The 121,896-nt window shown below is 43.8% G+C and overlaps 2 protein-coding genes across 10 annotated transcripts; one reads left to right on the top strand and one right to left on the bottom strand.

Annotated features, from left to right (window-relative positions):
• Positions 1-379: 379 nt before the first annotated feature.
• On the bottom strand, positions 380-20,876 carry LOC144727554 (uncharacterized). Of its 3 annotated transcripts, none has more exons than XM_078606433.1 (5): positions 20,494-20,876; positions 14,765-16,625; positions 12,811-14,301; positions 12,132-12,236; positions 380-2,724 (listed from the first exon to the last, which is right to left on the bottom strand). In XM_078606433.1, exons 2-5 carry the CDS (start codon positions 16,623-16,625, stop codon positions 2,564-2,566), a joined length of 3,618 nt encoding a protein of 1,205 aa, XP_078462559.1. In that variant the 5' UTR covers positions 20,494-20,876; the 3' UTR covers positions 380-2,563. The 3 variants fall into 3 exon arrangements, with proteins under 3 accessions (XP_078462559.1, XP_078462558.1, XP_078462560.1); XM_078606432.1 differs by lacking the exon at positions 20,494-20,876 and adding an exon at positions 19,631-19,924; XM_078606434.1 differs by lacking the exon at positions 20,494-20,876 and adding an exon at positions 19,713-19,924.
• Positions 20,877-36,310: 15,434 nt separating this feature from the next.
• ZNF236 (zinc finger protein 236) lies at positions 36,311-83,960 on the top strand. Of its 7 annotated transcripts, XM_078606429.1 has the most exons (34): positions 36,357-36,450; positions 40,533-40,599; positions 41,319-41,464; positions 41,630-41,794; positions 42,865-43,043; positions 43,952-44,079; positions 44,306-44,478; positions 46,093-46,236; positions 46,341-46,514; positions 48,213-48,465; positions 50,875-51,150; positions 60,911-61,114; positions 61,488-61,641; positions 62,869-63,129; positions 63,637-63,953; positions 64,094-64,207; positions 64,730-64,854; positions 65,900-65,994; positions 66,403-66,554; positions 68,281-68,469; positions 69,546-69,825; positions 70,349-70,461; positions 71,859-72,054; positions 72,255-72,457; positions 72,783-72,937; positions 73,155-73,584; positions 74,451-74,591; positions 74,783-74,836; positions 75,310-75,476; positions 77,901-78,026; positions 78,458-78,670; positions 79,325-79,454; positions 79,824-80,000; positions 81,448-83,960. In XM_078606429.1, exons 3-34 carry the CDS (start codon positions 41,333-41,335, stop codon positions 81,561-81,563), a joined length of 5,736 nt encoding a protein of 1,911 aa, XP_078462555.1. In that variant the 5' UTR covers positions 36,357-36,450; positions 40,533-40,599; positions 41,319-41,332; the 3' UTR covers positions 81,564-83,960. The 7 variants fall into 7 exon arrangements, with proteins under 7 accessions (XP_078462553.1, XP_078462557.1, XP_078462552.1 ...); XM_078606427.1 differs by lacking the exon at positions 40,533-40,599 and having other exon boundaries at positions 36,311-36,450; positions 65,909-65,994; XM_078606426.1 differs by lacking the exon at positions 40,533-40,599 and having other exon boundaries at positions 36,312-36,450; positions 70,349-70,452.
• The last annotated feature ends 37,936 nt before the right edge of the window (positions 83,961-121,896 follow it).

Genomic DNA, 121,896 nt, shown 5'->3' with positions numbered 1-121,896 from the left:
GGAAACAAATAGGCGAGAATTGCAGTCTTGCCAATTACAACACGAATAGCTGTTGTACGCGTTCCAGCAGAGAAGGCTACTTTATTAATGCATGGGCAAATCATAATGCTCAGCCCCTTAAGAAATGCAAATCATCTCAATGACGCGTTTCATAGATGAACAGTCATTACGCAGTGTTGACATGCGGAATAAAATTATTTAGATGTGACTGTAGTTAAATTGGGAGAGTGCATGTGGAAGACATGGAGCTGACCTTTCAAGCAATGATCCACATTGCAAATAAATCTCACGGAATTTCAGCATGCGAAAACATGTTTTCGCATGCGTAAATTTCCCACTTTTTAATTTTGTACATGAATATGTCTGCAAGCAGATGGAGAATGCTTTAATATTTATTGAAATCTTTATACATTTTCCAGACTACCAGGACAGAACCACTTCATGCAAATGACAGCGCAAGAAAATAACCTTTGTTCCTGTATTCAATTTCACAGGTATGTGTTAAGGCCTTGTTTACAGATTTTTGCGTGCGGTACGTTTTATATGCATCCTGTTGAAAGCTTCAGTCGATTCCTCTGAATATGATGAATGCCCTCTCGTATAAGCAAATGTCCTTTACTCATTGTATCACAGATGGGGGGCGTTGGTTTAATAGTATTATTATCGGTGTACCATAATGGAAGTATTATGATTATTCATATGTGATAACCAAATGTTATATTTTAAATATAATATTTACGTAGGGCCCTTATTCACTGAACGCAGGAATTTGTATATGGCTTTTCACTGAAGGCTCTGGCTATGAGGGTGATGAAAAGAAAAAATGCCAAAAAAGTAATTTCCCCTTAACTCGAGTCGCACAAAACGAGAACCTTGCAGAAACTTTGCCAGGGCCTGCCTATCATCTCAGGTGTGTTGGGTATGTTTAATGGGGTGTTACAAACGCTTACCTAACCACCTGTGTGTTCACAAGCTTGCTAAGACAATAACAGCAAGAGCTGCTCGCTCGCCAATGCGGCAACTTGCATTTCGCTGTTTAGACAAAAGATGAGAAAGCCCACCTGCCCGTGAACGCACGGTGCTATTGGATTCCCTGAGATTATTTATACACAATGGTAGGCAGTGACAAAGTCCCTGGCTCACTTCACACTAACATGTGGTACAGTGCATTGTACACGCACGGTTACGCGCTTTTCCACAACTTACGTAAACACCTCGCCGCAGCAGAAACCGTGTGGGCTCCTGAGCAGGGCGATTCAAATAAATCAACCACAAGGTTTGCACGATGAATGCTTACTTAGCAGGGTCCGTAATCAAGAATATGGCAGCAGCTTGAGTTCTGTCAATTTAAAACCAGACGTGTTTACTGACAATCCATACCCGGAGCACGCACACAGATATAGTTTTACAGGCGATGCATTCCATACAATTTGCAATGCGCCTTTGAAATGTGTGGTTCCTTTAATGCATTTTAAGCCATTATTCAACACTGTGACAAACCCACAAAGTAATTCCTTGTATTGAAAGGATGCAACTTCTGTTATCCAAACCACTATGGGCTCCCACGATACGATTCGTACACGTTGCATCCAATAGTGACTAATGTTGGAACAAAATCGGAAAAAAATATGATCATCTGTACACGAAGAGAACATTCAATTAGAAATGTTTCACAGTTGGGGAGGACATTTGCCGCATTGTAGCGCAATTCACCAGGGTAGTCTACTTAATCATTGTACAAGATGGCAAATGTCATATTTGTCACCCGTGAAATAATTGTGAATGCTTGCAGCAAGCTCAAAAGGAACCCAATCTGGATATGTTATTACATTCACTGAATGCACAGGTAGGACGAAAACTGCAGCCATACTCCATTCGAGATCATTCACATTCAGTAGCGCCTTTTTAAAATGTGCACCATCTAAAGTGCCAAAGAAGGACGGTGCTCTTCCTTGGCAATATTTACAGCAAGTCGGGGGGGGAGGGGGGGTTGTTACTGCCGCTAACCCTCAGCCAAAGTCCTCGCGGCCCGGCTTCAGGGTGCGTTTGCACAGCGTCTCCACCTAGAGGTGAAAGAGCAGCCACAGCTTTTGCAAATAAATCTTTGTCTTGGTTTTATCCAAAAAACGATATCCACAGACCACACCGGGCACACAACAATAATATTAGTACGTACAAAAATACTAATAAATTAGGACTGTTTGAAAGTCCATCACCTTAAAGGTGCCGTCACCAGAAACACATTTGAAAATCAAGGTGGCATATAAACACTGCAAGTACAAATGTAATGTTTTAGGAAAATATTGCTCTTAAATGTCATATTTTTTTCAACTAAGTTTTTTTTTATTCATCATTTATGAAATAATTTGTATACAAAGAAAAACAAATACAGCACCAAACTTATTCTTAAACCAGTAATTGTGACTACTTTTCATCACGGAAATATTTGTGCACACAAAGGGCTGCACGCTTGTGTTCATCAATACACGTGGCACTAGGCCTCAGGATGAACTAGATAATTGTCGAGTTCTCCACGTGCATCACTGGCGCTCCAAATCCGGAGTTACGACGCTGCCTCAGTGTCCAACCGACTCCTCTTGCTGGGCTTGTCAGAGTACTCTGTGTTTTCGAAGGGCAGGTGGTGAATCCTCAGGACATGCTTTTTGAGGTTCACCCTCTGCGTTGCTCCATAAGGGCAGTAACTGCACCGAAAGGACTTCTCGCCTGGAACACAAGGCGTCCGCCACTGAGCACACCGACGCCATTCCATAATTTATCTCTCACCACAGTGTTACTACGTATATATCGAGATGTTTCATTCGTCATATTTGCAGACCCCAGGCCCAAAAAGGCTCAAAATACCAAGTGGCCAGCAACAAAAGACAGAAAAACAAGATCATTTTTTTCTGAAAAATACCAGGGGAACTTAAGTGTTGGCCTGAATTTGAAGCCCCCATCATTATGCACTCCTGCTTCTTCTTCTGATGGCTGTGCAACAACTATAATCTTTCTATGAGGTGATGGAGCCACATCATTCGAATACAGGCAATTAATTATGACCTAATGACCTGTCATAGAATGAGTACATGTGGGTGCAAAGTTACGCTTTAGTACACTGAAAAGGAAAGAACGGTGATACAAATGAGTTGGTCCTCGCATTTAACAACACATTCTCAGAACTGACCCACTTGTTGACATTAAATAATACTCAATCTTGATTTGAAGCTTTCGTGACTGCAGGAATCCGTCTTCAGGTGGGAGTGAGAGCTTCTCACTCCCACCTGAAGACGGTTGCTTGTGTGGCGATCGAAACGTCGTGATCTATTTTTATTTTTGTACCTACGTGACCTTACCGAAAGAACCAAAGAGTATAAATAATACTCATCATCAGTTTCATCAGTTTACTCATCATCAGGGAAAACCTATTCTCATAATACTCATCATCTCTATATAAGAACGGGAGACACAGCAGAGCCTCACCATTCTGGCGAATTGCCCGATGATGCTGGATGCAATTACCAGCGAAACGTCGTACTCAAATTGTAAATGTTGTGGTTTCACGCTTCAACACACCGGTGGGCTAAAGCAGTGAACTATTTGTCTTTTGTCAACGTGACACTTTTTTTACTGATTGGCCGTGTCGGGTGGTGGAGGGTTACGACACATTTATAAATAACGCGATCTAAACCCAAAAATCGTTGATTATGGACTCATCAGTTGATATTCTTTTCTACGCCAACACAAAGATTGCTACTAGGGGACACTTTAACATCAATATTAAGAGATTAACCCCTATCTGAGATGAACAGAGTTACGTTTCCAATACTAATAACTCTAATGAAAGAAAATGCATTGTTACTTTAAGGAATACAGGATGGAAGACCTCCCCCACATGGTGTGAGTCATAGGTGGGGTTTCTTGGACATACTTCACCACGCTGGTCAGTGAGGGTTAGTGGGTGGGGGGGTCAAGGACTGTCTCAGATTTCGCCCCAACTGGACATCTGTGAAAAATATCTTTATCGTTCGTCGGATTCCTCAAGTATAAAATAAATATTCTGATTCACTCCACCCACGTTAGCAATGACCGGGAATCCCGACTCAGGTCGCCAGGTACACAGTGCAGCGGGCTAAACCACTGCACCACATGGAATTACAAGTGAGTGAGTGAGTGACAGTTAAAAAGTTTGCCCTATAAATGCAGCCTCCTATTGAATGTCCACGTTGATGCTCGGACTGTGAGCTGCTTCCAGAATCCACAGGATTTTAATGTTGCTTTCATGCTATTTGGCCAAGAGCACAACAATGAGTTTATTTTTTTTCTATTTTGAAACATTCCATTCAGTCATGAGCAGCAGGAATGTGCGAGTTGTCTCGAGTGTAACTCATCACTGAACATTGCTCCATTCGGCCGCTCAGGCTTTGCCTTCATTCATCACGTAATTGTAACTGATATTCCAAAGCCTGTAACAATGCGGCGGTAGGAAGAGCAATTGTCTCATGGTAAATCAATCTTTAGCATGGCGACGTTAAAATATTATTTAAGTCAAATCTACTTCATATCACACTCGTTTCATTGAAATCTGGCTCGCGGAAAAACACGACATCTGAAGGCATGCGCGCAACTGGATACGGCAAGAACATTTCGATGAGGGTTTCAATTTGCAAAGAGCATTGTGCGTATATCAAGAGTGAAAGAGGTGAGGGCGTGGTGAGGTGAGGGAAGTGAATCTGCCAGTTAATCAGGCTACATTCAAATCCGAGTCCCAGGGGTTAGAGGAGGTGAAAAAAATGTGGGTTCATTCGTTCGGTGCTTCATGGAGCCAATTGAGAAGAATTTGTTTAAATTACTTTAACTTTATGCTGCTATGGTGTGATGGTTAGCATAATGGACTTGCAATCCAGAGGTAGCTGCTTTGATCTCCCGGTACGGCAATTGAGATGGGATAGCTTCTTAAATCCTGACTGCCCAGAGCCCTCCCCACCCCTCCCACATATGGTGAGGTAAAGTGTGGTTATTCCCACCTCTTCCGAGACATCTGGCTAGCGTGAAAGAGTAGGCCAAATACCCCCTGGATAGGCTCTCTAGAGCTCCCTCTAGTGGAGGCCCTTCCACTAGCAGTGATGTCAGCAAACAATTGCAGGGCTATAACTCGACTTTACACAGACTTTCAGATACAAAAAAGCCACGATATTAAAGCACATTTCCCCATTGTGGTAGTGGTCCTGAGTGGCCCAAACTTTTCAATTTGGGCCGTGCCTGTGAGACGCGCTATTTCGGCTCTGTCCGCCGAGCGGACCAGCAAGTGCTTTTCAGCGAGGCCCGCACAACCAGGGCGTGTGACTGGCGCCAAAACAAGCAAAAGGCTGAGCCACAAATCACTGTCTCCAATTTCCTTCCTGTTCAGGACACCCTGGTCGCTGCAGCAGCTGCTGCATTTGAACCAGGTCACACACTGCCAGGACCTATCACACCCACTCTACCTGGGAGGCAGGGTTGTGTGTGTGGGTAATGTTTTCAGAAACGCACACAAGCACACCCTTTCTTGCTTCTCGGTAATGTCCGTCAATGTCGCCGACCCTTTATGCATTAAAACTAACATTAACATATAAATATTTAAATAGTTCTGCTACGTGTCTAATGTCGTAAGTACCCAACTTAAGATAGGTAATATGACCAAATGATTACAAAGCGTGCGGTTACATGTGTAACCGTTACCTACTTTACATGTGTTACGCATTCAACGAGGACAAAAATATACAGGGGCTTTTCATACTTTGTGTCAACACATCAGCTCAAAATCCCATTTCCTGTTGAAAAAAAAAAGATCCCCCCCCTCCGCTCCGATGTGTCTGCTCAGTTCTGGAAAATCTGACATTTGGGATGAGGCGCTAATCCTGCCCTCGCACAGCTTGGTGTGTGTCCAGACCGCCGGCGACGTCACTCGCTTGGCGCAGCGATGGCACGTAAAGCAGACGTGCCGCCAGGAATGCCAGGATGCCACCACAACACAATCACCCACTCCTTAATCTCGAGTGCAGATCCCACCTCCGCTCCCACCCCATAATACACACAAACACACACAATCCCCCCCCCTGCTGCTCCCTTCCCATAATACACACAAACACACAAATACCCCCAGCCACCCATAATACACACAAACACACAAATACCCCCAGCCACCCATAATACACACAAACACACAAATACCCCCAGCCACCCATAATACACACACATACACAAATACCCCCAGCCACCCATAATACACACAAACACACAAATACCCCCAGCCACCCATAATACACACACATACACAAATACCCCCAGCCACCCATAATACACACAAACACACAAATACCCCCAGCCACCCATAATACACACACATACACAAATACCCCCAGCCACCCATAATACACACAAACACACAAATACCCCCAGCCACCCATAATACACACACATACACAAATACCCCCAGCCACCCATAATACACACACATACACAAATACCCCCAGCCACCCATAATACACACAAACACACAAATACCCCCAGCCACCCATAATACACACAAACACACAAATACCCCCAGCCACCCATAATACACACACATACACAAATACCCCCAGCCACCCATAATACACACACACACACAAATACCCCCAGCCACCCATAATACACACAAACACACAAATACCCCCAGCCACCCATAATACACACACATACACAAATACCCCCAGCCACCCATAATACACACAAACACACAAATACCCCCAGCCACCCATAATACACACACATACACAAATACCCCCAGCCACCCATAATACACACAAACACACAAATACCCCCAGCCACCCATAATACACACAAACACACAAATACCCCCAGCCACCCATAATACACACACATACACAAATACCCCCAGCCACCCATAATACACACAAACACACAAATACCCCCAGCCACCCATAATACACACACATACACAAATACCCCCAGCCACCCATAATACACACAAACACACAAATACCCCCAGCCACCCATAATACACACACATACACAAATACCCCCAGCCACCCATAATACACACAAACACACAAATACCCCCAGCCACCCATAATACACACACATACACAAATACCCCCAGCCACCCATAATACACACACATACACAAATACCCCCAGCCACCCATAATACACACAAACACACAAATACCCCCAGCCACCCATAATACACACAAACACACAAATACCCCCAGCCACCCATAATACACACACATACACAAATACCCCCAGCCACCCATAATACACACACACACACAAATACCCCCAGCCACCCATAATACACACAAACACACAAATACCCCCAGCCACCCATAATACACACACATACACAAATACCCCCAGCCACCCATAATACACACAAACACACAAATACCCCCAGCCACCCATAATACACACACATACACAAATACCCCCAGCCACCCATAATACACACAAACACACAAATACCCCCAGCCACCCATAATACACACAAACACACAAATACCCCCAGCCACCCATAATACACACACATACACAAATACCCCCAGCCACCCATAATACACACAAACACACAAATACCCCCAGCCACCCATAATACACACACATACACAAATACCCCCAGCCACCCATAATACACACACATACACAAATACCCCCAGCCACCCATAATACACACAAACACACAAATACCCCCAGCCACCCATAATACACACACATACACAAATACCCCCAGCCGCCCATAATACACACACACACACAATTCCCCCCCACCCCTACAGCCAGTCAAGCCCTCCCTACATTTCAGCCAACGCTGTTACCCGGAGCCCGCATAGACGCCCTCTTTGAAAGTGCAGCTAAATTCCTTCACTTTACAAGTGGTTTGCGATGCGGTCATCCTCTGATTACATAACACTGTAACGGTGTTAAAGCGACTGCTTAAAGAGTAATGCTGCCTGGTAGTTGTGAATAATAGAGCATGTGGGCTTTGGATGAGAACGCTATGTTGTAGGGAGAAGGGGGGAGCTTTTGCAAAAGAAACCCCTATGGGTGTGTGTGCGCGCGTGTGTGGGCGCACGCACACACACACACGCGTGTGTGTTTAGAGACCCACTCCTGGGTTCAACTTGGTACCTGTCCAATCCAAAAACATTACAGACATAAGCCACTGTAAGCCGCATCTGCACAGATTAAAAGTGTTATTCCTGCCACTGCACACTCCATCACCATTAAAGTATAACATGCGAGTTTGAACTTCTGGAAGCTGGGGAGGATGCGGGGCGGGTTTGGTTACGCCGGTATGTGCCGCTTGTCTCTTTTCCTCCAACATTGCCAGGCACTTAAACGACTCTACTGCATGCGCCACCATTGAGTATTTACTTTTATGGTTCAATTTCACTGTAGATGAAGGCAAGATGTCTCTTGAACTGTGTGGGACATTGCAGTATCATTTACGTCGTCGGAGGTGACTTTCGCTGCTGCGTTGCGAACCGCGCCCAAGTATTGCAATGCAACCCAATCGTGGGGGGCTCAAAGATCCCGTGCCGATAGCTTTTCCGTGGAAGGCCACGGTGTGCCAAAAATGTGGCCATATGAAGCTCAATTTATATTAAAAGTAATATATTCCCAGTGTATAAAAGGTCCCCGCTTAAGTGAAAGCTATACGATGGAGTATTCTTCATCTTAATGCATGAAATTTCATAAATATGTGATTAAATAAAATGTAAGCTATGATTACAAAGTGTTGTCCACGGTTTTTAATGAGACATTCACATTTTTGTTTTGCCACGTTGCAAAAACGTGTTCGCTCCGGATCAGGCTGTACATTTTTAAGGCCATCAATATTGAGTTTACTGCTTGTGCACATTTTAACTATTAATTTGCTGTAATTATGTGCCTGGTCACCCGAAACAGCTGACTTGGGGCTACAAAAACGCCTTACGGCAGCATTCAAGTAGCCGGCCCCTCTCTCTTGCCGCTCATCTCTCCATAAACACCCAGCGCTGATCCCTACCACTCTCTTTCATTGCAGCGGATATTTATCTAGCCCCAGGATGATTTATCTTACACGGAGAGGCATGAAATTTCGGCAAGGAATAATGGGTGACTCAGGGAAAATAAGTTTCATTTATCAACAACAATGCACTAATGTAAGTAATATTTCACAATTACAGCAGACACGAGTAGGGGAGGGGCAATCAATCTCTCTTACAGCCAGTGACTGCCACGTCGCCAGATAGCAGGCAGTGGGCCTGACTCCGGTGGGGACAGGAGGCGCCCTGAAAGCGGTCACATGACGCGCGCGGGTGCCGGCCACTGGCTAAGCAGCGGGGACGCGAGACGGCACTTTCAAGCGCTGCCCATTGGGCAAGATGCACGGCCCTAACTGTCCAGCAATGCGGTGGCAACTCTGGCTACATGATTTTACTCGTGAAAGCGTTCCCCGCGTCCGGCAATTCGTACCGGCGGGGGGTGGGGAGCAGGGAGGCGCGAATGCGCCAAGACGACGACGCTCTGTAAAGCGGATGTCCAGTGCCGGCATCTGTACAAATAGTTTAATCCGGTTTTGTTGAGACGTGCAGGGGGCGTAAAGCCTGTTTAGTGTTCACGTGCCAAAAGTAATGTGCGAGTTAAGCAGGTGAAAGTTAATCTGTGCTCAAAATTCTATTTCGAATTTTTTACACCGCAGTAATGCCTTTCTTTTTAAAAGAATGAAATTCACTGCAGCACGATTTGCTTTTCCCGCGGCAACCACCTTATTATTGTTGCCAAAGTGATCAGGATCATTCTGTGCACCCGACCGCTTACATTACAAATATCGGGGTGCAGGGGCTCACCCCATTTTACATGAGGCATTTTCAATTTAAATTTCAATTTAATCTAAATGGGGCAGAACTTTATAAGTAAGGCAGGGTTAGAGCTAGGGTTGCTCGTGTTACGGACGAAATAAACCTTCTGTTTCAATGTCAAGTTACTGATCGTCGACAGCGAGAGGGCAAACAATCGCACGTACACACACACACCCGCTGTATTTCAAGTGATGCATATCCACCCGCTAACGCAGCTCCTTCCACAGTTACACCCACCCTACGTGCATTATAAAAAGCAAGTGCTTAGCAATGTACTGCGCTAAAGCAAACAGGCAGGGCTGGCTGACTGTGGTAACATCCTCCACACGGATGCAACAAAAACAATCTCGCCAAAAAGGGAGGGAAGTGTTAAAAAAAATTGGAATTCTTGTTTATGCGCATACAGTAGATTGTCTAACGATAGTGTTAGCTCAGGAGTATGCTACGCGGACGGTATTCATAAACAAGTCATATCTGATGCGAGTGACCTTTTTTTCCAAGCTTTGTATAATGATACCATTGTCGATTATAAATCCACGTCATCCTGCGCCTGTAATTGACCCTGGAAAATTATAAATAAGCTCTAGAGATACCTTTTGCACTTAAAACAATAATGCATGATTTGTAAACATGTGGTATTTGCCAGTAGGGTGAGCTAGACAGCCACAACAATGAATTCGTGTTCATCGCATGCCTGAGTATACTGTGAGCTATAAAGGAAAACTGTTGGAAAATGTGTGGCCTATATAATGTAAATTAATTTAGCTGCCGATAACACAATCAAGTGACCCCCATTTGTGTCTGTCCCTGAAGGCAACATAATAATTCAGTATGCAAGTAAATTTGGTTAGGCATGTTACAAACATTGGCAAAAGTCCACTCTGCTCATTAAATTGAAAAGAAATGTTAATTTAAAAGTTAATAGTTACAAACCTCTCGTGACACACAAAAAAAGTTGAAACTATTCCAGGCAGTAAAGGTGTTAATTCAGTGTAGGGATCAACCAGTGCTCCTGAATGTCCAACTTTTCGACCAAAAAATGAAAATGTTTAATTAAAAGAACAACACGCTCACGCCATCTAATTACATCGCTGCGTATTACTATAGCAACCTTAAATGTACGACAGATAAAAGCTGTCGTCCATCCTCACATATATGGTATGTGTTTTTATTTATTTGTGCAAGGCCTTTTGAAAAGCCAAGACTCTACTATGTCAACGAGAAGTATGTGACCATGTGCCATCACAAGGAGCATTCCGTCAAATGTATGTTGCATCTCCGTTGTTTTGCCGACACAATTTTATACAGATTACATTAAAAGCTCGGGTGACGTATAAATACTCCTGACAGATGGACTGGTAGACGCTGCAGACAGATATTTGGTGAGATAAAATTACAGACAGATAAGTCAAACAAGGATTAATGGCCAGTGGGGATAATATATAAGTTGAACAAATTTCACTGGACTTTATATTTTAACATGTAATAAAGAGGTTAATGTAAATTCCATTAAGTAATAATCTACAGCCCTCTGCCCATCCACTGCTGATGGCCATCTCACACAGTGTTGGTCGTGGGGGTTGTTTGACCATACTTCACCATGCTCCCTCGCACGGGTTGAGGGTTGATGAAGGATGGGCCTAAAGAAGCAGTTCAGATACCGCTCGTCACTTTGATGCGAACTGTTGGTCGGGAATTAAACTCAGGGTCGCCCGATTCAAAATGCAGTGCGCTAACCACTGCGCCGCCACTCCACCCAATGTTATGTGCATGTCTTGACTGCGTTCAATCCACTAATCTCTTTAAACAAATGAACGTTCGTCTCCACAATGCACATTCAAGGAAATAGTTTCGCTTATAAACTACATATCTTAATTCGGAATAGCTCAATTTAGCTTCAAAGACCACAGTGTGAGGAGACCCAGTTTTATGGCATAGAAGTATCAGTTATAGGATTGCTCAAGGTGCCTCGGGGTCAAGTATAATTAACATCATTTTCACGAGCGTACAAAGGGTACTGTTCCGGTTCGCTGCCTTCCAACTCTCTACCAAGGTGTAAGCCGCTTAAAAAAAAAATGATGGAATGTGTTATTGTGCCATCGTTTAGTATTGACTCTGAAACGCGTACAGGACACATTATCCTTAGCACGCTCGTGAAGTGGGAAAAAAAAGACAATTACGAATGACCGCCACGGTGTTCGCGACCTGCTCCATGCGCTTTCGCACACGCGGCGCGTTGGAGGCTAACCTGAGTGAGTGTAGGAATGCCGATGCAGCTGTTGGGCTTGGCCGAACGCCACGCCGCACTCCCCGCACCTGTGCCTCTTTGGCTTAGGTTTGGCCCACCTGATTTCTAGAAACAATGGCAAATGACGAGTGCATTTAGGGGTTAGCGCCAGGATTACACAACAACGGTGCTATATTTCACAGATGGATAGGGTCTGCCCATAGGGGTCGATGTTGCCATGTGAGTTTACAATTTAGTAATTTGCAAGTGGCTGTAACGAATTTCGCAAAAAAAAATGCATTGCTCAGTTTTATTCGAAGAGTGCTATTCGTCGCGTCATGCCATGAGTCGAAGTATCCACGTGGAACTCATGCACAGAATTTCACCACGCTGTGAAGAGTAGTGCTCGTGGAAGGAGATATCATAGCACTGTTTCTGAAATCCCTGTGACCTTTCTATCCACTAGGGGGCATTGCACTTGAGAAGCCGGTTTAATCATGGCCAGGTGGCTGAAATCCAATTTAACCAAGGATCATTGCAGTTCCAGATCAGTTACATTGACCCACCCCAGTCACCCATTCTAAGTATAAAATGTAGACGTTTTCAACAGTACATACATTATTGCATTTGTGAAGGTATCCATTACGTGCAGCTAAATGTATACAATTTATAAATGTAATGTGTGCATACTCGGACGTACTCAAAGGTGCCAGGTTGGGTTCATATGTCTTGGGGATGCTCTGCTCCACACGGCACCAGCCTCTCGCTTCCGTGCAGTCCATCCTCTTGACATCCGAAATCTGGCTGCTGCTGCAACTGGTTATGCTGCTATCGCTACAGCTCATGCTGCGGTCCGAGATATCTTTCATCTGTCCAACAGCAGAGTTCCAAGGCATGCATAGCTCTTTGCGCAGCGCTGATACGGCATCGTTTTCTCGCATCGCAGTTTTAGCACTGTCGGAATCGCTTGTAGTAAAGGACGGATGAACTGTGTCCTCAATACGCAACTCCAGGCTCTCCCAGACGCTTCGGAGTACTTGCAGTGAAGTATCCACATTTTCCATTGGTTCTTGCTTCATGGACATATGAGTCTCTGGCAAAACCGGACCTGGCTCCAACATGCTAGCATTACATTCAACTGGGTTCTCCAATTTGATGTGCTCTAATGTTTGCTTTACTACCACATCTATTCCAAAGTAATTTCTGTCTACCTCGAGCGCTTGCTGGAAGTCAATCTGCTGCACAAGGTCATTTTTTAAATGTTTGTCTTCTATCTCAAATGCCAAATCTGTTTTTAAAAGATGCACCTCATGAAGACTCGCGGATGCTTGCAAGGAGCTTGCTATTGCCTGGCATGTTTTGCTTTGTCCACAGCGTTGCGCATATGGTTGAGCACGAGTTGAAAGATCCATTGGAGAATGTTGCATATACTTGGGTTCCATGTAATACAAAGGAAACTCAGTATTTTCACTGCAGTGACCTGTATGTGTGAAGAATGGCTCGTGTAATTCATTGTATTTGCTAGAAACATTATTGGATGTAGTTTGAATCGTTCCTAGTCTGCACTCTGAGCTCTGGTTCTTTGGAGTAATATAGGGGGGTCTGCTTGACATATGAGATTCAGATTGGGAGAGCTGACATTCGTGTGTTCGCACAACTGCAGGCTTCCTTTGTTCAATGAGTGTACTGGCGCGTTGCAGCAAGGACTTAACGGACAAATCCAGAGGTTCAAACTGGTCATGTTCTGCTATATTGCTCTTTGTAGCATCAGCGGATTTGGCAGCATCTGTTCTCCAAGTGGTCACGCATTGATCCGAGCGACTATTGGACGTGCAGTAAAACCCAGACTGCTCATTACTCGTTAAACTCATTTGGCTCAATTCCCCTGTGGCTCTGTTGAAAGATGTTAAACAGCCCTCTGGTCCATTGGCCTTTGTCTGACCTGAAGGATGAACCTGCATCAAGGCGCTTTTGCCAACAGACAGGGTTGAACTATCAGTGTCAAACGTCAAGTAATTGCCCATGGGTACAGAAGTCATATTGGCCAAACAAGAGTTGATATTATCTTTCATATGGATGCTTGATTGCCGCAGTGCCGCTGCATTGGTAGGGATGTTCAATGTAATATTTCGCAAGGGTTTGGTCTGAACAGCTTGTCCACTGGACAACTGCATCGTCACTGACTTTTTAGCTGTAAAAACAAAGAGAAAATTAATACAGTGATATTTAACAATTTATACTTGAGCACAATTTTATTTTCATTGGCCTAAGAAAGAAAATATATATTATTAAACATTTCATTTCACTGTGGCAAATGACATGACTTAAATTTAATTTACAGATACACATTTGTAATTTGGAAAAAAAAATTCTAATTTTACAAAATATAAGTTTGCATATCCTTTACCTGCAATGTTGAAAAGCATACAATTCAATGTATTATCAAACCAAATTTATACAACACTTATGGCATGGCAAAAACTGATTTAATAAAACAGAGCATTTTCAACAATTAATGTTATTTTTAAAATGCCATATTAAATTTGAAGTAAAGTTGGTATATGCCATTACAAATAGCACTACGATATCCAATTGAGAAAGCTTCACATTTTTCTTAATTTCTTTTCCCAAATGTATAACAAAATAGTGCACACCTGCTGGAGAGATACTCTTCACAAATCCAAGTGGCTCTGTGTCTTCGGCTGGTACGGTGGGCACTTTAAATTTCGTTGTAGTCTCCGAGCTGCCAGGCGAGTGGTGAAGATCGCCATGCATGCACACATCACCACGCATGCCAACACGGCCCTTCTTGCCTTTGTTGTGCACGCGAGAGTGAAGCATCATTTGACGGAACGTCTTGAAAACCTTTCCACAGTCCGGACACTCTTTGGGTCGCAGACATTCATTGGATGTGCCGCCACTGTTCTGTTCCCGCAGGCTGACATCTACCTTTGAGGCATCTTGTGTAACCACAGCATTAATGGCCTTTTCAATAGCATCTGCACATACATCACCCACTGTACCAACTTGACTTTCATTGTTGTTCTGACAGGTTTTCTCAGTCACCAAACAGGAGCCTTGGTTTTTACCTTCATCTCCCTTCCTTTTCTTGCCATTACTTTGAGTCACTGTCAATGATGAGGAATCTGAGTCTTTGTTTTTACCCTTAAGCTTTGATTCGTTTGCATTGCCAATTATTTGCATAGACTCGCAAGACTGGGACGACGCCTCCTCCACATGTTGATATTGCCCCATTGGCTTAGTTTTGAAGCTGGAATTTTGTATTCTAATTGGAGACAAAAAGGTGGTTTTGTCTTCATCCAAGTCCATGCGTTGTTTTCTGGACCTAGATCGCCATCTATTTTTCTTCTTTTGCTGCAAGGACATCAAAACCTCAATGCCTGTAATAGGATCCAGAGCAGAGTATGGATTGTTCTTAATGATTGGTGAAACAGCTTCTCGATGCGTAACTAGGCCAATGCATTCAAGAAAATTGAGTTTTACATCATTTGTCTCAACTCCGCTAACTGCTGTCAAAGTGTCATCATTTTCACGATGCGGTCTGTCCAAGAACTGCGTGTGAAGACTTTCATGAGTTTTCAAGATTTCAATCGGACACAAAAATCCACACACTGAGCACATCTCATAGGGCGATGGTATTATCAACACTGCGTTGGCAGGACTGCCATCCTTTACCATGGCAGGATACACTTTTTCAGCCGCAGCCCTCGAAGTGTATTTTTTCTCATGGGTCTTCATATGCATTTTGAGTGTCCAGGACTCCTTAAAGCGTCGAGTGCAGATGTTGCAGCTATGGTCAAAGGTCTTCTTGTGAGTTCTCATGTGGGATTTAAGGTACCACAGCTGTTGGAAAGTTTTCCCACAGACTTCACAGGTGATACTTGTTCTTGACCCAGCAGCTCCATCGGGGTCAGGTGGGGTCCAGATGGGCACAGGTGAAGCATGGTATTTCCCAATGTGTGCCTTCATTTCATGCGTGGTTATGGATGTAAATGTACAAAACGTGCATTGCTCAGGTGTGTGATAAACTTGGCAGTGGCATTTAAGCTCTCTCGCTCTTTTGAAACCTATTTTGCAAGTTTCACATTTGTACTTTGCATCAGCATTCAATTGGATAAGAGGACTGACTTCATCACTCAGTGTCTGAACCATCTCACACAATTTCTTTGTTTTTTCAATGTCTTTCATCCAAGTGTAAGGTTCATTGTAATTTGACGTCTCCTCACGTAATGAATTTTCTATTTGACTCAGGTGACTGCCAGCCATCTGATACAGACAAAGCAGCGGGTTCATTCTTGGCGAGATTGGCCCCAGACACTGTGCCGATCCAGCAATAGCCGCGTTGCACGCAGGTGCATCTTTTGCGCGTGGTAAGATTATCTGGGATCTTGGCCCCTCACCAGCGGGACTCGATGAACCAATGCTGCTGCCGATGTCGCCTGTGGCGAAGGCCATGCTTCCAGCATTACTTTCAGCCGTGTTGCTCTCACACATCTGAAACAAAAGACAAAACGACATGCGCATTACACTCCTGTGTCACAATGTTACCACTCACAAAGCCATAAACGATCTGCGGTCGGTTGAATTTATACCAGGATAACTCTTATCCGGGGTAATATGGGGGACTAATATCTGAAGGTACTATTATCCGTGACTTTACTCCTCATACACGGGGTACAAAATCATGCATTACGAGTGAATAAAAGGATGAATTTGCTGTGCAACTCCTGTTATCCAACCAAACAAAATCAGGGGTGATAGAAGTCTTTAAATTACAATGTGTCTCCGTGTCTTGCCCTGTGTCTCCGTGTTTCCCTATCTCCGTTTCTGTGTGTGGGGAGCAGTAGTGCAGCGGTAAGCATCGCTGCTCTAGGAACCCAGCAACCCGGGTTCGATTCCCGCTCACGGCCAACACCAGTGACGATTATCTGAACCGGTTCTGGGGCTCCCCTCGGTCGACTCAGCTTAAAATGATCACCTGGTGTGGTGTGTAATAGCCTTAACAATCTGCTAAGGCTATACATGGAATCTTTGTATGTGTGCGTGTATACCCAACACATTTTATTCTGCTGTATGAAAATTAGCTGATATTTGAGTTGTAAATGTAACCCTATTATTATCTTGCTCTATGAAGCTGTCCCACACACGGAGCCACCGGCTGCTACCCACCACGCACATTCGCGCACTACCCCCTACCAGTTTACACTCAACGCTGTCCTCTCACTGAAATCTGCTTGGCTTTAGCCCAGAGTTGCAAACAAGTTACGTCTCCACTATGGGAACCTCATTTGCCAGTAAAAATATGATAATTGTTTTTTTTACCCTTCTATCTGGCAACAAAACTGACACGTTTTTACAAGGAGTCATGTTTGCATAGACCGCAATACCTGCAGTCATAATACAAACAAAAGACATAACTCTGATAATGTGCACTGTCCTTGAAGTTGAAGGAAAGCTGTCTCGGGTGTGGACCAATCAACTTCAAGGACAGTGCACATTATCAGAGTTATGTCTTTTGTTTGTATTATGACTGCAGGTATTGTGGTGTATGCAAACATGACTCCTTGTAAAAAGGTGTCAGTTTTGTTGCCAGATAGAAGGGTAAAAAAACAATTATCAAGTTACGTCTCGTGAGAACAAGAAGAGGCCACACTGGCGTTTAAAAAACCCACACACAACCCCTGTCCAGAGGCAGAGCCTTAAGAGAGAGTGGAAAGTCAGGGGAGCTGAAGAAAAGGAGAGGTCTGTGGAAAAACGAATCGCACAATTTGTATTAATCGGGAGCGCTGCGCTCGGATGTTAATCAAGCGACAATGATAGCTCAGGATCAAGTTCTGGAGGTGCAAGCTGGCAGAAACAGTGGTAATGCCGCAAAAGCAGCCACTGGGTGTGTATTATGTTAGTATAGTTGTTTACACACGTATAGTTAGTGTAATGCGAGCACGACAAATGTGCCAATCCCGGCAGCGTGGTGAAGTATGGTTCAACAACTCCCATGCCCGGCAGGGTGTGGGAGAGGCCTCTAATCAAACAGAGGATTGGCTAAGGGCTGCTAAATTACACATTGTATAATGATGTAAGTTTACCATGTAGGGTAAGACATTACCTCCGATTAGCACGGTTGGCTACGTACGGTGCGAAAGAAGTTCAACATACACACTCAAGTCCGTATAAGTTGTCCATTTAGACGATTCGGCATATATGTATATTCAATGTTAACGTGTTTGTATAATATACACAACTGCATTGTCGCTTTTACACCGAAGTATAGTATTTCAAGAAGACATCTCAAGTTAAATATCGCCTTAACACGGTAGTTACATACTGTAACACGCACAAACCGTTGTAACGAGTTAGTTATATAAAGTTAACCACCCTTAACGACGTTATTTACTTACATCACCCAACTCACGGTACAATACATCATCCATTATATAGAGATATCAAATTAGTTACCTGCAGCAAGGCGTCGTGTGAGATGCATTGATGCAGTGTAAAGCCACTCGATATACACTGCATTGTATACTGTACACCACACAAGTGTCTGGCTGTTTCTCCACGTGTCTCTGTGTCCGTATCTCAGTGTCTTTGTCTCTCTGTGTGTCTCTTCACATCCACGGTGTCCCTGCTGATGTGTATTCGTGTCTGCCTTGGGTTTCGATCATCGGCAAGTGGCCGCCACTCCACGTGCTTTTGGCCACGGCGCGCACATTTATTTTTAGCAAAATAAATGTAACTATTTGAAAAAATACCGCGGAATTTTTTACTTTTTTACGGAAGACCACGGACAATATGAGTTATGCTCGGGTCGTGGATACGAGAGATCATCTTGTGTATGCGTGGCCACGTTTTCAGTCGACTGACTCTGGCGATGTTGAGGATTAACAACACAGCGACCCATGTTGCGGTCACAGCCAAAACAATCGTTCTGTCCAGCACAGTATGATGATACAAATGTCCTAAAGTGTAACAGCTATATCCGTACGAACGTCCTGATGTAACCAACATACGGCGTGTAATGCCGTAAGAATCTAGATGACATTTCAGTAAATATAACGACGTTGATTATAAATTCACGGACCAACTTTTATGGCACCATCCGTTTGGGAAAACAAACTTTAAACAATCGGCGCAATATCATCGTTATGACTTTTGGGTTTAAGTACACGATGGTTGTGATTCCCGATGGGGGCAAAGTGAGATCTCGATATAATCCCTAGGCCTCCCCAACATCACCAAAGCGCATGGACCAGGGTGGTGAAGTATGACTAAGCAACTCCCATGACGTGGAAGGAGGCCTCTTTCAAACATTAGATTGATTAAAAGCTGCGAAATAACATGAACACAAGCTAAACACCACGAATGGCAAGACATCTACAATAGGTCAACATAACGTCTGTTTAGACGGACGCCAAAGCATACATTTATACAACGTTCACATACACACATTACATATATAAACACACAATTGTAATGTCGCATTTACGTTTAAAACGCACCGATTATAAGAGATACCACCAAGACGTAAAGTTCACAGCACGGCAACTCCTGCCGCACCTCCTCCTCCTCTTGGCTACGTACGGTGCGAAAGAAGTTGAGCTCAGCAGAGACGTCACCACGACCACGAACTCACGAAGACGAAGCCGACGACTCAGTCGACGGTTTAGCGACGTCCAGACCACGACGTCCCACAGACGTTCAGGCCACGCGAGTCACAACTCGGGCGGTGTGCGGATCACACGTTGATGGCGTGAAGGCTGCGTGCCGCCAGGAGTCGTGTCCACCTCTGTCTGTGTCTGTGTCTCTCCCCCCCCCCCCCGGGGTGGGGGGCTGGAGAAGTTCGCCTCTATATTGGGGGGCACCCCCCCCCCCGCCCCTCCCCCCGCCCCCCCAAAATTTCGTAGTTGCTGCCAGACGGGAGCGTGAGACGACCCCAGTGCCCCCCCCCCCCCGTGTCTACACCATCTGTGTGTGTCTCTGTCTTTGTGTGTGTCTCTGTCTTTGTGTCTCTGTCTTTGTGTGTGTGGCTGTCGTTGTGTGTGTCTGCGTCGTCTCGCGATCAACGCAAATGCAATTGGCCGTGCATTTACGTTGATGTCGGCGTATTGATTCGTATCCCGTTTTTGTTAATTTTTTATCGCGGATCAACGCGGATTTTAGGAATGTTGCTGCTGGCAAAGCCAAAACCAATGTCGAGTTTTCGAGAAGCAGTTTCACGCATTACAGCAGCCAAAGCCATTCAATATATTGTGTATATACTCCGCGAGTGTAGTAGTAGTAGAACTCTATACTACTACTGCACTTGCAGTCGTGTATGTTATAATGTGGTGGTGGTGGTAGGGGGGGGGAGACTGGCACCTACGTATCACGCGAATCTCCTGCACGAGGCGAATGGTGTCGATTCATGCAGTGCCGTGGCTGAAGTCTCCCAGCAATCTCTCAGTCTGTCTCTCCCCCTCCCCCCTCCATTCAGAGCAGACCCAAATAATTATCCATACATGCCAGAAGAAAAAAGCACGTTAAAGCGTTCAGACTGTCACAATACCATTCTATATCACACCCACCACCATCTTTCATGTTACCACCCAAATAAGCGTTTTGTATACAAACAACAATGCTTAAATTACCGCAATTCCAATTGTACCAACGTGTGACACCTTTTTCTCTACTCCGTATGTTAAACACAAACAGCTGGCATCGACAGCATGCTCATGGCACCTCCTTTTCCCCATTCACAAGGGCGTCTGCCCAACCCCCACCACGTAAGCCTGCAATAAAGATAACTTCTATAGACGAGGGGTCCGTCAGAACGTTTTGAGAACGGACAGTTGTTTTTCCTCTTCCCGAAACGACAACATTGTTTTGGTTTTCAAACACAGTCGACAAGAGTGAGTTGGGCATATACAAATAAAACCCACTCGCTTTCCTGGAGCAATTACATTTTTTTAAAATATAGATTGAAAACTAATTTCTTGACAACTGCTTTTGTGTTGAGTTTGTTGTCCTTCGTGCGGTGCAAAAGAAGTTCAACATGCATGCATACAAATGTACGACAATGTAAATGATTTACCCCTTAAGGGTCCAATTCTCATAGACATGTTTGGCAATTCCATTAATGAGTACAAACCCGGAGAAACTCCACCTTGCATTTTGAGGAACAGCGCAGCTCTGCACAGATAGATTCAATCCACACTCAATTAAGTGTTCCCTGCTTAAACACATGATCATACCGCGTTATTTTTTAAACCACAGTACTTTTGAGATGCATTAAGTGCACTTAAAGATGTGTAATTTGTGCTATGAAGAAGAGCCATTGCCCTAAAACGTCGCCGAAGATTTATTTTCCTTGTTAAGACAATGTTAATGACAAATGTGTTGAGTGTTTTTGTGTGTGTTGATTGTGCTTGTGCAACACTGTCAACGCAGAATCATCAAATACTTTAATCTTAAAGATGTGTTGTCAAACATGGGTTGTCAAAAGCCTTTTGAAACACAGCCCTCGCTTGCATGTGTTCAGTGAAACCGGTTTAACTGCACTGCCTGAAACTCCACTTATTTTTGGGCAATCATTTACCAAATGTCGTCAAGGGAATGATGATGATGCTCTTGATTTCGAAAGCAATGATTTTTTGTTTGTTTTGTTTTCTTGCAAATCTTTACGTTTTATACATCGCCTTGTAATAGTTACTAATGTTCACTTAGTGCAATTCACTAATTTAGGAATGTTCATGATCAAAGGGTGACCCGCGCTTAGAAGGGCAGGCAACACGCACGTTTGTACCTTACGAAAATTAGTGAAATTACAATTCTAATGGGCACCAGCATTACTCATTAAAAGAGTGCACCTAATTTCAGTTTTACCAATTAACAAACGAAATTACAGCCCTGCTTTTAAGCACGGATTCTATTTTGAATAGATTACATTTCAGCTTGGGTTGCAGTGTTTTTTTGCATAATTTTATGAACTTATTCTGGTCCTGATGCCACTTGGGAAGTGCAGTTGCCAGCTGTGCTGTGAACATCTTGCTGATACTCCTGCCACGAGTTAAGAAGAAACATTCAATACAGTACAACGTCGCATATCCGACCACAACATACTCACCCGGACCTGTTAATCGCTCGCACAGGTGCAGTGTTTGTTGCATGGTGTAACTTCGTGTTCCATAGATATTCACATATCCATCAATTTCACATATCCGACTATGGTTCAATCCACAGCGAGTTGGATATGCAAAGCTGTCCTACAACTTTGAACAACAACAACAACACTCAATCAAGTACTGTACTGCCTTGAAGGGAAACATATAACAGGCGAAGTGGTGGGTAATAGCACTTTTTGAAAGTAAATGGAGAAGCCATAGAGGTAGTGTGAAGAAGTACAGTTGGAGATGGCACTTTACGCCATGGGGCCTGATGATAAAATGAAAAATGTAATATGAATATTTAGCTAATAGTAGATATTGAGTAACAACCACTTAAACAATACAAATAAAATTCTAAACACGTTTGTGTTAAAAGTAAAATGGTCAAATATTGCGGCTACATTGCATTATGGAATAGGTGGGGTCCACATTGTTGCTGTACATTCCGACAGTGTTTTGGCGATCCACGGAATAAGCACTTTGATGCAACACGGTTAGGGAGTTTCATAACACGTGTGTGTGTGTGAGATCCACCAACACTCGGCCCCCACAGTGATGGTTTACAAGCTATATTATTTATATATGTGCCAATGTATTGATAAAATTCTCACCAATAAATGTCACTTTTCACGACGTCGTATGACGTTTGTCGCAAACTGCGTTGAGCTTCATCAGGTCGTGAACTCGCACTCGATTCCCACTGTCAGTGACATCTGCATTTGATGCCTTCATTCAGAATAAAAATAAAAGTTAATAGTCCATCATATGCTTTTTGTGTGCTCAGTTAAGTTGCAGGTGTACACATTGTATGAATTTTCAGCCCTTTGTTAATCTACTGGGGTTTGTTGACCATAATTAATCTAGTGCGGACTTGGTGAATATAGTAGGGGAAGAGTTGTCTTTAGAGCGAGTCCCTAAGAGCAATACAACTTTATATACACTATCGGGTCATTGTTACGAGAGTTATTGTGACCCCCATCACGCCACAGGCAGACAGACTAAACCGACCGGCAGACGGAGAGAGCAAATGCATTAATGCCTTCAACCTTAGTTGGAAAGCGTTAATAAAACCTCCTATAGGGGGGGGAAATGTAGGGTCACTGCAATGTGGCATGTCATGCACAGTAATAATGCATACAAAGTGACGTGCCGAGGCACTTGACACCCAGCCTAGGGGGTGAGAATAGAGGGAACCTCGGCTCCTGTAATTGCGAATCCCGTTTTGCGTTCAGCAAAGGCTGTGTGTATGTGAGTGGGGGGGGGAGGCATTTATTCCATTAGCTCGTTTAGTTTCGATATCGACTGAACTGCGTTAAGGTTTTACTGCGTTTTTAGACTGTACCAGGGATTTAGGCAAATTACGTCTCATTGCAAAATAAATTATGGGTATAGGATAAATTTCGGTATTAATACAGATTTTAAACAGTGAATATACACATCCATTGTTGTGAGCGTGCGTGTACAGCGTCATAATAAATATTGTGTCTTGGGATTATCGTGGTCTTATTTAATATTCCCTGTGTTCCACCATCGTTTGTTAAAGGGAACAACACGTTTCCAGAAATGTGTATCGTTGTGCACTGGAATCGTGAGATGATGAAGGATTGGGGAGGCCTTTATCTAGCAGTGTATCGACCACGGCTGCAGATGATGATGATGCCAATGTACTGGAAGCAATGGGGATATATTTAAAAGACGACGGCCAGAATATGAACACATTTTCAGTGCGGCATGTACTGCATTATCCTTGCTTTCCTACATTCTTCTAGTTTTTTGAGATGCTACGGGGCTTCATGATGGTTTTATTATTTAGCCAAGCAAGCCAGTCAGCCTGGGAGTTTTACAACAAATGCATGCTGCAGAGCAGAGATCCTAATTAAAACTAACAAAATCGGGCAGAACGCATCATCACCCTTCCAACACGCGCCGAGCAGCTGGTTACACACATTACAGCAGATGTGATGCTCCAAACCTGTGATCTCTCATTAACAATTTAAAAGAAATCAGGAAGGTCCGTAAATTATATATTAATGGAATTACATATTTATGCGAGGATATTTTAAAGTTTTATGCAGAACAGCTAGTCACATGGATGACAAGAGCATCAGGAAAATGATTGAGCTTGCGTTTATGAGATATTTAAAAAATTAGTATGAAGTAGGTGGTTTTAACATGCACTGAAAATGCAATTACAAAAAGAATGCGGTACATCTTTATTGTGAGTGGAATGTACAGGCTTACTGCTGCATATATGTGAAACAAGTCCAAAGCAGGAGTGGTTATATTTTGTACTGTTTTTCCTTTGTGGCCAAAGTATTGGGTAATATATCACAATATTTGCTACATACATTCCTGTATACCATTTAAATCAGTTGATACGTGCCATTCTGATGAGTAGAAGCACAGTACGTATCGCATGCCAAACTACTTAGTTGATGATCATAATCATCATGTATCATTATCCACCGTTGGATAAATGTCTCCCCACGTCGCCTCACAGTCGTGCAATACCACGATCAATCTCGCTCCTATGCACGACCTGATCTCGTCATTGCGTTTCCACAATCGTCATCCACTCGGACGTGCTCTCCTCTGGTGCCATCCTATTACGAGCCTCGTCCATCAGCTATCATCAAAGTGTCCTGCGCAAGCCCCTTCTTCTAAGGTCAACAAGATGTTTCTAGTTTACATTTGTTCTCTGATCCATGTCTTCTTTCTATCATTCATTGAAATTCCCAGCATGCAATCTCGGCAAACTTTTCAGGTTTTGTTCTTTGTGTTTTTTTGTCAAAGTCCATATTTTCAATTCATATCTTGGCAGATAATATGCACGGATTGAATACAATATTGTGGCATAATGGTATGCAAATTACTTTTCATTATATTTTCCAAATGCACTACATTCTGTTCTTATTTACCTCTTTTTTCATAATTTTCATCTTGGTCCACCTTTAATAATTGTCCTCGATATACAGTGTTGTTTTCCAGTTGTATTCCCCCGACAATTACATCCTTTTGTCCAGCAAATGTTTCACGTGACTTGTTTTTCTAATTTATCTACAGCCCCACTACGTCGCAGTCGTTGTTAATTTATTTAAACAATTTCCTGCAGTTAATTTCACTTGTGTGTTATGACTATAGAGTGTTATTGAGATGATGAATACTTTCAACTTGTATATTTGTCTTTTTTTCTCAAATCCAAATTTCAGACATCTTCGAGTGTCAATGTGAAGAGCCGTGGTTAGAGCGCATCTCTTTGCCCGAATCCCATTTGATTTAGTAATTTATGCATTGCCAGTGTAGTTGTTCCACCCTTGGTTTCTAAGAGCCTTTTAAAATTACATCAATTTCTACAAATACGAATGCTCTTTGTTAGTATAGAAAAGCTAGATACAGTAATGGTAGTAGATATTCATTTGACTTTATTAGATTCTGATTGACGTGCATATATGGTCAAAGGTAAAAAACCTTCTCAGGGTTTATTGGGTTCTCAACTTACCGTTATTCAGTTTGTGAATGTGTTATTGTTCGAATCAGTTTTGCCTTCATTTGTTCATAGACGAATCGGGCGTCGTACTCACAGTCCAACATGTTAGTAAATAGGTTCGATAATTTTTTTTATCGAGAACCTGGGTTCGTCCAAAATCAAATTACTTCTCTCTTCTATATTCTCCGATTTGCTCCTCCATGTCTATATCTCTTCTCTAGACACCTTTTGAAATATCTTTATGTCCTGTTGGTTGCAAAATCTCGGAGGCATCCCCTCTCATTCCTCACTGCGAACACCAAAATGACCGGACATCCTCTGATTTCCGCACTTTTTAAAAAATAAATCTTTACAATGACGTTGCCCCATCACGCTGTTCGAGTGTGCTTTGCCCTCATTTAGGTGAGGGTAAACCCCTTAAATAGTGGTTAATAATTAGCTAAGAGTAATTATCGAGTGACATCATTAGTCTATGCAGGAATCACACGTAGAATTTTATGATGAAAGATTTTTTTCATGAACATTAGTTAAAGATCCAACGACAGTCCATAAAGAATGACATCATTACGTCAATGGTAATCCAAAAAAATATACACGTGTAAGCAAGGATAACGGCCGATATAATCCATTCGTTTTACAGTATTTATTGATAGATCACAACGTACATGGACTTCATATTGATCTTAAGCTGCTCAGCTTATATATTTCAATAGACGCCGGCCACACGATTGAACATTTTTAGAACTACATTACCCCATTTAGCTTTATACATTCCCCACAGAACACATGATTGCAAGTAGTTTTATTCGTTATTCATAAAAGCAAATCCGAGCGTCTCATCACAGTCCAGCTTTTTCAAGCAGTCACTAAATGTAAGTAGCATCTTGTGATGGATTGTGCATTTCCTAATTTACATGTTAATGAAGATTTGTGCACATGCATTAAGTTAGACCATATTGGGGCCCAAGGATTGCAGTTTGAGAAGTACAAAATATTCGTTTACATGTAATGCGAACATTGCAATGAACTTTAAGTGTGATTTGTTAAAATAGATTTGATGTATTTCAAAGAAGCCAATTATATAAATTGCTATTATAAGGGAGGAAAAAACGGGTGCAATTGGCTGTGTTCATTTTAACGAGTTTCTACTGTATGAGAAAACAGATGATTGCCACGTGCAGTTTTCTTTCGTTAATGCTCTGAGAATGTGGCCAGTGTATATGCAATCAAGTAGGGTTACACACTTCATACACAGCACTCCGACAAAAACCGTATACAGTACATACACAAACACTGTACTATAATATTTTTTTATCAGAAAACGGCCCTATTTAACGTGTACAAACTCCCGGATTCTGTTGAGTTGTCCCGATGGTAAAGCATAGTGTGTGGCTGTTAAGCAATCACGTTGAGTCTAGCTCATGTAATTTCAATGCTCTACTTGTAAACAATTAATTCCATCCCCCTAGCCACCTCAAGTTTGTTGTAAATCAGAGATGTATATTAACTGTTATTCGTGTAATGTATGGCATTTCCTTAGTCATGCATTACGTGCTCAATGCAGCCACGTTGTAAATTTGGATGGCCCACACATTTAATGCCAATGTCTGTTCACGACAATGTGCAATATCGTTTATTTAAAATAGCCTCTGTATGATATACTGCAATGCAGCCAATACATGAAGATAAAAAAAATCATCATGTCACTACTAAATGGTCAGAAGTCTTTTAGTAAATATTGTTTACAAATATTAGCTCCATGTTTTACCATTCATAATGTTCCTCGTCTGTTATTATAAAATGCAATTACCGAACCAGATTACTGGAACAGTTGTGGCAATTATGTAAACTTATCACATCAATTAGCAAAGATAAATAATTGACTTTTGTTATTTTCTCCAAAAAATATTTGGACAAAAAAATAATCCAAAATATATCATCATCATAGATATACAGTAAACATAACCCCAATCACATTAAAAATAACAAAGTGTTATTCTCAAAAACATCTTACTGATTAACAGTTTTATACGATTTTGAAATCTCCATTGGTAAAAAAAATCGCAGAAAATTTTAGAGTAAGAATACAGTATATTGCCACTTATTTAAAATGTATAATGTTTGCAAATGCCTCCTCTGGGCATTATAAGAAATTGCTAACATGACGGTTTTTAATTGTCAATCTATTACAGGTTATAACACATTCTGCAAAAGATTTCCTTGTCAGTAAAAAACCATGTGGGCATGATGAAGGTCATTAACATGGCTGTCATCATGTATAGCTACCACCACATGTCTTTGATTGACCAGTTCATTTCTGTAGATGCAGGACTGTTTAAGGTAATCCTACGGGAATTGATTTGCATGTTATAGTTTGAAGAACAATGCTTATGACTTGCACTTGAAATCTGGATTTGACTTGCATGTTAACATTTGAGATGATTGTGATAGGCATAACATGCAAAGTTTCCCTTAAAACCTGGTTTTATGGGAAGCAATTTGGGTTTAGGATGATATCAACCTGTCAGGTGATAGGCTTAACATGTACATCTATTTCCACACAATTACAATTGTTAGGATTAGGGATATGCTTCTTAACATGGAAATTGATTCCCACAAGACCACATTTTCTTATTACAATGACACTTTTATGACAGCGAGGCATAGCCTCAAAGCTTCATTAGGAGCAGAACATGCACCCACAGTGCTTGACTTCGGTAACAGAATCATTGTTGCTGGGTAAAATACATTATCCTTTATTTAAACAATGAGACCACAACGAGATTACATTTCCCAAAAAAATACTCCTACACCCAATCCATGCCTCCAGTCATAGCTAATCCGGCACCAAGCCACCACCCAGCCTCTCTTGACACTTAGTTTATTATATGGCTGCCAATGAGGCCCCTTGGTACAAGGCAACAATACCACACCACCATGTGAATTAAAAGAGTAAATCTTAATGTTTGACATTTTTTTGCAAACAATAGCCGACTCTCGTCAACGTTGTCACAGGCTCTGTAGAAGCCTCTTTGCAGCAGGTGGCGCTCTTTGGGGAGTTTCGCGTATGAGTTGTTTTACTCTCTCGACAAACTTTGCTCCGATATTACGACTATGATCCAAGAATGTCTGTGTGTAACGCGCGTGACGTCACTCCACATGCCACACCCCCCATTATTAATATTCATGAGCAGGTGGATTTTTACACTCACGCAAAAGGTCGAGCGGAAATATTTTTTTCCGCAAATTCGCTTTAAGTGGATTTGGTGTCTTTATTTATTTCTTCAGCACTTGAGACAAAAGGTAAGTCTAATTTATGCTTCTACATTATGGTAAAATAGACATTTCTCGGTGACTTTCCATATATTGTATCGAATTCCAATTTGTTTCAACCCCAGCGACTGAAATCAGAAGAGAATCAAGTATCAGAGCAGTGGATTTGAACAAATTGAAGGTCGGTTATATACAGTGCTACAGTGACATGAAGTGAGGTGTTTTATGACTTCGTTTTGTGCGAGATTCACTGCCATTAATACAGTGCTACAGTGAAATGTATTGAAATTGTTTGATATACTTTCGTGCAAGATTCACTGCCATTAAATTTATACAAGATACAATACTCTGCTAAATTATTTCGTAAATATTACAGCTTCCATTTGAGGACAGGCAAACGAGCTCGTGGTATATATAAATGATCAACAGACGTGGTTAGTGCACTGAGCAATGAACCCAGCGAACCCGAGTTCGATTACCACTCATGACCAAAATCAGTGATGAATATCTGAACTGGTTCTGGGTTTCCCTTTGGTTGACTCAGCCTTAAATATGCACCGTGTGCTGAATGTAAAAAGATCACAAAGGCGAACGGGCTTGGTGCTGGCCACCCACCTCCTCACACACCATGCTGGCCTTCATAGACGCTTGCTAATAGCCCCAACAGCCTGAGTAGGCTACACGGGCAATATTTGTGTTTGCTCAGCAGTGAGAAAAGCAAAAAATATCGTAGTTGATAACTGCTACCATTAATAAGTAAGAAAAAATAAATTCAATACGCAAAGTATATTCTTTGGGTCAAACGGTAAAGCCACGTACATAGATCAAATAATAAAAAATAATAAAAAAAAGTATAAAAATAAAAACTTTACGACTTTTGATCGCAACACAAGCAAACGTCAGGTGAGAAATATCGCGGGAGAGCTCATATATTTCTCACCTGATGACGATTGCTTGTGTTGCGATCAAAACGTGATATTGTTATTTTTATTTTATTATTTTTATTTATTATTTGATCTATCCACATGGCTTTACCGAAAGACCCAAAGAATATTAATTATTGCAGTCACGAAAGCTTTAAGTCAAGATTTAATATGTAAAGTGTTTTTCTATAACTTGAGTAACTTATCACTGTTTAAAGAGCATGCATTTGTATTTAATAGCCACAACAGGTGTTGTATACAGTACTATCATGTATCTGTTTTTTAAATCAGTTCTTGATTCATAGTCTGTATTTGGACATAATTTACGTGTCGCTCAGACAGTCACCCACTTACGAACATGTTGCGTTCCAGACCCATTTATAAGTGGATTTGTTCGTATCTCGGAACTCTATTTATGTGTTATAAAATCTATTACGGTTCAACAAAAAATGGAAGCGTTGTTCAACTCAAACTGCGCATCAGGCGGGATGCCGGGACTCAGTACATCTCGCAGAGGATCACTCCACCGAACAAAATAGTTCTGCGGTTCTGTTCATAAGTACGATGGAACGTTTGCAAGTCGGATGGTTCAAAATAATAAAATGTTATGGCGATTTATTCGTAAGTGCGGCTGTTCATAAGTCGCACGTTCGTATCTCAGAGACTACCTGTATTCAGCATTACATTGTATGCATTGCATTTGGCGCTTATTTGACAAATTATAATGGATGTATACATTTTTATTTTGTTCACAGACATTTTTTTAAAGGACGTATACATTTTATTCTATATTATTTCCCCAAACTATATTCGATAAAATATCACTAATTTGAACAAAAAATGTTAAACCTTGTAAACATAGTAACTGCTGTGCCTGCATATTACACAAGATTGTCACGTGGTGGTGCGAGACCATGGGGTGGTATCATGCAGCAGACCGTATGAATTCATAGCCTGTACACTGGCTGCTGATTAATAATAGGCAATAATTTCAAGTGATGAATAGTTAAGAATATTTATTTAGGGCTGGGACGTTTTAATAGGTCACCCGACAGACAATACATTGTGTGGCAACTTATTTGAAAGACGATTTTTTCAGGGTGTTATTCTTTTTGGTTGTTTATTGAACAAACACATAGTCACCATGATCCCGTCACACTTTCCATTTAACCCTTCCCTGCCTTTCCCCCCTTCAACTCTGCCGACCAATCCCCTTCCACCCTTGCTGCCGCTCCCCCCACTCAGGTGAGCAGAAGGTGATCCCGATAACCTCATCCCCCTATCCCTGATCTAATGCGGGTGGTGACGATGTTATCCGAGTTATGCACACGACCGGGCTTGTTTTATACTGTCGTTCCGCTCCCAGTGGTGTGTATTGGTGACCGCCAGACTGGTACGCCTGGTGGTGATGTTATCGGCGTCTGTCCTGAGCAATCCTTTGTCACGGAGAGACCCAGTGATTCAGGCAATTAACCATTATTTGTCCCTTGGATGAGCTTTGAATTATTAAATTTAATTTAAGAAGCATTTTTCAATGTCCCTACATAAACATAATCACGATGGAGAAAAACGCAGCGAGACATTGTGCTTACCACACCACCCACTTGTGTAGCTGTGCTGGCCTACATAGGTGCTAGTTAATAGTTATTATCCCAACATCCTCTATATGCTCTAGGGGGATCTTTGTATTTATCTACATCTCGATATGTAATGTGATGCACGAGTAGCTGCTTCAGTAGTGGTGTGCAAGTTCCGAGTGGCCCCAGGCCACAGACCAGTCTCAATACTAAGTGTGGTCCTTGCAGATGGCAGGAAACTGGGCCCCAGGGAGATACACAACGAGACGCAGAGAGAGAGAGGGAAGCACAAATATTTGGAAGCATAGAGAGCAGTACAGAGACAGACATGGAGACACATACGCAGAGAAAGGTGAACACAACGTAGACACGTTGAGACAAGCAGAGACAGACATACAGACAAAAGGCACACGCAGTAAGACTCAAAGAATCAGACATGGACCCAAAGAGCCAGAAACAGGCATATATAAATTAACAGAGACATATAGGTGGGTGTTGTGGCTTGTAATACAACATTTTAGAGACGGGGATTTGTGTATGGTGTAGATTTTGTTAAGCTCCCAAACCCACCAGGTTGCGAAGTTGCCAAGAGGTGGCACGTCAAGTGGGTTGGTGAGAATGTGTGCTCGTTCGGTCAATTGAACATTTTTCATCGGTGTACATGGATTTTGTTTAAACGTACTCCGATTTCCTCCCACATTAAAACGTACATTAAAGGGGATTTGCACAAACATGCTAAGAGCTTGAGAATCAGGTTTGGGTTTTCCTTGTTAAATACAAAACAGTATTAGTTTTACTTGGGTTATTTAAGGTAAACCTGCACTTTTAGTTGGAGAAAATGTGAGAGTGAAGTAAATGAAACGTACCCTATTTTTCAAGGTATGCCCCTGGAACATATACACATCTGCCCCATTCGTGTTGTAAGCCATTAATGTCAGAAGCAGTGAAGTGTTCAGGACAGGTGTAGATGAGTATTGTGAGCAACCAATGCAATGAGGTGCGAGTGGGTCGAGAGTCAAAGATGACGTAATGTCAACGTCACGGGTTACGCAAGTGGCTTTCGGAAAGCACTTTCGGGAACATGGGCGGGGCCGAGCTGGGGGGAGGAGCCGCCCAAGAGGTTCTTAAGGGGGACCCCATGACAGAGGCGAGGTCGTCGTTGGGAGCCAGGGTAAGGACCGGCTGGAAGAGGGTCTCTCTCCTCATCGCGGAGCAGTGTTGGCTGATCCCTCGCTCCGGGCAGACGAGTGAGAGAGCCAAAGGGATAGTCGAGGGTAGGGTCCAAATAGTATTCAGTGTCTGGATGAAGGACTGAGCTAGAGTTCACCTACACTGGTGTGAGTGTAGGATGCCGAGTGTGAGAGTGTTTTAATCAACGGAAACGGCCCTTATAGTATTCATCTCCGCGTGGTTGTACTGCACAACACATGTATGCGGCTATTTTAGGATGTACGCTCTCACATTCCCATCACATTTTGCCCACTCATGTCTATTCTTAAACCTCTCGCCCCACTCAAACACACTTTTGCACAAGACGTGTATCACCGAACTGTATAGCTAACCTGTAAAATGTCAGCTGTTTTGACATTTTTCTCCACCAGACACTTTATTAAGCGCTGCTGTTCCACAGCACATGACACACTATCCACTGCCATCTTGGAAATACCCAGACCGCTTTGCGAAGCTGCGACCACTCGACAAAACTCTCATCACAAACCAATAGATGACTCTTGACTGACACTCATTATTCAACAGACATCGACACAGTGAAACAAAAGCAGAGAAGGCCATACAGAGCGACAAAGAGACACATTGAAAGACAGACACCATGAGATATGGAGATACATAATGATATAGAGACACAGAGGCACAGTTATATCTGATCTATGCATAGACACAGGCAGGCATATACCAAGAAACAGAGGTAAACATGGAGATACAGAGACACCGAGATAGGCATAGTCAGACACATAGGAATACACAGAGTGAGGCAAATATAAAAAGGCATGAAAAATAATACACAGACACATAGAAAGACATCAACAAAAAGAGACAAGGACACATATATTGTCCAATACAGTAAGACAGACATAAATCAACAAGGATATTGAGTCAGACAGAGACTGACACAAAGACACAGCTGAAGAGACGTAGATATGGAAAGACATTCTCAGAGTAAGATACAGGGATGGAAATAGAGTTTCAGTCAATGAAGCAGACGCAATGAGACACATAAAGAGACACCATAGGCACTTCTTGACATACATAGCCCTCGGGAAAAAAATACCCCTCCTCCACATCCTCCCAAGTACAGATTCAGGGTTCTCATGACCTTTGATTGTATTTGATCACTCATATCAGTACAATAATAGACTTACAACCCTAACCCTAATTACAAAGCACCTTAAGTGCAATTTGTCTTGACACATGGGGGAACATTCCCTTACGTTTTATTTGTTCCTATTATGCTACGTGCATCGTGTCACCAGACCTTGTCAGACACCAGTGGAACACCCCATGTTGGAAAGTGGTCTGGGGAAGAAGCCATCAGAACTGCTTCAAGGAACCCTTCAAGGGACCCTTCACGAGATCTGTTGCCAAAGAAAGCTGTCGACTTGGCAATATTTATCGCGCCTGATACTCCGATGGAGACATATTCTTGGAGATGTTGAAGGTCGAAATAGGTGCAGAGTTTAAAAATGGAAAGTAAATTAACTAAAGACGAACGAGTTTAATTCGTTTTCATGTATGCTAAAGGCAGCTGTAATCTTAAAAAGGCAAAAATGAATTTCAAAAGAGAAGTCGGGCATGCATTCCTGTTAATTGTAGTCCGTTTGAACATTTGTTAAAATAAATTAAACCTGATTTGATTTGTTAAAATAAATATAACACTATACATCCTGACGTTTGGGCCACCCTGTATAGTAGATTTAAAATGTTTATATTTGTGTCAATGCGTTTGCGATAAATGTGACAATTGACACCCTGGACAGCTTTGCGAACGAGATGTTCCATCTCGAGGGATTATCCAGGTGAAATATTTAAATAAAAAAAGATATTGGTCTAGAAGCCCCATAATCTAAGGCTAAAGCATGTCATGTTTACGTGAAGAGATGGAGGAGGTATGCAATACAGTATAGTTCTATGCCCATTAAGCTCTATACCATATCATGAGCGTTTGTCATTAACATTAGGTGGCGCACTTCCTTACATAAATGTTACAAAGCAGAAAAAGCAATATTGTTTACATGGAGCGGTATAGTGTTATGGACAGTATCATGTATTAAGGGGCCGTCCATAAATGACGTCACACGATGTTTAACCCCCCCCCTCCCGTCGTCACACGCCGTCACAAAAAGTCAGACACCCCCTCAAATATGACGTCACTAAACTCTGCACCCCCCCCCCCCCAAATAAAACATGCTTCACATCGCTTTCAACTATCGTCATTGTAGTGCGTATTTAATGTGGCGCTGCACTCTGATGTTGTAGGAGAAAACATTTATTAATAAGTCTATTTAATTAAGTAGAACGTGTTGTCTGTATTTATTTAAAGTTGCGCATTTTGATGTGACGTCACATTTCTCAACCCCCCCCCCCCATCGTCACAAATGTCTGATCCCCCCCCTCCTAGGTGCGTGACATCATTTATGGACGGCCCCTAACGTACATTTTAAATATGGAATTAGAATGTCTTTATTAAACCGGAGTTATAAGTTCACCAAATTCAGCAGGAAGACAATTTTAACACGAGTGTTTGTGTGCAGTTACTGGCGATCGGGCTGAGCCTTCAAACCCACTGCACTTGAGGTCCGGGTTTAATCACTTAACGTGTCATCTGGGTTTCTATGCAGATCTTTGGGTCTCTGTTATTGGTGTCTGGCCTGAAACTTGTTGGAACTATCAGACCCGCACCTTACTGGAAATCTGTGAATAAAGAGCTTCATGGCTCATCGGATTTCTCCAGGATAAATCAAGATTTTGATTCTGAAGCCATCACCACAATCACTCCACGCGACAACCAATGGTCACCACCAGTGGCCGAGAACCGGATTCAAATCCTGAAATCTCAGCTCGCCATTCTAATCATGAGCCATGATCGATTCCCTGTTGGATGAACGCCAACCTTGACCACATACACCTAAACACACATACACTATTAGTGTCGTTGTGGAGATAAATATCAAAATTGGCAGACAACACGCCTCATTCACGTCTGGCCATCTGCATCAATGTAATAAAAGAGTTGTTTACAAATTCCCATCAGCCACGCAAGCCTTCTCGGAGTGCGTAACTTTGACGAGCCAAAGCGTGGTCTAAACCGGTTCAAAGTTTGCTCGCAGGTAATCAATGCTGCTCAAAAAACAACGCAACTAACCCCTTGAAGCAAGCGATGATGGGAGAGTCGTGCAACAAAAACACGTTAGGCAGATTCTTTCTTTAGAGGCGATACAAATTAACACCGTCCGCTCGCTCATCTTGTTTAAACAACACGTGCATCTTAGAGAACGAAGAGCCCCCCTCCTCCTCCTGGCGTCACGTGGGAGGGGAGGGGGCGGAGTCGACTTCACTCGACGAGCACCGGGGGCGCCAACATCCGGGCACCGCCGGCGCCCGCTGCCTCCGCCCCTCCCCCCCCTCGCCCCTCCCCCCATCTCCCATTCACCGCCATTTTCTCCCTCCCAGTTTTTTTTGGGGGGGGGGGGTAAAAAAAAAGGAGGGGGGGTAAAAAAAAAGGGGGGGGGAGATAAATAATAAATAAATAATCCACCTACACCCCCCCCCTTCCTCATCCACGCTCCCTCCATCAGCACCACCACCGCCAGCCCTGCCCCTCCCTCCAGCACCACGACCACGCACAGAATATGCCGCGCGGACGGCCGCCTAAACAACGATTAATCCCCACAAACCTGCAAGGTAAAGGGTGGGGGGGGGTGGTAGTGGTGGGGGGCTACGGGATTAAACGTCCGATTATTGTTGTTCAAAATAATAATATAACGACTAATCGACCGGTCTCGTATTGCTTGCACGATCACCATTGTTGGTTGTCAATGTCGCGTTGCGCGCGTGTCTCTCTACTCCGCTCCACGTTCGCGACACTCGAGGTACGTGCGTTTCAGTCATTAGGTGTTTAAAAAATAACCCCACATCGTTGCTGTTCTTGCTCGCGCCACTTTGCGTTGTTAAACAACTCGGCGACAAAGAGACGAGACGAGGTCCGTGAACGTCTCGCGGTGCCGCTGCGGACTGAGACTGTCGCCCCCCCCCCCACGACACTCGCCGCCGCGGACGGATTTGTGTTTGTGCGCGCGGACGAACGAGGCCCCAAACACTCCCCACCCCCTTCACGGTGTTAGCCGCCGCCGCCGCCGACACTAGCAGCGGCTTAAGCCCCGAGAAGAAGCGAGGACTATCATCTTTAACCACCATCATCACCACTCTAACATCTCCTCGCTAAATAAGATGGCGCCCTCATCGTAGAGTTGAAGCCGCCCGGCGCTGCAGGCGGCAAACGCGGCCGCCTCGCTCCGTGGGGCCGCTTCGAGGCCGCGGGTCGTCGTCGTTGTTGTTGTAGTTCTCGCGGCGTCCACGCTATGAGGTGGGCAGGGGGGGGAGGCGTCAGTCGGCGCTTGCGTGCGTCGGGTCCACGGGGGTTGTGAGGCGGCCCGGCCGCGGAGGCGGCTGCGGATGAGGCGGCGGTGGCGCGGCCTGGGCACTCTTATACGCGTGGCGGCCCCACGGCGCCGCTGTTTAGTCGGAGGGGTTAGCCGCACGCGTCTCGTCGCTTTTGTGTGTCGATGCCGATGCGTGAGCGGGGTTTTTAAATGTTTAATTAGTATTTTTTGCTACACAAGCGATACACGTGTTGATTTTAAAAAGTGTTTGGGGGGCGGGGGCATAGTTTTATGAGTCGAAGTAAATGTGATGCGTAAGTCCTTATTGCGTTCATTCTCGTCTGTAGTTGAATGATGGCTTGGCTTGTGTTGGGTGGTTGGCAATCTCCCCCCGACACAACAACAACACTGCCCTACTGCGTCTCCCTTGCGTTAGTTGCTGCAAGATGGCGGTGCTACGTGAGTCCCCTGTGGGACCTGGCACCAACAATCTCGTCTTGTTGGTCTTCTTGGTGGTTGTTGAACAGCATTGTTATTGATGGCCCAATGACTACGACTCACAAAAACACACACTCGTGCTGCGTGGCGCAGTGGTTATATAACACGTTCGTCTCCCCCCCATGTATGTCACGGATTCGAGTCCCCGCCACTCATTAAACAGCCCCAGTTCGTGAGATTTAAAGACCAAATGTTGCATTAAACTCCGGACGCAGTGGTTATAAATCATTTTAAGTACAGTCTGTACAGTATTTGACGTGTTTGGTGGAATGCATACATGAACTTAATTATGATCAACCAGGCGAGAGCCAATTGACACGAAAGCCTTTTGGCAAGGCACCCGGTGATGGTTGCAAAAGCAGGTCAGATAGTGTGGCATAGTTCAAATTTTAAAATTACCTCCAATGGGCCAATAAATTTCCTAGGTCTCCTTGTCAAGGGAGATAATGGATTTTCACCTAGTTAAGTGAAGGATATTGACTTTCACGCTTGCTGCCGAGAATGATGTATAGTTCATGTTTCTGAACACGGGGGCCCAGGTAGTTGTCGTCCCCCCCCCTTTGCTGCTGTGGACTTTGTTGACGACGAGGTCTCACATTGATGAGGCAGAGCGAGAGAGATGATTGTCGGGTTAGACAGCTTTGAGCCCGAAAGCTCATCTGATCAGATTAGTGATGAGACTTGGATGTGAAGGGGTCACATGCGGATGACTGATGAGGCGAGCAAACCCAGCTGATAGGGTTTGTATGGTGACTGATGAAACTGGTCTTGTTGTGTGGTGATGAGATTGAGATGATGAGGTTGTGTGGTGACGAGGGTGTGAGTTTATGGAGAGGCTGCATTGCAAGGATAATGAGAGCTTTGATGACAATACGACGAGGAATGGGACTGATTATCATGCTAATTGGGAAGAAGTGAAGAACCAAACAAGTTATTTCATACACCTTGAGTGCTCGGATAATTTGCATAACTGAAGAAGCAGAGTGCTTAGCGATGTTTATTTAGATTGCAAAGTTTGAATAAATTACACGACACTTAATGTGACTTCAGAGTCAAGTTGAGGGCGCTGTTGCTCAGAGCTAGTGTTTCATAAAATTACGTGAGAAATGATGAGGTGACATCAGTGAAGCTGAGCTGATAAAGCTACACAAGTAAGAGGGAGCTAATGATGAGATTAGTAAAACAGCTGAGAGCCCAGTATATCAATCAATTGGTTTATTTGAAACGGCTGAGAAACCGAGATAGTATACAGTTCTGCGCCGCTTTTACCACAGAGACCTACAAAGCAAGAAGACAGAATATCAGTCGTGATATTAATTGGAATTTAAATACATCACTGTAGTAATAATATCACAATGAAAGAGTGCATGAAAGTACTGACATTTTATTACAGTGATATGGCGATAATAGCGTGATCATACTGTTCGAGTAAAATACCACTGACACCTAATAAAGGCAGCATTTATAGTCCAGTGTATAACGTACTGTAGTCGTGAGAACTTGATAAACATGTAAGGGGGGAATAGGAAATTGTTGTGCTTGTACGTTTTTTTGCGGTACTGAAATGTATTTATGGATTGGTTGACCTTGTTTAGTGGCTATAATCTGTAAAAATTTGACGATTTGTGAATGAAAGCTTACATACATAGAATCATGACTATATGGATGTTTCCTTTGGGCTTCGTGATAAAATTAATATGTTTATGGCAGGATTTATTTTTAGAACAAACTAATACCTCGCAAAGGTGCATTGCCTGAAGAAGATATCACATGGTGCAGGATTTACTTTCAAGGGAGGAGTAGGCTGTGGCATGAATATAGCAGAAATCCAATAATCTGTTGGGCTTGTAATCCATGGCACACTGCGGAGGTCACACCAAATAATCCACAATTGTTTTTGTGCCGGCGCGGTGTGCCACGGATTATGGGACGAAAGCACCGCACGATTCCCTTAATCCACACAAAAAATTAGATTACACGGGAAGCGTGGCACACGACGTCTAAAGTGCAAATATGCTATGCGGGTTTATGTAACATGATCTTTTTGCATTGATATCCAAGTAAAAAATTTCTAAAATGACTTTCTACTGAAAAAGTCGCATCAGCGCAACTAGTCTGCAGATGCAACTAAAGAAATAGAATTTAACCTTATGGCGGGACCCCGGGGTCCCGAATAAACGGAAGTCAAAATTGTAATAAATTTACTTATTTTTGGCAACTCCGTCCCACCGCGCACATAAACGCCGCGATCCACCTGGCGCGGATCATTCGAGGACGAATGCGCAGAAGAAACAAAATTTTGAAACTTTGATTAGCGGATCGTGTAGAGCTCGTCGAGAGGAATAGATTGCCATATCGTTCGCCTTCAGCAGACATGTAATGACCTTTCAACGCAGTTTATGCGAGAGCCGGGGGCTTATGGGACCCCGGGGTCCCGCCATCAGGTTCAATTGCCGAATAAAAAAAATCCTACCTCCTGAGTTTCCCTGCAGCTCCATTCCAGGAGCTCTCACTTAGGCCCCGTCCACTCTACTGATTGTGGTTTTCCAGTCCGAGAAGCGTTTTAAATCCGCTGCGTTGTGCCATGGATTATGGGTGCAGTCGCGAACTGCCAATAGTCTGGAAATTACATGAATTTTTTTTATTACTGCATTGGATGTCTGCTGTATTGTGCAGGATATATTTTAAATGTGCGAGGGGGGCATCGGCATCAAGCTTCGGCTACAATACCATACTTATGCACAACAACACGCCAATATAAATGTCTGAGCCCCAATGATAAACGATTTTGTCGATTTGTTTACAGTTCAAAATCAAAGATGCACATATGTATTCATGGTACTGCATAGCTGATGGTCTGTTAAGACTGATGTCATGGTTGGTCAGATCCAGGTCGTATCACATAACTCCACTTATCCTTGAAGATGTGCGGGTGAACTTCACGGATCCTGTGGTATGTGAGGTTGTCTGAAATTTTTCATGGTTTATTGGTGATTTTTTTCTTGAGATAAAAGGACTAATTTGCCGATTGACTCCTTGGATATGCAAACAATGGATAATAGTAACCAATTTTGTCCTGTGGATAGTAGGAGTTGCAGGTAATTTGGCCGTGTATTGGTTTATACATTTGGAAATTCAGAGTATTACCAAGTTACTGTGAATGAGCAGAGGGTTATTTCAAAGGTTGCTAGATTTTACATTGTGAGTGATGTGCTATTGCAGATATTTTTATTATTAAATCCTGTACAATAATTTCAATTATCACAGTATTTTTGCACAAAATATGGCGCTATATTGAGCCTGTGCTACTGTGCTATATTAATTTGATGCAGTTTTATTTGAACTTGTTTTAAACCGTATTAATATTTTTAATCTGTGTAATAAATAATAAATGTGTTTTCAGGTTGATATTGCGTGGGTTTTTTCCAGAGGATAAAAGCTTCAATAGAAAAAGATGGCTTATCTTTCATAATAGCACTGCATGACGGTTAAACATAAATCACAAGGAAATTGGACTTTCTCAGTATTGAGTGGTGCAAGATCAAAATGTTATAACTTAATAGTGTATTCCTCTGACGAGAAAATATGGTGATTGTTTGAGTTCACTGAGAGGTTAAAGCATCACAGAAGGTCAACGCGCTATGGTAATGTCTCCATTGTGGTCACGCTCAGAAGACCCACAGGGAATGGGTGTGGATCAGGTGGAGGAGGGAGATGTGCCGGCAAGGGGGCTCCACCAGTGTGACATCTGCAACCAGCTCTTTCACAAGCACAGCCAGCTCCAGAAGCATCTCCGACAGCACCAAGAAAATGACAAGGTTACAATAAATAATTACACGTGCAAAAACATTCTAGGATACGATCACGAAAAAAAGTTTTCACGTGAAATTAGTTTTAGTTTCTTGAATGCTTATAGGGTATAAAATTACTTTCTCTATTCCCTTGTTTCTGCTACACACCCACACCCGCACACATTCACACAGCCTCATCGATGTGACCAGTGCCCAGCCTCCTTCAATGTGGAATACAACCTGTTGCTGCACAGGGCCACACATTCAGTGGACCAGACTGCATGTCCAGACTGTGGGCGCACATTCTCACGAATTGCCAGCCTCAAGGCACACATCATGCTTCATGAAAAGGAGGAGGTGAGAAATAATTGTTCCTGCAGATAATGGGTGCGTTTATGTTGGAGTGGCGTGACTTCCCTTGGTATTCAATGTTATAGTTTGTACTATAACGGGGCGTGCATTGCAGCACATGCGGATCTTTTATTGAATTAAAAATGACAATTTAATTAGTTGCCTTTTTTGCAACTCTTAATGATGGGTTTATATTTCACTTTGCGAATGCATCACAATGTACCGTGCTGTCACCTCTTAAAATTAATTAATTTACAGTGTGCATATTTGTTGTATAACTTGAATTTCATTCAAGGGGGAGGAAATGTATACATATATGTTGCATGTTTTTGATCCCGATCTCTTGTTTTCAACTCTGCAGGACCTCCGCCTAATTTGCACATCTCCAGAACCTCTTAACTTTCTTAACCCAGCTGCATCTGAATCCCTCATCTGCGTTTTCATTACATCCCGACTCTACTATTGCAACTCTCTCCTCGACACTCTCCCCAAATCACTCATCTCCTAACTGCAGTTGATCCAAAACATCACTGTCAGATTTTTCACTCGCACTCGTAAAGGTGACTGCATCACCCTAATTCAAGTGACTTTACCGAAAGAACCAAAGAGTAATTCCTGCAGTCACGAAAGCTCCAAATTAAGTTTGATCCTTATACAATAAAATTCTGGATCAGCTTGAAGATCCTACCATGTAATTGGCTCTACCTGCCTCTTTCCTCTCATCTCATTGTGCTCCTCTCCACGCACGTTTTGCCTCAGCAACCAACGTTTTTTTTGTTAAATCCGCCAGTAAACTTTCACCTAGTGGGAGCTCGATCTTTCTTCCTCTACTGCCCCTTAATCTGAAACTCTCTTCCCACAGCCATCGGTACTGTCAACTCCCTGCCCCTATTCAAGTCCAGGCTGAAGATCTTCCTCTACCTTTCGCTAAATGCCTCATCATCTCTTTATTATAAATAAACATGTCTCCTTTACCCAGGAAGCCCAATTCCCTCTGTTCTACACTGTGTTTTGAGAGCAGTTGCGTTCAGATGCAATATGAATCCAACCTGCTTTGCAATGTTATTCTCTTGCAGAACCTGATGTGCACAGAGTGCGGGGATGAGTTCACTCTGCAGAGCCAGCTGGAGCGCCACATGGATATGCACCGGCAGGAGCTTTCGGGGGCACGCACCTTCACCTGCCGCATCTGTCATCAGGAGTTCCAACGCGTGTCCACGCTGCGCGAGCACATGCGCTCCCACTACAAAATCAGGTAGATCGCCATACGAACATTAGATTGATTAGCTAGACGGATTATTATGTTGAACTATACAACGGTGTTAATTGAACTGTAATAGCAGAATGTGTGAGGGAATTAAGGAGGCGTTGCAAAAGTGCGTACTTGTGCAGTTGATGCCTGAGTCGCCCATTAACAACTGTTAACAATTTAAGGAGGGTATCCTTGAACATGCACTCTGTGTCCGTGGGAGTTACCATCTTCTCTGCAGGGTCTACATAAACTCGGCGATGTGAACTGCCAATGTGGTTTTTGCCTTCTTCATGCCGACATCAAGTGTGTCCAATTCAATACCTTGGAAAATGAATTATCTGCCATTAAATGGGTTGGCGATCCTTGAAAATGTATGCAGACTTGTCTCGGTTACTTAGAGTGTTTGTAATGTAGACATGGGAAATCTACGTGAGGCAACAATATCATAATGTATGCAAATTAAAATAATGGCAAAACATGACATTCATTTAGCCAACATGGATATTCAACCATGATATAGGTTTTTTGGGTTAGATCGCGTAAATGATTAATGTTGTTAAACCCACCACCACCCGACGTAGCCAATTAGTATGGGTTTTCACGTGAACAGAACATGCCGATTTGTTACTAGTACAGCACACCGGTGTGTTGGAAAGCAAATCCAACATTTACAATGGATTTTCAAATCGTTTTGTTGATATTGTGAATTTTGTTAAATATGGCATTTGTGAAATACCACAAATAATACTTTTTACAGTCCAGTAACATTTGAATAATTAAGTGTTCATGTTTGTTATAAGGCATAGATAGGAGAACTGTGTGCCTTCACCGTAGCTTTCTCTTAGCAAGTGCTGTCTTTTGTAACAATTTATTTTTCATCTGTGTATGATGGTCTTGACTCTTCTTTTCAGAGCTTCTCTTTCCACAAGGTCATACAAGCGTAATATTGACAGGTCTGGGTTTTCTCATCGTTGTGAGCATTGTATGAAGACCTTCCAGAAGCCTAGCCAACTCATACGCCACATACGCATACACACTGGTTTGTGCCTTTTTATTTACTGCCCTCCACACACGGAATAATGTCAATATGCACTGTAACACGTTAATGGTCTTTTATTTAAAGGCATTTAAATTTGTATTATCCCTCCTATTGAACAATATGCTAAATAAAAAAAACGCGTGCTTTCTATTGCGGCGAGAATTTTGCAAGGAGGGGGATTAAAGTTCTCGGCTAAAGTATTTCATAAATTTTTCTACGTGTGCAGGCGAGCGCCCCTTTACTTGTGAGGAGTGCGGCAGAGCCTTCAACCAGAAAGGAGCGCTGCAGATTCACAAGGCCAAGCACACTGGAGAGCGCCCCTACCGCTGTGCCTTCTGCCCTCACACCTTCTCACAAAGAGGCAACCTTAGGGCTCACATTCAGCGGGTCCACTCTGATGTAAGATGAAATCTTTTATTTTTATTCAAACTGATTATTGTTAAGCTATACGGATTTGTAGGTGCTTTTTAAAATATAATTTGCCGTCTTTCATTTATTTTGGAATGCTATGTGGGGGGAAAAAGGCAACCACTCTTATGTTCTGAATAGTCTAAATTCTTGCTTGTTGCGCTGGTTGTTGAATAACAGGTCACAGTTCTGTTATGAAATTCATAGGTTACAGGGATGCTCAGCACGATAGCCCGAGGGTAATTCATAGTCCTTTTCTAGATTTTGAATTTGTTTCATGTGGCTCTAAAAAGTTGGGAAGTTTGGCTAAAAACTGGATTTCATATTTAATACATTAAATGTGCAAAGCCTTCTTTGATTTTGTGTAGTAGAGCCTGACTGTTAAAGTAATGTTCCCAGGATGAACTGTCTTACTTAAGCATAATGGTATTAATCACTTAGTATTTTTATATCCTAAATTAATTTCTAGGTGTCTTTATGCATGTCAAAATAACACATTACCAAAGAGAACAATGTGGTAATTTATGTGGACAGATAATGTAATACAAATGTAGTGTTTTTAATGTGTTTAATGTTTTGCGTTACTTTAAACAGCTGCATAACAAAGATTAACAGTTGAGGCTTAATTTAATTAAAGCAGGATTTGCAAGAATACTGTCACACTTGACATAGTTTAGTGCTGATTACATTCGATCAAAGCCATCCTCAAAGTGGCCACCCTGATTTTCTACAAAAGCCTAACAAGCAATGATTCCTTCCTAGTAATCCCAACCTGTCTCACTGTATCGAGCTGCAAAGGCAGGCCAAAACGAATAGTCTTGCTCCTGACATTTCTCTTGACAACTTAAACGCTGTTTGGTGTGGCCATTTTTTTTGGTGGGGGGACGTGTTTGAATGTCGAGAGTGATGATACCTGCTAGCAGCTGCCTGGTTTGAGGAGGATTTATTGTATGGGCGCGATCTGTCAGGGTCTCTGTACCATGCTGCCTGATGGCTCTCCTCGCAGGGTATTGATTTGTGCTCAGCAATGTGGGCCTTTGTGGGAATATCTCGATCTTCTTGCAGTGAGAGGAAAAGAAATGGATGTTGTATTTGTATTGTGACTTATTTTCTGCAAGTCTCTTCCTTACCCCCTGCCAAATTGGCTAGAATGCTGGACTCGTGTTTTCCATTTTGGTATTACTGCTGAACTTTGCTTCAGATGCACGTTATATTTTACAGAACTAAGTTGTTACACTAATGTTTAACGAATTTCTTTCAGTCGGCGATATGTTTTCCCATTGTCTGAAATAAGCAATTTCAGAAATTGCACGGGCTGAAGAAGTGGGAAAAGCCATAACATAAACAACTTGTATAATTCTAATGAGATAATTGCCGCTGCTGAATTTGTTCAGTAGAAATGTAGCCTATTTATTCTCTTACAAGCTAACATCCCCTGATAACAAGAGGTGTGCACAATTGCATGTAATTCTTTTGTATGTATGTATGTATGTTGAACTTCTTTCGCACCGTACGTTGCCAACCGTACTAATCGGACGTGCGAGGGAAGGGCAGTCAGACACTCGGGTATAGGTGAATCAAACTGCTCTTTTCTCTCCTCCATAGGCGAAGCCTGGTGGGGAGCAGCCAGTGTTCCAGTGTGAGGACTGCAGCTGTGTTTTCAAAAAGCTGGGCAGTCTCAATGCCCACATCAGCAGGATGCACACAGACGAATCGTACACGAGCCAGCTGCTTGGTGATGACACTCAGGTAGCCAGCTCGCATCACCCGGGTTGTTTTGAAGTCGCGCGCATGCTTGCTTTTGGTGTCCTCCTCACCTCACATGGCTGCCTGTGCGGATGTGTGCGCCCCAGACTGTCGCAACGCCGGTGTCAGGAGCGGGACCTCAGGGAGCCCGCGGAGGGACAGACGTGATACAGCAGCTCCTAGACCTCTCGGAGCAGGTGTCCGCTGACCCCACCCATGGCCAGCCGCAACTTCAGCAGTTGAACTTAGACTCGGCATCCATCAGCCAGGACATTCTTCAGGTGTGCCACATATGAAAGCACAAGCACTCTCCATATGTACATTTCATGCACGCGTTTAAATGTGGTTTGGTAGTGAAGTGCTACAGCATGTCGCTTGTGACTCAGATTTTTTTTTACAATACACCTCTACCCCAGCCCCCTCCACATTTCTCTAATGATGTGCTGTGGAAACATTGAGTCATTGTTCCGTCCTCAAAGGACATGTTGAGTCTGTGGTCTCATGTGATTTCTTGTGGATATGAAAGATCCCAGCGATCGTCTTGGCAGAAGAGGTCATTCTTTGCCAGTGTTGTATTTGTAATATCTTCTCAAATGTAAACCAGAGCATGCTTGTAAATAAGTTGCATGCACTTTAAAAATAGTTGTCACGATAAATGTGTTTTTTATACTGTAAATATGAACGCAGTGATAAAAACAAATGTTTCTCATACACATTTGACATTTGGGTTTTCCTACAGTAACAGAATTACAGGAACAATGCAATAATATAACAGATTGCAATATAATGGGATCTTTATGTATCATATCAGTCTGCAGTGCAAGAACATTGAGAAACCATAAAAGCCCAAATTAAGCTTACGTTAAATGTTGTGATTATCAGGCTCGGTGTCCCATGATGTAATTCCGTTACCGTGGAATTGACCATATGGCGATTTGGTAATGTGGGCAAAATTGTCCAGTTTGTGTCATTATGTGTTTTTCTCAGTATTTTGCAGCCACTCATGTAATGTACGAAGAATTTAAACGGAGGAGGAACAAAATAATCCGACCCTAATATCTTTTTGCCTGAAGTCCGTAGTGGAACCACATTTCAGATGAATGCACAACAGCGGGCAGCAATTGCCTTTCACATCATGCTAACAATATGGCTATTAGTGTTTGAGGAATACCATGTCCTCATGCAGAAGTGCCTTCGCCATCAGTAATTGTTGCCGGTTGCTTTAATTGAAGTATTGGCATTTAAATTATTGACAAAAGCATGCATAGGAAGAGCCCCACTGGCGTGTAATTACCAATGCTTATTACGTCTGTGCACATAAAGCGTGTGCCTGTGGGGATGCTGTGATTACACACTGGTCAACTATACCCATATGAACTGTAAAGAACTTTAAATTGTTCCAAATGTAGTGTATTAAGAAACGATTTTTATATGATTTCAATTATAGCGGCTGCCATGTTTTCCTTGTAGCACTAAATATTTCAATCATCTTCCTTGATCAGGCACTCATTAATTTAGGCAGGGCTTGTATTTTTGTCTGTTGGTCTTTAATACTTACAATATAATGCACGTCGGGTGTTTTCACTTTTTTGTATGTGTGTATATACACACAAACACACGGTGATCCACTTATAGATACCCCACTGATTTTTAATTGTCCTCTTAGTTTCTTCGAAACATTGTAAGCATATCACGCCAACTATGTTGGACAAAGTGTAAGGGTTGAATGTCAAAATGTTTAACAAGTATAATGAGATTGGTGGAGACATAACGGGCTTTGAAACAAAAAACTGTCTTCCATGTAATTTCTCCCTGGTTTTTTTTATTGGGTATCTATAAATGGATCACCTATACAGTATGTGAACCAGATTAGTTCCCGTTGTTCATTGGCCCGTGCAAAAAAAAGTATTTTTACGTGCCTTAGTGTTTTTTTTAATGAATTGAGACGTTGCAGATAAAAACACCTCATCTATTTGCAGCAAGCGCTCGCGAACAGTGGCTTGACGGCAATCCCGGTGGAGAGCCAAGTAGCCAGTGCCATGGCAAGTGGCAACGAGGTGCCGGCGGCTCTTCAGAGAGCGGCAGCAGCGACGGTACCGCGCTCCACGGGGAGGCCGCGCTTGCAGCTGCCCGGCTCCCTCTCGCTGGCGCGGCAGGGCGGCAAGGAGGGTGGAGAAAGCACTCGTCGCTTCTCCGGCTCCTTTGCAGGACACCGTGTTTCGCAGTATACAGGTGGGGGGCTGGCCATTCTCACTATATACATGCAATGTGTTGAACTTCTTTCACACCAGAGCGTAAATAACTGTGCTCATCGGAGGTGCGGTGGGAAGGGGGGGGGAAGAACGACAAACTAAACGCGTGCGCCCAAAAAAAATCGCAAGCGGGAGATAGTATCATACGCTGCACGGTAATGCTGGAATATGGAACACATTGATCAGTTTGAAAATATATATTATGTAGTTAACCACTCTGTCAATCCGCAGCGGGATGAAGGCCTCCCTATGTCATGTCAGTAAGGGGTGGGTTGTTTGACCTACTTCACCATGCTGAGCAGTGCTGGTTGGTGAAGCGGGGGGCCAAAAACATTCATATGGTAGCCATATCCGGGATTCCAACTCGGGTCGATGGGTTCATGGGGCAATGTGCGAACCACTGCGTCGCCGCTGCATCCCATTGTAGAAGCAGCTTTCAATGATGACGCGAATTGAAATTTAGAGGTAAAAAAATGTTGTAACAAATGTCGACTGGAATGGTGTCCCATAAAAATTTGAGGAGTATAGGTAATGTATACAAGTAGCAACTTGGGTGTGTGGTGGTGAGTGTAATGTGCATTGTGAAAAAAACCTTAGCTCCGCACAGTAATAAATGTACATGCGTTTGTAGCGGACATAGCAATAACAACTTCCAAGTCATAAATTTTAATACCCTGGGTTTTATTGGACCATATTTTAAAATGGACAGACTAAAAACCTGGTTAAAAATTGGTGAAAAATAGAACGAGGTCATTGTAACAATGAGGAGAAAAGCTAATGCAGTCTACATATTTTTCACAGTGAATTTTAGGGGACGGCAAAGGTAAAGATAATTAATGTAGAAGAACTATAATGTGCTTGTTACGCGATTTAAATTAATTCCTTTGCACATGCCCATGTAATCCTATTATATAGTATCTGTAAACGCACACATGTAGGTGTATACCTGCTCCCACGTGCTTATAATAGCACAAGGTGCATCTGAACTAATTAATTAGCACCTTATACTTACCATTCAATTGCAGTACAATACACCTGTACGCTACTCTGTGAGCATACACACATAATATGATCGCAGTGCCATGTGCATATAGACGTGGCATATCACGTAAATTAAATTTTGTGTAAACCACTCTGAGACACCTTTATTGATGTGAAATACACTTTATCAAGATTGACTGATTGATATAATAGCAAGCAGCCATTTGAACCAATTGAATCACCGTGTTACAGAGTTTGCAGTGCAATGCATATTATAGGTGTGTTGTGGTAACTTGGCACTAACTGCAATAATGATCTGAGCTCAGATTTCCTCGTCTGCAAGGCAGTGAGAATGTGTTTAAATTTTTTTAAAATCATTTAACATTGATTCATCTTTTCCTTGCAGTTAGGGATATGCAATACATTTGACATTCAAATACATTACACTTTTTGGCTCGCATATGAGCATTGGCACACATAAAAATCTCCATAAACCATATGGACCAAAATTAAATCATTTTGTACATTGATTTTCACAGCTATACTGTACTCATTGTGGTCTTCACCAGTTTTGTGGGAAGCGAACACTGAACCTCAACGATGCATTGAGCCCAGCTTTCTTTGTTTAAAAGGTAGCAGTAATGTGTTTCCAAATCTGCAATCCTCTTAACATATGTCTTTCCACATATACCAATTTCTCTGTTCAAATACAAGTAAAATCTGTGTGCCACGAGCACCTGGTGTTTGTAAACACATCCAAAGTGATGTAGAGGATGATACAATTTAAGATTGAGATCTTGCAGTGTTTGTGTGTGGGTGTATGTGATCCTACGTGACATGGCCGTTATTTAAATTGGGATCCTCGCAATTTGAATTGGTGCTGTCTGTGTCACATGGTATGTGTTACGTAATAGTCAGGCACATGCAGTGTGTAATAATTTGCATTTGATCAAAGAAGATTGGCCAAGTTCAAATGTATTTGTTTAGCTTAAGGCAAGAACTACAGAGACCATGATAGCCTCCTTGGAGAGAGTCACTTGGGTCACCAAAATTTGCAAAAGCAAATCCAATACAATAAACTTCAGCAATGAAGCAAATAGACACCGGAGCAAAAACAACTGTCACATGAGAAATCGAAAATATTGCACGAAAATAAGTCAATATGGTAAATAAGAAATTCCCTGCAACGTTAAGTTACCTCAGATTCTTTTTCGGCTGATCATAGGACAATTATGGTACGAAAATATTAAGCAGATATGAGGGTGACTAATTGTGTGCTCGTATATGTAAACGGACAAGGATACATGGATAGACATACAGTGGTGGGTCGCTAGTCTGAAAATCTGTTTTGAATGAATTGATGAAATCTTTTAAGGCTCTTGTAATGTACAATGTTTTGTGTTTGCAGTAGGGACGTGGCGAAGAGTGAATGGCGTGCGCTGGCACATGTGCCCTTACTGCAACAAGGAGTTCAAGAAGCCTAGCGATCTTGTGCGGCACATCCGCATCCACACGCACGAGAAGCCCTACAAGTGTACGCAGTGCTTCCGCGCATTCGCCGTGAAGAGCACGCTAACCGCGCATCGCAAGACGCACACCGGTCTCAAGGAGTTCATGTGCCCCCTGTGTGACAAGCTGTTTTCAACCCAGGGTAGCCTGAAAGTCCACATAAGACTTCATACGGGTGAGTTGCGCTACGTGAACCTCTTTCACCGACTCACAAATTAATTATATCGGAACGGCACACGTGATTTTTTTCGAATGTACCTTATGTATCGAAATATTATTGTACACATTTAGGAGCAGCTCCTATTTCTATCGTGGGATAGTATACTGTAAATGGCATACTAGTTTGGTGACCAGGGGTGGAACAGTTACGCAGTGGTTAATGCTCTACGCGAGCCAGGTAACCTGAGTTTTATTCCCAGCCATGGCTAACAGCAGTGGTGCTTGGTATTGAAACCGGCCCTGATCACCCCTCTACAAAGCTGTACTGATGCGAATGGGAAAGTATGGTCAAACAAACCCCATCAGAAGGATATGGAAATTTCACGACTGGCTCATGACCATCAATTGGGAGGAACATTGCTTATTGTTTGAGCGTGGGCATACTTTCTGCACTATTCTGCAGCAATTAATACTCAATCTCATTAACAATTCATGTCAGCAAAATAGAGTGGACTTAAATTAATTTTTAGCTGCAAATTTAGATTTATAAAAAAAAACCTTGTATAACTCCTAAACCGAATGCCTGATGGTTTAATATGCTTTGTGTGCATTCTGTAGAGACATACTGTGCTTTGTCAGGACATTGCACATCGTAGTTGTTCGGAGCAAAGCTTACACAAGTTGGACACGTAGCTTCAAAGTGAGAGGCAGTTTGGAATCTCGATGTGCTCCCAGCAGTTTCTACTGGATACTTTGTACACGTCTGCCAATCATTCCCAGTGGTACAATGGTGGGTGATCCTTTCCAGTGGTGAAATGGTGGGTGATCTTTTCCTCGGTGAAACAAAAAATAACTATTCTGACACAAAAAAAATGTCGGGCGAGCGTGGAGACCTCAAACTATCTTGCTTTCAAGTTGTTCGTCCACAACCTGGGTTCAGTTTGACAACAACAAAAAAACAACTGTCTTATAGTCGGGACAGCAGCCACATTTTGTCACGAGCATCGGCTTCATAACCGGATATACCGTGTTTAACAAGTATCGGGGCAACATAGCATGTTAATGCGTGCAGTGTCGAGCGCTGTCCGTAGGGCTGTAATGTTGCATCGATTCATTGTTTAATGTCAACTATGTGTTGAATTGCATGTTGTGTGGGTTTACTCTCCAATACACCGGTGTGCTGAACTAGTAACTAATTGGGATGTATTTACATGACAAACCTTACGAATTGGCTTTGTCGGGTGATGGCATGTTAAATCACAATTAGATTTACGTGATCTAACCCAAAACACCTCGATTATTGATAATATTGGTCGCGAAAGCCTACGTGTTAAACTTTTGGTTATATTTGTTGAATGTAATTGATTAATGTGACCTTTGGCTGCCAGAGGCTGCGATGTTCACCCACAAAGAATAGATTCTTGAGTCAAATCGTGGCCCTGAATCACAACGGTTTATCACATCGCTTGGGGGGGGGAAGGGATTGGTGCGGGGGGGGGGTGAATTATTACGCCCCTAATGTGTATAGTGGTTTCTTTACAAGCCGTCAGTACAGGCTGTTGGTCGCATTTGGTTAGCAGATGTTGGTTCATCATCAGTGCTCATAGTTTGCACTTTTTTTCATTTGAGTTAATGTTTTCCTTTTTTTCTTTCTATCTTTGTTGACTTTGCTTGGCTTGCGTTTGCACTTTCGCTTGTATATTTTTCTTCAGAGGAAGCAAATTACCTTCGGATTCCTTAAACTGCAGTTTTCATTCGGCACGTACAAAAAGTGTTGTCTTAAGATTAATACTGTGAGTGTGTATTCTCAAACGCTTTCCAATCACGCGCTTCTCCTTTGAATGTATTTAATTAGCGACGATAAAGTTACGTTCCAAGCCCGATGACGTCACGCGTAAGACTCCATCAGAAGAGGCGGCGAGTCACGCACGTGACCGGTGTGATGCTAAACGGATCCTTTTAGCACAGTTTCTTTTTAGTACCATGTTGTAAGCATCCTTTTAATCACTTTGATACATTTTCTCTAGGGAAAGGCCAAATAAATGTGATAATGTTGGATTACCTTTGTGGGCGTTATTGTACCCCCCATCACAGAAGAAAGAAATTAGTTCATTAACACTTAAACTAAAATAAAACTAAACTATATACTATTTTACAAGGTAAGGCCCACTGAGCCAGATAAAAGGGTAAAAAAACAATTATCATATATAGCTCTTTTCAGAAGTGACCTGGCCACAAATAATAGCTCAGCGACGTGGCTTATGTGGAAATGTATAGCAGCAAAATACTTTAAACGCACGTTTAAAAATGTGAAATGAAAAAACCAAAGGACACGGAGAAAAGTCCTCGCGACCACGGGGAGAACATGGATCGGACCCACAAGCTCCTGGGTATCGGACGAGGTTGTTAACATCTCGCCACCGTGGCGTCTTAGTTGAAAAGCATTGAAAGCTAATCTTGGTTAAATGAAATATTGATAATCCGTATCCATGCCATTTCACGGATAAAAAACAATCCTGAGTGTATATGTCCGTAACAACACATATGGTAGAGTAGTTAAAAGAATAGCTTTCGGTTATCATACAGACACCCTACTACGAAATAATGGTTAGGGAGCGTTATCCTCTATTTTCACTCTATACCATGCATCCGTAAATTAGGTAGAATACAAATGAAAACTACCATGTGCATGAAAGGCTAAGAGTTTGTTTTGTATTACCCATGGGGTAAGTGATGCATGTTAGTGACCTGATGCTGACCTCTCCTGACTGTCTTTGTTTGGGCGCCAATACCATCTCGTAATCATTTGTTAGCTCATTAACCCATTTATCTGTAGCATTGCTTTCTAATGTACCATCTGCATTTAAGACTCTAGCAAGACAATTACAAGTCATTACTTCTTGTATCATTTAGTTCGGATTTTAAACGGCACGGTCCGCCGTTGTGGTTATCTGCTCAAGAAAAAGCAAGAGGAGTGCTGTTGCTTTCATGTAAATTTCAGTTTTATTGTTGGATACAAATGTGAATTGGTTAAAGGAAGGCAGAACAAGGGGCCATATTAACAAATGAAACAATACGAGCTTTATTTGTATTTATGTAATGCACCAAATCCGTTTTCTCTCATAACAACATTTTTTTTCTCTATAATTGTTTGCAAAACAAATATTACACGGTATATGCAGTGAGATGACAGCTAAATCCCTGTGGCAAGTTTGATGAACATTAGCATTTTTGAACAAGTTAAAACACATGAAATATTTAGTAATTTCCTTAATTCGTATGCTTGGTGTGGGTAGAATGAGCATAAACAACATTTATGAATGTCATCTTTATTGAATTGCATTTTACATACCTATTACAGAATATGACAGTGCCTGCCAAAATTGAACACATGGCTTATTAAGCAGCCCCATGCAGTTGCTGTGTTATTAAATGTAAATGTACGTCAATGGTAACCTCCACTGACTAAAATATCGGACCGACGCTGGCACAAAAAAAAATGTTAAAGCAAAACAGCACAAGCAGTCCACATTTATACCATCTTTTATAATCACACATCATACTTCCTAACCTCTATCCCAAAAAACAGTTATGCTAAGTAAATGTTTTATCTATCCAGATGTTGCTACAGAAAATCCCACGGGGGGAAACGAACAATTATGAATATGTATTACTTTTATATGTATAGAAATTGGGTAAAATAATGCGGTTGCAAAGAATGTAGCCCAGTGGGCCAATACCCAACAATTCGGAAGTTTGCCACTGTAAGTAAGGCACTAAATCAGCCGCAATCATATGTTATTGTCTGGCAGCAAATGCAGGTCAATGCTAGGTTATGCTACAATTCTGCATTGTGAGTCAGTTTATATAATAAGCCAGTAATGTGTGCATAGCTAGTGCTTAAGTACCTTGGATATTCTCAACAGAATTGCAGCTGAATATTTGACCGATAATACAGAGGATGTGTCTTATTTGCTCCAGGCATATGCAGCGAATATCCCTTTTGCCCTCTAATGTCGTGGCTATTAAGTCAATAAACTTTTCTTGTGTTAGTCCTGGATGCTGAAAGTCAATAATTTTGACGCACTGCAGATGAGGCACTTCAACATCTTGGAGAATGTGCCATTAAATTGTGCCGTAATATATAACTGAGGAATTTTAAGAGATTTAAATCATGTTATATTACTGGCCTGCCTATGAAGCAAAGGTTTATATAGAAGTTTGTGGGTGATGGATTGAATGTTGCAACCTAATGACAGTATGCCTGTTATGTGAAAGTGTTTTATTGCAAAAAGTACATCAGTGCTCAATTGGGTGACTATCCATTTTTACCCCTGGAAAAGGTGAGGCGTTATTAGTTTATGGCTTCTCCCAAGGGAGCACAGAAAGAACAAGTACAGATGGCGATCACTTGAATTGATGTTGCAGACCTCCCTGATAGGCCTTGTAGCTTTCTGGTGACTCCTGCTGCTAATAGTGTGAACTACAGTGAACTTCACGCATTTTATTGGTTGTTGCTGCCATATCGTATACATTTTCAATTGGGCTATAGCTTTCTTGTTAACATCTATTGGTATGCCGCATTTGTAGTCATTAAGCTGGCATTTAGAGGTTTCTAACAAAGAGTTTAATCACGAAATGTCGAGCCAAAGGGGTATTGAACTGATAAATAAAACATTTGAAGTAATTTGATATTCAGTCCCAGTTGGCGATAACTAATAGATCGGGAACGTGAGTGTAAGAAATGCATAAGTTGGCGTATATTTAAATGCGCAAATGTTGAGCGAATTAACGGTCGTGCGTTGCTTATCAGTGTATCATGCTTGTAATGGGGCGAGTGCTTAATTTCTGTTTAAAATGCACAGGCGTCTAAAGTGTTTCTGAACAATTAAGGTGTCTGTAGCCCTTCCCTGCTGGGTGTTGTATTATTATGTGAAGAGTGATGCTAATGCCGTACGCTTGTTTTGTAATTGATGCTGAAAGCCATTTTAAACATTTTACTTTACAGGAATCTAATAATAAACAGCTTAAGGTTTCATGAGCTTTCATTATTTATAATACAATATGTAAGACAAATCTGGCAATAGCTGGCAGATCCTTTGTGATTGCTATTACAAGTTTAGGGTGTTTTATTATTACAAAGCAACACTAACAATATATAATCGGATGATAATTGCAGGATAAAAGATTTGTGTTTTAGCCGACCGTTGGGACATTTGAACTTTAGAAAAGCGCTGGTTTTGCTGAGGGTCGGGACCTCATTACCTCTGATTAACCAGATTAATTCTGCTCAGGAAAGGCCGGGAGAGTGATTCATTTCATTAATCAGCTACGGTTGTAATTGACGCTCCTGTCTGCAGGCGCTAATTGTGTGGCAGCTTCTTTGTGACATTTTCAGCCAGGAGATCGGCTGCCCTCTGTTACGAATGGACACGACAGCCTCATTTCTATGCATTATGCGGAATGCGATGATGGCGCGTCTTGTCTTTATAGCCCAGGGTGCAATTGATTATGACTGGCTTACAGAAATCTTGCAGGCTTCCACGCTATATTTTTTGACGTCGCGTAATAATAGGGCAGTATGTTTTTCGTGATTGCTCCTTGTTGTTGATAGGTAACTTCTTATGGTCGTTTACAAGCCTCGCTAACACGGGGTTCATTACCAGTGTTCTCTTTTAAGGAACATCTACATCATGTCTTTCTTTTGATTTCTGCTGCGGCATTTCTCAATAGTTGGCAAAGAAAATGGGAAATCGATGTAAACTCAGAAAAAGAACATTATCAATCAATGTATTGGCCAAAAGATGTTCATTAGGCTTGAGAAATGAAAACAGAATGGCAGTTTCCAACCAAAGTTGGAGAGTGGGAAGTGTGTGATGGGAAGTGTGTGTGAGCGTGTATTTGTGTGGGCGTACATGTAAATGATTAATCGTCGTTTTCTGTTCATTCGCATATGTATTGGGTTTGGCTGATAAAATAACAAACCTCACCACCTGTTCTCATAACATATATATGAACAAAACCGTACTGTAGTTAAAAATGAGCAGCAATCTTGTTTTGGAGAGATTAAATGTTTAAGAATGCAAATCGGCGGCTTCTTTGGATAAATTCTTGAACACTAGGAATAGGACTCCAAATGCTTAACTCTCGCTTTCATTTGACTAGTTTTACAATGAGTAATGCTCTCCAACATCATTTCATTTCGAGCCTTTTTGTCAATCTACTCCTGGATGAAGTCCTTCCAATACCGTGTCGGTCATGGAGGTTGTTTGGCCATATGTCACCATGCTGGTTAGTGGGGGGGGGGCAGGACTGGTTCAGATATCACTCCCCACTCGCGTTAGCCGTGGTCAGGAATCAAACTCCGATATCCAAGTTCAAAGTGCATTGCACCAACGGCCCCACCATTGACTCCCAACATTATCAGTTGCCTATTTACGTTTTTTCTCAACATTTCCTTTACATGAAATTACCACTGACCAAATAGACATATACACTTCCATCATTTCCTTTTCAAATTGCAATAACTGCCTCTTGTTTTGCGTAAATATAAATGCGCCTTATATGTACGCGATCTAACCCAAAAGCCTTATGGATTATGGATAATATTGGTTGCGAAAGCCTACTAGGTGTTAACTGACCACTTTCCTTAAACATTGTGAATGGCTCCTGGGGGAAAGGTCTCATGTTTCAAACATTTTACTCCTGGGCTGCTTACACACTCGTGGTGCCTATGAATGGGGGGAGAGATTCCAGTCTCCTATTGATAACAAAAGCAACGTCCCAGTGTTTTACTGCAGGTAGTCTTGATTAGATACGATGCAAAGTTTCCGTCGGAAATTGTATTTTTTTTAAACAAGGTATTCAATTGATTAAAACTATGATTAACGTAGCGGCATCCATTTATTTATATTTAAACTCTGTTGTCAATTGTCTTTTTAACCTAGAATAATTGAGGTTTGACTTTGTAAAATCTTGCACCATTGCAAGCATAAAAATGTTGGAAGCATTTGGTAAAATCACCATGAAAAGGAAGTGCCCAATTATATTTAAAAATTATTTAATAATTCTCTGAATAACATTTGCAAGCTACTTTTTGTGCTATAATCTAATGCAACTGTTTAATCAGCATTGGTGGGGGGGGGGGGGGTAGATGGATAACAATTACAAATGAATATTTAAATGAACATGTTATTTTAATATGTGGTATGCAGTATAGGCATGTGTTTATTAAATACAAGAAATTTGGTTCTTAAATTATACCAAAAAAATTAATGAAAAACGTACCTGAAATTTTAATCGGGTGCAATTACCATAACGCACAAACTGTACAATATTACCCATTGCGCTATGTAGAATTGCTGTTTGTAAATTTTATATTGATGCTTCTAGCTGTAACGTTTGTGTTTAATTGCAACCTAGACATTAAGTTAATTTTGTAGCGGAAGATGGATTGTAAGTACAGCAGAGTGTGAAATGTATGTGACTATAAAAGTAATTTTTGTTTAGTAATTTTCACCTGTCTCATCGTCAAGAGGTGCGGGGCCTTTGAGAATTTGCATATTACAGAAGTAATTCAGGAAATTAACATGCATGCCTGGAACTAAATTGCATGGATCAATTATTCATGTAGAAATAAAAAGTTATGCGAGCAATACTTTAATCTGTCAAAAATTAACATATTAGAATGTCACACATCATTAATATTCGTTATGGCTTTGTTAGGGCTTTCCTTCAGAACGTGAAATGCAATTACATATGGGGATGAGTGATTCTCGCCGCCGGTGGAGTGGCAGTGGTGCTGCTCTCTTCACCCTTCTGCAGACACATTTGTCCACAGATGCATTCATTGTCTTATCCTCAATTGCAGTTAGCGCTCATTGTGATAATGGCTATTTGCTAATAATGCGAATAAAATTTAAATGCGGTGGATTTTGCACACTTCCAGAAAAAAAAGCCGCAAGATTAATTCATCAACCTTACGATGATTTCTTTTTTTATCATGTTGCTTCAAATATATTGTGTTCTGTGCGGTGTTTGTAAATGATTTTTATTTGATTGTTAAGCATTCCGACCAGAGGGTTATGGCTGCATGCAAAGTAAAGCACTAAAAAGCTATCTGGATTGCAATGACATTTGAAATTAATGGTGTAAAATATTGTTTTTAAAATTAATTTCTCATTCACACCTTCAAATATTGTGTCCTCATTTGCTATAAAATGTCAGACACTTGGCTCCGCCGCACAAAAGGTGGATGTAAGGCGAAAGGTAAAAGAGCCGCTTAATTATCCCGAGTGTCGTCAAAAGCAAAGGGTTTAATAGAAACAATCGGCCTAGGGATTGAAATTGGCCAAGAATGCAGAAATGATGATAATTACTTTTCATTAAAGATACAAAAGTTCCCGCATTTGAAACCCTTTCATAATCAAAGGCCCAATTATTTAGGGGCAAACATCATTTAGAATGTGCGCCGAGTGTGCCTGCGCCCTGTCAGCCAAATGGAGGAGGCGATGCTCGGACGGGCGGGAGGGAGCAGCTTATTAAAGCGAGGAATCTGCATGCTAATTGATGGTCAGGTCGGAGAGATTTAGAGATAATTAGTCAGGCCAGGCTATTAACGCAGCCAGCCCTAAAGCCGCTGCAGACAGGAGATAATTTTTGAGAGGCCCATGCAAGGATTAACCTGGGAGGATGGGGAGGGCAGCCCTAACATTGCTCTGGTTTGGAAGGTGTTGGGGGAGGGTGGGTACATGACCAGCGTAGGGCAGTAAAAGGACAGAGGGTGACGATTCTTCATTATATTGTAGGTAGGGAAAAATAAATTTTAGCTGTTACAGCTTTATTGCATGCAGACACAAATGCAAAACGATGCTGGCCAGCACAGTACTCTTAGCGCCACTGCATTTACTGAACATTTGGACACCAATGAATTGACACGGGTCTCAGATTAAAAACGCAAACTAAATATCAATTTATGGTAGCAAATGCGACAATGTTTTCGAAAATGGCTCATGTTGATTTTGAAGTTTTTCTTTTGCATTTAACATAATTTACACAGTGCTCGATTGTATATTTTAGGGACAGAATAGTTTTGCAATCAACACTTCACCATTCATTTATGTACCGCACCAGTAACCGGTTGTGGGCTTTGTCCACCTTTAAGCTTTATGTGTGTCTAATTCCTAAAATCACTTGAAAAATGAGTCGTGGAATGTCTGATCTCATGTTTGTAATCATGACACTTCAAAACCTCCAGACACAAAATATTTGCACGACTAGGTTCTAAATCTAAAAAGTAAAAAAAAATTCCTGACAAATTTATATCTAAAATGTTGGAATTTTTTTTTTTATTTATATCAAAATCACCCCCTGCCAAGTGTATGAATGTGGAAACTTTCACGGGTTTAGCTTTAAAAACAAAACATCAAATGTTTGCCCATAATTTTAGAAGGCGGGATTCACAATAAATAAAATAGGTTCTTGGATTTTTTTACTGAATTTTTACATGAAGTCAAACTATTCGTGCCAAATTTCAGCTTTCCTTCCCTTCGAGAACATGAACATTTATCACAGTCGCGCGGTCACTCACAGCTGGATGTGCGTTAGATAAACAGGTTGGAATTCATTGAGTCGCCATATATCTTATCCAAGGGAGACCTGGGTCAGAAACAAGATAACATTGGCTATTATTGTAATTGCAAGTGAGCAAGAAAAATCAATAGTTCTTTAAAGTGCCAAAATCCTTACTTGTTATTGTCCACATTTGCTCCTGCTAGGCGCCAAACCATTTGACTGTCCACACTGCAACAAGAAGTTTCGCACATCGGGCCACAGAAAGAGCCACATAGCGTCTCACTTTAAGGATGCGCAGATGAGAAAGCAGCGCTTTCCACGAAAGCCAAGCCGGCGCCGACTGCCAAAGCAAGACATGGGCCTCCCAGAGATACCTTTGCAAGAGCCCATACTCATCACCGAGTCTGGTATGACCCGCAATATTATTTCGACACTTTGACATACAAGTAATTGTTTACTGGTCATGTTTTATTAATAGAGCTAATAGCGGACCCTGATACGAAAATCACGTCAAGTCAACGTTCGTTTACACAAGCGGAAATGTTGTCGCGTAGACATTTTGAGTGGTGCGGCGTTAACTGCGAATTTGAAGTTGACATCGTTCAGAGTTCTCTCCTTTTGAATTTTTAACAGGAGTTTCAATGGTCTGGTGAGCAGCAGCAGCGTAATGCATTTGGCAACATTACCTGTCCCATAGAGAGCAGTGGGAGATGGTGAATGGAGGCTGCTTTGAAGTGTCTGTCTCAATCTGACTCGTCAACTCTTATCCCCATTTTGCAGGGCTGATCCAGCAAGTTACCCGCAGCAGTCACATGTACAGCCAGTACCTGCCTGATGGAATGTTGTCAGATGGATCAGGATTAGACAGGCCTTATCGCTGTGGCTACTGCAACAAAGCGTTCAAGAAATCAAGCCACTTAAAGCAGCATATCAGGTAAATATTGCTTCCGGAGCTCCACGTCCTGTGGATGAATCGGTGCACTGTGTGCATTAAATTTGCTGTGATTAAAAAAATAGCATATTTGTAAATGTTACCATCTCCACAATCCGTTTCAAAGATTATAATTTAGAAAAAAAAGTTTGCTTAGTTTCATTTCTGAATAAATGTAACATAATACACGTCTACACCTACACGATAATATTTTGTAAGTATAGAAGTCGAACAGAATAACACTTCAAGGGAAAAGATATAAAAGTGCATTAAAGTAACTATTATAGTGGGCACTTGAAGTTAATTGCTATAGTTATTAAGTGGAGCTCATAGCAAGTATAAAATCTATACATGCATTAAATACTAATTGCAGCAAGTCAGAATGATTCTGTAACTGGTCAGAGCATTTTACGGTTAGATATGATTGTGTGAAAATAGGGTTATAAGATATATAACCTTCTGAAAGTGAAATTTGAAGACATTGAATTCAAATCGTTGATGCCCTTAAAATTTGCCATACCAACTGCAGCGTTGCAAATGCACAACATTACAGGAATGAGTATGAAATTTATTTTTCAAACAAACACGAGGCAAAATTTTAGTTTCTAATTAGGAATGCCATGATAGTTGATTATCATGGTTACTGCCATCCATTAAAGCCCTCATAAAGTTTAATTCCTTATAAGATAATTGTTCAGCTTTATAATTGTAATGGGCTACAATAACTGGATTTGAAATAAGCATGTCTGCCCTGCTTGAAAAATAATAAATTCGGTCAATGTTTTTACAAAGTATCAACGTACCTATAAATGTTGCCTCTGGTATACACACATCGAATATTACATGATAGCAAGGCTCCTCTGTCTATGTACAGCCCCTTGATAAATCCACTGCTGGATGAGGGCCTTCCCTTGTCCTGCTGTTTGTGGCTGTTGCACCATACTGCAACATGCTGGTCAGTGCGGTTTGATAAAGATGGGGAGCCATGTACGTTGCACTAAAGTGCGGTACAGCTGTGGATTTGGCTGCACTACCATCTGCTGATCATGCAGGCCTGCAGCAGGCGACAGCACCTGTCTTACGTATGGCGGTCGGCCATCCAACACTATCCTCCAGGCTCAAACCTGCTTGGCTTCCGAGATCTCGTATTAATCGGGGTGCATTCCGAGCGCTTTGATCAAAGGCCAGAGCAGTGTTTTGTCATTTCTTTTGTGACCTTGTTGTCTACAGATCTCACACGGGGGAAAAACCTTACCGCTGTGGGCAGTGCAGCCGCTCCTTTGTGTCATCGGGTGTGCTGAAGGCCCACATTCGCACGCACGTGGGCCTCAAGGCCTACAAATGCGTCATGTGCGATGGCACCTTCACCACCAATGGCAGCCTCAAGCGCCACATGTCCACACACAGCGAGACGAGGCCGTTTATGTGCCCTTACTGCCAGAAAACCTTCAAGACGTCTGTCAACTGCAAAAAACACATGAAGACGCACAGGTCAGAACACCGTTTGAGAATATGTTAAAGATTTTCGACAACCAGTCATTGCAGATAATGTATAAACCCACTTGTATTTCATTTTATAATTCTTTATGCATTTTTGATAAGCTACATCGTATATTATAACTCAGATTTCACAACTTTTAAAAGTTTAATCAACAATATCCTATTGGAGCGTGGAAAAGTAGGCCACGTGCTCTGTAGAGGGGCTTTCTAGAGTTCCCTCTCATCGGGGCCCTTCCACCAGCAGTGACCCGAGCCATCCATTGAGGGGGCTGCACGTGTACCATTAATTATCATAGTATCATAGTGTACGATAATTACTCTTGTATAAATTCCTTGTGCATCATGATAATATCCTCTCATTTCTGCATTTGGAATGGCATTTTGGTCCTACGAAACCATCAGGAAGTGATTATCTGGTCAGGTTGCGCTTGAGCAAATGTGCGCAGCCTGCCAAAATATTTCCAATAGGTAAAATCCATAAATCCATCGCTTCCCTAGGTATGAGCTGGCTCAGCAGTTGCAGCAGCAGAGCACGCTGCCGACCGAGCACATGGAGGACATGGCAAGCCACCAGGGGGACAGCTTGCAGCAGCCGTCCGCCATCAGTGCCCAGCAGCAAGGCATGCTTGTGCTCACACCGGAGCAGTCGACGGTCAGCAGCGAGCAGCAGGCCATGCTGGGATTGGGTCAGCAGCAGCCTTCTGACCAGCAAGCACTGCTCGGGTTGGCTCCGCAACAGTCTGCTCAGCAGCAAACGTTGATCGGATTGGAACAAACACAACAGCTGACCGAGCAGCAGCTCGTGCAAGGGACATGTAAGTCGCGTGAAGAACGGTGACTGCTATGCACATATAATTTACTTCTCTGCCAAATGAATAGCGTGTATTGTGACATCTGCAGTAAATACTGTGAAGTTTATCGTGAGCGTGTTGGTGTTGTGTCCCTTTTCTACCAGCTTTGTCTCAGGAAGAATTTGTAACATCACAACATGGGCTGCAGGCAAATATGGATCAGTTTGAGCAACAGACTCTCAGCCAGCAGACTTACGAACAGCAAGCGCTTACTCAGGGTAAGTGAAAGTCTCCAAGGCATAACTTCTGGCATGAGAAGCATACTTGCTTTGTTGCACAGTGCTGAAGTAAAATATATTTTTAAAGTAAGAGTTCAACCCTACGGTAATTTTCCCCATGGAATGACAAATTGTTTTCCATCAAAAAACATCTGCTGTTGAAAACCGTTAATGAACACTGAAATAGTAATACATTAGCAGTCCATGATGCTTAATAATTGACAGTGGGAGACTTGCTACCTGTAATTAAAACAAGTGTAGGTAGTGCCAACCTAGCCACAAGAGCCTTGAGAAAACAAGTATTTCTAGTCTGTAGGTTTAATGGGCATGTTAAGTGTCTGCAAATGTCAGCAATGAGCATGGTAAATGGCATCTCATTAGAATATTTTTTAATAGCAAGATAGAGGCATGTGAGGGTACTATAAATAATGAAATGTATATCACGTCATGTGTTGCAGAAGCAGAGCAAATAGAGCATTCAAAATAGGTTTTTAACCTCATCCTCCCGTGGCTGTATCGCAGGATTTACAATCACGGAGAGCTTTGGCCAGCAGGGCCAGTTCACAGCTGTGCAGCAACTGCAAGCTTCCAGCACTCTCGAGAGCCAGCCTTTAACGACGACCTATCACTCGCAAGAGATGCTGACGGTACGTGCACACTTACAATGCTGTCCAAGTCATTTGCAAATTCCACCACCGCTCCCCTGAGATTTGAATTCGGATTAAAAGAAAATTGTACGCAAAATGGCGTATTAATTAAGTGTAATTCTGCCACGAATATGACTGTCTGGAATTAGACATTACGTTGAGTCCAAGCTTTGGGTGGTCTGCATTTATTTATTTCCATTTAATTACCATTCAGAATAGATTTTTTATGTTGTACTTGTAACATGAGTGGAGCAGTGGTTAGCACATTCTGCTATGAACCCGGGCACCTGAGTTTGATTCCGAGCCATAGCTAATGTCATTGGCAGTGAATATCTGAACAGGTCTTTTGAGGCCAATCTCCCCCCCCCCTCCCCCCCACTTTCACCAATGCACACTGACCAACTTGATAAAGTATGGTCAAATAAACCCCATGATTGACATGGCTTGTGGAAGCCTTCATACAGCAGCGGATTGACAAATCGATGAAATCGTGATATGCCAGATTTTATTTTAGGTGGCCAGGTGGCGCAGAGGTCGTAGCACTGAGCTGGCACAGCTGAGATGCTGGGTTCAAAACCAGGTTCTCAAATACAGTGAGCTGATGGTCTCCAATGGCTGCACAAAAAATGGCATCACATTAAATTTGGTTCTAAACTTAATTTGGCAAAAATTCAAGCTATGGGAATAAAAATATTGGCTTGACTATTGTGTGACAAACATTACTCCCATATACAGAGCAGGTGAAAAATGCATGCCTTCTGCTGTGTAGGCCAGAGGTCATTTGAAAGGATGTCTGTGATGTCCAATTCCGTCAACAGTTCTCTTAACTCGAAAGGTTGCAATGCTTCGTGAAAGTTTTGCATGACTTGACGCCGAATGATGTCATCTCATGACAAGGTGCTGATAGCACAGTTGGGATATGATTGGGGGGGATACATATATATAAAACTTTTTAAAATGCTGGAGGTTTTTTTTGGGTGGTTGGGGGGGTTAATGCACCTAATATTGCGCAAGAAATAAAAGCTAAACTGTTTTGTTGTTGCAGTCCCTGCAGGAGACTTCCCAGCATGAAGTGCAGCTGTCTGCAGAGCAATCTGAATATCAGTCCGACGGAGAGGAATCCACACGCCGCTCCTACCGGTGACTAGTCTTGACTTTATTCTTTTAGAAAAGCGTTATTGATGTAAGTAAACTACTACGTAAAAAAATTTTAAATTATCTTTCTGAGCGTCATTTTTGTTCTCTGATATTACGTGAACAAATATAAAATGGAATTTAATGTAAAAAATGTTTTTTTAAAGGTGTTTAATTTTTACTAATTGCCTACCGTGTGCCCGTGAGGACATCCATTTTTGAAACGGAGTGATGAAATCAGCTCGTGTGCACGATGTGCTAAGTGGATCGTTGCATAGCAAGACTTTGAGATGGCGACGTCTTTTGGAGGCCTTCGTCCAGCAGTGGATTAATCAAGGCTGATGATTATTGCCTACACATTTGTAATTTGTATAAAGGAATGCGTTTATTGATCAGAGGCTATGTTTGGTCCAGATGTGGATATTGCAATAAAGGCTTCAAGAAGTCGAGCCATTTGAAGCAACATGTGCGATCCCACACAGGAGAGAAACCCTTCAAGTGTGCGCAATGTGGAAGGGGCTTTGTGTCCTCTGGGGTGCTAAAGGCGCACATGCGTACACACACAGGTAAGCGTCGCACTGCAATTCAGGATATTCCGAAGATTGGCTAAACAGTGCAAGCTATATTTTCATCGGGGAGCGGAGAAATAATGAAACTGGTTCAGCAGCTGCACAAAACAGGGACGCACTGGGGTGTAATTGTGTATCTCGGGCGTGCTACACCAGCTGTCTGGTTCAGCGCGCGTCTCTGAATGTGCGTGCACTTTCTGGAGGCTATGCGTCACGCTGAGCACTGTGATCTCCTTTAAAACATTTCAAAGCACCAAACTTGCTAATTTCATATTCGAGATGCGTCAGCTTTTTTTGATTAATTATTGATATTGTATTTTTTCAATTCGGTTAATTGTCATTTCAGAAATGCTTACATGCAAGTGTTCCTTAAGTGCAGGTTTTTTCTTGCTACGTATTATTTGTTAGAAAATTCAATTATATGCACTAAATCAATCTTGCAGCCAAAGCAAAAAAAAAACATTATTTCTGCCTCTTGTATTTTTGCTTGTGAAGATAGCACATTTTATTAAATAAGGAATATGTTCAAAATATGACATGTTTGAAAATTCTAAGACGAAAATTTATTCTGCTGATGCCACCTAGGGGTTTCAGTCTGTGGACTGTGTGGCCTACAAAAGGAGGCCTTTTAAAATGCCGGTCAGCTTAGGTACGTCATGCGTTTTGCTGCCTGTCCTCTGATGCAAATCACAAGTACACTGTTGTAATTTTCCTTGTGCGGTTAGATGTTAGAGGCATGACTGTTTGAATCTGTCAGCAGCATAACTGCACACATCTCAGATATGCAGTCTGTGGACTGTGTGGCCTAAAAAAGGAGGCCTTTTAAAATGCCGGTCAGCTTAGGTACGTCATGTGTTTTGCTGCCTGTCCTCTGATGCAAATCACAAGTACACTGTTGTAATTTTCCTTGTGCGCTTACATGTTAGAGACATGACTGTTTGAATCTGTCAGCAGCATAACTGCACACATCTCAGATATGCAGGCTCTCTTGAGCCTGTGCTCTCCATAAAGGGTTATTTAAGCCAGACCCCCTCACAGTGTGTAATTGCGCTGATTAGATTTGCTTGTAACTATAAACCCCAGATCTCAGATTACTCTCTCTAAGTGTAACACTAATTAACTCTAACTAATGCAGTACTTACCACCATGTACTTTGTGGAAATTACCTATGAGGCACACAGAGCATATAGGGGATTCACAAGTGGTGAAACTGCAGATTTGTATGGAAGGAACACATTAAAAGCACCAGCAGGTGACCAGTTTCAATAGCTTCTATGCAACATCCAATTATGCTTTTGAAATTAAACGGTTATTCCTGATAGGAAAGTAAAAAATGTACTTCTCATTACATAAATTGGGTGAATAAACTTTATTTTGGTGTTATAATTAATTGATAAAGCAGTTGTCAAATGCAGTTTTAAGTAAAAAAAATGTAGGTTCATTTATTAAATACATTGACTTTAGGGCTTGCCTGATGAACATGCATAACTGGTATAAATTTGGCTTTTCATTTATTTGGATAATGCTATCCACGGACAAATAAAAAGAATGCTTAATACGTAACAAACATTGCGAAGCACATTTCTGACATTTACATTCGTATTAAACTCGAATCGTTGGAAAAGTCGCGAAGCCATTTATACATACAAAGTTCGCAGCCAAAACGACATTCAATAAAGTGGCGAATAAATATTTTAGCGAAGGTGTTTTTTTTTGTTGGCAGGGGAGAAGGCGTACAAGTGTGACCTGTGCGACGCCACATTTACCACAAATGGCAGCCTAACACGGCACATGGTGATGCACACCAGCATGCATCCCTTTAAGTGTCCGTTCTGCGAGGAGAGTTTCCGCACTTCCCTCCACTGCAGGAAGCACATGCGCACTCACCAGGAGCACGGTGATGCCGACGCGGGTTCGTCACGATATTACCTCAACGCTTCCCCTACCTTTTTGTTGTTGCTGCTCGTTAAAGTCTTCCCCTATGCGCTGGAAATATTTTTTCAAGGACTCGATGCACAACCTCGCCTGTGATGCATTAGTTGGATGCACGCGGTGGCATGGGGCAAAAAAATAACTTTGCTGAGTGCATTTGTTTAGACTTGCATGGAAAGTTTAATTCATGGCATTTTCAACCGCTGTGCTTCGAGATGCCTCGGTGCGCCGGTGTACCCTTTAAAAAGCAAAAGTAATATATTGCCGTGCCAGAAGATTGGTCATTCTAAATGAAACAATTGCTATCCTAATGACTTATATGCCTACATCAGTTGTAAAGTGTTTTTGTGTGCATGACTAAAGATTATGTTGTAATGATAAATTATGTAGATTGCGAGTCAATGCAGAGGTGACCACTCGAAATTTATATCTTAATTAAGGAAAGGCATAAATTTTTAAAACGGCCATATTTGTTTTTTTTTTCTTAAATCGTGGCGCTGTTGTCTCGGGCGTCGTCCGTGCTCAGATGACCGGTGTTAATTTTGTTCACGTAATTAGTGACGGTAAATGTCCATCAATTAAGTGTGTGTGTTTTTATCTTCGTCAATGACGATTAAGAATAAGTGAAAATCATCAAGTGTGACGATTACTACGACTATCCACCAAAACTCCCTTTTTAAGCATGACTGACGAGACAAATTGAACTCATCCGAATGAAGACACACGGACTAAGATCATTAATATTTTTAGATACTGCAATACCCGTCATGTGGTATTTGACTAAAAAACATTTCTAAAGAGATTTACAGATTCCACTGATTGGCTGACCTGATAATATAAAGGTGTGGGGGGATTACATTGTACATCAACATTTGATAGAGTGTTTGATGAAATCTTTGCCTGCTTGAGTCAGCCAGACTAAGATAACTACTCTGTGCAATTTGAGACCATATTAAACCCTGGATGTCAGACTAGACTGCGCCGATGACTAGACTGACGATGACGAGACTACGACTGAAAATGAAACGAACGACGCTGACTGAATTTCCACTGCAGACGACGAAGGCGAGGAGGGGGAGGCGGACCGCATGGCGGCGGCGCGGCGCTCGCGGCCTGGCATCCTCACGCTGTCCCAGGAAGAGACGGCTGTGCTGGCCCAGTCGGGCCCCGCGGAGGCCGCCTCCGTCTCCGAGAAGCTGCTAGTGCAGTCGGCGGCCGAGCGCAACCGCGTCAGCGAGATGAAGGACCGCCAGGAGGAGCTGGACGACGAGCCGCGACACCCCAACAAGTGCAGCTTTTGCCCCAAGAGCTTCAAGAAGCCCAGTGACCTCGTCAGGTAACACTTGCCACCATTGGACCCCATTCCTGTTCCTGCTATTTCCCTTCCACGTTAAAATAAAAAAAAATTAGCACCGACCCAGTGGCTATAAGTCACGTCAGTCCTCGTGTGAATTTGTCATCGTGGTGCTAGCAGATAGAGCGAATGTGCTGGCACCCATCGACGGTGATTTATTGGGTTTTCTTTGCGTCTCGTTTTAACTGGTTCCAATATGAAAATACAAAAAGTATAATCCATTAAGTTTCAGCTTATTTAAATAAAAATGGATCATCATCTTCAGCCGATAGGCCAACATTTCATAATTGATTGAAGGCCTTATCAGAGGCGTGTGATGCAAGGTTTCTTCCTCTTAGTCATGTTAATGTTCATACATATTCGCAGTTATTTTAATCACAGATGTAAGACATGCGTTTTCGAAAGGTCTATATTTTATGTACGTTTTGTGCTATCAGGCAAATAGTTTACGTGAACCTGTGATGATACTATAAGTAATACCTTGAATTGTGTTTTTTTGGCGCAGGCATCTGAGAATACACACGGGTGAGAAGCCATACAAATGTGACGAATGTGGAAAATCTTTCACTGTGAAGTCAACGTTGGACTGTCATGTGAAAACCCACACAGGTAGGAATTGTAAGCAATATAACAGCACTGCATGTCATTATCTGTATTCCTATCGTGGTTATAAGTGTTCCTGTGATGACAGATGTTCCTTCTTAATTACTAATATATTAAAAGTTAATTGAGATGTACCTATTAAGTGTTTAAATTTGATATGTAATAACAGCAGAAATGTAGGGCTAAAGGCGTATTTTTTTTTCAAACTGTGCGGTTGCTTTCTCATTATGTCACTGTTTCATGTAACTCAACTAGAAAATGATATGCTGCAACTTGAATGATCATTCAAATTATGCCAGTCAAACAGAAAAATAAACACGTTTACATTGTGTGAGAATAAAAAATGATTGGTTGTTTTAGTGTAAATGTTTTCATTCGGAAAAATCCTCCTAAATGAATTGTAAATTGGCTGCATAGGAAGATGGCTCTTATTAGGCAAGTATTCAGTTAGGGGGTATATAAAGATTTACTTTTTTTCATAACTTAGCAATTAAGCATCATACATATACATCAGAGAGACAGATATTTTACTTTAATGCTTTGCATGCAATTATATGTCTCTTTGACAAAGTGTGCTTTTCTTTTCTTATTAATTTCCACTTCGGTAATTGAGAAAACTTGTCTTGCTTGTAGTAGGGTACACATTGGAGCAGAAATTACCTTTGATCTAGAATAAATTAAAACAAGATTAATGATGGAATTAAAACCAAATCAGCCATGGGATTTGTATAGTGGGATCCTAAAACGTGTTAATCGTGGAAACAGTCAGTTAATCGCAGAAATGGTCACAAATGAAAAAGTGATTGCCTCAAAACAAATAAAGCAGTTCAGGCAAAGAAGTTAACAGTTATATGCGTCATGTTGTCTGATGTGCAGCAAGGTATATGGCTAATAAAAAAAATGTAATGTTTCTAGTTTCATTTGCTAGATCGCACTGGTATTTAAAATGCGCAAAGATGGAATAAAATTGTCGTTAGTGTTTTTTCCCCTTTCTCTTTTCTGTGTCTGCTGTCATTTTACATATTGCTTCAAATCTAAAATGGCAGATTTCAAACCCATTGGAATTCAAGTTGGACATGAATACAGATATACCTGTACAGCGTTAAGTGCTCCCTTAGGAGAGAGTAAGCAGACACTGGATGGCTTTCTGTCCAGGCGTTGATAAAAGTTGACAGTGTTCTGCAAATCACTTGAAAAAGCATGCTACGATTTTTCCTTAACTGCCACTAGAGTGCTTTTATACAAGATGAAACACATTTAGTTCGCCCTGCTCAGAGGTAGTGTAATGCAGAAATTCCTTATTTCTTGGTAAATTATTTGAATGCATTTCAGAAATATCAGCTTTGTGTAAGCCTTTGCGACCAATGTATATGGCAGTAAAGCTTGTTTGCTTTCGTCTTTCTTCACTCCAGGCCAGAAGCACTTCAAATGCCACATTTGCAATTCCCCGTTCTCCACCAAGGGCAGCCTTAAGGTGCACATGCGGCTTCACACTGGGGCCAAGCCCTTCAAGTGCCCGCACTGTGAGCAGCGATTCCGCACCTCGGGCCATCGCAAGAGCCACATCCAGTCTCACTTCAAGCCCTCGGGGGTGGTTATCGGCATCAGGTGAACATACGGTCTCTCCCTTCATGAATGTTGAAAATTACAAATCACCGTGACATATATATTCATTCCCAAATGTAAGATTTGGACAGCAAATTAAGTGCTTTGGCCATTTAGGAATATTGACAGTTTCTTAGTAATACAGCTGTAATAATTATTCGCTTAGATCCCAGTGGAGACAATTTGATCTTCTGTGCTTGCAGCGGTGGTGGGAAACAGAGGCCACGCAAAGGACCTTCTCTGCGACAGAATTCTGAGAGCCTTCAGCCCGTCAGCATGCTCTCCCCACCCGGGGATCACAGCGTCTTTATTACTAATGGCGGTGTGCTCACAGCGCAGTTTGAGCCCAGTGTGCTGCAGTCTAGCGGTATCGTTGGCCAAGCCCTTCTTCCAGCCTCAATCTCTGGTAAGTCAAAGCTGCTTTTATTTTGAGAAGGCAGTTTTTAATGTAAGTTATACAAGTGTAAAGCTGTATTTTATTTTGCGGAGCCCTTTAAATGCTTAAGAAAGTTAACGTGTGGAATTTCATCTTTTTTTTTTATTTTACCTGGTAAGGCCCACTGAGCTATACAGCACTTTTACTGAAGCGAACTGGCCACACAATTGATAGTTCAACGAAGCGGCTCAATTTGCTCTGGGTGATTTGTGGGTTGTTGTGATGAGAGGACGTTGATGCATTTGTTGTATGAATGGTGAGTTGGTCAGATTGCTTAAATGCTTTGGCTTTACAGGAGGAGACTTCACGGTGTCGCTGTCAGACTCTGGACTGGCCACGCTGCAGTCTCTCGAGGGGATACAGCTCCAGCTCAGCGCTGCAAATCTGGTGGCACAGAATGTGCAGATTTCAGGCTTGGACCCAAACACCATCAATAACATCACATTGCAGGTAATTAAAAATAACACCGTACAATAGTAAATTGTCTGCTCGCATGTTTATTAACAACAAATGCTTTATTCCGGTACATTTCCATATTGTATTAGTCGGTAATTTATTTTTGTTTTGATGGGGTTTTTTGTGTGCGTGTGTGTATAAATAAATACATTTAATTGTATTTGCTTATGTGTGTACCTTTATTATTCCCTTGGGTAATCTGCATCATCAGATTGATCCCAGCCTACTTCAGCACACCCTGCAACAGAACAGCTTGCTTCAGCAACATCTTTCAAGTGACCCAGCAGCCACGCTGGTGCAGCAATCCGGCGGCCTTCAGCAAGCAGACGGCACTATGGCCCCGGGTATCACACTGCAGCAGGCGGCAGACGCGGCGGCAGGCGGTGGGGGCGGGGTGTCCGTGTCGTCGGCGGGCTTGACCCAGAGCATCCTGCTGCACCACAGCGACGGCTCCCTCGTACCCAACATGGTGCTTCAGCCGGCGTCGTCCACCAGCGGCATGATGCTCCAGCCGGTGGACGGAGCGGTGTCTGCCGCAAGCGTGGTGCTGCAGCCCATGTGCTCGGTGTCCAATTCGGGAGCGGTCACCCTGGGGTCGCTGTGCCAACAGGCCTCTGTGCTGACCACTGCCAGCCATGGAGGTGGGTAATCGGCTTTGCAAATTTGATTTTAGATTTTTTTTTTCCATTTCGGCTCCGTTGACAATGCAGCAGCAGTATCGACGATGCCTCGCGATTGGATGAATTGTCACGATTCTCGTTTGCGATTCGATTCAAGAATCGTGAGATTTTTTTTCTTCACGTTTTGTTTGTTCCCAATTGAATCCTGCGTGTGACGTCGGCATCGCGTCATGAGAAATAAAATACATTTGGAACTCATGCAGGAGTGTGACCTCCGGCCCCAATGCTGGGGAAGCATCCACAAGAATATATATATCACAGAACTGCTTCTGAGATCACATAAAGAAGGCAGTAGATTCCCTACACACCCTGCTGAAGAGCACTTCGTCGCATGGCAGTCAAACTGATGTTTTTAATTTTCAGAGCCGGAATATCGGAAAATTAAGTGCGAAACCACATTTTATATGATGGGTTATTTTGTGCAGTCATTGGTGAACGGTCTAAGGCCACCAATTCACTGCACTTCAGAAGCCAGTTTAATCATGGGTGACTCCCTGGAATCGAACCCAGGACCTCAGGGGTGTCAGCTGAGCACTCTTACCAAGCCACCTCTATAAACCATTTTATTTTTACTGGTATACATATATATCACCTGCATTGCTTGCAGGAGTCACACCAACAAATTACTTACAAAATATACAAATCAAACTAATTGTTCCTTACCCGAATGAATAGACTTTAATTGATGCATCGATTTGTCATTACATCTCGACAAAGCCTCTTGGTATTTATACATAATTATTTCATTTTTTTATGCAAGGGCTTAACATTTGTTTTCTTGCATACCTTGTATTTTTGTTTAAAAAAAAAAAAATGTCCTCATGCAGGTTCCCAAGAGCTATCTCAGGTCATCTCTTCCCAGCCTTTAATGACTTCCAGCTCCGGTCAACATGAGATTACATTAACCTTGGCCAACCAGACGCTCTCATCCACTTCAACACCTCAGTCCATTACTCTTACTATATCAGGTGAGTGAGTTCACATGAATTTTGCTTAGTTGTAATTTTACTCTTAAAAGTCAGGTCACAAGTACACCAAGTCTCATAATAATGGTACAGAACTACGTGTTCAAAGTGACTACTGGTCTGAAATTTATGGAGCTAATAAATAACGAGCACACTTTTCCAGCGAAATAATTTATCAAATTATTAAATTCCAGGACAAGAGCTGCTGCAGCAACAGAATAATGCCGATGGAAGCCATGCTGACACAGGTTCGACTTATTTCTGTTCAAACATTTACACTTAAATATTGTCAATTTGCTGTGTACGGTGATGTGAAAGTATAAATACTGTGTGCAGAAATTGTATTTTCCAATAAATTATATTTTTTGCCATGACTATTTAAAATATATATATGCCGCAAAATGTATTTGTAATGTTTGTCTACTACCTGAATGAAATAATAATGGAGTTACATAAACAAGGACTTTTAAGGCACACAAATGACATCATTGGAGTATTATAGACTATGCTGAAGCATACAAATAATACATTGATGAGTAGTGCATTTGTAAACACCATGAATTCTGTATATAGAAGTATTAATATCTGCCTTCCTGGAGATAACATATACGAAACGGTACGTAAAAACGCGTTGCGTGTATTCACCGCTTGCACCGATGACGGTTGTGGTTTGACCATGAACCGTTTGTTGCATTTAATTATTTCATATTCTCCCATACAGGCCTAACAACTAGCGAGCCAAGCCTGTCACAGGGCAGCTTGACGTTACCCATGAGCGCGATGTCCGGGGCCGGGGTCAGCGGCGAGACCGTGACCCTCACCATCGCCGAGGCCCAGACAATGGTCCCCCATGGCATGGAATCTGTCACGCTTAACATCACATCTCAGGTGGGAGCTGTGGAGGGAATGCGTTGCCTCGTAGCTACCCCACCGGAACATAAATTATTATACATCCGATGGTTCGGACTTGGTCAGATATGTCACTGCTGCATCTGCAAACAGTCTCCTAGCGATTGAGAGTTTCGTTCCGAGTGAGGACGGCTGTCACTTTGTGGACACGTCGGCCCATCTTTTATGCGTAAACTCCTGCAGCAAATTGCGCAACTTGGGTTGTCGGTCGATGTTCGAAGTCTCCCGCGACCCTCAAAGGAATGACGCCACCCTCCGTGGTTGTCTCCCCCCACCTCTTGAGACGTGGATCAAACAAATCAGTCTGTTCTCCTGTAACGCCGCGTAGTTTTCATAACGGAGTGGATTTAACGCGATGAATGTATCGGGGAACACATTTTTTTTATAACGCAGACGCGAAATGGATATATAACGTGATTGAGTGAATGGAACTACGTCGCAAGAGTAGGAATAAGCGGTTGTACGGCTGCCTTGGCGTAGCGTCATCGTCGCACAAGGCGGGATGCTGCTGGATGCTTCTAGATGCTTCTAGATGCTACCCACGCGCCTCAGTCTTTGTTCAGCCTGCATACGCATCTCACGTGTTATCGCGGACTGTGCTTTACCCCCTATATTATTTATTATAATGTGATTTTTACATAACACGGTTTTCTTCAGGAACGCAACTACCACCACGTTATAGCGGGACAGACTGTACTCGACCAGTTGATGCGAATGCTGTCGCAAGAGGTCGCACGTTTAGTGCAACGGTCCTTGGCTGACTCTGCGTGATGAATGAATATAACAACTAACCGGCATCAGCCTTTGCTCGCTTTTTATTGGCGTTGGCGTCGCACTCCGCACGAGGCGAATTACTCGGTTCGCTGATGTATGCATGTTGAGCTTTTTTTGCGCACTATGTAGCCACAATTGTGCTAATCGGAGCTTACGATGATGATGATGGAGTTGATATATTTTAGCATTTTTAGTGCAGAGTGTTTTTTAAAGCAATATACTGCTTTATGTTGACGCTGGCGCCATTGTTGTTGGATTTTAAGATCTGCCATCATATTTGGATTCATCGCCATTGAAAATCTTCAAAAGTAAACCATCATGGGCCTCAGTAAAAAAAAAGACGCTCAGATGTCTGCCTCTAATTTTGAGCAGGGTTTTTAAGAACAAAATTTTTATTTTTGGATATTTCCAGTGAAAACCACAAACTACATTTTTGCCAAATGTCACATTTCTCGTGCATTTATTACATCAATAGAATTGACATCAGTCGATCACAATTGTTTATAAACGTTAGGTAACAAGTTGTTAAAGGACTGTGCTCGTTTTAAAATGCAAAAACAAGGTTGTGCCATGTTTACCTGTTTATCACCAGCTACTTAGTTGCCCGGGAAAACCACAAACACTCTCTTTTTATGGTGGTGGGGATTTTGACTTAATATGTAAACAAATTAAATATAAGAAAACATCTCACCAAGAAGTTACTTCTCCAGCCATAGTAATTTCATTTTCGCACTTTTCTACAACCAGTCATGAGATATTTTAATTCCTCCTGCCAGTCAACACAACAGTGCCCAAAGGGTTAATTGTCCAGGAGAGGTGTTCATAATGCTCATGCTGTCCTCTACTGCAGAGAATACTAATTTGGTAGTCACCCTTGACTGCCTTTATAAAGGTGCAAAGGACTAAACCCTTACCCCTGACCCTCTCCTCCTCCTCTCCCTCACTCTCTATTCCAGCCCTGACACTGGGCTCCTGTTCAATTCACGTTTCTTCGTTGAATCTCAGCCTCGTCTATTTATTTTTTTGAGTACCGTGACTCCAGAAACCTTCTTCTACTACTCCACACGCTTGGTGTGCCCATCTATTGATGCTAACAATGCTGCATCTAGCAAATTGTGTCCCGACCTCGTACACATGCTTGCACACCCCTGGCACGTCTCGTTTCTTTATTTCAGTGGAAACTTTATTGACTTTATCCTTTTGCATGCCATCCTGTCTGCTGGAACAATTTAAGCAATTCAACTTGTATATACCACTCTACTTGTTTTCTTCTACTGAGACTTGCTTCTTAACCTTTGTTTAAATATGACTTTATAAAGCCGATTTATGTTTCTGTGCAACTTCTACTCCATAGCCCCCCCCAATATCTCATATGCATTTATAATTCAAAAGTGTATATTTTATATAATGCATGCATTGTGAAGAATCCTTATACGTTAGCCTTTGATCCACATGAACCAGCAAGTATGTATATATCTTGCTGTGAATAATAATTTGTATTGCACGAATGCTTTTCCTATGATTCACTTGTTCCATTTCGGTCAAAAACGAATACTGGCTCTGGAAATACTTTGGCCTGTCTCAATACGATAATGGCAGCAGAATCTAATGCCTTCTGTGCATGTACAGGAGCAACCGTTTCCGTCAGTCTTGGGTGAGCCAAACCTCCCGGGCCAGGAGGCTGGAACGAGCCAGCAGATGATTCTAGTGAGCCACACGAGTGGGACCACGGACGGAGATGTTACCACCTTCCAGGTGACTTTTATTTATCTCTATAATTGTCTCATCCGCATTCCTTTAATTTGACCAAATTGCACGATCTTGCAAACTAAATTCATACCGCTGATTGAATTCTATGTTTTATTTCGTGAAGCATTCAATGTAACGCTGAGTACGTCAGCTTTTGTTCGCTTCCTAGTTAACCAGCTGATCGATTTGTATAAAGTGTTAGATTATCGATGTGTGTATCAAATTGCGCATGTATCAGAATCTGTCATTAAAATGATGTATGTTGAACTTCTTTCGCACCGCCGTACGTAGCCAACCCTGCTAATCGTAGGTGCGATTATAATAATCTCAATCTGTATGTTTAAAGGCACTAAGCGCTTTTTGTGCACAGAATCTGCGAGCCTTCACGTTGATTGCGTTCAAGTATGTGATGTCCTCGATGTTTCCAATCTCCACAGATGGGCGAGGGCTGCATGAGCCTGACGGACGAGAGCCCAATCGAGGAGGAGGAGGAAGACGAAGAGGAGCCACCCATCGTATGCCCCGAGTGCCACCAGCCCTGCACCTCGCCAATGCTCTTGCGTCAGCACCTGCGATTGGTGCATGGGGAGGACCGCTTGCACACTTGCCCTTTGTGCAGCAAAAGCTTCAAGAGGGCCACCCACCTCAAGGTACAGGGCCGGGATGTGGGTAGTGCCATAGCTACCATGAGTTCCACATTTGTTTTGAAGCACGGCACAAGCAGATGCTTGGACTATTTAAAATACTAAACATTTGTTTTATTTTACCAGGTAAGGCTCCACTGAGGTATATAGCTATTTTTCAGAAGCAACCTGGCCACAAATGATAACAAAGTGACTTATGCGCAAATTTATCGCAGCCAAATAATTATCTCAGCCCATATTTTTAAATGGAGGTAAAAACCGGAGGACCCAAAGAAAAATCCACGCGACCACGAAAAGAACATGCAAACTCTAAATATACAGGCGTCAAGGTTGGGATTGAACCTACAACCTCCTGTATACCAGGCGAGGTAGTGGATTAAAGCCCAGTAACAAATGTCAAGCAGGATATTGCATGAATACTACCGAGTAGCTATCCGATGTGTTTTCGGATCGTTCAGCATGACGTCTTGACGTTTTTCTTCACGCACTCAGAGCTTTTTTGAGAAACTCCGAAACACGTGAGGATCAATATTGGGCATCATTCCGAATAACTCGCGGTACAACTTGAAAACGCATCCCAGGGATATTACACTCCAGTCACGTGTCCTGGCAGTGTGGCGCGTGTAAACACTTCCTTGTTGCTGCTGTCCCCCTCGGCAGGAGCACATGCAGACACACGAGCCGGGATCCTCTGCCTCTCGGCAGAAGCCACGCCTCTACAAGTGTGACCACTGCGATAAGTCATTCGCCAAACCCAGCCAACTGCAAAGGCACAACCGTATTCACACAGGTGGGTTGCAAACGTACGTTAAAAAAACACGATTCTTACACTTGACAGCTTAGCTCGTCGCCATGAGCGCAATAGCTCTGTCCGTCTGCCTGTTTCACTGTTTATAATTGAGGTGAACCATAACGCTCGAAGATGATGCAATATTCGACGTGGCGTTTCCCTCGTAACGGCCGAGGAGGAGTTCACCCCCTCCCCTCCTGATGACATCATTTTGTTTCGACATCATCTCGTAATATCACACGTCATGCGCGAATTAAATACTTCCGAGGACAAACGCACCTTGGAAAGCATTACCGAAGCGATGCATGTGCATGACCTTGTTTAAAATGTGTTGGAAGTATGAACTTTTCTTTTTTACATGCGTCACAGGTGAACGGCCGTACATTTGCCAGGTGTGCGATAAGGCTTTCAATCAGACAAATGCTCTTCAAATCCACATGAAGAAGCACACTGGAGAAAAGCCCTACAAATGCCAGTACTGCGACATGGCTTTCTCTCAGAAGGGCAACATGAAGATCCACATAAAGAGGGCACACGAGATTTCCCGTGAGTACTTGATGAAAACTCCATGGCTATTTGGGTTTTCAAATCCAGTTTGATTTGGTTTCAGATAACACTTTTTTTGCAATGGGATTTAGCATATTTAGCTATTTAGTTTAATCTATCTCAATTGCCCTCACAAAAACTCACTGAAAATGTTTTAACGTTGATAACTTTTATGATGAGTTTTCTTAACATGCGGCCCAGAAACCATTGGGCAACAGTCGGGCCTAGAAGTCAATATAATACGAGTGTTGTATATTTCCGTGTGCTTCTCACTTGTTCACGTGTGGCATTGAGCAGCAGGTCTGACTTGATTCTAGTAATGTCAGTCAGAGAGTTGAGCGCATAGCTGTTTTTTACAAGCACCCAGTACCCATTCAAGTAAAATAAAATAAAACTGGAAGGGTAACTGATTAATGGTACAGTGCCAGAAATGTGCGGGTGGTCGCACACACAAGTTGCATTTTTAGCCAATGTTACCGCTTAAAAAAAAAAATTAAAATTGGCCTTAAAAAACTGTAACACGAGTATGAAATGTATACATTTATCTGCCTGAAGTACACTGCCTCTGTTGTTTCATTGAAATGTAATATTCTTATGAGGTTAAGTGAGTTTCATTGTTGACCGAGGTCTGTTTTTTTTGGGCCTCCCGTTTATTTTAAGTGGCGTGTTACAATTTCGAGGGAGAATAAACCGTGTATGTTCAGTGATGATAAAGTCCACCCCCAGATTGTATCGGCTCAGTCCAATGCAGGGCAAAGTGGAAGCTTTAAAGGGTGGGGGTGCGGGGGCTCCAGGTTTCCTAACTGCCTTGGAACAATTTCAAATGCTTTGATGCTCAGGTGAAATTATATATAAACATGTCTTTCATGCTAATCATTGATGTTATCGAGGTTTGCCTGCCAGTTGTAAGCCAGGCAGTGTGGATGTTTATTTGAAATATCTATTTCCTTTATTAAAAAAAAATATAGTTTACATTTGATTAGATGCTCTGTTGCTTTGCACACATGTTGAAAAGCTGTTGTGAACATTTGGCAGTTATGAACACTGACCTAATTGAAAATGTAATTGCAATTATAGTTTTGATTATTGTTTGTAATCACTTTTATCGTCAATGATATGAACCTCGTTCATAACATGAACAGTGTTGCAGTAATTCCCATTCTATATATGAATTGGAAATTGTATATAATCTACTTCAGGGGCTTCAAATATTCTCAAGAAAGCTGAGAAGACTAACTGACGATGACTTATGAAGGACTCTTACCTTTTTGAACTAACATTTTCCTCCACTCTATTTTAATAACAGTATTCAATTTCCTGCACAAATCATGAACATCGGCTGCCTTTTATTAAGGGGGTCGCTTTTATCACAAAGGCTTAAAATTGGTTTTGGATGTTATTGTTATTCACCGCTGACTCTCGTACCCGTTCACTCTGCCGACTGCAGAAGGTTCGCTCGACAGGACAGGGAGTAGTGAACACGAGAGCGCAGAGGGGCAGGAGCAAGACAACGACGACGTGGGAAACATGGACCTGTCTTCTGTGGTCAACGACATTTTCTAGCGGCTGAGGTGTAAAGCTTCCGCGCTAACGAAGGCCGTTGTCTACGTCACGAGGCGTGCGGCTAAAATGTGTTTCTTCTTGCTAAAAATGAGCACGTGTTAATAGTGTTGTGCGAACAACACGCCGCCCATTTAATATTGTCACGCACGGTGTTAGATGATCAACACTACCAGAAGAGAGCCTTATCAGCATAAAAAAAAACACATTGATTAATGCAAATGGGCATCCTCTAAACAAAATGAGCGTGCCATTGCCATCGTTCGTTAATAAGCTTTTTCTACCGTTGTGTTTGTAAATAATTTTGAAATGACAAAAAAGAGAAACAATTTACGGTTATTTATTGTGAATTTAACTGCTGTTTAATTTTGGTACGAAAGTTCCTTCTATGTGTTATTCTCATTATGCACAATGCTCAAAGTATGCATTGGCCACATCTAAAAAGAAGTGACAGCCTTCCGCTTAATTGTGTTGTCAGTGACGTTACAGTGTTTGCAAGGGCAATTGTGTCCCTTTAATAGCCATTATAGCGCCTATTTAAAGAGATTTTGTGGAAGTGGGATGTGAGCATATATTTAGATTTTTTTTATATACTATATATTTATGAAACCATTGATGGATAATGTAAATTATTTCTCAAGACTGCTTTTCTGTTCATTCCAAAGAATATTTTTGTAAATAAATTTTTTTCATACAGATGAACACATTTTGCTTTGCAAAAGCAACATTGTTTTTTTAGGTTTATTTTAGGTTTATTATTTCATGTCTTCACATTGACACTAAAGAAACAAATATATCTTGTGTCTTGACTTTCTTTGTACCTGCGATAACACTCAATGTTTTCTGTGAATCTCCAGCGTTCTTACGAAGCAAGTTGACCTGTTTAAAAACTCATGCAACAAAAATTGTTAGAACTATTTGTGACATGGGAACACAGTGGCGATACAACAGCGACCCGTAAATTGTAACTCATTTCGTACTCATGTGAAGTAAATGTAGCATTATGTATTATCTGAATTATTGCAGTTGCACTAATTTTTTAAATATTAATAATAAAATAACGTGGTGGTTTTGCAAGAGGCATTTAACCTTCATTTCCCTTGTCCTACAGTTGATGGATGGGCCAGTAGAAATTAGGGCGCCAAACGTTTGAGACACAATTCTCAGGAGAAACTGATGGTAGCATGAGTATGAAGAGTGCTTTTATTTATCACGTTTTATTTCCTTGCAAACAAATGTAGAGGTGTTTTCATTGTTATTTTTCCCTGGCCGATTGCTTTGCTAATACCTTGGCAGCAAATAAAAAGCCATCTTGCTCGATAGCAAAAACAACCGTGAGCCAATAAACACACAGTCTTCTTTCTTTTCCTCCCTGGTATAATTTCAAGCAGACTTCCTTTATATTTGGACAATTATACCAAAGCGTGGCACTAAGCGATTTATTCGAGCAGCAATGCCATTGCTCATCAAACAGATAGAATTTTCCTTTTTCCTCGTTGGGGAATAAAAAGGTGGCAGGAGTGTATTTTGAGAAATGGAGTTTCTAACATTTGGTGCCCTTTGCTAATTTATGCTTGCACACACAAGTAAAGTGATGTCTGCTGGTATATTTACAATGTGCAAAAAAATATAATATATTTTCTCTTACTGTAAATAGTATAAAAATTTGAACAAATGAACGTTGCTAGCCCTTACCTTGTGTCTATGACAAGGTGTTAGTATAATAATAGCTGTCAATGGGAATGAGGTATGTTTATGGAGCATATTCAATTAAGTGTCTTTTTACATAATTTTTTTGCTACTACTTGTACATCTTCTGATGTACGTCTAGGAAAAGGAAATAGACAAAGCACATTTTGGATCTGTGTACGTGTCTGTCCAAATTGAGGACAGCCATAATAAATGATGCCTTGAAAAACTATTGTCTTTTATGCACACTTAATCAGTAACAGGTTTGTAAGGCAACCACCCCTGTATGGAGTTTGACATCATAGCTGCCTACACTTGTGTTTTTGTTGTTTTCGCATTAAATCCAACATGCAAACAGCTACCCCTGGGAGTTGCTCGCGGTGTGAATGGCAGTATGTGCCTTCAATGCAACTTGTGTTCCAGTGCAGTAAATTCCACGTTGCACACTGCGTATAATTTTTGCCGCATGCCTCTTTAGGGACGAACTATTGCACTATAATTTATTGTTTTGTTTCAGTTTTCTTAAAAAAAAATGTTACCGATAGCTATTTTTTTTGGGATTAACTACCTCAGATTATTTGTGATGCATGTGCCATGTCGTTTGCTGTGCTTCTGTAAATTCATGAATGATGGTTATGTGGATGAGAAGATCAACATTGAATAAATATTGTGACCACCTTGCCCATGATTAAAATTACAGGACAAATGCAAGTGCTTTGTGAGAATATATTTTTTATATTGTTTCAGTGCTAAAGTTTGGTGTCCAATTTGGGTCAGTTTGTTTTCCTTAAAATCAAATTTTAGGGCATTTATTTTGATAAGCTTAAGAATATGTATGGTAATTACAATCGGTTTTCCTTACAAATATCATATACTTGTTCGAAAATGCGTTTTGATCATGGATCCGTTGTGAAAGCATTACGCGTTGGTCTTAGAAACTGTGCAGTGGAAGATAACGGTATAATTGTGATGGGATGTTCTATTCATCGTACATTTACAGTCCATACCATTTACCCACATCTATTGTAATTTTATGGTCAACTATCCATATTTTTTCGTATAATCCGTGCTCCAAAATACAGTGCAAGTGTTACAGATTGTGAAATTAACGGCATATGGATCCTTGCAGTCGCGAAAAACTTCAAATCTCGAATGAAATTAACGGCAGTTGCTGATAATCCCATCTCTTAATCCTCGGTGGCTGTCTCGGCCCACGATCATGCGAGTACCCGTCAAGGGGGTTTGTGAGTGCCCTTTTACCGTGGAGGAAACCCAAGCTTTCTCAATGTTATGTCAGGAAGGTTTTTCTTTTGTGATGCACCTACTTCTATCATTGTTTAAGAAGCATTGCTAGGCCTCTCGACACTTCTGACCTTTTCAACACCAGCCCTTGCTAAACCTGGGAGCGTTAATTCGGCCCCATTTTACATTCTGCATGTGCATGCACCACAGTTTGAGTAAGCACGTCATTTGTGTATTTTATATATTAAACCTTACTTGTACTAGGGGAGTGCAAACAAATGGGTTTTCAAAGCTTGTCCTAATTATTAGATCGATAGATTAGAACATCCTTTGCGCAATCATTAAAATGAGAAAAAAACAGCGTTTGAACTTTTTTCTTTCTTATTTTTTTTATGTTGACACCTTGAATCTTAAATTGTCAGGCTTTTTTTCCGACGGGTCAGGTATCGTAGAATCAACAATACAGAATTCTTGAGCACAATCGTCTTACGTTCGCTCGAGTGTAACAAAGATTTGTTGGTTCAATATTGTAAGCGTGCGCGCACGTGGGCACTTGAGCAAAGTTTGCACGAGGAGTCAAATGACCCAGGGGAAACATCGCGAGAGAGAGAAGAAAAAAAAGAGAAGTCTTTAGACATGTTAAATATTGCACGCGTGTTAAATTTGCAATGCACTCAGTGGACGGGGAATACACCAGCCGTAACACGGCACTGACAGTGCAGTTCTCCAGGCGTGAGTCTCAGATTGCTCCAAGGTTGAACGTATTTGACGGTTGAACGCGGCCCGTTTACTCAGGCGCTGAGAGACTGCGGGGTCTCCGGGGATGAGCACACCAAGCGAAGCATTTGACAGTCGTAGAACCACACTCCAAATAAAGCGACCTCTGTTCACTTTGTCGCAGCCGAAATGAACCCGCAGCATTGTCTCTTTCGTTTCTGGGTCTGTGACGGCTTCAAGCTTAACCCCTCTGCACAGTTAATCTTGCCGTGCTGCCGAGATAGTGACGTCTTTTCCTGTTATATATTGATAAATGATGTACTGGTTTTCATGTTTTGAATTTTTATGGAATAATATACTCCAACCTCTCACGTTTCAGCACCTTAAACCTTATCAGACAGTGCTGGCGGAGGGAAAATGTCCACACACACACACGCAAATATAACAATTCGTATGTATTAATAACTTATTTTAAGCAACGTGTCTAATTAACAAACGCAGCAGCAACAACAACAACAACACCACACCGTGGAAAGATAGCGGCCGAGGTGGGTCGCAGCATCGCATATTCGCAATTGGTCGCTCTCCTCCACCCGTCGCCAACACGATGCATCGCGTGCGCATTTCGGCGTCAAGCGGTGAGCACCGCCGATTGCGGGGTGGTGCAGCCAGCCAGCCAGCCCAGCCAGCCAGCCCAGCCAGCCAGCGCGTACGCGCGCAGGTAATAAACATGTCCAGCTCAGGTCCGCGCTGCCGCGGCCGCTCGACGCGTGTCCTGCTGTGGGAGGATGAAAATGATGGATACAGGCTCGAGGGGAGGAAAGCGCAAGGGCTTGATGTAGCTTGGTCCCCGCTGAGAGGCTGCGATAATGATGGATCCAGATGTACGCGGACGGAACGCCTCGCCGTAGCGCTGCCTCAGCCGCTCGCTGCGAGAGCTGTCTGACCTCATTCGTTAGCCCATGGGGCTGGCAGAATACATACGGCAATCAGCCATTGTTAGCGCGAAAAAAAGATACGACTGCTTGCATACATTTCCATCTAATTTGAAATGACAAGAAAAGGATACATTGTTCTGGGCCCGGCATTACATTTGGAAAAGGGCTATATTCCATGATCCATTCCAGGCACCTTGGAAATGGCGCAAAGTTGTGATTTATCAATAAAAATCAAAGATAATCTTGTAATATTCTTTTCTAATCTTATTTTCCATATTAATACCTGAGGTGTTAAGTTCAGAGGCAGCACGTTTCGTGTGAGACTGCGAACAAAGTCCCCACGTTACTTCTGCCAGGTCCAGATTTTACTTCAAGCAGGTCCAGATGGGTTAAACTATTTTATTAAATTAACTTTTATGAAAGGTTTTTTTTTTCTTGGCACTGGTCTTTATAGAATAACTTCAAAGAAGGTTAGATGTTGGAATTTTCTTAAAGGCTTAACATGAATATAATTTAATGCAATTTAGATCGTTGTACCTAATGGCGCTTGGGCTAGAATATATTAAAATATTTATATTTGTATTGTCTTACTTTGTAATCTGTTGTCAAAGTTGTACTTCAACAATAATAAATTAACGAGGCAAGTTTGCATCTTATCATTTATTCAGAAGGCAATATACATTGCATGCTCAGCTTATTGAATTTTGTGGATATTTCATGGTGGCATCATCTACCAACCACATGAGACACCACCCAACAGCCTGGAAACCTGGCAACAGATCTTGTCACAGATGGGAAACAAGTGAGTTTCTTGTGCTCACAAAAGCCTCAGCCCTGGCGGTACATATGGTGTCCCTCCCCGGCACATCATAAACATGATTTAATCTGGTGCAGTTGAAACATAAATCTTGGCGTAATAGTGCGGCAGCGTTCGTGGCGCCAGATGTGATATGGGAGCATTTTTCAATCATCGACGGTGCCGGCAAAAGCACGGCACGAGGCGTAGGCATTATGATCTGACTAAAGGTGAAGATGGAGCCGTGTACCAGATGTTTTTTGTTTTAATTTAACTGCATCTGAGCCTTAAAAAGTGCACTGTATTCGTCTACACGTGTAACTGTGTTCTGCACGTCGCTATAAACACGAAACATGAGCGGGCGGTGAGAATGAGATGCTAAAAAAAAACATTGCCGACCTGATGTTGAGTTTGTTTTGTAAGGCCTGTCTGCACTGTTTATGGAATATATTAAGCACCGGGCCTTCTTAAACGAAATTGATATTGTATTGAAGAGTACCGTAGGAAGTTAAAAGTTTGTGCACGCTTTTAAATATGCTTTGTTAAAATGTTTTGACCGCCGCTCATGTGCGCGCACACAGTAATTCTTTATAGGTTTAAAATGGGTTGTCAATTGTGCTCGGACCAAATCAAAGAAATGTCAGCATTTTCCTCTGCTCAAATTCCCCAAACCGCGATGATCTGGCGTACGTTTCGAGTGTTGCTGCCAGTTACGGAAGCCAGATTTCTCCCCGTTAATAACTTTTGAACTTACGCTGTCAGCTCAGATTTGGTAACGTTAACCCATGAATGTTTAAAACATATGCAGCGCTTGGGAATACTGGAATGACAGATTTGTACGAGGAAATTAAAAAAGTGGAAATTAGCAAAGAGTACGAACGTTGATACAAAAACATGATACGGCACAATGGAGGGGGTTACATTTTAATTATATATATAAATATTTTTTTTCTTCTAACGGTACCAGAGTGAAATTGCCAAAAAAACAGCATGTTGGTTGAGGTACAAGTTGGCTGACCATTTAATCTTGTGTCGAGACTGATTCTGGAAAGATTCCCATTGCAACTTGGCTTGTAAGTATAAATATATACATGCGTAAGGTTCATTAAAATATATCTGATTAAGAAAAAAACACTAAGTCATTGCTTCCATTGAGAGTCTTTCAATGTCAATGTCATAACTGTATGTGTTTGGTGGAAGTTAGTCATTTATATTGACATAGGAGTACTGTTATACTCAACTACCCAAAACCTATATTCAGGATTTACTAGCAAGAATCATGAACATTGTAGACTATAAACATTTCAGCTTTTTTAAGAGTTGGGGAAGGCAGTTCTTGTGAGCTCAATACAGTTCGTCTTTCAATTCTCAGAATCTATGCATTCGCTTAACCAACATAACATTACTAGCCTTTTTCTTCTTGTCGCCATGGGGTAAAATAAAAAAAAACATCGAGCCGATGAGAATCGATGTAGCTCGTCCTTGATCTGTTTATTTTCTCTTTGGATAATGGTGCACACGTGTGGGTTCTCTGAGCCATACCCACGTGTACATCAATGCCCTGCGTCCCTTCGCGAATGCATGTGGTATGCGTTTGTTCGCAAACACACGCACACACGAGCGCAATTGTGGCCATGCCAGCGTCTTGCTTTACACGCGTGACATGATTTCTTCCTCTTGCTGCAATGCAAATGAGCGTTATGGAGCAAGCTCCACGGTGGCAAACTTGACTCGTTTTGCCCACAGATAACTCAAATTCAGGGTTGTGCCGCCCCAGTAATGTCCTGGCACAATTACATTGCGGATGAATGCGACGCGTTTAAATACCCACGCGCATTGCCGAGTCCCCGGCGTGCCTGCTAATTCGTGTCGCCGGAGCGGCAGTGTGCACCTCAGTGTCCGCGTTCCCCAAGCCTGAGATGCTGCACACGTGCAAATGCTGGCAGTGCAACTTCCCGTGCAGCCTTCTAGACACAAAGCTAAGTATCACTGCCAGCATAAATCAATGCGTTTGATGAAAGTATACCTATATGCCATGGCAGCTAACCTGTTTCTTTTTTACTGATCCTTTCAAACCGAGTCTACATATTCTGGACGGAGACACGGGAGAGACACAATATATATATAAAACTCTCCCTCTTCCTATATAATATAGAGCTCTGTGAACTGCATTTAAACTGAGAACTATGTGTCTTTAACTTGATATTTAAGATCTTCCTCGCATGCAAGACCGCAGAGAATGGCATGCCCATTGTCACCGTGGCCTTAGAGACGGCTGTGCTGTGTGAGAGGGCTTAAACAATTATGTAGAAAGCAGACTCTGGGTGTAAATCATCAAAACAACGGCGTCGCTGCGATGCCTCTGGTTGAGTAAATCGTGGGACCAACCGGGGTCAGTAAGCAGCCAATCGCGTGTGCTGCGTGCGAAGGTGTGCTGGGTGTCGCTCCAGTCAGTGAATGAACCGAGACATTTTCTGAAGAGGGCAATCAGGATTGTTTGCTTTTTTCCGTGTATAAAATCCTCATTTTCCAAATGCACGCGTGGGTCACGGGCTGTGTGTGTGTGTGTTTTTTATGTTGTATTAACAGTTTCTGCTTTGAAGTGGAGCTGTCTGTGGCTGGTGGTGAGATTATTATTGTTGTTGGTGTTGCCGCTTGATGGAGATTTGCAGAGGAGCCAGATTATACCTCCGTGACTTTACCGAAAGGACTAAAGGGTATGGATTCCTGCACTCACGAAAGCTTCAAATCAAGAAGGAGCCAGGTTATAATGACAGCGGCCCGGTTTGATGGCCAGCGCTCGCTTTCCGTTTTGTCGGATGGCATCGAAACACCGTGCCGGGGAAATTAGAGAGAGCCGTTTCCAGAAACGTGTGTCTAGAAACTGTGCACGTGTGGTGTTTGGGGGAGGCGGGGGGGAAGGTTGAGGGGAGGTACAGCAGGGGGTGGGTGGGTGGGGGGCACACAACTCATGACATTAGTTATAGTCTCCCTGCCCCTGACAGCTCTCAACTCGGCCAGATTAATTTAAGGTTGGGCCACTTTATCACTGTCACTCCACTCGCCACCATATTTCATGTCTCTGACTTTCCATTTGGGTTCAGAATAAATCCGTGTGGGACCCCTGGGGGATCTCAGGGGGCGCGTGGGTGGGGGGCGGGGTTGGGACATGCTCTTGGTTGGTCAGGCTGGCAGTCTGATGGGCAGGGTGAGCAGAGGGGAAAATGCTCACTGGCCTGGCTTGGGGATGCTTCTTGCTGTTTATTTTCACCCGAGAATACAGATGCACCACCGATGTATACAGTTTGTCACAATTGCCCCGTTTGACAAGTGCCCCTTTGTTTATTCATCGTAGACGATGCGACGCTGTTGTGCGTGCGGGCGGGCGGGCTGGCGCGTGTGTGTGTGGGTCTGTGTGTGTGCGTCTCAGTCAGGTATATCATTTAATACGGTCGCCAATATTGTTGCACTTGGAGTGGATGTTACTTTTTGCCATGAGCCAAAAGTGGAGCTTGAGTTATTTTACTGCAGTCATATTTTTCAAATTACGACATGCTGTAATTTGAAATTGCAAAATGTTAGCACGTGGCTTGGCGAAGCAGAGAATTTGGAGTTCCTGTTTGAAATGCAGATTTGTAATCATTTTTCTTATGATCACACTTTCTTGCGTGCATATGGAGTGATTTAAACGAATGGTCTTGTGCAGACAGATATTAGGCACATGCCTGTAGGGTGGGAAAATGTATTGCATTCTTTAGAGTGCTTTGTTGTTATTGTATAAGTCTTCTGCCTACTAGCTAAATTGTGATTTCAATAAATAAGATGTCTCTTAAAAAAATTCCAATTAACTTTCCCCTGCCGCATTGTGACTGATTGTGTCAGAAACCAGACCGTGCAGCAGGGGCTGTGTGAGCTTGCTTAAGCAATTCCACAGCAGACAAAGATTGTTCAGTCCTTTTTTCTTTTTGTCTCAAACTTGTTTTCATATATTCAATTTTCTGTGATAAAATATGTAACCTTGTCCCATTGTATTCGGAGTTACATTCGCCCCTTATAAGTACATTTGTTATCCTCGCATCTCTTTCAACATCATCAGTTACTTAATTCATTCAGTAGTCCTCGCTAACTTGACATCGTTGCATCCCACTCGCTTTTATATTTCCACCTATTGGACTGCCTTTCCGAATCGCAAATGACACCTCCTGTCAAATTACTTCTGCTCTCGCGTTGCTTTGGCAGGGCTTATTTGGCCAGGTTCAGGTGCATATGAAAGACCCAATTAAAGCAACGTGGGGGGTGTAAGAATAATTATACATCTTAGCAAACATGAAATTCTGCTTCAATGGTTAAGTCCTGCAATTTATTATTATTTACATTTGTGTGTTCTCTTCCCCCCCCACCTTTCACCCGATACAACAGTAACTCGCAATAACGTTTTCCGTCTCGCAACAGAGAAAAGCGCTGAGGATGTAGTGCTGCAGCTTGACTGGCAGTTGTTAAATCCAGCAGCAACACTGGCAGAAACACGGCGTAGGGACTGGGGCTACACTTTGTACACGTTAAGCACACGGTGACTGATTAGGGCCTTCTCGATGATTCGTTTATTTCGCCAAGCGAGGACCGCACTGCGATTAACAAGGAACAGCGACGGCTCCCGGGCAGTGCTTTATTACTCTGTCCCTTCTGCCGTTTCCGAGGGCAAAACTGTCAGAGCGAATTTGCTTGAAAACATTAACGATTCTGAATGCAAAATCAATAGTAACTTTTTTGACCTTTTCCAAAGAAAACAATTTGCTGTTCACATGCTGTGTATGCCTTCAATCTTCCTGCTCCGTTCCTTTATTTTCTCTCTCTCTGTTTGATTTTTTTATTTTCAGTGATGTATTTCACTCCTCCTTGAAGTCTCGTTATATTTTCAGTTTTTTTACATGTAAATGTGTTCATTTCTCATTTGGAAACTTTTTATGCATGATTTCTCTAATGTGGTTGACATTTCCTCTGCTCTTAAGTCGCATCTCTCTTTCCCTTTCTCTCCGTGCTTTTTGATTTCTCCTTTGCTACCGGAGCGGCGCAATTGTTTTCCCGCGACTGCCGCAGAAATTCCTGACGAGGGACGGGGGGACGATCCATAAGCTTCACAAATCATTAAGCCGCGACCCGCTGCAAAATTTACATCACAGCATGATTTTTCATCCAAATGGCCTCATTTAAACATCTCCAAATGAACTACAGAAATTCCATCAGAGCTAATGCTTCTGATGAGATCGGAAGCACCATTAACCATAATTACGTTGTGCTACACAGTTAAAAGAATTGGAACGAAACACCATTACACTCGGCACAACTTTACTTGACCTCAGCAGCGAGTAGTTTCCAGCGGTCTCTCCTGCAACGTCTCCCTCTCTCTCTCTCGGAGGGCCGGCCCCGGGAGGGTTGGCCACGTCCGATGCTCACGCGGTTCGAGTCATCCCATTCCATTTGCTTTGTGGGCCACGGTGGAGCGTGCGTGATTACGGGCCGCGTGTATAATTGTGTACGCCGGGCGGTGTGCTTACGCCTCTTGTCCGGGTTGTGGTCTTCACTCATTAGCGACTTGCATTTGGACACTTAATTGTGTTAGTAGAGCCTTTCGCTTTAATGCATTTTCTAATAATAAAAAGGCATATTATCGCAGCATTAGCCGTGTTATTTGCTTGAATTCCACCGTACATAATTGTGCTGCAATTTTATAAACATGAGTATCTATTAGTTAATGATTTACTTAATAATGTGAATCACTGTTGCCTGTTCCACTACTTTAAGTCACTGTTTTTGTATTCCCCCCTTAGTCTTTGTTTACCCTGCACTAGCCCAATGAAGTAATTTAGCGCTGAAGTCATTTTGCGTACTAACAAGAGGCAATGTTGCAATAGAAACCAATTATAAATTACAGCCGGATTACTTATTTTGGGTCGTTATCTGACACAGGTAACAATTACCAATGAACAATTTGCCGGTGTGCTAAATTAAGAATTAATATAATGACAGTTTGGCATTTTTTTTATTATAAATTGTAGATAGCAAACTACAGAAATCTGTGTGCGTTTTACCTTCATTTGGGTTCCACCGCCGCGCTGATTTCATACCTCAGAAAGTTAATTAAACATTTTGCAGAAGAAAGTTTGTTGTGCGTTTTGTAATTTGTTGGATTTTTTTCCACCGAACAAACCGCATTGGCAATATTGCGAGCGTCTGGGTATTCCTCAGGTGCAAAATGAATATGCCGCAATGGATAAGTTGTCGGTAGTGGAGTGGTTTTTTGCAAAAAAAACACTCGGCCACGTTATGAAAACGCAAGTCAAAGATCCCCCCCCCAGTGCACCGCATTGGCTGCTGGCACAAGGGCAGCGTGTGAACATCTCTTCGGATTGGCATCTGTGGAGGCTATATGGGACTGGTATCTGTGGAGGCTATATGGCACTGGCATCTGTGGAGGCTATATGGGATTGGTATCTGTCGAGGCTATATGGGATTGGTATCTGTCGAGGCTATATGGGACTGGTATCTGTCGAGGCTATATGGGATTGGTATCTGTCGAGGCTATATGGGACTGGTATCTGTCGAGGCTATATGGGACTGGCATCTGTGGAGGCTATATGGGATTGGTATCTGTCGAGGCTATATGGGATTTGTGTCTGTCGAGGCTATATGGGGTTGGTATCTGTCGAGGCTATATGGGACTGGCATCTGTGGAGGCTATATGGGATTGGTATCTGGCGAGGCTATATGGGATTGGTATCTGTCGAGGCAATATGGGACTGGTATCTGTCGAGGCTATATGGGACTGGTATCTGTCGAGGCTATATGGGATTGGTATCTGTCGAGGCTATATGGGATTGGTATCTGTCGAGGCTATATGGGACTGGTATCTGTCGAGGCTATATGGGACTGGTATCTGTCGAGGCTATATGGGATTGGTATCTGTTGAGGCTATATGGGACTGGTATCTGTCGAGGCTATATGGGACTGGCATCTGTGGAGGCTATATGGGATTGGTATCTGTCGAGGCTATATGGGATTTGTGTCTGTCGAGGCTATATGGGGTTGGTATCTGTCGAGGCTATATGGGACTGGCATCTGTGGAGGCTATATGGGATTGGTATCTGGCGAGGCTATATGGGATTGGTATCTGTCGAGGCAATATGGGACTGGTATCTGTCGAGGCTATATGGGATTGGTATCTGTCGAGGCTATATGGGACTGGTATCTGTCGAGGCTATATGGGACTGGTATCTGTCGAGGCTATATGGGATTGGTATCTGTCGAGGCTATATGGGATTGGTATCTGTCGAGGCTATATGGGACTGGTATCTGTCGAGGCTATATGGGATTGGTATCTGTCGAGGCTATATGGGATTGGTATCTGTCGAGGCTATATGGGATTGGTATCTGTCGAGGCTATATGGGACTGGTATCTGTCGAGGCTATATGGGATTGGTATCTGTCGAGGCTATATGGGACTGGTATCTGTCGAGGCTATATGGGACTGGCATCTGTCGAGGCTGCACATATACCAATGCAAGGTGTCACGATGGCCAGATCTGTTGGTGCCAGCACAGCTCACCAATGCTTTAGATCCTCCAGAGACCACGTCAATGCCTGTCCCGATCAGTGGCGAGGCAGACATTGCAGTGATCTCCGCAAGTACGGCGACTAAGGGGAAGACCTCAGACCAGACGGTGGGATGTTGTTGAATCAGATCTTGGATGTCACATGCCGCGAGTCTGCTGGGCTGCAGCTGCAAGACCTGGCACGGGGATAGAAATAAAACGGCGTGGATCTCGGGTGAATCCGCCGTGAAGGCTGACACGGGGGGGGGGGGGGGGGTGCTCTCTATACAAGGAAGGCAACGGTTAAACAATTTCTCCGTAGAGTACTTTTAATGGACCGGATGTCACTGCCGCTCAGACTTCTCGTGGCCATGAACATGTTTGTGCTGCCCCGTGCTGGTGGCTCCGTTTCAACTAAGTTCTCACGCTCCACGTGTCCTCGCCAACTTTGCCTCGCAAGATCAGAAGCCACTTGCCCAGCTCACGACTCTGTAGAGACCTTTGGAACGGAAGAAGGGACCCAGCACCATGAATGTGGCTTTCTGACAGACGGGCTAACTGGGTTTTATGCTCAATGTGAGATCTCCCCCTATCGTTCAGATCAATCCCGTGAGTGGTGTCGCTTTATACCACTGAACCTTTACATTTATAATAATGCGCATGGCTTCATTCCAGCCAGAGTTCTGCAGGGCTGAGCTTTGGGAGTTGGGGTGGGTGGGGGGGGGGTGAGCAGGCGGGGGGGGGGGGGTGAGCAGGCGGGGGGGGGGGGTGAGCAGGTGGGGGGGGGGTGAGCAGGCGGGGGGGGTGAGCAAGCGGGGGGGTGAGCAGGTGGGGGGGGGAGCAGGCGGGGGGGCAGGCGGGGGGGGGGGGGGGCAGGCGGGGGGGGGGGTCGTTTGGAGGAACCGCGGAATATATTCCAAGAGGAATTAAGCACCTGAAATGGCCCTTGTCCTTTGTTTATCCAGGAAAGCCTCGCTGAGTCTTAAGACTGTTTTTGCGAGGGTCCTGCTCCATCGGGATGTTTGGCCAACCCCAGTGGATGAGTGTTTTGGTTCTTACAGCGGGAGGAAGGAGGAGGTTGGCGTACCCAGGGAAAGTCCGTGCACGCCAAAGGGTAATGCTTGAATCTCCAAACAGATAGATTCAATAATCTACCATTGCTCTACTCTAATCTCCTGGTCGCCTTGCAAGCAAAGCGTGCACCACGTGGCATTCCCACACAGTCCTCGCGTCCACAGCTCAACAGTCGCGTAGCGTCCGAGGTCTGGTGGAATCGGACGCTTCCAGCCTGATTTGCTCTGAGGAATATTTAAATCGCAGCACTGTGCAAATAAAGTTACTTGGGTTAATAATCACTAAAAAATAATCCTAGAAACCATGCATGACCCTTTCATTTGATTTACTCAATTTTTTTATGTATTGTACTTGCGAAAAAAAATTCTGTACAATTTGTCGTTTAACTCCATCAATAGCAGGTATAAAGATTACAAAATCATGATGTTATTGTGAGAGGCGGGCACTTTAGCATATTGCGTGGCGTGAAAATGCACGCGATGGTAAAGAATGGGATGTCACGGTTTCCGAGGTGTGTTCTCTCGTGCTGTCATTCATTTGCAGCCCCCTGTGTGTCGATCCGCTGCTGGATTGTCGGTCGTCGAGGTTGCTGGATCATACTTCACCATGCCGGTCACCGCAGGTTGGAGAAGCTGCGGATTTGGCCAGGACAGGTGATTGTTCTGACCCCGCACCTCCGACTAGCGCGGTTGGCTACGTACGGTGAGCAAGAAGGTCAACACACACGTGCGTATCACTCACCACTCATGTTAGCTGTGGCCGGCAAGCAGACTTTTATTGGCGGGTTCATTGCGAAGTGTGCTAATAACTCGAGCGACGTGTAAAAATAAAGGATTGAATGCAATACAACGCGGATGCATAGAGCATCTAAATGGGAGCACGTGTCAAAATGCCGCACAGAAACAGCGGGCGTGTTTATTATGTAGATAGATGCAGCCAGCCACAGGCAAAGAATAAAATATAAAGCCTTGAGAGCCTGGACTTGAACAGGAGGCAAGGCTTCAGGAGCGCGGGTGGCTGGGGGAATTCCACAACTGCAGAGACCATCAGATGTCATAACGTCTACATTTTTACTTGCTTGTAATACCGTGATATTTTTTTCACTTCTAAAATAATTTCCCCACGCTGGTATTGCATGCATATCGATATGTGCGTGCATTTAGCCCGAGAAAGGCTCGGAAGAGAGGAGGCGATGCTTAGCTGCGGGGAAGCAAGGAGGGAGGGCGCAGTGAGCGCTGCAAGGTTACAGTGGGCCGTTGCCTTCAGCACCCCATTTTACAAGATTAAGAAATCCCTAAAGGCCTCTTCATATAGAAATAAAGCCGAGACTCCTCTTGTAGAAGGAGTGAGGAAAGCCATCGATTTCGCTGTCAGACCTAGAAATGCAGTCGATCGTCCTGAAGACCCTTTCCTCCGTGGGCCGAGACAAACTTTAGCCCGATCTGTCGAGCCACGGTGAGGGCCGGGCAGTAATCTCTCCTCCCCACCTGTGCCAAGTCTCAGGCCACCTGAACTCGCGTGCGCGCGTCAAGAGACGGAGAGATTTCAGGGCCCCGGGTGCACTTTTAAAATTCTGCACGCGAGCACGCCGACGATTATCCGAACGTAAAAAAATTTGATGTCAATTTACGTACGACTCTGGAAATGGAATTGACGCATCGAAACGTGTCCCCGTGATTCCGTGTAAGATAAGATCTTGAAGGTTTTGAACAGCAGTGTGAGTTGTTGTCTGTAACAACACAAGTGGCGTATCGAATTGGCAAGTAAGTAAATGAGTACGGTATTTTATTGAAACGTGAAGATCAGCGGTGGTGTGCGTGAAATGCTGGAAGGGAATATAAGGTGAGGAAAGGTTCGGTAAAATAATGCAGATGTGGAGGCATTCAGATGTTTCGTTGAATATTTGACCGAACTGTCGTGTCCTGTCCAGGTAGAAAAGATGAGAATGTTACTGCTTGAATTGAAAATTACCATTTTGCATTCCAAACAAGCATTTTTCAATTAACAATGGACTTAATATGTTAAAATATTTCAAATCTTAAATTGTAGAAGGGATGCAGTGTGTATATTTTAATTGAAAGCGTTCGATTACAAATGTAATAATGTCTTTTATTTACCCATTTAAGCCTCACGAGCCTGATGGCCTCTTTCAGGAGGATGCTGCATTGGTATGTACCGTATGTTACACTATTTCGCACCGTACGTAGCCAACCGTGCAAATCGGATGTATGGCCAATTCCTCTAACGACCGTGTGCTAATTGTAGGTGGAAACCAGAGGATTCCTAAAAAAAGCCGCACACACAAGGGGCATGACGCTCAAAACTCCGCACAGGCAGATTCAGGAATCCATTGCTGTAGCGTCATATCCTGGCCACTTTACAGCCACAACGCTTTTAGCGGCAATCAACAACGAAAAATACTGAGCCGACAAACTGGAACGTGCAAGAGTAACGAAATAAAAAACGCATTACAGCTCGTAAATGTTTATCAATGGACGTAAACGTATTCACGGCTTCGTGCCGATCGGTTTATGAACATAATAGTCTTGAAAATCGGTGGGGAGAGTTTGGAAAAGTAAACTATTTTGACTCAAATATAATTAATATTTATTATTTATATTATTTATATTTGACCAGGCAAGGCCCACTGAGCTGTGTTTTTTTCAGATGGCTCAACGAAGTGGCTTATCATGGGGACATTTATCGCCGCCAAACACTCTAAAACTCACCTTTCTAAAACAAGATCGCGGTCCCGTTGCATCGCGCACCATATGAGAGCCACGTCATCATCGTGAGATGTTGATGTTTGTCCTTACTCCGCGCCTCCGATTGGCTGCGTAGGGCGCGAAAAAAAACGTCAACATGCACGAACTTACATGGTTCAACATTCAGCGGAAGGGGTTGATGCCAGGGAGCGGTTGATGACACGGGGGGGGGGGGGTGACCACGTCCATGGAGGTTCAGGCTGGGGCTGCGTGTGCGCGCTGCGTGTTTGTCCGGCTGAGAGTGACATCTGCTGAACCCGCAGTAGAAGTGCATCGCGGTGGGTGGCCTCCTCGAGTGGGACACCCCCCCCCTCGAGCCTTCCAAGTGATGAGGTCACCCCCCCCCCCCTCATACCCCCCCCCCACTCCTCTACCCCCCCCACACTCCCCTCCCGCACATTATCTCTCCCCCCCCACTCCCCCCCCTCCACCCCCACTCCCCTCCCCCCACACTTCCCCCTCCACCCCCTCCCCCCACACTCCCAATCCCCTCCATACACTCCCCCCCACTCCCCCCCGCCCCCCCACTCCCCCCCCTCCACTCCCCTCCCCCCACACGCCCCCCCCGCCCCCACACTCCCCCCACACCCCCCAATCCCCCTCCCTACACTCCCCCCCACATTCCCCCCCCCCACACTCCCCCCCCCGCTCCCACACTCCCCCCACACTCCCCCCCGCCCCCACACTCCCCCCCCCCCGCCCCCCCCCACACCCACACCCCCCCCCCCCGCACTCCCCCCTCGCCCCCACACTCCCCCCCACACTCCCAATCCCCTCCATACACTCCCCCCACTCCCCCCCGCCCCCCACTCCCCCCTCCACTCCCTCCCCCCACACTCCCAATCCCCTCCATACACTCCCCCCACTCCCCCCCGCCCCCCCACTCCCCCCTCCACTCCCTCCCCCCACACTCCCCCCCCCGCCCCCACACTCCCCCCACACCCCCAATCCCCTCCCTACACTCCCCCCACATTCCCCCCCCCACACTCCCCCCCCGCTCCCACACTCCCCCCACACTCCCCCCCGCCCCCACACTCCCCCCCCCCGCCCCCCCCCCACACCCCCCCACACTCCCCCACACCCCCCCCCCCCGCACTCCCCCCGCCCCCACACTCCCCCCACACTCCCAATCCCCTCCATACACTCCCCCCACTCCCCCCGCCCCCCACTCCCCCCCTCCACTCCCTCCCCCCACACTTCCCCCTCCACTCCCTCCCCCCACACTCCCCCCACACCCCCAATCCCCTCCCTACACTCCCCCCACATTCCCCCCCCCCACACTCCCCCCCCGCTCCCACACTCCCCCCACACTCCCCCCCCGCCCCCACACTCCCCCCCCCGCCCCCCCCCACACTCCCCCCCCCCACACCCCCCCCCGCACTCCCCCCCCCGCCCCCCCCCCACACTCTCCCCCCCCACACCCCCCCCCCACACTCCCCCCGCCCCCCACACGCTGTTTAATGATTCTGCGTTCGCTGCGCGTGCCACGAGGAAGTGATGTCGCCGCAAAGCGCAAACAACTGAATCGCGTTCGTTATCTCACGAGAGGGCGAGGGGCTTGTTTGAGTGGACGCTGATGGAGTCTCTCACGACTGACTGCCGTCGGGAGGTTGTCATCCAGCAGTGGATCGGCACAAGGCTAAAACATTGTGACGGTTACATCCCTAAGCTGCTTAGCTCGAAATCAGAAGCAAAACGAAGCAATTCCACGTGTTACTAGGGGCCCCCCTTGTATGTGTGTGTGTGTGTCCGTCTGTGTGTGTTTCCTCCCACGCAGAGCCAAACTACTTACTCACGGGGATTAGCCAAACGTCTCAGTGCAGCAGGAGCCTCGCGGAAACCGAGTCTGGAGACGAAGAGACTCTTTCCTGGATAAACAAAGGGCATTGTGTCGCTGGTGTTGTTATCACTGCCACACAAAGGCATCGTGGCACATGCGGCGCCTCTCATAGGGCAGGAGCTGCAAGGCTCCCCTCGCCCCGTGAGTGACAATCCCCACTTAGCGAGGCTGTGCCCACCACTCACTGCGGAGACTCAACCGAATAACTGGGGTCAGGGGTCACGGCTCTGGCATTGGGATTCTCCCACAACATCACGAGAGAGCCGCCTCAATGGGATCCTTCCGCGCGTATCGCTGAGAGAGACTTACAGGCGCGCACATTCGCCCGCCTACCCCCATCACCGCCCGAAACCGTTTACGCAAAATGACAATGTTTTGGTCGTGTCAAAAGAGTCGCGTCAAAAATAATGATTGCCAAGGTGGCCTCTTGGCACGCGCCGCAAGGTTTGTGAGCGCTCGTCGCCATCCACGGGTGGAGCGGTGGCGCTGTCGTTCCCCCCGCTGTGCTACGGCCACACGAACCCGAGTTTGATTCCCAGCCACGGTGAACATCGGTGGCGAGTGATTGTATGAACTGGTACTGGCCTCCTGCCATTGCTCTTTACCAATCCATGCTGACCAGGGTGGTGAAGTATGGTCAGACAAGCCCTCTCCTTGATCCGCACGGGTTTGGGAGGCTTTCATGTGGCAGTGGATTAACAAAAGTCTGTAAATTATGAATTACGTATTCATTCATAAACCGATGTGAAATTGTCCTGCGCTACGTCCCAAGTGTTGTTAATTTAAGTCCCTGTGGTGAGTTGCTTCATTAACCACACATGGCATTGTCAACGTCTGGCTGCTAATACTCGTCCGTCCGCTGGCATCTGACCACTCCACAGGTCAACGTGGGTCAAATCGCGTGCATTGCAGGAGCGCTTCCTCGCACTGAGTCGCAAGGTCGACGCATGGAAAGCCAGCGGCAAGCTCGGTCTTCCCCGCCGGTAAAGATCGCCTCACTCTGCCCGCAGAAGATGGCCTTCGCGGAGTGGCAGTGCAGCCTTGCTCTCAGCTGCACCTGATCCACTCAAGGGCGCGTTGCGGCAACTCCAAAAACTAAAACACTAAACTATTTTTATTTTTCATAAGAAAGGGTTTTTCTGGGTTAGATTGCGTAAATATAAATGTGTCATTAAACCCGCCACCACCCGACACAGCCAATTAGTAAGGTGTGTTACGTAAACAGAACATGCCAATTCGTTACTAGTACTAGTACAGCCATGGGGTTAAGGCCCACTGAGCTACGTAGCGCTTTTTCAGAAGCGACCTGGCCACAAATGATAGCTCAACGACGTGGCTTATCACGTGTAAATGTATTGCAGCCACATACTCTAAAACTCATGTTTCTAAATGTGGAGCAAGTAAATCTACGCGACCAGAGGGAGAAAGAGGGAGAGCACGCAATCTCCAAATACACAGACGTCAGTGTCTGGATCGAACCCACGAGCTCCTGTATACCAGGCGAGGTAGTTAACATCTCGCGAGCGTGTTCTCTCTTCCGCCTTTCATAGAAACACAAAACCGGTCGGCGTTGAAGAAGAGCCCGTCCCCATTGCGACTCGCCATCGCTGCAGAGCGGAAAGTTGCTACGTTCTCAGAATTGCTACGTTCAGAGTTGATACATTCAGAGTTGCTAAAATCAGAGAGTTGCTCTGTTCTGCCCGTGCCAACTCTCTCTCCCGTCCTCCTCATTTGCAGTCGCTGCTAAAGCGCGGCGAGATGCCGCGCCGCTGGAAGCCGCCCGCGAATTTCTCCGCCGTGAGCTAATTGGATTGAGCGCTGTATTCATTTGCAGCTAATTAGCGAGGGGGAAATTATTAATTTATGGCACGCGGTAAATAAATAGGGTTTTGGTTAATTTATCTTTGACCCGTTAATTTGGCTCCCACGGTGAGCTGTAGTTAACGGGTCTCATAACTGAATCAAGCGCACGGTTTGATGGTAATTCCATGTGACTATAAGATGCCGGCCCCTAAGAAACAGTTTCATTTAGTGATGAGAAGTTAAACCAGATTTCGAAAATAATCCGTCAATAACGTGCATATATATATAAAACACAGCATATACAATATCTGGATTCCCATTTGCTTTATGTTGTTTGAAATTGGACGGTGCAGAATCGCAGGTTTATATTCGCACGATAATAAAAGCGGAACGTGGTGTTTCAGCTGCGTGACACTTAATTAGCCGGGCGTTATCCATCGATTCACCTAACGCCCTATCGCCGTGCCCCTAATGCCGCGTAAACGAACGCGAGACATAATTCCTACACAGAGCGCGCTGCAGACGGACACGTTCGCATCGCGCAAAATATTCGCCGGGGCAGCAGCAACGTCTGTGATGTTTTTAGTTCGGTTAATTGCCGTCACAACGGTGCCACTGTTGATCACTCGCCGGTGTTGCGCGCTCGCCAGCGGCTCGCCCCAACGCAACATGCAAAGCGTAGCCGCTGCGTATATTCCTGCAGAGGTTTTTGTTTTTTTAAATCGAGAACGAATAATGACCCTGCAGGCCAACCAACTCAAACATCGTAGCGATCTCCGGCAGGCACGGAGAGAGAAGGAATTCACGGCGCTGTAAGCCGATCATCGTTTATGAGCCTGGCACAGCGGCTGCTGGAACACTTTAGGCGGCCGTTCTAGGTGAGAGACTGGCGGCAGCCCGCTGTGGCGGTTCACATGGACAGGCGCTGTCGTCCTATAAGCCTCTTGTTAGTTGCCTATTGCTGGGATTCGACTGGGCCTTGCGCGCAGTGGGAGAACCAAATGTGCTAGCAGCGGGATTTTAGTTAATGCTAAAAATATATATTTTAACACTCTGAATATATTTTTTAGAAAATGTAAGTTAAGTTTTGACCACTTCTTTTACTGGAAGCTACGATGTGTTTTTGGGCTTAAAATGGTATATATATGTACCAAGGTTGCTGGATTTAATTGCTTTTGTGAATGATAGGAGGTCAAATGTTTCAGAGATCCCAAATAATGTTGCTGTTAAACTAATTTCCATTCCCAATTAGTATCAATCAATAACATGACATAATGTGATGGAGAATTAACAATCGACTCGCCTCCTCTTCAAATACAGCGTAAAACACCGCAGCGTCTGAACCTGTGTTGTTGCACTTAACGCATTCACATTTATTTTTTAAAAACCAGCGACTGCACGCATGCGTGCGCTCGTTTCTTTATTAATTTACCTATTAATTTCTCCGAGGTTGAATTAAACCGATGCATTATTTATCAGTACCACCATTTGTAGACGAATCTTCGGCGCGTCTAAAGGACTTTTTCGTTGTGCCCGTGATGTGCGCCGAGTCTTCTTATCCGGCGCGGGGGCAATTTAGCGGCGTTCAGCATCATGCTCGGCAGGCAAGTGGCAGCGGTGGTGCATAGGGCATGGTGGGGGCAGACCCCCCCCGTTTCGTCGCTCTCATTCCCAGTGGCATTTCTTGCTCAGAAGAGACATTTAAAGAAAAAAAAAAGTGAGTGCATTTCTATTTCAAATCTGCCATCGTTTCTTCTCTCGCTCTTCCGCGGCCTAATCACCCACGGCTGGAGCACACCCAATGTGATGTGGAACTCCAAAATTCACTCAGCGAGAGCTCGCAGGGTTCCGTGCCCGTCCTGTCTGGCGAGCGGGAAATTCACACACGGTCAGGGCAGAGGAGTGTGAGGGCTCTCTGAACCATGAGCCGTGATTTCCTTCCAATTAAAAGGAAAAAAATGAAAGAGGAAAAACCCGTTCTAACAGCTTACAATCCTTTCCTCGCTTTATAAATGCAACTTAAACGCGGGCCAAGTTTTGGTGCTAATTTATATTGGCATCTGTGTAACAGGGCTTTCTAGAGAACAGCAGTTGCTATTGAGAGTATATTTGTAGCAGGGAAAGTTTAACAAAGTCCAAGGTGTGCTTTTTTCATTACAATAGCATTGATATTTGGGGGGGGGGGGTTATTCCTAATTTGAGAAAATTTTAAAAAAGAAAATGTAATCTCACTTTAGGACAGTGAAAAATACGTTTAAACTTTAAAGCAGACCGTTATGTATATATCACGCTGACTTCTCAGGATTTCTTATTCTCAGACGCATTATGCCACTCCGCGGACAGATTCCTACTGTCGACAGAGAACATTTTATTTTACACGTAACGTCAGACATTTTAAACTGTCAAATCAAACCGGTCACGCGTTTTACTCGTCTCTTTGCATGCAATACTGGGGTCTCGAGTAGCGTAAATCATTTTCAAATTATACGACATTTGCAGCGCGGAGCGGCCAGTTTCTACATTTTGATATGCACGTTTATTGCGGCAGCGTATCATTGGTAAAAGTCGGGGTTATCGATCGTACGGTATAGATTCTAAACCCAAAAAGCAACTGTTAGCCAGTTCATTTTTGTGGAATTATCGTATTTGTAAGCTAGTGGTAGTTGCTGTGGGTCTCCTGGTGTTTAAAAGTTCATTACACGCTCATCTCTGGATAAAACGCAAAAGTAATCACCAAAGTGCTGCCCCTGCACTTTTTTTGTCGGTGTGTGATAATCTTCTGCACTATGATTGATTTGGTTATATTCTTGCAATTTTACTGCTCTATCTGTCTTATGCCCAAGGCTTTTCAAAATGTAGTAATATTTCTTCTTTTTTTCATTTTAATGCTATCTTGGTCACTTTCTTTGTGTTTTTTAATGTTTTACTTGTTTTTGCTGGGGGTTTCCTCCCCCCCCCCCTTCCTTTCTATTGCCAATTTCCTCATCGCAAGCGAGGCGCAACGAAACCTGAGCTGGAAATCGCAGCGAAAATAGGCACGATACTCATTGAATCTCAAAATGAATGCTCAATAGTGCCATCTAACATTTACATTTGAGACGTTCTCGTTCCATCGAGGTCATTAACTATCGCAGCACGAAGTACCTTTTTAAAATTGAAATTATAATTTTTCTAGCTAAACCCTGGCAACTTTTTGTTTAATCCCCCCCCCCCCCTCAACTCCCCCTAATTCAAGGCCCTTCAAGTTTGCCTGTTCACATTCTGTTTCGGTCGAGTTCTTGCGAATACCAGCAAAGTGTGTGGCACAAGAAACATCCAGCCACTAAAAATACCTGCTGGCAGAGCAAAGCGTTGCGGCCGTAGAGGCCCCCATGTACGTGGGGCACAGATACCTTTTGTCATAAATCCACACCTATTACCCACTCCCGCGTCCCCGTGCCGCTCACTTAGAACGGACGTGGAATTAGAGGGCGGCCCGTGAACGTGCGTGACAAGTCCTACGATAGGCCCGAGCAGTTGGCTGGGAAGCCATCACCTCCGATCACTGTTGCCGGGAGTTTTCCTGTACGCACGCATACGGACGAATGCGGCGATGCTCGGCTACGACTGTCCGACCGCATACCGCAAAATGTCTCCTTTTGTTTTATTTCATTTATTTATCTTTATTCGCCGAATCCACCGCCAAACCCCCCCCCAACACCACAAGCCGAACATTCTCTGTCGAGATGTAGGTATAATGGAGGAGGTGGTGCTCCAAGAACGTCTTTACATTGATTCGGAGTAATCATTTGGCACATTTGCTCGTGGCTTTCCTTATATTTCAAGGCATTAAGCCCAAGAGTGATTAATATTGTATCAAATGAACGAGTGTTAAAACTTTGGCATTTAAATTATGAGAGAGAAAACATGAAGGTTTCTCTTTTTACTGGTTTGCAATGATGTGATAGATAAATGTAACAACTTAGAAAAATTCCGGTACACTTCATTTTATTACCATTCCATTAAAATAAAATAATGAATGTTAGATTGCCATTAAAAATGTGTGTAAAATGTGCGTGTAATTAATTTTCTAATTAGCCCAATTGCCCAAATAAACAGTGGTGCACGAATTTACACAATACCGCTTTCTCTGTCTAAATAATTAATGCAACGTGTCACAAACAATATGACAGTCTTATGGCTATCTGTGTAATTCTCTACAGTGCTCTCAGTTGCTAAATGTTAATTAATGTAATTCTGATTGGAATGGCTCACATAAATTGGCCTGAGGTAATTCAATTAACTTCTAATTATTCCAATTATTGTGGTTCACTTTCAGTGAGAGATCGTCAGAGTACATCCGTCAAACGTGGACATCAACTGTGAATGAAAAATGACTTTGAGTTTTATCATTTGGCCGAATGGAGCGTGGACTTTTTGGCAATTAATTTTCAATTTGTGTGATAACAATTAAAATGCATTTCATTGTAAATTTGAGAATCCTTTCTCTCTTATTTTTTAATTCCTTTTAGATCAACGCATAACCACAGATAGCTGGAATGGGAGGCGGAAAAAAAAATGTTGGGAATTGCCTACGAGAATTTCAACATAAATCAATGCAACTTTCGGAGCGAGTGCATTTTAAACCCTAATTTAAAATTCAAAGCAGTGCATTACAAGATCCAGTGTTGTCGTTCTTCCGTGCATCAATGCACACTACATTAACTTTATTTGCTGACTTAATCTTGACCTCATTTTGAAGTTTCTAGTTCAATGATTTATTGTACTTTAAATTATAATAATCTACACAATTTCTTACAGCCGTGGAGAAGCGGTATTATTTTAGAAACGTTAAGGGTTGACCAATCGGCAACACAAATTACATTATAAAAAAATACCAAATAATCAAAACAATGCGACTCGCCAATGAGATTTTTTATTTCTTAATTCTCAAGTATACATTTGTATTTTTCTTTCTTTATGTTGTTGTTTGCTTCCCGCATCATTTCCACTTTATTTCTCCGGCCGTATCCCATCGTGCATTCCATCACCCGTCCTTGACAATTAGCAATATATCTATTGCTGCCCGCTGCTGTGGAATGTAACAATGCGGTGGTGTGTTTGCCAGGTAGCCTCTAAAGGTGAACTACACGACGGCAAGTGGAGCGGGAGGATGTTAATGTCCTCACATCAACCACACCGGGAATGTATGTTGCTGTAAACAAGTATAAGGGTGCGCTGGCCAGCAGTACATTGATCATCCAAAGCATTTTAAAGTGATGGCCTCAGTCCCATTTGAAATGCAGCTGACATATTTTGAGGCATGCGATTTCTGCTCTGCTTGACTTTAGAAAGACTGAGCAGCTTGTTATAACATCATTAGTTTGAGTTTTGGCAGCTCAAGCATAAATCCACACTGTCTGCCAGTCGTTAGACTGACATGATATACACCGGTCTGACTGCAGTTTTAAAAGCACATAGCACCATTTGCAGATGCCCCAGTGGCACAGAGATGAAAAATGTGGCGAGAAGGACATTTTTAAATTTAACGTCTCTGTTTTTCATCATTTTTTCTTCACCACTGGCAGAGTTCAACACGGTTCTTAACGGAGTAATTTTCCAAGATTCCCCCCCCCCCCCCTCACACCGGCAAGCGTGTGACATACAATTGCTTGATATAAAGACAGCGAAATTTAATAACATAACGGTATTTGTTTTAACTTGAGAAATAGAATCCCCCCCCCCCCACCCCGTTGGGTGACACGTGCTTGTGCTTGGACAAGTGCTCTCTTTTCGTGTCGCTGCTTCGGGGGAGTTTCACTTCGCCTTCAAAAGTAAAACTTTCAAAATATCAGGCCAATTGACACATTTACAGAAGACTAACAGAACTTGAAAAACATTCCAAAGAACAGATATCAGTTGAGAGAGCATATCCCATACCCAGAAGCGACGTAAAATCAGGAACATATTTACGCTAAGCTCTGTCTGCTCCCTGTCCCGTCATGTTGTGTTACGACTGAACGTCCGTCCAGCGCACCACGAGTCTGACAGCACAGATTTCCCCGGACGTCGCTGTCACTCTGCGTCACGCTCAAACCGTGGGCCGGCCAAGAGGCACGCGCGCGCGCGCGTGTGTGTGTCTGTGCGCGGATGCTTCTTAAAAGTTGGTTACTTGGGAATTTGGCACATGTATGCATTTACTGCCAAATCCTTCTCGGAGATAGACCAAAAGAAAGCCAAAAGGACCTGTTGGCTCTCACTCAGTGGACGTGCTCTCCGTGGCTGAGAGCAACTGCGTAGGCTTATTTTAAATTCGGTTTATTTTATGGCCACTTGTATATGTGTGTATTGAAAAAGAACCGAATTTAATGCCCTTAGGTAAGAATGTGCATGTATGTACAACGCTGCGGGGTGAAGTGGTGGTGTGCAGTGCCTAGCGTGCCGTGCTGTGAACCCGGCGCTCTTGAATTCAATGTCCAGCTACGGCGAGCATCGGTGGCAAATGATTTCTGAACCAGTCCTGACCCACTTCTCAGCTTAAATTAAATTTCCCCCAACGAATACCAATGTTCTTCAATCCATGTAACAGCAGGTAATATATGCCCTTGTTCTAAACGCTCTTTTTATGCATATGAGTACATTAGTATCTGTTTTCTCAATGCAATTCCAATACAACACTGTGAAGATATTCCCGTTGCCCATCACTCGCGTGTGCTGCCCACGTGTCCTGCCCGCGTGTCCTGCCCGCGTGTGCAGTTCGTGTGCAGTTCGTGTGTGCCAAGCGAACGGAATGTGCGTCGCACAGGTGACGCCCGGGTAGTCTCGAGCCACGCGTTCAGATCGCCACCCTCCGTGGGACGCCGTGGGTCTGAGCCAGCCCAGGGCTCAGACCCGGTTGAAATCGCACCTTCGATTAGCATGGTTGGATACGTACGGTGCTAAAAAAAGTTCAACATACATATTTACAAACAAAGACTAAATAATTCCTTTCTTCATGCAGGTTTTAATATATATAAATGTTTTACCAGGTAAGGCCCAATTAATCATTAGGTCATTTTCAGAAGCGACCTGGCCACAAATGATAGCTCAACGAAGCGGCTTATCACGTGGAAATGTATAGTAGCCAAACACTCTCGATGTGGAGCGAGTAACCGGAGGACCCAGAGAAAAATCCACGCAAATGCTGCAGCAGAAGAATTCCTTAATTATTATTACATTTTAATTTTTGTCTTCTCCCCATGTTGCTATCAGTGTATGAATGTAAGTTGAACTTCTTTCGCACCATACATATCCAACCGTGCTCATCGGAAGGACACGTCATTAAAGGGAGCATCCATTCGGGCCTTTCAAAGAGCATTGCGACCCTTCGTGTCGGAGAGTGGCCCACGGAAGTGGACACCATAGAGCTACCACAGTTGGTGGTTAACCTATTTGTGGGGGGGGGGGGGGGGGGGTAAAGTGTGGGTACGCAAAACTATTTTAAGACATCTGGCCAGCTGGGAAGAGTAGGCCAACATACCCTTGAGAAAAACTCTGCAGTGGAAGCCCTTCCGCCAGCAGTGGTGTGAGCAAAGAACTTGCAGGGCTGCGCCTTTTCGCCATTATCTATGCGCAAGATGCATTCGGGGGTGGGGGGGGGTATCGGGGGGCGGGCAGGGGGGTAACTTTGCAATCGGCACAGAATCACCGTCGTGCACCTTGTCGTAGCTTGTTGTGTGCATGCAGCGTGTTTCAAACCCCCGACATCTGACGGAGCGTTTTTTTTCTTCCGTCGCAGATGCTTAAACACGGCAGCGCTCGCGCCACGCGCGAGACAGCCAGTGGCTTGTCTTGTGCCACGACAAACGGGGCGAGTAAATTGAGAAGATGCTAATCAAGCGAAGGCTCTTGACCGAGGGGTCAAGATAAAACGGACAGAAGGCGATGGATCACGTTTCCCCGTGCATGCTCTCCGTCCCGAAAGTATCGGGAGTTCTCCGTGACCGGGCGTTAGCGGGAGGAATCTGCCGTAGCCACGGTGGTACATTTTTTCTCTTTCTTGGCCTTAGGATCTGGCAAGAAGCGGCGCGCTCCAGATGGCGTTAGACCATTTGGCGTCCGGCAAAAGTGCCTGCTGAAATTCTCCCCGCAGCGTGGCACGGACGTGATTTACACGTGTTTGCGGGGGCGCTACAGTGATCCTAACGCTAACGATTGTCTTTACGTCCAAGCAAACAGATGTGAGGGGTGCAGCGGCTCTTCAATCATTGCCTCTCTCCCCGCATGCTGCAGGGCACCAGGCGATTTATTAAAACAGGCCTTGTTGGTTGAAAATAATGCAGCTTTATTACCGCAGCATTGTACGAACATCGGGATGGGCCATTTCTCTTTTCCATACATTGTGTCACGCTAGGCGCAGTCTAATGGCCTTTAGCTATAAAGCCGGGGAAATATAGGAAGAGTTTTAGAAACCCAAAAATCTTAACTCTGCTGATGTCTAAATTATAATGCACGTTGCAAATTTAACAGCGTTGCAATTCATAAGCCGGCGGTGAAATGCGTCGTGCGCACAGCTCTGCGTGCAACAACATTAGCAGCGACGGCAGCAATGATGACAAAATGCGGGGGGAGTAATTCACTCACCCGCCGTACAGACGGTGGAGCAGGCGCTGTTGGCGAGCGCCTATTAAGGCTGGCCCGGTGCACGATGGGGTGGTGTTGCTTACACCACCACGCCAGGCCGCCTTAGTCTTCTTTCCCGCAACCTCCGATTAGCACGGTTGGCTACGTACGGCGCGAAAGAAGTCCAGCATACATACACGCATTCTCAACAGTGATGCGCATACATTGCGACCAGACCTTCGTGTGAGGCCGAGTCCAGCGATGTCACTCGTCACTGATGTTGACCGCGGTTGGGAGTCGAACTCGGGTGGCAGTGGCTTCGGGGCTGTGGGGCACGAGCCGCCTCGCAATCGCTCCAACACCCAGACACGCGCGGCGGACACTGCAGACACAAACAAACACATCTTCCTGTGGCAGGGAAGAAAGGCAACAACAGCAACAACGACGAAAAAAAGACAATGAAACTTTGATAAAATATCGCCAGTCTGGTGCGCGCAATGCATCACAGTGGCATGCGGCACATTGCCCACGTGGGGCCCACGGCCCCGTCTCGGAGTGCGAGGCCCACACCCCACGCGTGTGACATGCTGAGGACACAATTTTGTCTTGTTCGGGCCACACCGTTGCGTTTGTTTGTTAAAATGCATTCGCTTTACGTCTCTGCGATTGTGTTCATGATTAGTTCTCTCTCGTTCAAATGCCACACTTGATTTTGTAAATGATGAGAAAACCCATCATCATTGTCGGCATTGTCGATTCGGCAGGGAGGCACGACTCCCATGTGCCCATCACATTGCATATACGATGCTCTCAGCCTTGTCTAGACCACCAACTCGAGAGATTTAACAACACGAAAAGCTGTGCTGCTCACCAACAGCAGGGAAGGCACATCTCCCATGTGACCACCACAGTGCACGTACAAAGCTCTATCAGCCTTATCTAGACCACCGGTTCAAAAGAGCTGCAATAATGCGATCACACGTTTTAGATCTTCATTGATTTTAGTCGTGACTGACAATCAGACTCAGGTTGCCGAGTTCATAGTGCAGTACATGAAGCACTGTTCAACCATTCTTCCTATTTATAAATAGCTGTAAGTAATTCCCAAAGTCTGAAACATTTTGGCCATGATACGGGAACTAAAACTAAACTGAGCTAGATTGCTCCTCACAACGAAGTGGCTTATCACATGGAAATGTATAGCAGCCAAACACTCTAAACGCGTGTTGTTGATTCTAAAGTAGAGGAAAACACCGGAGGACCCGGAGAACAAAACCACGCGACCACGGGGAGAGAGACACGCAAACTCCAAATGTACAGCAGCAGGCGTCAGGGTTGGGATCGTGATCAACCTACAACCTCCTGCATACCAGGAGAGGTAGTTAACATCTCGCCATCGTGACACAGCAACACAGCGGTGACTCCAACATCTACTGCATAGTGCAGAGCAGTGCTTCGATCTCACGCAATGTTGTTATTTCTTGTCGAAATCCTACCGCCCCTAAAATAATGATCATTTGGATGAGGTCTCGGTAGGATTGGTGCAGCGCTCTTCGTTGCAAGGGCACGTGGGCCACTGGCGGCCCCCGATGGCCTGGAGTGTGGCTCCTGACGATGACACAACGAGTGAAGACGCCCCCCATCATCACCATCATCACCATCATCACCATCATTATTACCATCATCATCACCATCATTATCACCATCATTACCATAATCATCACCATCATCACCATCATCACCATCATTATCACCATCATCACCATCATTATCACCATCATCACCATCATCACCATCATCATCACCATCATCACCATCATCACCATCATTATCACCATCATCATCACCATCATCACCATCATTATCACCACCATCATCACCATCATCACCATCATCACCATCATCATCACCACCATCATCGTGCTGCTGTCATACCGTGGCACAGATGACGTCTTCTTGGTGAGAGTGCCCCCCCCCCTCTGAAAATGAGTGAAGAACACTGAATTAGAAGTACCATAGTTCTCGAACGAAGTAAGTGGATGGTCACCACAACGATTGCACACAGAGCACACGCCATACTCAATGAGAATTTGCCCTTAATTTGGATAAATACGAACCCTGAGCGTTAAACGTATCAGCTTGACTCTCATGAGACAACCGTGACTGCTGCTCTGCTACAGATGCATGTCCTACATCTGCACGCATCTGTAGCAGGGCGGGGCAGGTGGGAAGGTGCAGTCCCATTGCGTGGATAGGAGGTCACTTTCATGGATGTCAGAAGTAGAACTGCGGATATCTCCTTCTGCGGACCGTTCCCTTGCACCGCTCTGCGAGAGTGTCCCATGAATTCGTCATCTCATGGACATGCCGTCCATAGCGCGAGAGGGAGTAACACTCGACGACAAAAACCAGCAGAACATACAACTGTCGTCGTTCTGCTCTGGAGTAACACTGCGCCCGGTCCCACCACTTTGTTGTTGTTGTTGTTGCTTAAATGAAGTCCTCGACATTGCGCACAGAGGCCGTACAACGAGCGGTGTTGCAGAGCAGAGGCGGCATTCGATCTGGCAGTGGGGCGCGTCACGGGTCCGGCGTCTTGCGCGGAGCGCGTCGGGAGGGCTTCATGGGAGGCGACGGTCACGCGGTGACCTCCATCGCGCAGAAGCCTCAACGGGCTCTCGGGCTAGGCTCGTTTCGAGCGCTGGCTGCCGCATAACGAGATTACGTTTGCCGCGGTAGGGGCAGGAGGAAAAGTTTTTTGAGCACATTGAGACGTTTCTCACAGAGTGTGTGTCTGTCCCCCGCAGATGTTGGTAAATGGGATCGGCGCGCACTTTGTACAGCTTTGGGGGGCGTCCTTGAGCACTCGGCGCAGAATTTGGCTCCCGCTGCAAAGAGGGGGGGGGATCTTTCCAGGGGCTTGTATTAGTTCTTCGAGATCCGGGCTGATGGTTTATACGTGAAGAAGGATAAATGGTTTTACCTGCGATTCTTCGTCTTACTAACTTGACACTTTTCACCGATCAATGTCCCCTTGGCAAGCGTGGCAAGGCCCTTGACACGAGCCCACGTGCGCACACGCGCGCACACACAAACCCCCAACTCAACTTGTGTCACCAACGTAGAGAGTCACGAGATGGCAGTATGGTAGTAACTGTGTGCCTTAAGTATGAAGAATGTGGCGCTCGTGTTAACGAGAGTGATTACATTATATATGTAAAAAAACATTTATTCAACCGCTTTTTAAGAGGGAGCGCTCTCACCGATAACGTTTAGGAAATCAGGAGTATTTGCTGAGCGTGCCTTACTCTGGCGATGAGACCCACGGTGTCAAAACCAGCCCAGGGTTTATTTAAACAAATGCTGCTGGTTCACACAAGTCGAGGAGGCCAAGAGACTGATAGGCTAAAGCACATTAGACGAATACGTATATTTTATTTTTATGTGGAGGTACAGAACGGAGGTTGATTTATTTATTTCAATGATTAAATTAGTTCTTCAGTGTTACCAGACGCTCATTGCAGAAGGTCCATGTTTTATTACTATGTAAGTGACATATCAGTAAATTTTAAAACATTATTTTAATTAATTTCATGTAATGATTTCAATAACAAAAGCAAACGGACGCATTTGGCAATCATTCTAAAAAATAAAAATAAAAATTCCCTGCACCATGACAGCCACGGGAGGTGTTTCCATGCCTCACCACGCCGGCCAGTGTGGGTTGGTGAAGGGAATGCCCCAGGACGGGTTTTGATATCACTCGCCACTGATGCTAGCCGTGGCCAGGAATTGAACTCGGGGCACTTCGGTCTGGTGCGCAGTGCAGCGTGCGAATCACTACTCACACAACAATTATAATCTTGCGTATGGCAATATTATAATCTACGTGCAGAAGCGAAATGTCGAGGCCTGCTGCTCGTCACGATGAGAGGGCCTCAGGGGAGAATCCGTGGAGTTGTCCTCCTTCGCACGACCGTGGCTCGTCTTTAACTTCCAGTGCGTGAAGGAGACGCACGGTTGACGGTGACGCCGGTGTCTTGAAGGCACCTGAAGTTGAGATGTGCGATGTTTGGCTCTTGAACGCGGTTGCTCATTGTGACCAACAATGCCAACGCGCCATAAACGTATTGCGACGTGACTGCAGGGATTCATCTTCTTGGTTCTTTCGGTAAAGTCACGTAGAAGGGAAATAATAAAATAATACAAATAAAACATAATTTTATTATAAAACATTATTTTATTATGTTTATTTTTATTATTTTATTATTATAAAAATAAAACATAATTTAATATAAAACATAATTTTATTATGTTTTATTTTTATTATTTTATTATTTCCCTTCTACGTGACTTTACCGAAATAACCAAGAAGATGCATTGCGACGTGTGCTGTGCTTCTAAGGCACCGTGCGTAACCAACCGTGCCAATCGGAGGTGCGGCGGGAGGACACCTTTATCAGGCACACAGTGTGTGCGGCATTCTCGCAGCAAAGGCTTGTCAAGACGGCTGGCCTGTATTTGCTGCGGTGTAAACTCCCAGTGTCCGCCATGATGCAGGAGCAGCATCAATTGTTGCTGTCCCTTGATCCCACCAACCCTGCAAGTTTCCGAGTTTTGTAAAAAAAATGATTACATTTTAGCTGCTGTTCAAATTGACGCTAAACGACGGTTTCGGAGAGGGGCGTTGAAATCTGCCTCCGCAAGTCTGGTGACCAAGGGAGAGAAGACCTCGAACCAGATGGCGGCAAGACGGTGACTCCAGATTATTGGAGATCGCCCGTCTACCGTGCAGCAGCTGTGCGATCTAGCAGAGGTAGAAAGCGTTAGCGAGGTGCTTGGTGGTGGTGGCCATGGTGGTGGTGGTGGTCATGGTGACATCTTAATCTTGAACTGGCTACACGTTTAATGGGACTTCACTATCGATAGGTTGTGGGTGGGTGGTAGATTCAACAAAAAACACGTGTCGCTGAGCACAAAATAAAGCCTGCGATTGTAGCTTGCACGTGTTGTGCTCTCCACAGCAACCCCCACGGGGATTGCCACATGCTTATGTTTAGCGCTTAAAGAGCCATTTCATTCGGGGGGGGGAGGCAATTTACAGCAATATAAACCGTTGAACATGTCAGAAATATGTTCATCGTGATCAACAGCCATGACCTATGCACTGCTGGATGAAGGCCTCCCCAAGCTGTAGCCATCCCTCGCACCACCCGCCTTGTGCCAGCGGCGCGCAAACTCATGCCATCGCTCCATCTCTCACGGTGACGCACCCTCCGACGACTCGCATCGCACTCACCCTCCATCCTACTTGACCATCGGTCATCGTCGCGGCCAACAGGTGTGCCGAGTCTCTGCCAACTTGCCACCGTGGACCATCGCTACGGAGAGTCCAACTTGACTGTGCCCTCCGCTGTCATCGTCGTCCCCTCCGGCCACGTGTTCTGGCCCGAGCCCGCTTACTTCCCTTGAAGCTGGGACAGAGTGAAATGTGGTTGTTGTCCAACGCCCCCTCCCCCCCCCCCCCCGGAAGGCGTGAGGCCAGCATTGAAGAGTATATCAGACTTTCCCTTGGAAGGGGGGGCGGTAGGGGGGGGGGGGGTCCCATGCCTACAGTGGCTTGAGCAATATGTGCTGGGCTGACATTTACTATTAAGATTTGTTACGGGTGATTTTTATCCATCCTACAGCCCCTCCCAAACTAAACAATAAGTATATATTGCAATGACTCATTCTCGTGTAGGGTAATGCCGCTGTAATGTTGTTACTTTGGAAGCTGCATGAAGGCTCGGGTGAAGGAGATGTATGCTGGGGGTATTTTTGGGGTTCGTTTGTACAAGTATTGCCGGTATAATGAACAATCAAAATATTCTTCGAATGACACAGACACAAAACAACGACTGCCCTCCCTGTAATACTCTACTCGCCCAGAATGCGCCCGATCTTGTCAGAGCTTGAAAGCTAAGCAGGCTCGAGCCTGGTTCTGGCTTTTGTGGGTGCCCACCGCACCGGGTCGCTCTGCGTCGTGGGGCTTGTGTGGCGGGCGGCACCAGCGGGTAGTTCAGCAACATCAGCGGTTGTACTGTGATTCTAAGCTCCCACGTCTACGCTCCCCACCTTTGCCAACCTACGCTGACCAGAGTGGTGAAATGTGGTCAAATAGCCTCCCTCCCCACCCCCATGGATCAGCACGACTTGGGGAGGTCTTTATCCAGCAGTGAATTGACAAAGGGGTTGTACACGTAATAATACAGTGGTGGGGTTGTTGACGAAAGGGGCCCATGTCGCATTGAAGCACAAAGCGATATATTTGAATCTGTAAAGATTTAATGCCCTCCATCCTCCCTCCATTCTCAAGATTCTCCGACTGTGCCACGTATGTGGATTAAGCAGAAGGTTTTGGTCTCCGAGTTGCAATGCGCGCACACAATGCAGTGACACAAAGACAAATTGTTTCAGTGTCTCTGCTCTGGGATGTGTACACCCAAGATAGATCTTCCCCGACAGAGATTGATGTTTGCTGAGAGAAATGCCAATTTCAAGGACACAAATGCGTTTAGCATGCATACTGCTGAGCAGCACATAACTTTCACATTTCTCTCTCTCAAAAAAAACCAGCAATCGTTTACAAACTTTTTCCTTCCTCCCCCCCCTCTCCGCAAGCCCCCTCCAGAACCCCTCCTCCTCCCGCTCACAATTTTCAATTATTGCTATGATTCAGGTTGTTTTTTGTTGCTCAGATTTACACGTATACACCACGCAGATGGGCAGGCACAGAAAGAAAGTGCAATAGTCAAACAATGTATGACATTACTGAATACTGTGTTCCTATTGTGGTTTTCTAAGGAATCGATTTTTCTGTCTTGCGAGGGCTCTAAGGTAATCCATTACCTAATCCCACAGTTGCCTCTCAACTCCCCAGTGCAAAAACCATTGTTTCCCCATCAGCCCGTAACTAGAGCCACTTTTTTTCCCCTTCCGGATACATATCGCTGCACAGCTCGTCGTTGCGAGATGCACGCGCCCTAAGTGATAATACAATAACAACATTTGATCCCTTCGCAGAAGCTGTGTTTGCCGGTTTCGTCGCATCGTCGGGCGAAGCCGGACCAATTATTTCCGGCCCGTGGACACATCATTAGCGGCCTTTAAAGATGAATGATATTTTAGATTGGTGGTAGCGCCAATAATTTATTTAAGTCATGTCAACGAACATAAAACAATGTCCATAAATTTTTCGCCGCGTAAATCAGGGGGCCGGTAATAGCACGGGAAGAGACTCGATTGCGACGGGCCGCCTGGAACCAGCGGTGTTGTGAGGCGCCGTGATTCCAAGGCGCGATCTTCCACCTAATTATTTATTTGCGCATTCAATTCGTTCATTTATTCATTTCGCGGGTGCATTAAAATTATCAGCGCACTATCATTCTTTAGCATCCCGGAGCAGACCTGAACAGCGTAGGTCTTTCACGGTTGAGAGTTGCTTTGACCTGACCCGTATCAACTGTCGGGCATTCGGTGTTTTTAATGTAATGTACCGAAAATAACTTGTTACGGCGCAAGGGCCTTGCAAGGTTATGAAGGGTACTTATCTTTCTTGGCTACGTGTTTTATTGTCATGCCATCATTAGCATCTTAATTGAGTATTTCTCTCCTGGACCCCCCCCCCTCCCGAATGGTTTCAGAGAGGTTACCTGCCGTTTGACCCTCACGCGTCTTTGGCCGGGCGCGCTGCGTCACCGCTGCATTTGCTCCTCTACCCGGGCAACCGTTTCCAATTCTCAGCCGGCACAGATTGCCGGAGCCGTAGGTGGCGTGGGCTCGAGTGCCAGCCGGTGCTTCCGGTTGTCTCGGGCGGTGGGACGATAATTGCCCGCGGTGGTTCCGAACCCAAGGTGTCCGCCAGCACGTAAACAAGTGTCGTGGACGCGCACCACATTACGCGCGAGACCGCACTATGTTGCACCTTTCAATGAAAGTTGTTCAAATGAAGACGAACGCCATTGCCCTAGGAGCCTTTTTTTTGCAGCCTTCACCAGAATATTTGCGCGAGCCCGGCGCGCAGGTGTGGAAGTTGGTGGCGTGCAAAGTTGATAGGTCAAAACAGTTTAAATAGAACAAATCCTTACAAAAAGTGTCCGCTATGTACGATGAGGCTACTTTGTACAAAGTTTAAACTTTCTTTTTGTTTCCCCAAGCCTCGATATAAAGCAATGGCCAGCTGTGTATGTGCGCAGCGGACAAAGTGAACGCTTTCTATTTTAACACGGGGTAATGAAAAATAATGCTCTCGTCGTTAATGTGACTATGGGCACTGCTCTGCTCATTTTGTATTTTGTTTTCCCAAAACTGCCTTCCCAAAGTGTATAAATCCAAGCAAAGAAATCCACTTGCTTTTTGATCATTGTCATCGCGTACAAAAGTGGCCACTGCAGAGCTATGCTGGAGAGCACTTAACAGCTGAAAATCAATGATATTGATTCTGTACAGACACCACAATTACTCTTCGGTGGGACTCGGGGAAATAAATTACACCTGCCTCTCCTTTCATCTGATTGTTGGACGGGACAAATTTCTCTCTGCTCGGGCTGCTGCGATGGTGAACGTTTTCCACGCTACGCGTTTGCATTTTGCAAGAAACTTTTCTTCTCTCACCCCCAACAATGCGAACGGGCGCAGACGAGGGCACGTTGGAATTCGAGCTCCGCTAGGCAGCGTTTGAATAAAAAACGGGGAGGAAGGTTTCCACCAGCTTTGCGTCGACGCACATGGAGATGTGACAGAGGGGCCCCCGATATGGTTGAGCGGAGGTATTGCATGGTGCACGCGTAGCGGAGAGCAACGCAATGCATAAGGGACGAGAGGCTTTATGTTTCACGCTAACAGTCTAGAAAACAATTACACTGCAATATCTGGGCGAACTTAGTAGTACACTGGGAAAGGATTCCGCAATTATTGTCTTGCCCGCATCCCTGGACGTTAACTGCCAAGTGCCGTTACAGGCAGGAACAACAAAAAAAACCCAAAAAGTTTTAACAAGCTGCGTTCCACATTATTGTCAGTGCATAATTTATAAACAAAATAACAAAAGTACAGCATAATTACTGAGGATTTATGGTCTTTCTCGGGCACATCAGTCTAACAAAGCGTTAGAAAATTGCTTGCGTGGTGGGGGTCAAGCCTAAATGACATTTAACTGCTGGAGGTCATCCCAGCGCAGGCTAATTAGGTTAGAGGAATGCTTTAAAGTCTTGCCACTATAATTACTGGGAAACTGTTCATTTAGCTAACGTGCATAAATAAACAGTGCTGGAATTAATTAATCATAAAGTAATTGTTTGTCCCCCATGGTGTCACGTACTTAAACTGTAATTACACACCAAAAACTATTCATTTGATCCGTCAGCAGCGCCCGTTGATAGCAGATATAGGGGCTATCGTTTATATCAGGTGGCCAGCACCGCAGCGTCTAAATGAACGTCGCCTCTCGGCATTGTTATTTGCCGTCGCGGTGCCGTCATGGGCAAGGAGCCAGTTTGTTCCACCATAACAAGTGGTCACTCGTTGGTTATCATTCATGCAAATGAATGATAAAAACCAGCAGGGATTGCTCTACGTACGTACGCTGTGAATACAGTGTTACTGATGAAGCAGTCGCTTGCTCGTGGGAAAACAGCAAAATTAAAAACAGCTCCTCTTTGCCTTTTTATGCCCTGGTTTGCTAAACGTTAATAATAATAAAACAGCTACGCTACGGCGTGACTGTATGCATACATACAGCAAAAAATTTTACGTTATGCCTTTGCGTAACAGAAAAGTTGTTTTCTTTATTGCCGGAACTGAAGAATTATAATTTAATTTTTTTTGGACACAAATGGCTTTTTCTCCCCCCCCCCTCTCTTCCTTTTTTTGCGGTAGAGGATCGCTGATGGCTTGATGTCGCTAATGGCCCCTCAAGCATACCTGTTTTTAAATTGAGGATTATTGCAGGTGAAATACTGTGAGGTTAACAGAGACTGCAGAGGTTGTTAACGTAAATGAGATGTGGCAGAAAAGCTCAGGGAGGATGGCTGGGTCTCAAGTTGAAACTCGTTTTGAAACACACTTTGGAGTAATGTGCTTTTGGGGAGAAGTTTCTGGGACTGTGTCTTTCATTAAGTGGCATGCAAATTCAAAAGCATTAACTCCCATTCTGCATTCGCGTTACTTAAACTACAGGGCTACACCGTTCTCACACACCGTTATGAATTGTGCACTCACACTGGCAACGGCTTCGTGTTTAGCCCTTAGCTAAGTTGCGTCGGCTTTGCACGCCGTATACATTTTAATTTGGTTTTATTGAAATATTGGAATTTATATTTTCCTCGTTGCTACTCCATTTTTTGTTGCTGTTCTTCTCCGTAATAACTGTTTCAGCAATATGCTGCACGCGTTTGCCTTCCACTATGATTCTGAATAATTCATGATCTGCCCGTAAGTAACAGCTGTTGGTGCCATGCTTCATTACTACACAAGATAAGACCACACGTGACTTTGGGGACAGTAATGAAACCTGCCCTTAATTCGCGGATACCACTCGAAGCATTTCTAGCGAAAGGTGTTCTCATATCTCCGCGCTGTCCTGATTACTTGCAACAAGGGCGATGCGTTTGGCGCAATCCTGCAAGTTGGTTTAAACATTACACAGTCAATTGCTGTCGAGTACAAGACCCCGGAATGAATTGCCGAACGCTGCCTGGCATCTACACTGTTTACTAAATTCATGTTTAGGAATCTCATCCGTATCAGGGAAGTCACAAGGTGTATTGCAATGCTGTGCTCAACGGCTTTATTCTTTTCATACGTCAGCCAGAGGATGAGTCTCAGGAAGCCGTAGATATCCCGCGTGGCCTTAAACCGACTGTTGGGGCAAGTGCTGTTAGCGAACACCCGTGAAGACCGGCATGGTGGCACACTAGGGGATTGGTGGCCAGCACCACGCACGGCCGCATTTGTCTCCCGAGTGGCGATGCTTACACGGTAAGATGGTCATTTAAGGCTAAGTCGACCTAGGGGAGGCCCAGGACCGGTGCAGGTAATCGTCACTGGTGTTGGCCGTGAGCGGGACTCAAAGTCTGGTCACCGTGTTCGTAGCGGAGTGCGCCAACCGCTACACTTCCGCTCCCCCCCAGAAATCTCACTCGCGCACATGGTGCCATATGCCTATGTTTGCATGTTGAACCTCTTTCGCGCCGTACGTAATTTGAGGTGCGAATGTGTTTGCAAGTTCCAATTCTAAAATCCAGAGACGTCGGCACTCGGCG

The sequence above is a fragment of the Lampetra planeri genome, chromosome 26 (genome assembly GCF_965212315.1).
Source record: "Lampetra planeri chromosome 26, kcLamPlan1.2.h2, whole genome shotgun sequence".
In the NCBI taxonomy this organism is placed as follows: Eukaryota; Metazoa; Chordata; class Hyperoartia; order Petromyzontiformes; family Petromyzontidae; genus Lampetra; species Lampetra planeri.
Note: the sequence above shows the minus strand (reverse complement) of the source record. Positions and strands in the feature narration are given on the sequence as shown.

What these genes read in the sequence shown, in the direction of transcription:
- LOC144727554 (XM_078606433.1), bottom strand. Translation starts at nt 16,625, where the DNA reads ATGTGTGAGAGCAACACGGCTGAAAGTAATGCTGGAAGCATGGCCTTC. An exon ending in GAAGAGTATCTCTCCAGCAG is followed by an intron (nt 14,302 to 14,764) that starts GTGTGCACTATT and finishes TTGTTTTTACAG; the next exon opens with CTAAAAAGTCAGTGACGATG. An exon ending in ACCCAACCTGGCACCTTTGA is followed by an intron (nt 12,237 to 12,810) that starts GTACGTCCGAGT and finishes CATTGTTTCTAG; the next exon opens with AAATCAGGTGGGCCAAACCT.
- ZNF236 (XM_078606424.1), top strand. Translation starts at nt 36,399, where the DNA reads ATGCCGCGCGGACGGCCGCCTAAACAACGATTAATCCCCACAAACCTG. An exon ending in TGCTTGGTGATGACACTCAG is followed by an intron (nt 46,237 to 46,340) that starts GTAGCCAGCTCG and finishes TGTGCGCCCCAG; the next exon opens with ACTGTCGCAACGCCGGTGTC. An exon ending in ACTCGCAAGAGATGCTGACG is followed by an intron (nt 64,855 to 65,899) that starts GTACGTGCACAC and finishes TTGTTGTTGCAG; the next exon opens with TCCCTGCAGGAGACTTCCCA.